Here is a 144179-nt window from a genome sequence, read left to right on the forward strand (position 1 = left end):
CTTCGCAGGAGAATGGTGCTGGGAGCAGACTCAGGCAACTGACGCCAGGAACACAGTCCATACCCAAGAAAAAGCTTGTTACCAAGGCTAAACTGATGGCAGTAATAACAACGTGGATTTATAACAGGTACTATTGGTACATAATTGCTAAAATATTGATTGCACACTCAGCAGTGTGCTTAAAGACAAACCACACCTGGAAATGGTGCCAAAAGAATCTTATTACAAACTTCACCATTTGGCCCTTTCCTGCAATAATTTGGTGGGATTTTATAGAACTCAGTTCAATGTATTGAGCACTGCATTTGACCTTACAGAGTGCCTGGTAGAAGGCACAAAACAGTAACCATATTACAATGTCAGTCCTATTACTACAGAGTGAGAGAGGAACACAGATGGGGGTGTAAATAAATCTGGCAGAAATGGTCAAGGAGAACCTCAAAGATGAAGGACTAGAGGGAGGAAGGTCCCCACACACAGAAGGAATGCCAGACAAGCCAGGGCAGGAGGAGCTTTAGGGATCACTTGCAAGCCACACCATTTGACGGTTACATTCAAATTTAAATTCATAGCCAGTAACTTCAAGAGGAAGGAGCGCTGGTGGCACAATTATTGAGCACTGGTAGCCCAATGGTTAAGCGCTTGGCTGCTAACCAAAAGGCTGGCAGTTCAAATCCACCCAGCAGCAACTTGGGAGAAAGACCTGGCCATCCGCTCCCATAAAGATTAAAAAAAAAAAAAGATTACAGCCTAGAAAACCCCATGGGGCAGTTCCACTCTGTCCTATATGGTCACTGTGAGTTAGAATGACTTGACAGCACACTACAACTTTGAGTGGGCCCTTTAGTGTGATGCTACCTGGATTATCATCTGTTACTTGCAAGGCCCCAGAACTTGCCTTCCATTTCCCCTTTGACACCCACCACTCCCTTCCACCCATACCACCCTCTTTGCTGAGAGGTCAAACACAGCATGTGTACCTCATCTCGGGGGCCTCGGGCTTGCTGCCCCTTTGCCTGAAATGCTCTTCCCCCTAATGTTTTCATGGGTTGCTCCTTTATCACTTCCAAATATTTACTCATAACACCTTTCTTGGCCTCCCTATTTAAAACATAGCCCTATCCATACCCAGTACCCTCTACCCCCCTTCCCTGATTTAAGTTTTTCAAAATAGAATGCTGTGTATTTTACCCACTTTTTACAATCTGGCTTGTAAATCTGTGCACAGGGTTTTTTTGTCTGTTTTGTGTACTGCTGTATCCTCAAGGAGCACTGGTGGTGCAACAGTTAAGCACTTGGCTGCTAACCAAAAGGTTGGCAGCCAAGAAAAACCTATGGGGCACTTCTACTCTGTCACATGAGCTGGCTATGAATTGAAAATCGAGTCTATGGCACCTAACAACAACAACATATCCTCACGGCCTAGAACGGTAATTGACTTAAGGTAATCAATATTTGTTCAATGAAGAAAATTCTCTCTTCAGTTGTATTTAATCTGGTGATTTATTTACCCTTTGAAATATTTTTTTATTTTTATAATTCTAATTTCATTTTTCAAAGTTCTATTTGTGTGTGTGTGTTTCAAAATCTTCCTGGTCGTTTTTATCGTCTACTATTACTTCGTTATTTTTGTGATTCCTTTTTAAGTCTTTAAATATTTTATACATATTACATTTTGCATCTGATAAATTCATTACCCGAAGGCGTGAAGGAGAGGGGTTTAATTCTGTTTTTTCATTGTTTCTGCTGATTCTCACTCATGGTGGCTTGTTTGCTTATGTTTTTTGTGTTCTCTGACTCTGAGCTCATTTGGTTCATCTTAGCTTTTGGGAATCTTGAAGGCCTAATATGGGAATGCTTTTATCTGGAGAAAATTTGGATTTGCTTCTACTAAGGGCCAGAAGACACTACTGACATGAATCTAAAAGCCCTCTTTCCATGTCCCAGCGTATTACAAGAGTCTTCATTTCAGCTCCATCTCCTCATTGCAGGGCTGACTCTGGAATCCAAACTCAAGGCAACTCTGCCTTTTATATTTTCTTGTCCTGAAATGTTCCCATTCTAGTTTCATCTTTTTTTTTTTTTCTTGCTTATTCTAAGCCCAACAATGTGATAACCAGCCTGTTTTATATAGAAGTTAATTGCTATATAGAATATAATACTGCTAGACTAAATGCAGTTTTTCCTTCTCCTCCCATACATTTCACCTAAATTATGTGCTCTGTCTATGTGGGGTGGGGGTGGGGGGTGCTGAAACTCTCTCTTGCCTCTTTGTTACCTCTTGAGCCCAGTGCTTTGTAAATAGGAAGTGTTCACTACGTAAAGACTGATTTGCTGGTTAATAAACATAGAACCAGACAACTGTACTGTACTTCACGACCCACAGTTATATGTTCTATGTGGTATGGATTTTCTAATTATTTGAGCTCGTATTATTCTAGAGAGCTTCCTCCTGTCACTCATGAGTGATTAATACAATGTTGTTGGTGCAGCTTTGCCCACCACCACCTCCGAGTCTGTTGCCAACCATAGCTTTGAGTGGCTGGGCTGCCATCCTGGAGGCTTGTTGGATGGTCCTAGTATTCATTACTATTTGGCTCTCCTCCCATGCGCTGCCAGCGTGGAGTTATTTATATTAAATCAGAGGAGCCTGCGTGATCATCGCTGTGATAACTCACATCCTCAGAATGCCTTTCATCCAAAAGTACTTGAAATGTGGTATCCTCTCTGGAAACCTTTCATCATTGACCCCTGGTTTCCTTGGGAAGTGGCCCCTGCTGCATGCATCTGCTCGGCTCATAAGGCCTTTGCATTCAGATTCAGGGCCCTGGCCCCCAACGCATGCCATGGGACTTGCCCAAAGAGGCCGTGACAGCTGAGTCACAGGGCACGGAATTCGACCTGGATCCTGGGGATCAGAGAGTGCTTGCGAGGCCTGGAGCCAGGCGCTGAGTCATGCCTCTCGCTCAGCATGACTTGCTGTGTGTCAAAGCTTCCAGAAGAAAGGGGTGCTGCTTACAAGTCAGCAACCTTCCCACCCCCAGGCCTGGCCTAGGAGCCCCTTGAATGATTTACTGTCACCAATGTCACATTTGGGCCATAATTCGTCTTACCTTATTTTTTCAACCAAAGTAATTTCATTACAGCCAGCAGTTCACTGTTAGACACAGGGTGGAGTCTCAGATGAAGGAAGGTTTTCTGATGTTCTGGCAGGGCTTTAACTCAGTTAACAAATTAACACCAGCCCACAGACACAGGTCCCTAAAGAAATGAGAGCAGCGCCGAAAGAAGTCAGGTGGGGGGTGGGCAGGTTGAGTCATCATTTTAAATGAAATTGGAGAGATTGTGGACAGTCGAGGTCGTACTTTTGTGGGTGCTCACAGCAAGTGGCAGCAAAGGCATGACATTGGGAAAAGTGCCAAAGAGAAAAGTTATGGCTTGGCAAAATTTTGTGCTGAAAATAAATTTTCAGATCCACTTCATTTACAACTGGCCGCACGCTATCAAATCACGTTATTTAGGGAAGCGGCTTGCTCCCTGGAAGGGTGTCCCATCCTACAGCCTCAGTGAAGGAGTTTCTGCCAGAGGAATACCAACATTGCACCACTAGGCCCGTGTTGAAATTCAGCGGTACAAGTGTGGGTGGTGAGTTTCAAAACATTAGTTTCAAACATTAGTTTTGAAACACCCACGAGGCCTGGAATTGCAGGTTTCAGTGCAGACCGACTAATCCGTGCCATTTACACACCCGAGGAAGCTTAGCCCGATCCTCCTGTGAGAAGAAGCCCCTTTTCACGTTCTATAAGACCAAAAATCTCTGGCTTCTGCCGGCTTTGTCTCTTTTTCTTAAAAGTAGCACTTACCACAGTATATTGTCATTGGTTAAAATTTTCCTTTTTGCTCTAAAATATGTCTTTCTCCCTCCCTGAAGGTTAGTCAGAATAAATATTATACTTTGAACTTTAAGCTTACGACAGGCAGTTGTTCACTGTTCTGTCACTTTTGTTTTTGGACAAAGGTAAACAGATTGCAGTTTGTAGAGGTTCTCCAGTACTTGATGTAGTACTTTGATAGAGAAATTATTCTCGTTATCTAGGAGTTCATACCAAAAGATGCAACAATATGCATGACTTATACTCCATTTTTGTTCACTAGTGAACATTTTGGAGCCCCAGTAGTGTAGTGGTTAAGAGCTCAGCTGCTAACCAAAAGGTCAGTAGTTCAAATCTACCAGTCCCTCCTTGGAAACCCTATGGGGCAGTTCTACTCTGTCCTCTGGGGTCTCTATGAGTCAGAACTGACTCGATGGCCCCTAACAACCAACAACAACAATGAACGTTTTACAGGATTTCTGAATTTTATTTTTATTATAGGCTATAAACCACCAAGAAGAAAAAAATCAAAACCTTGGAAATTTGATTAATGTTATCTCTGTTTCTTTCCTCTTCTTAAACCTTTGACTCCCTGCTCCTCTTCTTAATTCTTGGCAGAAGACCTTGCTTCTTATTTCACTGAGTAAATGGAAGGAATCAGAAAAGAACTTCTATGTCCCACCTCCCCCAATCTACTGTCATTATTGTTGTTGCTAAATGCGGTCAAGTCAGTTCTGAGTCGTAGCAACCCTATGTACAACAGAACGAAATGTTGACTGCTCCTACACCATCTTCACAATAGTAGGTATGTTTGAGCCCATTGTTGCAGCCACTGTGTCAATCCATCTTGTCAAGGGTCTTCCTCTCTTTTTCTGATCCTCTAACTTTATCAAGCATGATGTCCTTACCTGGATTAGTCCCTTCTGATAATGTAGCCTCACATCCTCACTTCTAAGGAACATTCTGCCTGTACTTCCTCTTTTCTGTTCTCTCCTGTACCCACTCCAGTCAGCCTTCTTCTCACTACAACAGTGAAACCACCCTGATCAAGGTCGCCAATAAGGTCCCCAATGCCAAATTCAATGTCAGTGTTCAGTGTTCAGGGTTGGGGTGCCCACAGTGCCTGTAGCTAGTGGTGTTTCCACTAGATCTGTGAAAAGCTTTGGAGCATCATTTCCTGTTTCAGGAACCCTTGTCCAAGTCTGGTTTGCCAACCTCTCAAAGTTACTAGCACCCTTTCAATAAATTCCATTTTGATTAAAATTAGCTAGAGTTGATTTCTGGTGGGGGTAGCAAAGAAACCTGCCCTATTAACTGAGGGAGCTTGACTGACATGATTCTGTACATGGAATCATTCCTAAAGTATAGAAGATTTGGGAGGTTTCCTGGGGACCCTCCCCACCAGAAGGAGTTGGGAGAGGTTGTGGTGGTCCCACCTGCTGATAGTTAAAGAAATGTCAATTATTATGGATGATGACCTGGACAAGTCAGCCATTCCTTCCAAGACTGCCCTTTTTGGATGGTTTTCCCTCTTTTAAGGTGAACCATGATGCTCATTCTATTCAGATTTATCTGTTCAAAAATGGAGCAGACAACCTAAACAGCAAAATCAGCAAAAGATCGGAACATGAAGAACTTCATAGAAGAGGAAACACCAATGGTCAAGAAACACATGCAAAGATTCTAAATGTTACTGTTAGGTGCTGTGGAGATGGTTCCGACTCATAGCAACCCTATGTACAACAGAACAAAACGCCGCCTGATCCTACACCATTCTCACAATTGTAGCTTTGTTTGGGCCCATTGTTACAGCCACTGTGTCAATCCATCTCATTAGTAATTGTTGTTGCTGTTGTTGTTAGGTGCCATCAAGTTATTTTTGACTCATAGTGACCCTATGTGACAGAGTAGAACTACCCCATAAAGTTTTCTAGGCTGTAATCTTTATGGGAGCAGATCGCCAGGTCTTTCTCCCACAGAGCTGTTGGGTGCGTCCAATCTGCCAACATTTTGTTTAGCAGCTGAGCACTTAACCATTGCACCAGTAGGGCTTCTTCACTAGTAATTAGGGACATGCAAATTAAAACCCATCAGATGACCAAAATTTTCAGTCTGGTACTACTAAGTTGACGAGGCTGTGGAACAATGGGAACTTGAAAATGCAGCTGTCTTGGAGAGCAAACAGGCGCTGTCTAGGAAAGATAAAGGTGTGTAGAACTTTTGACCAAAGCTATATAGAAGTTCAAAAGAAATTTTGCACAAGAATATATGTAGCATCATTGGTTTTAATATTGAAAAACTAGAAATAATAAATATCCATCATTAGAAGATTGGGCAGATGGGTAGTATATACATGCCAAGAAGTATTATACAGCAGCAAAAGTGAATGAACTTGGGCTACATGTTCAACACGAGTAAGTTTCACAGACATTTTGAGGAATGAAAAAGTAGGTTCAGAAAGATGCATATGCTGTCCTTACAAAAGTTCTCAAGCATGGGAGCAATGCTATATTTTGTTTAGGGATACATATATGCTGTTGTTGTGTGTCGTTGAGTTGATTCCAACTCATAGCAACTCCATAGTACAGGGTAGAACTGTCCCATAGGGTTATCTAGGCTATAATCTTTACAGGGGCAGATGGCCAGGTCTCCAACCCATGCAGCCACTGGTGGGTTTGAACCACTGACCTTTTGGTGAGCAGCCAAGCACTTAACCATTGTGCAATATCTTAGTCATCTAGTGCTGCTATAACAGAAATACCAGAAGTGGATGGTTTTAACAAAGAGAAATTTATTTTCTCACAGTCTAGTAGGCTATAAGTCCAAATTCAGGGCATCAGCTCCAGGGGAAGGCTTTCTCTCTGTCGGCTCTGGAGCAAGATCCTTGTCGTCAATCTTCCCCTGGTAGAGGAGCTTCTCAGGTGCAGGAACCCTGGGTCCAAAGGATGCACTCTGCTCCCAGCACTGCTTTCTTGGTGGTATGTGGTCTCCCTGTCTCTCTGCTTGCTTCTCTCTTTTATATCTCAAAAGAGTTTGGCTTAAGACACTGTCTAATCTTGTAGGCCTCATCAATGTAATTGCCAATAATCCATCTCATTAACATCACAGTGGTAGGATTTACAACACATAGGGAAATCACATCAGACGAAAAAATGATAGACATACAATACTGGGACTCATGACCTAGCCAAGCTGACACATATTTTTCGGCGACACAATTCAATCCATGACATGCTGCCAGGGCTCCTTGGGTACATACATATGTAGCATAATATAAAGAAATACATGGGGATGATGAACACTAAATTATGAATAATTTGATATCCCCAGGAACAGAAGTATGAAGGTAGAAAGAGAGAATGAGCATAAAGGAGGTTTCCACTATATTTGTAATGTTTTATTTAATAAATTGGGTTGTGGGTATACCTTTTCACATGTCTAAAAGATTTTCACAGTAAAAAATTAATGGGGCAAAAGGATTAGGAAAGAGGGGTCAGCCAGGAGATTTCCCAGGTCACTCAGGGATGTCTGTGAGTCCTGCAAATGCTGATTTTCCTAGAAGTGGCCTCGAGATAAAATCTGGGCACTGATCTGGCTAACATTTCCACCCATGTTGCCCAGTTTCCTGGTTCACGAAGCAGTGATTCTGTTGATACCAAATATCTGCCTCCTGCAGCTGATGTTATACAACTTGTCAGAGGAAATGTGAGTGGCTTACAATCAGCTTGGTTCACTTCATCTCCTGCTTTTCACCTCCTTCCTGTTATGGATTGAGTTTATTTAGAAAAAAAACAGGTAACCAATTTCTGGCAATGCTTTATACTCTCTGAGCTCTTGGCCTTGTACTCACTAACCTCCAGCAGCAGCGGAAAAAATAATTAAAGCATTTGGTTAAAAGAAGGTGTTTGCTATTGTGGGCTTGGTGACATCTTTATATCATAACAAAATGATGAGAAAGTTGGTCCCATCTTCCTCCCTGCCAGGATGTTGGCTGTTGACCTCTCACTCTGTGAAGACCTGACTGCCCATATGTTGGTCCGCTGTAATACAACCATAAGACATCACTGGGAATCTGGAAAGGATGCAAGTACAAATTTTCTGGAAATAATGAAGCAGTATTTATCAAGACTGCCAGGTCCTTTTTTTTTTTTTTTTTTTTTAATTTTCATTGTTCTTTAAGTGAAAGTTTACAAATCAAGTCGGACTCTCATACAAAAATTTATGAACACTTTGCTATATACTCCTAATTACTCTCCCCCTAATGAGACAGCACGCTCCTTCCTCCACTATTTCTTTTCATATTCATTCGGACAGCTTCTGACCCTCTCTACCCTCTCATCTCCCCTTCAGACAGGAGATGCCAACATAGTCTCATGTGTCTACTTGATCCAAGAGGCTCATTCTTCACCAGTATCATTGTCTATCCCATAGTCTAGTCCAATCCCTGTCTGAAGTGTTAGCTTTAGGAATGATTCCTGTCTTGGGTTAACAGATGGTCTGGGGACCATGACCTGCAGGGTCATTCTAGTCCCAGTCAGACCATTAAGTTTGGTCTTTTTACGAGAATTTGGGGTCTGCATCCCATTGCTCTCCTGCTCCCTCAGGAGTTCTTTGTTGTGTTCCCTGTCAGGGCCATCATCGGTTGTTGCAGGGCACCATCTAGTTCTTCTGGTCTCAGGATGATGTAGTCTCTGGTTTATGTGGCCTTTTCTGTCTCTTGGGCTCATAATTACCCTGTGTCTTTGGTATACTTCATTCTCCTTTGATCCAGGTGGGTTGAGACCAATTGATGCATCTTAGATAGCTGCTTGCTAGCATTTAAGACCCCAGATGCCACTCTCCAAAGTGGGATGCAGAATGTTTTCTTAATAAATTTTGTTATGCCAATTGACTTGGATATCCCCTGAAACCACGGTCCCCAAACCCCTGACCCTGCTATGCTGGACTTCAAAGTGTTCAGTTTATTCAGGAGACTTCTTTGCTTTTGGTTTAGTCCAGTTGGGCTGACCTCTCCTGTATTGTGTGTTGTCTTTCCCTTCACCTAAAACAGTTCTTATCTACTATCTAAGTAGTGAAAACCCCTCTCCCTCCCTCCTCTCATAACCATCAAAGAGTATTCTATGTTTAAACTATTTCTTGAGTTCTTATAATAGTGGTCTTATACAATATTTGTCCTTTAGCAGCTGACTAATTTCACTCAGCATAATGCCTTCCAGATTCCTCCATGTTATGAAATGTTTCATGGATTCCTCATTGTTCTTTACTGATGCATAATATTCCACTGTGTGAATATACACCAGGTCCTTCTTCCTAGTCTGTCTTAGTCTGGAAGCTCAGCTGAAACTCATCCACCATGGGTGACCTTGCTGGTATTTGAATACTCGTGGAAAAACTTCCAGCATCACAGCAATATGAAAGCCCCCACAGTACAACAAACTGACAGATGCATAGAGGCAATTTATCAACAGCCTTTAAAACCATTTAACCCAGCAATCCCACTTTTAAGACACTAACTTTTTTTTAACCAAAGGGAATAATCAGAGATTATCAAATATTTATGCCCCCCAATTGAAAAAACAAACCTAAAGTTCCCAAACAAGGAGACAGTTAATAAAATTATAGAAAATCCAAACAATGTGGCCACTAAATGTGCTGTCCAACACCCATCTGTCAGTTTGTGGTACTGTGGTGGCTTGCATATTGGTTTGATGCTGGAAGCTATGCCACCAGTGTTTCAAATACCAGCGGGGTCACCTGTGATGAACAGGCTTCAGAGGAGCTTCCAGACTAAGATTCGGAACAAAGGCCTGGCAATGTGCTTCTGAAAATCAACTAATGAAAACCTTGTCCAACTCACTTGCTTTTGATGTGTCATCAAGATGGATAAGTCACTATAGGAGGACATTGTGTTTGGTGAAGTAGAGAGCCAACAAGGGCATGGAAGACTCTTGGTGAGAGGGATTGGCACAATAGCCTCAACAATGGACTCAAACATGTGTATGAATAACTTCAAACATAAGAATCAGCACAAAGACAACTCCTATGAGGCGGAGGTCAAATATATTCCAGATTTCTACATTCTCTAAGCAGCTATACCACTCTGTCTCTGACACCAGCCACTCTCTCTCCCCTCAATACTCTTCCCTCCCCCATTTGTGTTTGGCAATTTGCTGCAACATCTCACAGAACTCATTAAACTATACTTACAGTTAAGTGGTTTGTTAAGGGGCAGGGTACAACTTGGGATCAGAGTCAGGAACCATTTGGGCAAAGTCTCCCTTCAGTGCAGGACAGCTCTCTCAGCTTCTCCCGACCATGCAGGCCTCCTCTCGGCTCCCTGAGGATAGGCTCCTCTCAACACCCTGAGAATAAGCTCTCTTTGGCCCCGCCGTCTGTCACTGCTGCTTTGCTGCTGGGCCCCTTATGGGCCTATTGCTCTCTGTTGCTGGGCCTCTTGCTGTCTTCAGTGTTACAGTCCTTGATCCACGTTACAGCTCTTTTAGAAGGTTCCTTGCCTCCTCTCTCTCTCTCTTCTTCTCTATTCTCTCTTCCTTCTGTATCTTCCTACTGCTTTCTATCTGGCAAACATCTGTGGGGTTGGCTGCTTGTATACACAACTCCTTGTCAGTTTCAAGGCATGGCCCTCCGAGCAGGGCTGCAAATTGTTCAATCCCTTCTCGATAGGTCACAGACACTTCATTTGCATAGTAGGCTATAGTCACCTCATTTGCATAGCCATAGTCTGGGGCAGAAAACTAGAGCAAAGGTAATTCCTTGGAGTTTAGGGAGAAAATCTCTTAAGCTGTTTTTCCAAAGAACCAAAGAAAAGGCCACATAAAGGAACTCATTTCATCATACATGCCAGAGATCACGAGACTGACACAGGACTGGGCGATGTTTTGTTCTGCTGTACATAAGGGCACCATGTGTTGGAGTCAACTCAGTGGCAGCTAACAACAAAAAATATGCTGTATATAAGAATTTTAAATACATGGGAAATACCTGTAATAGCACTTTCATTGGCAGAAGCAGGATATGGAGCTGTTATCTACAATATCAGCTCTATTCTATAAACTTACTACCTATCAATCTTTGTAGATACATAGAAGAAACATGGAAATTAATATTCAGAAATATTAGCAGTAGTAATTTGTTTCTCTCCACAGCCACATAAGCATTGGCAGTGCTGGCAGCCAGTTGAGAGGAAGGGCTGACGGAAACACATGTCGCACAGAAGGCTGGTGCTGGGGCACAGTTTATTTAAACTGTCTGGTCCATTTTTATTACTCATGACATACCATCATACAGGTGACTCATTAAATTGGATAGAAAAGAAGGTAGTATAATTTTTAATCCCATTAATGTAATGTAATGGGGGAAATTAATAATTTATTACAGCAGACAATTGAAAAGCACTCAGAAAGAGTGTTCTCTTCTTCCCGAAACTTGGCAGTGGAAGATTCTTTTCCCACAATTTTCTGAAATCTTTGAATTTTTTAAGTCTTTGACAAAGGAAGCATCAGATAATTTAAATACAAAGCATTGTTTTTTTTGTTTTTGTTTCAAGCTTTTTCATTAAAGAGTGTCCTAAGAGGCAGAAGGAAAACCAGAATGCCGGTGAGGTCGTCTGTCTGCAGATGTCAGCATTCCAGGATTCCACTGCAGTGTGAAAAAAGAATAGATGACCTACTATCGACCCAGAAACCTGGTGGCGCAGTGGTTAAGAGTTTGGCTGCTAACCAAAAGGTTGGGAGTTTGAATCCACCAGCTGCTCCTTGGAAACCCTACAGGGCAGTTCTACTCTGTCCTGTTAGTTCGCTATGAGTCAGAATCGAGTTGGCAACAAGTTTGGTAGCAACCCAGAAAGAAGCCCACGTGGTGCAATGATTAACCACTTAGCTGCTAACCGAAAGGTCAAAACCCACTCAGTGGCTCCGCGGGATAAAAGACCTGGCAATCTGCTCGCATAAAGATTATAGCCTAGAAAACTCTACGGGGCAGTCTACTCTGTCATGTGAGGTCACTATAAGTCGGAATGGCTGGAGGCATCTAACAACAAGCCACCCAGGAGAGAAGACTCAAGTCTAATTCACTATTCATAAGTAACAGTTGCACTGAGGACTTGAAAGTAGTTTGCAAAGGGATTGAAACTTCCCAATGCCCCAAGACCCAAACCAAACCCACTGCCATCCAGCTGATTCTGACTCATAGTGACCCTACAGGACAGAGTAGAACTGCCCCACAGGGTTTCCAAGAAGCACCTAGTGGATTCGAACTGCCTACCTTTTGTTTAGCAGCTGTAGCTCTTAACCACAACGCCACCAGAGACAGACATATTTTAGGTAAAGTTGCAACAAAGTAGGGCAAGTGAAGGCACAGAGACAAGGCCCAGGGAGCCAGTGGGACCACCTGACCCAGTGCCTCCCCAGGTCAGCTCGACCTGAGCAAGCACACCGTGGTAAGTAAATGAATGTGCCTGCGTGGAACGATCGAGTATTACTACCTGAAGAACATACTAATCTTCTCCTTAAGACACGTTCCAGTCTGTCTTAACAGGGACTTCCTGGCACCTGGCAACCCCACACTGTTCCCTTCTCTGCTCAGGCCATCCCATGTGACAGCACAGCCCCAGAGAAGCCTCTGGGACAGATGTCACTATCAACAGTCACCACACTGTCTGCAGGGCTATAGCCAAGGTGACATTGTGGCACGTGGCCACTGGCACTGAAATGGAGGCCATGCTTACCACTGAGAAGGCTCCTGCTGCTAGGCTTCATGAGCCGCCAAGGCCACCAAACGAGAAAATGGAGTTGGCACCAGGCAAGCCCAAAAAGCCCAAAACTAACCACCAACACCCCCCACCACCACAATGAAGGGACTTTCCTTTTTAAAGTGACTGCAAATAGACAGTGTCTAGCCTTGTTGGTGTATGTTGGATTCAACTGGCAAAGCACAGTAACGTTTCCAGAGGAATTTTTTAAAATTTATTTTTATAGTGCCTTAAGTGAAAGTTTACAAATCAAGTCAGTCTCTCATAAAAAAACTTAGACACACCTTGCTATGTACTCTTAGCTGCTCTCCCACTAATGACACAGCACACTCCACCTCTCCACTCTATATTCCCCATGTCCATTCAACCAGCTTCTGTCCCCCTCTGCCTTCCCATCTCACCTCCAAACAGGAGCTGCCCACATAGTCTTATGTGTCTACTTGAGCCAAGACACTCACTCCTCACCAGTATCAGGGCAGTCATCCATTGTAACCAGGCACCATCTAGTTCTTCTGGTCTCAGGCTGATGTAATCTCTGGTTTATGTGGCCCTTCCTGTTTCTTGGGCTCATATTGACCCAAAGGAATTTTTTTTTTTTTTATTGTGCCTTAAGTGAAAGTTTACAAATCAAGTCAGTCTCTCATAAAAAAACTTAGACACACCTTGCTATGTACTCTTAGCTGCTCTCCCACTAATGACACAGCACACTCCACCTCTCCACTCTATATTCCCCATGTCCATTCAACCAGCTTCTGTCCCCCTCTGCCTTCCCATCTCACCTCCAAACAGGAGCTGCCCACATAGTCTTATGTGTCTACTTGAGCCAAGACACTCACTCCTCACCAGTATCAGGGCAGTCATCCATTGTAACCAGGCACCATCTAGTTCTTCTGGTCTCAGGCTGATGTAATCTCTGGTTTATGTGGCCCTTCCTGTTTCTTGGGCTCATATTGACCCAAAGGAATTTTTTTTTTTTTTATTGTGCCTTAAGTGAAAGTTTACAAATCAAGTCAGTCTCTCACACAAAAACTTATATACACCTTGCTACATACTCCCAATTGCTCTCCCCTTAATGAGATAGCTCCCTCCCTCCCTCCCTCCATCCACTTTATCTTTTCATGTCCATTCCGCCAGCTTCTAACCCTCTCATCTCCTCTCCAGACAAAAGATGCCAACATAGTCTCAAATGTCCACCTGATCCAAGAAGCTCCCTCCTCACCAGCATCCCTCTCCATCCCATTGTCCAGTTCAATCCCTGTCTGAAGAGTTGGCTTTGGGAATGGTTCCTGTCCTGGGCAACAAAGGTCTGGGAGCCATGACCACCAGAGTACTTCTAGTCTCAGTCAGACCATTAAGTCTGGTCTTTTTACAAGAATTTGGGATCTGCATCACACTGCTCTCCTGCTCCCTCAGGGGTTCTCTGTTGTGTTTCCTATCAGGGTAGTCATAGGTTGTAGCCAGGCACCATGTAGTTTTCTGTTCTCATGCTGATGTAGTCTCTGGTTTATGTGGCCCTTTCTGTTTCTTGGGCTCATAATTACCTTGTGTCCTTGGTGTTCTTCCTTCTCCTTTGGTTCAGGTGGGTTGAGGCCAATTGATGCATCTTAGATGGCTGCTTGCTAGCGTTTAAGACCCCAGACACCACTCTCCAAAGTGGGATGTGGAGTGTATATATATATATATTTTTTAATAATTTTTATTGTGCTTTAAGCGAAAGTTTACAAATGAAGTCAGTCTGTCACACAAAAACCCATATATGCCTTGCTACACGCTCCCAATTACTCTCCCCCTAATGAGACAGCCTGCTCTCTCCCTCCACTCTCTCTTTTCATGCCCTTTTCTCCAGCTTCTAACCGCCTCCACCCTCTCATCTCCTCTCCAGGCAGGAGATGCCAACATAGTCTCAAGTGTCCACCTGATCCAAGAAGCTCACTCCTTACCAGCATCCCTCTCCAACCCATTGTCCAGTCCAATCCATGTCTGAAGAGTTGGCTTCGGGAATGGTTCCTGTCCTGGGCCAACAAAGCTCTGGGGGCCATGACCACCAGGGTCCTTCCAGTCTCAGTCAGACTGTTAAATCTGGTCTTATGAGAATTTGGGGTCTGCATCCCCCTGATCTCCTGCTCCCTCCGGGGTTCTCTGTTGTGTTCCCTGTCAGGGCAGTCATCGGTTGTAGCTGGGCACCATCTAGTTCTTCTGGTCTCAGGATGATGTAGTCACTGGTTCATGTGGCCCTTTCTGTCCCCTGGGTTCATAATCATCTTGTGTCCTTGGTGTTCTTCATTCTCCTTTGATCCAGGTGGGTTGAGACCAATTGATGCATCTTAGATGGCTCCTTGCTAGCGTTTAAGAACCCAGATGCCACTCTTCAAAGTGGGATGCAGAATGTTTTCTTAATAGATTTTATTATGCCAATTGACTTAGACGTCCCCTGAAACCATAGTCCCCAGACCCCTGCCCCTGCTACGCTGGCCTTCGAAGTGTTCAGTTTATTCAGGAAACTTCTTTGCTTTTGGTTTAGTCCAATTGTGCTGACCTCCTCTGTATTGTGTGCTGTCTTTCCCTTCACCTAAAGTAGTTCTTATCTACTATCTAATTAGTGATACCCCTCTCCCACCCTCCCTCCCTCCCCCTTCTCATAACCACAAAAGAATGTTTTCTTCCCGGTTTAAACTATTTCTCAAGTTCTTGTAATAGTGGTCTTATACAATATTTGTCCTTTTGCAACTGACTAATTTCACTCAGCATGACTTTCAGGCTCCTCCATGTTATGAAATGTTTCACAGATTCCTCACTGTTCTTTATGGATATGTAGTATTCCATTGTGTGAATATACCATAATTTATTTATCCATTCATCCATTGATGGGCACCTTGGTTGCTCCCATCTTTTTGCTACTGTAAACAGTGCTGCAGTAAACATAGGTATGCATATATCTGTTTGTGTAAAGGCTCTTATTTCTCTAGGATATATTCCAAGGAGTGGGATTGCTGGATCGTATGGTAGTTCTATTTCTAGCTTTTTAAGGAAGCGCCAAATTGATTTCCAAAGTGGTTGTACCATTTGACATTCCCACAGCAGTGTAGAAGTGTTCCAATCTCTCCACAGCCTCTCCAACATTTATTATTTTGTGTTTTGGATTAATGCCAGCCTTGTTGGAGTGAGATGAAATCTCATTGTAGTTTTGATCTGCATTTCTCTAATGGCTAATGATCGTGAACATTTCCTCATATATCTGTTAGCTACCTGAATGTCTACTTTAGTGAAGTGTCTATTCATATCTTTTGCCCGTTTTTTAATTGAGTTATTTGTCTTTTTGCAGTTGAGATTTAGAGATGTAGATTTTAGAGATCAGGAGCTGATCAGAAATGTCGTAGCTAAAAACTTTTTCCCAGTCTGTAGGTAGTCTTTTTACTCTTTTGGCGAAGTCTTTGGATGAGCATAAGTGTTTGATTTTTTAGGAGTGCCCAGTTATCTAGTTTTTCTTCTACATTCTTTATAATGTTTTGTATACTGCTTATGCCATGTATTAGGACTCCTAACGTTGTCCCTATTTTTTCTTCCATGATCTTTATCATTTTAGATTTTATATTTAGGTCTTTGATCCATTTTGAGTTAGTTTTTGTTCATGGAGTGAGGTATGGGTCTGGTTTCATTTCTTTGCAGACGGATATCCAGTTATGGAAGCACCATTTGTTAAAAAGACTGTCTTTTCCCCATTTAACTGTTTTGGGGCCTTTGTCAAATATCAACTGCTCATATGTGGATGGATTTATGTCTGGATTCTCAATTCTATTCCATTGGTCCATGTATCTGTTGTTGTACCAGTACCAGGCTGTTTTGACTACTGTGGCGGTATAATCCTTTCTAAAATGAGGTAAAGTAAGACCTCCCATGTTGTTCTTCTTTTTCACTGGTGCCTGATTTATCTGGGCCCTCTTTCCCTTCCATATGAAATTGATCATTTGTTTCTCCATCTCATTAAAGAATGTCCTTGGGATTTGGATCAGAATCGCATTAAATGCATAGATTGCTTTTGGTAGAATAGACATTTTTATAATGTTAAGTCTTCCTATCCACGAGCAAGGTATGTTCTTCCACTTATGTAAGTCTCTTTTGGTTTCTTGCAGAAGTGTACTGTAGTTTTCTTTGTATAAGTCTTTTCCATCTCTGGTAAGATTTATTTCTAAGTATTTTATCTTCTTGGGGGCTACTGTAAATGACATTGATTTGGTGATTTCCTCTTCAATGTTCTTTTTGTTGGTGTAGAGGAATCCAACTGATTTTCGTATGTTTATCTTGTATCCCGATACTCTGCTGAACTCTTCCATTAGTTTCAGTAGTTTTCTGGAAGCTTCCTTAGGGTTTTCTGTGTATAAGATCATGTCATCTGCAAATAGAGATACTTTAACTTCTTCCGTGCCAATCTGGATGCTTTTTATTTCTTTATCTAGCCTAATTGCTCTGGCTAGGACTTCTAGCACAATGTTGAATAAGAGTGGTGATAAAGGGCATCCTTGTCTGGTTCCCGATCTCAGTGGGAATATTTTCAGCCTCTCTCCATTTAGGGTGATGTTGGCTGTTGGTTTTGTATAAATGCCCTTTATTATGTTGAGAAATTTTCCTTCTATCCCTATTTTGCTGAGAGTTTTTCTCATGAATGAGTGTTGAACTTTGTCAAATGCCTTTTCCGCATTGATTGATAAAATCATGCGATTCTTGTCTTTTATTTCTGTGGTGGGTTACAGTAATTGTTTTTCTAATGTTGAACCAACCCTGCATATCTGGTATGAATCCCACTTGGTCATGGTGAATTATTTTTTTGATATGTTGTTAAATTCTATTGGCTAGAATGTTGTTGAGGATTTTTGCATCTACATTCATGAGGGATATAGGTCTATAATTTTCTTTTCTTGTGGTATCTTTACCTGGTTTTGGTATCAGGGATATGGTAGCTTCATAGAATGAGTTTGGTAGTATTCCATCCTTTTCTATGCTCTGAAATACCTTTAGTAGTAGTGGTGTTAACTCTTCTCTGAAACTTTGTAGAACTCTGCAGTGAAGCCTTCCAGTCCAGGGCTTTTTTTTGTTGGGAGTTTTCTGATTACCTTTTCAATCTCTTCTTTTGTTATGGGTCTATTTAGTTGTTCTACCTCTGTTTGTGTTAGTTTAGGTAGGTAATGTATTTCTAGGAATTCATCCATTTCTTCTAGGTTTTCAAATTTGTTTGAGTATAGTTTTTCATAGTAATCTGATATGATTCTTATAATTGCAGTTGGGTCTGTTGTAATATCGCCCATCTCATTTCTTATTCGGGTTATTTGCTTCCTCTCCTGTTTTTCTTTTGTCAGTTTGGCCAGTGGTTTATCAATTTTGTTGATTTTTTTCAAAAAACCAGCTTTTGGTCTGGTTAATTCTTTCAATTGTTTTTCTGTTTTCTATTTCATTTAGTTCAGCTCTAATTTTTATTATTTGTTTTCTTCTGGTGCCTGTGGGTTTCTTTTGTTGCTCTCTTTCCATTTCTTCAAGTTGTGGGGATAATTCTTTGATTTTGCCCCTTTATTCTTTTTGGATGTGTGCATTTATTGATATAAATTGGCCTCTGAGAACTGCTTTTGCTGTGTCCCAAAGGTTCTGATAGGAAGTGTTTTCCTTCTCATTGGATTTTATGAATTTCTTTATTCCATCCTTAATGTCTTCTATAACCCAGTCTTTTTTGAGTAGGGTTTTGTTTAGTTTCCAAGTGTTTGATTTCTTTTCCCTGCTTTGTGTTATTGGTTTTTACTTTTGTGGCCTTATGGTCAGAGAAGATGCTTTGTAATATATTAGTGTTTTGGATTCTGCTAAGGCTTCCTTTATGACCTAATATGCGGTCTATTCTAGAGAATGTTCCGTGTGCGTTGGAAAAGAAAGTATATTTGGCTGCTGTTGGGTGGAGTGTTCTGCATATGTCTATGAGGTCAAGGTGGTTGATTGTGGCATTTATATCTTCCGTGTCTTTATTAAGCTTCTTTCTGGATGTTCTGTCCTTCACTGAAAGTGGTGTGTTGAAGTCTCCTACTATTATTGTGAAGCTATCTCACTTTTCAATGCTGTTAGAGTTTGTTTTATGTATCTTGTTGCCCTGTCATTGGGTGCATAAATATTTAATATGGTTGTATCTCCTGGGTATATTGTCCCTTTAATCATTATATAGTGTCCTTCCTTATCCTTTCTGATGGATTTAACTTTGAAGTCTATTTTGTCAGAAATTAATATTGCCATTCCTGCTCTTTTTTGATTGTTGTTTGCTTGATATATTTTTTTCCATCCTTTGAGTTTTAGTTTGTTTGTGTCTCTAAGTCTAAGGTGTGTCTCTTGTAGGCAGCATATAGACGGATCTTGTTTTTTAATCCATTCTGCCACTCTCTGTCTCTTTATTGGTGCATTTAGTCCATTTACATTCAGTGTAATTATGGATAGGTATGAATTTAGTGCTAATATTTTGATTTCTTTTTTTGTGAGTTGACAGTTTCTTTTTCCCACTTGATTTTATGTGCTGAGTAGATTTTCTTTATATATTGTCCGTTTCTCATATCTGTTGTTGTTGATTTTGTTTCTGCTGAGTCTGTATTTTATTTTGATGAGTAGGATAGTTTGTCTGCTTTGTGGTTACCTTATTATTTAACCCATTTTTCTAAATTTAAAACTAACTTTTATTTCGTGGTATGGCCGTATCTTCCTCTCCATATGGAAGGTGTATGATTACATTCTTAGTCCCTCTTTATTATTTTAACGTTGTCTTCTTTTATATAATAATATCGCCATTACCCTGTGTTGGGCTTTTTTTTTTTTTTTTAATCTTGCTTTGTTTTTTTGGATTTCCCTGTCTGGGTTGACTTCTGGTTGCTCTGCCCAGTGTTCTAGTCTTGGGTTGATACCTAATATTATTGATTTTCTAACCAAAGAACTCCCTTTAGTATTTCTTGTAGTTTTGGTTTGGTTTTTACGAATTCCCTCAACTTGTGTGTATCTGGATATGTCTTAATTTCACCTTCATATTTAAGAGTCAGTTTTGATGGATATGTGATTCTTGGCAGGCAATATTTTTCCTTCAGTTTTTTAAATATGTCATTCCATTGCCTTCTTGCCTGCATGGTTTCTGCCGAGTAGTCTGAGCTTATTCTTATTGGCTCTCCTTTGTAGGTGACTTTTCGTTTATCCCTTGCTGCTCTTATAATTGTCTCCTTATCTTTGGTTTTGGCAAGTTTGATTATAATATGTCTTGGTGACTTTCTTTTAAGATCTCCCTTAAGTGGAGTTCAATGAGCATCTTGGATATATATCTTCTCATCTTTCATAATATCAGGGAAGTTTTCTGCCAACAAATCCTCAACAATTTTCTCTCTATTTTCTGGTATCCCTCCTGTTCTGGTACTCCAATCACTCATAGGTTATTTCTCTTGATAGGGTCCCACATGCTTCTTAAGGTTTCTTCATTTTTTTAAATTCTTTTATCTGATTTTTCTTCAAATATATTAGTGCCAAGTGATTTATGTTTGAGTTCAGAAATTCTAGCTTCCACTTCCTCAGTTCTGCTCCTCTGACTTTCTATTGTGTTACCTAATTCTGTAATTTTATTGTTAATCTTCTGAATTTCTGATTGCTGTCTGTCTGTGGGTTTTTCCAGCTTATTAAACTTTTCATTATGTTCCTGAATAATCTTTCTAATTTCTTCAGTTGCTTTATCTGTGTGTTTCTTGGCTTGTTCTGCGTATTGCCTCATTTCCTTCCTGATGTCTTGAAGGGTTCTGTATACTAAACTTTTGTATTCTGCATCTGGTAATTCCGGGAATGCACTTCCATCTAAAAGATCCCTGGATTCTTTGTTTTGAGAGCCTGTTGAGGTGATCATGGACTATTTCTTTATGTGACTTGATATTGACTGTTGTCTCTGAGCTGTGTGTAAGTTATTGTATTAGTTTTTGCTTGCTTACTGTGTCATAGCTGCTTGCTTTGTTTTGTTTTGGTATACCCCTATGGGTTGCTTGAGTGAGCTAGCTTATTTTCACCTTTGGAACTCTGGTGTCCTGTCCCCAGCTGGCTAGAGCTGTTATCAGGTATATTAGTCTTGGAGTCCATTCAGTTTTCTTGTATGAATTCAGCTCAGGTTTCCAGGTAGCTGATCACCAAGTGTGTGGTACAGGCTCTGTCTTACAGTCTTAGAGGGGCAGGGGTGATTGGTGTATATACCGGTATCTGATTGCAGCAGGGGGTCACGCTCTGAATAAGGCAGGGGGCTGAGAACTGACCCCCAAGTGTTTCTGAGGAAAACGCGTCTCTGGTTCCTAGAGCGTGCTGGTGGGTAGGTTCTGCAGAGGGACCATGGACACCCAAAGTTTTTGTTGTAAGGACTGGGAGGTACCAGTTACCTTTGGGCCCCTGTCACGGGTGGCCGGGTGCCCTGAGTGGAGCTACCAGTCCTTAAGTCCCTGTTGTGGGTAGGTGAGGACCTTGTTTAATAGGCAAACCAATGTCAAATGTCAAACACCCACCTCTCCACCGCACAGCTGAAATGGTTGGAGTTTGCCAACAAGGGCCTATTCTCCTGAAATAGGCCCACAGAGGTCCATGCAGAGGGGAAAGGTGCTCAAGGTCCATGGATGGTTTATGCCTGGACAGGAGCCGCTCCTGTACCGAGCTCCCCTGGTTAATGGAGCTAGCAAATTATCTTTTCCCCCCAGTTGCAAATTTTTTCCTTCCCCAAGGCCGGGAGGATGGCTCTAGGTGCTCACCAGGGTCTATCTCAGGCCCAGGGATTCAGCTGCTGAAGCCGGCTTGGGGGTGGGGGGGGCACGGTAAAATATACGCTTTTGCCAAGAGTGCCATTCTCCTCAGGTTCCGGAGGTGTGAGTGGGCTATATGGCTGGCTGCTTCTCCCTGAGGAAACTGAGGCCTAATGCAGTACCAGCCTGCTGCCACCACTGCCACTCCAGGAATGGTGCCTGAGGGCTCCCCATGATTCAGGTACGGTAACTCCTCTCCACTTCTGAAAGGCCTCTTCTTCCTCCTGCCCCTCAGTTCGTTGTCTAAGCTTGCCTTTGATGCTCAGGGCTCCCAGCTTGTCACAAATATACTCGTTTCACTTGTTTTTTGGGGGTCTTTTTTTTTTTTTGTAAAGAGTGCTCAATGGAAGCATCTGTCTATTCCACCATCTTGGCTCCACCTCCCAACCAAGGGAATTTTTGATTCAAGGATAAATATTAGTTCTAACAGTCTGTCTCCTCACTTTGGGGCCTCAGAGGGCTTCCAATAAAGAATGTAATACCGACATGAGGTACACGAATCTAACAGTCTCTTGGTGGTTTTCAGCAGCCACCTCCTGCCTTCTTTTGTCAAAAAGGGTGTGAAAACTGGGTGGGAGGCTCCCAAACTGTGCTGTGTCTCTACCAGTGCTGGGAAGCTCTTGGGCACTGTCTCACTGAAGAGCTTGGTGGGATGGAATAGTGGTGAGGTATGCTCTTCACCAGGGCCACCGTGTTCCTTTAAGTGTCTTCCCTGATGCCCATTTTGGGGGCCCATTCTCTGCTGGGGACACCACAGCCTGCTGGTCTGGAAGACAGAGCTCCTCCTTCAGGTTTCTGGCATGGAATATAACTCCTCCTCTTTTTCATTTCTTCAACAATTTATTTAGTATCTACTGTGTGCCCAAGTGCACACTGGGGGCTTAGTGGTAGAATTCTCGCCTTCCACTCGGGGGACCCAGGCTCGATTCCCAGCCAGTGCATCTCAAGCACAACCTCCACTGTCAGTGGAAGCTTGTGTGCTACTGTGATGCTGATGCTGAATGGGTTTCGGCAGATCTTTCAGACTAAGGCGGACTAAGAAGAAAGACCTGGTGATCTACTTCTGAAAATCAGCCAATGAAAACCCTGTGGATCACAGTGGTCCCATCTACAACCTATCATGGGGACGGCGAAGAACAAGGCAGCGTTTCCTTCTGTTGTGCATAGTGTTGCCATGAGTCCGGGCCGACTTGACAGCAGCTAACAACAACAACAACAACTGTGTGCCCAGTCCAAAGCAGAGTTAAAGACTTAGATATAGTCAGTTCTGAAAAATGCTGCATGTTACCTAGATCCACAAATTTCATATAGAAGCTTGCATTGGAGTTCAAATCTATTCATTGCCTGAGTTTTGGAAAGCCATAGCAAGAGTTCAGATAAGAAGGCATACTATTTCCTGCAGACAGCTCTATCTCAAGAAATTTTATCTAAATGATTCAGCTCCTGAGTTTGAATACTGGGGAATAAGGGCACATGGGACAAAGGAGTAATTGATAAGGTGCTTCCAGAAAGAGTTCACAAGCTAACATCCCAGCACAATATTGGATATCTACCTAAGGCTTTACTTCTCAACCTTTGAAAACATTTCGCTGACACAGAGTCCCTCCCAGGAATGAGCTTCACTGTGTTTTTAAAAAATGTTTTATTGTTTAAAATATTAAAAATAATAGAAATATTAAATCTTTTAAAATAGTGCAAAATTCCCATCCCCTAACAAGTCAACCATTTCATCTTCCATTCTTCCTACTAGCCTTTTAAAAAATGTATTCATATTTTATATGTAATCATGTAATATGGATGGAAATTCATTGTTCTTTTTTCTCATTTTACCTTAAATTATAAGCATGTTTATTTCTGTACAAATTTTATACCTACTAATGTTTGCTGATTCATGGTATTCAATCTAGTAAATATGCCAGAATTTACCTACCATTATTTGCTGTTACTAATATCTACAAGAAAGATCTTCATGTGTGTATCTTTATTTTTCCTTTTCTGGAACATTTTCTTAGGAAAATTCCTAGTATTAGGGCCACAAGTGGATGGCTTTAACAAAGAGAAATTTATTTCTTCACAATAAAGTAGGCTAAAAGTCCAAATTCAGGGCGTCAGTTCCAGGGGAAGGCTTTCTCTCCCTGTCGTCTCTGAAGAAAGGTCCTTGTCATCAATCTTCCCCTGGTCTGGGAGCGTCTCTGGGCAGGAACCCTGGGTCCAAAGGACACACTCTACTGTGGGTGCTTTTTCCTTGGTGGCATGAGGTCCCCAACTCTCTGCTTGCTTCTCTTTTCTTTTATCTCTTGTAAGATAAAAGGTGGTGCAGGCCACACTCCAGGGAAACTCCCTTTGCATTGGATGAGGGCTGTGACCTTAGTAAGGGTGTTACAATCCCACCCTAATCCTCTTTAACATAAAATAACAATCGCAAAATAGAGGACAACCACAGAATACTGGGAATCATGGCCTAACCAAGTTGATACATATATTTTGGGGGGGTGGCTACATAATTCAATCCATGACAGTAATTATTTTATTTTATTGTTTTTAGTGAATTGGAACATATTTTGTTTGGAACACCTGGCAACAGGCCTTTGAGGTCATGGGGACATGACATAAGGGTGTTGCAAAACCAAAGCTGCTGATTCCAGGCCTGGCACTGGATCTGCTCAAGCTGGATCTCTGGCCCAGAAATATGTCGGGTAGGCTGTTATGTACAAAGGAGTGTTCTTTTAAAACAGACAGGAAAAAGGAGCTACATCTAAAACAATACAGAAACAAAATGACTAGACTAGAAAAATGATCTTTTGCCTTCATTGATTTTTTTTTTTCCTACTGCTGTACAACATGTTATAAAAACGGAGTTCCCAGTTTTCATTTACCTGTGACTCATCAGAAAATCTTTTCAGCTACCTTTTTTTTGGAGTTGGCTGTGGGCCTTGTAATAACAGGCACTCAACAAGTATTTGTTGAAGTGAATTGAATTTTTGTACGACTTTACTCCATTTTTCCATTTTTCCTGTGGACGTATAGCATGAGCAAGAAATAGACTAGTGTTGTAAGCACAGAGATTTTGAGGTTGGTTGTTACTGTGGCATAACCTATCTAGGCTGATAGGCCACCTGTCAAATGCTTTCTTTGAAAAATGACTAAGTACACCAACACCTATTGCTGTATTACTTATGATTGCAAGAGAAAAAAAAAACCATTGTTGAAATTATTAAGTAAGTAATGCAATTAAGTAAATTGCATTTTTTCACAGTCATTAAAATCAGTGTTTACAAAGACCTCAAAATTACATGAAAGCCACAATTGTATATATACATGGTTAAAATTGCATTTTAAAAAACTATGCATAGGGAAAAAGCATGAAGGCAATACAGTGAAATAACAATAATAATGGTAGCTTTAAGTTTGAGAAAACAGGGTTGAATTTTCTTCTTTTCTTAATTTTCTACATGTTTTTTTAAGAGTTTGCATTGCTCTTATAATTAATTTAAAAAATGTTTTGTAAAAGGTCACATTCCCTGAGGACCAATATTTACCTATCATTTCTTTTATGGTCATTCATTCATTCACATTCAACTATTCATTCATTCAGAGAAATTCAAACATTTATTGAGCACCTACTATGTGCTTCTTATGGTTCTACATGCTGAGGACAAAGCCATTAGCAAAACAGACAATAAAATTCCTGTTTCTCAGAAAGTTTAACATCTAGCAGAAAATTTCCATAACAATCATTTGCTTAAATTATTTTGAGACTTTTTGGAAGAGAAAGAAGGAAAGATGTGTCTAAAGGGGAAATTTGACCTTATTGCTTACCAGTTGTTCTAAAAATCTGAGTTATTCATTTTCTGTTTTAGTTTATCATTTGCTAACACTTTTTTGAAATCTGCAACCACTGTCAGAGTTGTGTCTGTGTTTTGCCATTTTAGTTATCATTAACAATTGTTGTTAGATCCTGGAAAGTATATACAGCGATTGCTTCATGGAGATGATGGTGAGCCTGTACAGTATGTGACAATTGCAGTTATGGAAATCCAGATTTCATAGAAACACTCCTCTTGGTTCTCTGAACTCAGACTCTCCTAAAACAGTGGAAAGACATCTTCCCATCAGTGCAGCAAATGAGAAAACCATGAAAAACCCAAATCCATGGACGTCATTGATTCTGACTCAGGGCAATCCCACGTGTGACAGAGCAGAACTGCTCCATAGGGTTTCTTTCTTTCTTTTCTTATTTTATTGTGTTTTAGGTGAAAGTTTATGACACAAATTGGTTTCTCATTCAAAAATTTATACATTTGTGACTTTGGTTGCAATCCCTGCATTGTGTCAACACTCTCCCCTTTGCCCATTTCATCCCGGGTTCCCCGTGTCCATTCATCAATTTTCCTGTCCCTTCCTGCCTTATCATCTTTGCTTCTGGGTAGGTGTTGCCCGTTTGGTCTCCTATACTTGATTGAACTAAGAAGCACGTTCCTCACGTGCATTATTGTTTGTTTTATAGGCCTGTCTAATTTTTGGCTGAAAGATGAACTTTTTGAGTGGCTTCAGTTCTGATTTAGCAGAGTGTCCAGGGCCATAGTCTCGGGGGTTCTTCCAGTCTCTGTCAAAAGAGTAAGTCTGGCCTTTTTTGTGAATTTGAATTTTGTTCTACATTTTTCTCCTGCTCTTTCCAGGACCCTCTATTGTGATCCCTATCAGAGTGGTCAGTGGTGGTAGCCAGGCACCAATTAGTTCTTCTGGGCTCAGGCTGGTGGAGGCTGTAATTCATGTGGTCCAGTAGTCCTTTGGACTAATATTTTACTTGTGTCTTTGGTTTTCTTCATTCTCCTTTGCTCCAAACTTGAAGGGACCAATAGACGTATCTTAGATGGCCGCTCACAAGCTTTTAAGACCCCAGACACTACTCACCAAAGTAGGATATAGAACATTTTCTTTATGAACCACTATATGCTAGTCAACCTAGATATCTCCCAAGACTATGTTTCTCAGCCCTCAGCCCTAGTAGCTTGGTATCTCAATGTGTTCAGGTGTATCTAGGATGCTTCTATGGCTTTGCCTTGGTCAAGTTGGTCTGACTTCCCCTAAATTGTGTGTTGTCTTTCTCTTCACCAAAGCTAACACTTGTCTACTATCTTGTTATTAATTTTTCCTCCCCTTCACTCCCCTCCCTTGTAACCGTCAAAGATTTTTTTTTCCTCCTATGTGTAAACATTTTCTTGGGTTTTTATAATAGTGGTCTTATACGACATTTGTTCTTTAGTGACTGACTTATTCCACTCTGCATAATGTCCTCCAAATTCATCCGTGTTGTAAGATGTTTCGTGAATTCATCATTGTTTTTTTCTTGCATAGTATTCCAGTATGTGTATGTACCATAATTTGCTATCCATTCATCTGTTGATGGGCATTTAGGTTGTTTCCAACTTTTTGCTATTGTGAGTAATGCTACAATCAACATAGGTGTGTATATGCCTATTCATGTAACAGCTCTTATTTCTCTAGGATACATTCCTGGGAGTGGGATTCCTGGATGATATGGTATTTCTATTTCTAGGTGTCTAAGGAGGCGCCATATCATTTTTCATAGTGGTTGTACCATTTGCATTCCCACCAGCAGTGCATAAGAGTTCCAATCTTCCCACAACCTCTCGAACATTTGTTATTTTCTGTAATTTTTTTTTTTTTTTGATTAGTGACAGTGATGTCCGGGTGAAATTGTATCTCATTGTAGTTTTGATTTGCATTTCCCTGATGTCTAATGATCAGGAGCATTTCCTCATGTGTCTGTTAGCTGCCTGAATGTCTTCTTTGGTGAAGTGTCTATTCATATCCTTTGACCATTTTTTAATTGGATTGTTTGTCTTTTTATTATTGAGGTATTGAAGTATTCTATAGACTTTAGAGATTAGACCTTTGTCAGATATGTCATAGCCAAAAATTTTTCCTAGTCTGTAGGTTCTCTTTTTACTCTTTTGGTGAAGTCTTTTGATGTGCTCGTGTTTAACTTTTGGGAGCTTCCAGTTACCTAGTTTATCTTCTGGTGTTTGTGCATTGTTAGCTATGGTTTGTATTCTATTTATGTATTAGGGCCCCTAGCATTGTCCCCATTTTTTCTTCCATGATCTTTATCATTTTAGGCTTTACATTTAGGTCTTCAATCCATTTTGAGTTAGTGACCCTATAGGACAGAGTAGAACTGCCCCATAGGGTTTCCAAGGAGCTGCTGGTGGATTTGAACCGTGACCTTTGGTTAGCAGTCATGGCTCTTAACCACTGTGCCGCCAGGGCTCCTTAGGTTGGTGGTCCAGCTCAAATTGTTTGCGTAGAAAATGGGGGGTGGGGGGGTGAGGGGAAATCTCCTTTATTGCTTTCAGGGCTGATTGTCTTACTATGTTCTTCAAAGTCAGCATGGAAAATAGCTCTGATTAACAAGTCTTTTTCCTGAAAAAAAGTATAAACATAAATGCTTAGAAATTAAAAACTAAAAAGAATCAGTGGAGCACTCAATCTGGTTTTTTAATAACCTTTAAAAAGGTTACTGTTTTACTGCTTATAAAATAAAATATGTTCTTTGTAGAAAATATGAATAATGTCAAAAGTTAAGAAGAATATAACTTATCTGTAATCCTGCCAAGCAAAGATAACAGCTATCATTATTACGGTGCACTCTAAGCACCCTTACTTCTAGAGCGGGGCTGGGCAAACTTCTTCTGTAAAGGGTCAGACGGTAAATATTTTAGGTGTTCAGAGCCATATGGTCTCTGTCACAACCACTCAATTCTGCCATGAGAGTGCAAGAGCAGCGATAGACAATATATAACAAGCGAGCATGGCTGTGTTCCAGTTAAACTGCATTTACAAAAACAGGCATGGGTCTGATTTGGCCCCATCCATAGATTGTTGCCTTTGGTTATCGAACATTCCATTTGGAGAGGGGCAAGCATGTTCCTATGGCCACATCCCCTCTATTTCATTTCCACTCCTGCTACCCTAGTTTAAGGATCACATTACTGTTAACCATGTTCATCAGACAACAAACATTTATTGAAAGCCTCCTACTATACTTTAGAACCTGGAGGGTGAAGTACAAAACGAGGAGCTCTGGTGGTGCTGTGGTTAAAGCATTGTAGCAGAAAAATCTTTTGAGTAGCCTCATCTTGTCACGTCTCTGCAAAAACACCTTGAACAGCATCCCCAGGGCTGTGAAACAAAGTCCAGACTCCCAAACCTAGCATTTAGAGCCATTTATCTCCTTGGAAACCCTATGAGGCAGTTCTTCTTTGTCCTATAAGGTCACTATGAGTCGGAATCGACTTGATGGCAACAGGTTTGGTTTTGGTCTCTTGTCACCACTGCTTACTCTTCCTCCTCTTCAAACTAAATCATGTGATATTCCCTGCACATATCTCTTGCTTTCCCATCTTCATGCTTTAGCTCAAGCTGTTCTCCCCATCTGGAAGGTTCTGATTCTATATTCCATAATCTAGACCCACTTTAAATGTAGTCCACAATGTACCCTGTGCATGGCTCACGTTCCATTGTTCCTACATGTTGAGTGAACATGTGATCACTAGAGCCAAGGGTACCTCTCTTTCCTCTAAACTTTCATGACAGTGTCTTTCCCTCTTCCCACCCACATCATTGTGTGTCTTGTATAATCCAGCCATTGTTGTTGTTGGTCGGTGCCATCGAGTCAGTTTCAACTCATAGCGACCCTATGTACAACAGAAATAAACACTGCCTGGTCCTGTGCCATCCTCAAAATTGTTACTATGTTTGAGCCCATTTTTGCAGCCACTGTGTCAATCCATGTCCTTGAGAGTCTTCCTCTTTTTTGCTGACCCTCTACTTTACCAAGCATGATGTCCTTCCCCAGGAACTAGTCCCTCCTGATAACGTGTCCAAAGTACATGAGATGAAGCCTCACTATCCTCACTTCCAAGGAGCATTCTGGCTATTCTTCTTCCAAGGCAGATTTGTTTGTTCTTCCGGCAATTCGTGGGATATTCAATATTCTTTGCCAACATCATAATTAAAAGGCATTGTCTTAGTCATCTAGTGATGCTATAACAGAAATATACCACAAGTGAATGGCTTTAACAAAGAGAAGTTTATTCTCTCACAGTCCAGTAGGCTAGAAGTCCGAAATCAGGGCACTGGCTCCAGGGGAAGGCTTTCTGTCTCTGTTGGTTCTGTAGCAAGGTCCTTTTCATCAGTCTTCCCTTGGTCTGGGAGCATCTCAGTACAAGAACCTCAGGTCCAAAGGACACTCTCTGCTCCTGGTGCTGCTTTCTTCGTGGTATGAGGTCCCCTGTCTCTCTGCTCACTTCTCTCTTATATCTCAGAAAAGATTGGCTTAAGACTCTATCTAACCTTGTAGATCTCATCAATATAACTGCCACTAATCTATTTTACTACATCATAGCGATAGGATTTACAATACATAGGGAAATCACATCAGAAGATAAAATGGTAGACAATCATACAAGAGAATCATGACCCAGACAAGTTGACAGATATTTTGGGGGGACATGATTCAATCCATGACAGGTGTCAGGTCTTTGGTTTTCTTTATTTTTTGTCCAGCTTTCACATGCACATGAGGCAATTGAAAATACCATGGCTTGGGTCAGGTGCACGTTAGTCCTCAAAGTGACATCTTTGCTGTTTAACACTTTAAAGAGGTCTTTTGCAGCAGATTTGCCCAACGCAATGCGTCATTTGACTTCTTGACTGATGCTTTCCTTGGGCGTTGATTGTAGATCCAAGTAAAATGAAATCTTTAATGATTTCGATCTTTTCTCCCTTTATCATTATGTTGCTTATCTGTCCCTTGTGAAGATTTTTGTTTTCTTTATGTTGACGTGTAATCTATATTGAAGGCTGTAGTTTCTGATCTTCATCAGTAAGTGCTTCAAGTCCTCTTCACTTTCAGCCAGCAAGGTTGTGTCACCTGCATAACCCAGGTTGTTAATGAGAGTTCCTCCAATCCAGATGTTGCGTTCTTCTTCATATAGTTCAGCATCTCAGATTATTTGCTCAGCATACAGATCGAATAAGTATGGTGAAAGGATACAACCCTGACGCACACCTTTCCTGACTTTAAACGATGCAGTATCCCCTTGTTCCACTCAAACAACTACATCTTGGTCTATGTACAGGTTCTGCATGAGCGCAATTAAGCGTTCTGCAATTCCCATCCTTAGCAATGTTATCCGTACTTTGTCATGACCCATAAAGTGAAATGCCTTTGCATAATCAATAAACATAGGTAAACATCTTTCTGGTATTCTCTGCTTTCAGCCAAGATCCATGTGACGTCAGCAATGATATCCCTCATTCCATGTCCTCTTCTGAATCTGGCTTGAATTTCTGGCAGTTCCCTGTCAATATACTGCTGCAACCACTTTTGAATTATCTGTAGAAAAATTTACTTCCATGTGATATTAATATTGTTTGGTAATTCTGACATTCTTTTGGTTCACCTTCCTTTGGAACGGTCACAAATATGGATCTCTTTCAGTCAGTCGGCCAGTTAGCTGTCTTCCAAATTTCTTGGCGTAGGTGAGTGAGAACTTCCAGCATTGCATCCATTTGTTGAAACATATCAATTAGTTTTCTGACAATTCCAGAGGCTTTGTTTTTTGCCAGCGCTTTCAGTGCAGCTTGGGCTTCTTCCTTCAGCAGCACTGGCTCTTCATCATATGCTACCTCCTGAAATGGTTGAATGTCAACCAATTATTTTTGGTACAGTGACTTTGTGTATTCCTTCCTTCTTCTTTTGATGCTTCCTGTGTCGTTCAATGTTTTCCCTGTAGAATCCTTCAGTATTGTAACTCAAGGCTTGAATTTTTTTTTCAGTTCTTGAGAAATGCTGAATGTGTTCTTTCCTTTTAGTTTTCAAACTCCAGGTCTTTGCACATTTCATTATAATACTTTATTTTGTCTTGTTGAGCCACCCTTTGAACCCTTCTGTTCAGCTGTTTCACTTCATCATTTTTTCCATTCACTTTAGCTACTCTACATTCAAGAACAAGTTTCAGAGTCTCTTCTGACATCTATATTGGTCTTTCCCTGCTTTCCTGTCTTTTTAATGACCTTTTGCTTTCTTCATATATTATGTTCTTGATGTCATCCTACAACTCATCTGATCTTCAGTCATTGATTTTAAATGCATCAACCTATTCTTAGTATGGTCTCTAAATTCATATGGGATATACTCAAGGTTATACTTTGGTTCTTGTGGACTAGTTTTAATTTTCTTCAGTTTCAACTTGAACTTTCATATGAGCAATTACTGGTCTCTTCTACAGCCGGCCCCTGGCCTTTTTTTAAAAAAAAAAATTTTATTGTGCTCTAAGTGAAAGTTTACAAATCAAGTCAATCTCCTATACAAAAATTTATATACACTTTGCTATATACTCCTAGTTGCTCTCCCCCTAATTAGACAGCACACTCCTTCCCTCCACTCTCTATTTTCGTGTCCATTTGGCCAGCTTCTGACCCTCTCTGCCCTCTCATCTCACCTCCAGACAGGAGCTGCCCCCATAGTCTCATGTGTGTACTTGATCCAAGAAGCTCCCTCTTCAGCAGTATAATTTTTCTATCCCACAGTCCAGTCCAATCCCTGTCTGAAGAGTTGGCATTGGGAATGGTTCTTGTCTTGGGCTAACAGAAGGTCTGGGGACCATGACCTCCGGGGTCCTTCTAGTCTCAGTCAGACCTTTAAGTCTGGTCTCTTTACGAGAATTTGAAGCCTGCATCCCACTGTTATCGTGCTCCCTCAGGGGTTCTCTGTTGTGTTCCCCGTCAGGGCAGTCATCGGTTGTAGCTGGGCACCATCTAGTTCTTCTGGTCTCAGGTTGACGTAGTCTCTAGTTTATGTGGCCCTTTCTGTCTCTTGGGCTCATAATTACCTTGTGTCTTTGGTGTTCTTCATTCTCCTTTGCTCCAGGTGGGTTGAGACCAATTGATGCATCTTAGATGGCCAATTGCTAGTGTTTGAGACCCCGACATCACTCTCCAAAGAGGGATGCAGAATGTTTTCTTAATAGATTTTATTATGCCAATTGACTTAGATGTCCCCTGAAACCGTGGTCCCCAAACCCCTGCCCCTGCTACGCTGGCCTTCGAAGCATTCAGTTTATTCAGGAAACTTCTTTGCTTTTGGTTTGGTCCAGTTGTGCTGACCTATCCTGTATTGTGTGTTGTCTTTCCCTTCGCCTAAAACCGTTCTTATCTACTGTCTAATTAGTGAAAACCCCTCTCCCTCCCTTCCTCCCTCCCAACCCTTGTAGCCATCAAAGAATATTTTTTTCTCTGTTTAAACTTTTTTTCAGTTCTTAAATTAGTGGTCTCACACAATATTTGTCCTTTTGCAACTGACTAATTTCACTCAGCATAATGCCTTCCAGATTCCTCCATGTTATGAAATGTTTCACAGATTCATCATTGTTCTTTATGGATACGTAGTATTCCATTGTGTGAATATACCATAATTTATTTATCCATTCATCAGTTGATGGGCACCTTGGTTGCTTCCATCTTTTTGCTATTGTAAACAGTGCAGCAATGAACATGGGTACGCATATATTTGTTCATGGAAAGGCTCTTATTTCTCTAGGATATATTACAAGGAGTGGGATTGCTGGATCATATGATAATTCTATTTCTATTTTTTTAAGGAAGCGCCAAATTGATTTCCAAAGTGGTTGTACCATTTTACATTCCCATCAGAAGTGTATAAGTGTTCCAGTCTCTCCACAACCTCTCCAACATTTATTATTTTGTGTTTTGGATTAATGCCAGCCTTGTTGGAGTGAGATGAAATCTCATTGTAGTTTTGATTTGCATTTCTCTGATGCTAATGATCATGAGCATTTCCTCATGTACGTGTTAGTTACCTGAATGTTTTCTTTAGGGAAGTGTCTGTTCATATCCTTTGCCCATTTTTTAACTGAGTTACTTGTCTTTTTGTAGTTGAGTTTTTGCAGTATCATGTAGGTTTTAGAGATCAGATGCTGACTGGAATTGTCACAGCTAAAAACTTTTTCCCAGTCTGTAGGTAATCTTTCTACTCTGTTGGTGAAGCATTTGAGTGAGCATAGGTGTTTGATTTTTAGGAGCTCCCAGTTAACTAGTTTCTGTTCTGCATTGTTAGTAATGTTTTGTATATTGTTTATGCCATGTATTAGGGCTCCTAGCATTGTCCCTGTTTTTTCTTCCATGATTTTTGTCATTTTAGATTTTATATTTAGGTCTTCAATCCATTTTGAGTTAGTTTTTGTGCATGGCGTGAGGTGTGGGTCTTGTTTCATTTTTCTGCAGATGGATATCCAGTTATGCCAGCACCATTTGTTAAACAGACTGTCTTTTCCCCATTTAACTGACTTTGGGCCTTTGTCCAATATCAGCTGCTCATATGTGGATGGATTTATGTCTGGATTCTCAATTCTGTTCCATTGATCTATGTATCTGTTGTTGTACCAGTACCAGGCTGTTTTGACTACTGTGGCAGTATAATAGGTTCTAAAATCAGGTAGATTGAGACCTCCCACTTTGTTCTTCTTTTTCAGTAATGCTTTACTTATCTGGGCCTCTTTCCCTTCCATGTGAAGTTGATGATTTGTTTCTCCATCTCATTAAAAAATGTCATTGGAATTTGAATTGGAATTGCATTGTTTCTATAGACTGCTTTTGGTAGAGTAGACATTTTTACAATGTTAAGTCTTCCTATCCATGAGCAAGGTCTGTTTTTCCACTTACGTAGGTCTCTTTTGGTTTCTTGCAGTACTGTCTTGTAGTTTTCTTTGTATAGGTCCTTTATGTCTCTGATAAGATTTATTCCTAAGTATTTTATTTTATCTTCTTGAGGGCTACTGTAAATAGTATTGATTTGGTCATTTCCTCTTCGATGCTTTTTTTTTGTTGGTGTAACGGAATCCTATTGAGTTTTGTATGTTTATCTTGTATCCTGATGCTCTGCTGAACTCTTCTATTAGTTTCAGTAGTTTTCTTGAGGATTCTTTAGGGTTTTCTGTGTATAAGATCATGTCATCTGCAAATAGAGATACTTTTACTTTTTCCTTACCAATCTGGATGTCGTTCATTTTTTTATCTAGCCTAATTGCTCTGGCTAGGACCTCCGGCACAACGTTGAATAAGAGTGGTGATATAGGGCATCCTTGTCTGGTTCCCGATCTCAAGGGGCATGCTTTCAGACTCTCTTCATTTAGGATATTGTTGGCTGTCCTTTATTATGTTGAGAAATTTTCCTTCTAGTCCTATTTTGCTAAGAGTTTTTATCATGAATGGGTGTTGAACTTTGTTAAATGCCTTTTCTGCATCAATTGATAAGATCATGTGGTTCTTGTCTTTTGTTTTATATTTATGATGGATTACATTAATTGTTTTTCTAATGTTGAACCGTCCCTGCGTACCTGGTATGAATCTCACTTGGTCATGGTGAATTATTTTTTTGATATGTTGTTGAATTCTACTGGCTGGAATTTTGTTGAGGATTTTTGCGTCTGTGTTCATGAGGGATATAGGTCTGTAATTTTTTTGTTTGTTTGTTTGTTTCTTTACCTAGTTTTGGTATCAGGGATATGCTGGCTTCATAGAATGAGTTTGGGAGTGTTCTGTCCTTTTCTATGCTCTGAAATACCTTTAGTACTAGTCGTGTTAACTCTTCTCTGAAAGTTTGGTAGAACTCTGGAGTGAAGCTGTCAGGGCCAGGGCTTTTTTTTTTAATGGGAGTTTTTTGATTACTATTTCAATCTCTTCTTTTGTTATGGGTTTATTTGGTTGTTCTACCTGTGTTTGTGTTAGTTTAGGTAGGTAGTGTGTTTCTAGAAATTCATCCATTTCTTCTAGGTTTTCAAATTTGTTAGAGTACAATTTTTCATAGTAATCTGATATGATCTTTTTAATTTCAGCTGGGTCTGTTGTATTATCACACATCTCATTTCTTATTTGGGTTATTTGCTTCCTCTCCTGTTTTTCTTTTGTCATTTTGGCCAATGGTTTATCAATTTTGTTAATTTTTTCAAAGAACCAGCTTTTGGTCTTGTTAACTCTTTTCAATTGTTTTTCTGTTCTCTATTTCATTTAATTCTGCTCTAATTTTTATTATTTTCTTTCTTCTGGTGCCTTACGGTTTCCTTTGTTGCTCTTTTTCTATTTGTCCAAGTTGTAGGGATAATTTTTTTATTTTGGCCCTTTCTTCTTTTGTATGTGTGCATTCATTAATATAAATTGACCTCTGAGCACTGCTTTTGCTGTATCCCAAAGGTTCTGATAGGAACTGTTTTCCTTCTCATTGGATTTTATGAATTTCTTTATTCCATCCTTAATGTCTTCTATAACCCAGTCTTTTTTGAGTAGGGTTTTGTTTAGTTTCCAAGTGTTTGATTTCTTTTCCCTGCTTTCTGTTATTGGTTTCTACTTTTGTGGCCTTATGGTCAGAGAAGTTGCTTTGTAATATTTCAGTGTTTTGGATTCTACTAAGGCTTCCTTTATGACCTAATATGTGGTCTATTCTAGAGAATGTTCCATGTGCTTTGGAAAAGAAACTATAGTTGGCTGCTGTTGGGTGGAGTGTTCTGCATATGTCTATGAGGTCAAGGTGGTTGATTGTGGCATTTATATCTTCCGTGTCTTTATTAAGCTTCTTTCTGGATGTTCTGTCCTTCACTGAAAGTGGTGTGTTGAAGTCTCCTACTATTATTGTGAAGCTGTCTCACTTTTCGATGCTGTAGAGTTTGTTTTATGTATCTTGTAGCCCTGTCATTGGGTAAATAAATATTTAATATGGTTATATCCTCCTGGTATAAAGCCAGTGCCGTCGAGTCAATCCCCTCCTGATATATTGTCCCTTTAATCATTATTTAGTGTCCTTCCTCATCTTTTGTGGTGGATTTAATTTTAAAGTGTATTTTGTCAGAAATTTATATTGCCACTCCTGCCTTTTTTGTTTGTTGTTTGCTCGATATATTTTTTTCCATCCTTTGAGTTTTAGTTTGTTTGTGTTTCTAAGTCTAAGGTTTGTCTCCTGTAGGCAGCATATAGACAGATCGTGTTTTTTAAATCCATTCTGCCACTCTCTGTCTCTTTATTGGTGCATTTAGTCCATTTACATTCAGCGTACTGACTGGAGGATATCCATATTTATGCCTATTCCCAAGAAGGGTGATCCAACCAAATGTGGAAATTATAGAACAGTATCATTAATATCACACACAAGCAAAATTTTGCTGAAAATCATTCAAAAATGGCTGCAGCAGTATATCAACAGGGAACTGCCAGAAATTCAGGCCAGTTTCAGAAGAGGACATGGAGCCAGGGATATCATTGCTGTTGTCAGATGGATCCTGGTTGAAAGCAGAGAATACCAGAAGGATGTTTACCTGTGTTTTATTGACTATGCAAAGGCATTCGACTGTGTGGATCATAGCAAATTATGGATAACATTGCAAAGAATGGGAATTCCAGAACACTGAATTGTGCTCACGAGGAACCTTTACATAGATCAAGAGGCAGTTGTTCGGACAGAACGAGGGGATACTGATTGGTTTAAAGTCAGGAAAGGTGTGCGCCAGGATTGTATTCTTTCACCATACCGATTTAATCTGTATGCTGAGCAAATACTCTGAGAACCTGGACTATATGAAGAAGAATGGGGAATCAGGATTGGAGGAAGACTCATTAACAACCTGCATTATGCAGATGGCACAACCTTGCTCACTGAAAATGAAGAGGACTTGAAGCACTTACTAATGAAGACCAAAGACCACAGCCTTCAGTATGGATTGCACCTCAACATAAAGAAAACAAAAATCCTCACAACTGGACCAATGAGCAACATCACGCTAAACAGAGAAAAGACTGAAGTTGCGAAGGACTTCATTTTACTTGGATCCACAATCAACAGCCATGGAAGCAGCAGTCAAGAAATCAAAAGACGCATTGCATTGGGTAAATCTGCTGCAAAGGACCTCTTTAAAGTGTTGAAGAGCAAAGATGTCACCTTGAAGACTAAGGTGTGCCTGACCCAAGCCATGGCATTTTCAATTGCATCATATGCATGTGAAAGCTGGACAATGAATAAGGAAAATCAAAGAAAAATTGACGCCTTTGAATTGCGGTGTTGGTGAAGAATGTTGAGTATACCATGGACTGCCAGAAGAACAAATAAATCTGTCCTGGAAGAAGTACAACCAGAATGCTCCTTAGAGGCAAGGATGGCGAGACTGCGTCTTACATACTTTGGACATGTTGTCAGGAGGGATCAGTCTCTGGAGAAGGACATCATGCTTGGCAAAGTACAGGGTCAGCGGAAAAGAGGAAGGCCCTCAACAAGGTGGACTGACACAGTGGTGCAACAATAGGCTCAAGCATAACAACGATTGTAAGGATGGCGCAGGACCGGGCAGTGTTTCATTCTGTTGTGCATAGGGTCGCTATGCATAGGAGCTGACTCCACAGCACCTGACAACAACAACATGAGTTTAGTGCTGTCATTTTGATGTCTTTTTTGTGTGTTGTTGACAGTTTCTTTTTCCCTGTTAACTTTTGTGCCGAGTAGTTTATCTTTATATATAGTCTTTTCCTCTTATTTGTTGTTGATTTTGTTTCTGCTGAGTATCTATTTTTTCTTGTATTTTATTTTGATGAGTAGGATTTTTAGTCTCCTTTGCGGTTACCTTAATATTTACCCCTATTTTCCTAAGTTTAATCCTAACTGTTATTTCTTTATATTGCCTTGTGTTCTTCTCCATATGAATGATCTATGACTACATTCTTAGTCCCTCTTTATTATTTTGTTTTCTTCTTTTATATAATAACATTACTGCTTCCCTGTTTTGAGTGTTTTTTTCTCTTGATTTATTTTTGTGATTTCACTATTTGGGTTGACATCCGATTGCTCTGTCCGGTGTCCTAGTCTTGGGTTGATATCTGATATTATTGATTTTCTAAACAGAGAACTCCCTTTAGTATTTCTTGTAGTTTTGGTTTGGTTTTTACAAATTCCCTAAACTTCTGTTTATCTGGAAATCTCCTAGTTTTGCCTTCATATTTGAGAGACAGTTTTGCTGGTTATATGATTCTTGGCTGGCAATTTTTTTTCCTTCAGTGCTTTCTTGCCTTCTTGCCTGCGTGGTTTCTGCTGAGTAGCCCAAGCTTATATTTATTGACTCTCCTTTTCAGGTGACTTTTTGTTTACCCCTAGCTGCTCTTAAAATTCTTTCTCTTTGGTTTTGGCAAGTTTGATTACAATAAGTCTTGGTGACTTTCTTTTAAGATCTACCATATGTGGAGTTCGATGAGCATCTTGGATAGATATCTTCTTGTCTTTCACAGTATCAGGGATGTTTTCTGCCAATAAATCTTCAACAATTCTCTCTGTATTTTCTGTTATCCCTCCCTGTTCTGGTACTCCAATCACTTGTAGGTTATTTCTCTTGATAGAGTCCCACATGATTCTTAGGGTTTCTTCATTTTTTTTTTTTTAACAATTTTTTCTGATTTTTCTTCAAATATATTGGTGCCAAGTGCTTTATCTTCAGTCTCACCAGTTCTGCCCCCCTCACGTTCTATTGAGTTGTCTAATTCTGTAATTTTGTTAATCTTCTGAATTTCTGATCTCTATCTTTCTTATGGATTCTTGTGGCTTATTAAATTTTTCATTATGTTCTTGAATAACCTTTTTAATTTCTTCAACTGCTTTATCTGTGTGTTCCTTGGCTTGTTCTGCATATTGCCTGATCTCCTTCTTGATCTCGTTCCTGATGTCGTGAAGTGTTTTGTACATTAATCTTTTGTATTCTGCATCCGGTAATTCCAGGAAGGCACCTCCATCCAGAAGATCCCTTGATTCTTTGTTTTGAGAGCTTGTTGAAGTGATCATGGTCTGCTTCTTTATGTGATTTGATAGTGACTGTTATCTCCGAGCCATCTATAAGTTATTGTATTAGTTTATTTTGTTTGCTTACTGTATCCTAGCTTCTTGCTTTGTTTTGTTTTGATATACCCAGATAGGTTGCTTGAGTGAGCTACCTTGATTATTTCCACCTTTGAAGTGCTAACATCCTGTCATCAGATGGCTAGAGCTGTTATCAGGTATCTCAGCCTAGGAGCACATTCGCTTTTCTTGTATGGATTCGGTTCAGGTTTCCAGGTAGTTTGTCATCAAGTGTGTGGTACAGGCTCTGTCCTGCAGTCTTAGAGGGGCAGGGGTGATTGGTGTAGGTACCAGTATCTGGTTGCAGCAGGGGGTCACACTCTGAACAAGGCAGGGAGCTGACAACTGTCCCTCGAGCGTCTGTGAAGAAAGCATGTCCCTGTTCCCTAGAGCACACAGGTGGTTAGGTTCTGCAGACAGACCCTGGGCACCCAATGCTTTTGGTGTAAAGACTGGGAGGTACCAGTTATCCTTGGACCCCTGTCGCAGGTGGCTGGATGACCTGAGTGGAGGCACCAGTCCTTAGGCCCCTGACGTGGGTAGGTGAGGACCTTGTTTAATAGGCAAAGCGGTGTCAAACATCAAACACCCACCTCTGCACCACACAGCTGAACCAGTTGCAGTCTGCCAACAAGGGCCTATTCTCCTGAAAGAGGCCCACACAGGTTCATGCAGAAGGGAAAGGTATTCAAAGTCCATGGACCATTTATGCTAGGACAGGAGCTGCTTCTTTCCTGAGCTCCCCAGGTTAGTGGAGCTGGCAGATTACATTTTCCCCCAGTTGTGAATTTATTCCTTCTCTAAGGCAGGGAGAATGGTTCAGGATGCACAACAGGACCTATCTCAGGCCCAGGGAAATCAACAGCCACTGAAGCCAGTTTGGGTGCTAGGGGTGTGGTAAAATTTGCCCAAGTGCTTACCTTTTGCCGAGATTGCTGTTCTTCTCTGGTACTGGAGGTATGAGTAGGCTGTGCAGCTACCTGTTTCTTCCTGAGGAAACTGTGGCTGAACGCTACCACCAACCCACCTCAGTTGCTCCTGGAAATGGTGCCTGAGGTTTCCTGGCGATTGAGGTCTGGCAACTCCTCTCTGTTTCAAACCACCTCTTCTTCCCTCTGCCAGTCAGTCTGTTTTCTCACTTTGCCTTTGGTGTTCAGGGCTCCTAGCTTGTCATAAATATAATCATTTCCCTTGTTTTTGGGGGTCTTTGTTGTAAGAGGGCTCGCTGAAAGCATCTGTCTATTCTGCCATCTTGGCCCCGCCTCCCCCACAGCCTTTTTCTGACTGATAATAGGGAGCTTTTCCAGTGTCTTTTTCCACAGATGTAGTCTATTTGATTCCTGTATGTTTCATCTGGCTAGGTCCATGTGTAGTCGCTGTTTATGTTGTTGAAAAAAGGTATTTCCAGTGAACAGGTCTTTTGTCTTGCAAATTCTGTTGTGAGATCTCCTGCATCATTTCTGTCACCAAGGCCATATTTTCCAACTACTGATTCTTTTTTGTTTCTGACTTTTGTATTCTAATTACCAGTAATTATCAATGCATCTTGACTGCATGTTTGATCAATTTCAGAGTGCACAAGTTGGTAAAAATATTCAATTTCTTCATCTTTGGCAATAATGGTTGGTAAATAAATGTGAAATATAGTCGTATTAACAGGGTTGCATTCATTGTCAAAAAGAGCATTTCAAGATCTATCCTGAATTGCAGCGCTGTCAGTGATAGCATAATATTCATACATCTACAAGGAAGGCCAGTTAATACTACTATGGAAGAGTAAATATATGGAAAAGAATACAAATCAGAAATGTACAACTTGATGAATTTCCACAAAGCAAACACACTAGTGGAACTGCCACCAGAACAAGAAATAGAACGTTACTTACACCCCAGAGGCACAGCCACCACCCGCCTGTCAGTGGAGCCTTGAATGTGGCTATGATGCTGAGCAGGTTGCAACACAGCTTCCAGACTAAGATGGACTAAGAAGAAAGGCTTGGAAATCTGCTTTTGAAAACCAGCCAAAGAAAACCCTATGAATTACAATGGCTCGATCTCATTTGTGCATGGGGTTACCCTGAGTCGAGGCAGACTCAAGAGCAGCCAATGACAACAAAACACTCCAGAAGCCCTCTCATCATCCCCTTCCCCAGTAACTATCCCCCCTAAAGGTAACCACTATCCTGACTTCTACACCACGGTTAGTTTAGCCTGTTTTTTAACCTTACATAGAAATGAAATACAATGACATTGTATATACTCCTTGGGATCTGGCTTTTTTGCTCGATATTATGCTTGTAAGATACAACAATATTGCTCTAGGTAGCAACTGTTCATTTTCATTGATATTACAATTTTCCTTTGTATGAGTATACCACAATTCATTATCCCTTTTACTGTTGATGGGTATTATGAATAATGCTGCTATAATCATCCTGGAACTTGCCTTTTATTGTACGTGGATAAGCATTTCTGTTGGGTACCTAGGAGCAAAAATGCTGGGTTATAGAGGATGTTTATTTTCAACGTTAGCAGAAACTACCAAACAGTTTTCCAACGTGGTGGAACTTATAAACTCCATGTATAAGAGTTCAGTTACTTGACATTTCCACCAACTCATAGTATTGCCAATTGTTTTGTTTTGTTTTTTATTTAGCATTCTGATGAGTATGAAGTGGTATCACCTGGTTGTTTAATTAGCATTTCCATGATGACTAATGAGGTTAAGCATCTATTCATGTGCTCATCGTTCATTTGCCCGTGTTAAAACTGTTTCTCTATTTTTTTCATTGGTTTGTAGGAGTTCCTTATGTATTTTGTTAATGAGTGCTTTATAAGAGATACATATTGCAAATAGCATCTCACACTACGTACCCTGCCTTTTCATTCTTTTTAATGTTGTCTTATAATGAACAGTTCTTAACTTTAATATAGTCTTTTCCTTTATGGTTAGTGCTTTTGTTTCCTATGTCTACTCCGAGGTAATGATATTTTTACTATGTTATCCTCCAGAAGTTTTATTGTTTTACCTTTTATATTCATGCCTGAAGTCTACCTGAAATTGACTTTTATGTGTGATGAGAATTAGGAGTCAAGATTCATTTTTTTCCATATGCAAATACAATTGATCTAGCTTCGTTTATTGAAAAGGCCATTGTTTCTCCCACTGCACTGCTGTGTCACCTTTGTCATAAATCATAAATACAGCATGAGTCTGTTTCTATACCCTGCATTCCGTTCCACTGATCTAATCATCTGCCTTTCCAACAACACCAGCAGTCTTAATTACTCTGGGTTTAAAATAAGTCTTAATATGTTGTAGTTAAAGTCCTCCACCTATTTTCTTACTCAAGATTGTCTTGGCTAGTCCTAGCCCTTTGAATTTCTATACATTCCAAAAGCAGCTTGTCAGCCTGGTAGGATTTTCCCTGGGATTGCACTGACATCTTTGTAATATCAAGTCTTCTAATTCATGAACTGTACCTCCACTTATTAGGTCTCTCTTTAATTTCTCCTAATTGTGTTCTATAGTTTCTTGTGTATTTTCTCTGCCTGGCATATGTTTCCTTACATTTATTCTTAGCCTTGCGATGATATAGTACGTGATACCATTTAAAATTTTTGTTTTCTAATAGCTTGTTGTTTGTGTGCAAATGTATAATTGGTTTTCGTACCTTATACCCAGCTACCTTGCTGAATTAACTTATTATTTCTAATAATTTATCTATAGAGTCTTTTGGATTTTTTAATGTACATGATTATGTCATCTGAAAATAGTGACAGTTTTTTTTTCTTTATAATATGTATAACTTTTATTTCTTCTCTTTGCCTATTGCACTGGCTAGAACCTCCCCTTAGTTATAGAATAGAAGTGATGATAGTGGCCATCCTTGTTTCCTTCCCAATGTTTCTCCATTGAGTCTGATGTTTCCAATAGGTCATTTGTAGACACCCTTTGTATTAGTTTCCTAGGGCTGCCATAACAAATTACCACTACCTGGTGGCTTAAAACAACAGACATTAATTTTCTCAGTTATGGAGGCCGAAAGTCCAAAATCAAGGTGTTGGCAGGCAGTGGTGTCACTAGGAGGATGGGGGGGGGGGGTACAGACCATACCTCCTGACACTGTCAGAGAGAGTGACACCAAAATGACCACAGGGCCCAGAGCTGCAAAGCAACAGGCTGCCTCCCATGGAGGGTGCCAAAGCAGTGGCATCACTAGGGTTGGTGTCACCTGTCACCTATTGCTGTAACTCATCACCACCATCACCACCACCACCCCGCCCCCCATCCTCTACACCCCCATACTCCACGCCCTCTTCAATACCCCCAGGCCTGCAGTGACTGCCATTGGGCAGAGAGGATGGTCTTTGCCTTAGCCGATGGGAGAGGGGAAGAGCTGCAGGGAGCCATGGAGGGCACGGCCAGGAGAGACTTGGCCAGGCTGCTCTGCCCATGGGCCGGGGGAGGTCAATGGCTGGCCCTGAGGGGAGAGGATGACACCATGAGTTACCCCACTAGGTGACACCAACCCTAGTGACGTCACTGTGGCAGGGTTAGTTTCTTCTGGAGGTTCCGAGGGAGAATCTGTTCCATGCCTCTCTGCTAGCGTCTGGTGACTGCAAGCAATTGTTGGCATTTCTTGGCTCATATCATGCCAATCTTTGCCTCTGCCTTCACTTGGCCTCCTCCCTCTCCCCTGTGTGTCCGTCTGTGACTTCTTTTCATATAAGGAGACCTTCAGTGGATTTAGGGCCCACTCTAAATCCATCTCAAAGTCCTCAACTACATCTGCAAAGATCCTTTTTCCAAAAAAAAAGTCATATTCACAGGTTTTGGGGATTATGACTTGCCCATATCTTTTTGGGGGCCACAATTCAGCCCTGTACACCCTCCCTAAGGAAATTGCCTGGAATTCTTAGGTTACTAAGAGTTTTTAACACGAATGGGTGTTGCATTCTATAAATGAATTTTTTTCTCTATCTTTTGGTCCTCATATGATTTTCCTTATTCTATTGATGCAGTGAATTATGTTGATTCTCAAATGTGAAACCAATATTGCATTATTGGAATAAGCCCAATGTGGTTATGAAGTATGTATTTTATATATTGTTGGATTTAATTTCCTAATATTTTGTTTAGGACTTTTTTCATTTATCCTTTTGAGAAAGATTGGTCTGTAATTTTCCTTTCTTACAATTACCTTGTTTGTTTTTAGTGTCAAGACTATGCTAGCTTCATAATGTGAGTTTGGAAATGCTCTCCCTTCTTCTATTCTTCTATTCTTGGGAATATTTTGTGTAACATTGATTAATTCTTTCTTAAATATATGGAAGAATTCACCAGTGAAGTCATATAATCCTAAAGCTTTCACCATATGAAAGTTTGCAATTCAGTTTGCTTAATAGATATTGGATTCAGATTTTCTACTTTATATCATTTTGGGTAAGTTATATTTGCCCAGAAATTTGTCCATCCATTTGACAAATTTGGTACAAAAATATTCATAATATTCTTAGATTATCTTGTTCATGACTGTAAGATCTTTAGTAATGTCTCCTTTTGCGTGATACTGGTAATTTGTGCCTATCTGTTTTTTCTTATTCAGCCTTGTTAGGGATTTAACCAATTTATTAGTCTTCCTAAAGAACCAACTTTTGACTGTATTGATTTTCTCTACTATACATTTATTTTGCATTTCGTTAATTTATGTCTTTTCCTTGTTTTTTCTTTCTTCTACTTTCTTATGGTTCAATTTGCTACTCTTTTTGAATTTCTTGAGATGGTTCATTCGATTATTGATGTTCAACCTTTTTCTTTCTAATATTTTCATTTAAAGCTATAAATTTCCTTCTAAGTACATCTTTAGCTACATCCCCTAAGTTTGAATTGCCATATTTTTCTTATCATTCAATTCAAAGCATTTTCACTTCCATTAAGATTCTTCCTTCTTTCTGTAATTTTACAGAAAATTATCTGTGTTGGAGCAGAACTAGCCAGTGGTATAGGTAAAAAGAAGACTGACTGTGAATTGGTAGTTTCTGAAGCTGGGGGTGGAGGGAAAATGGAAGTCTGATGTAAGTTTCAATCACAGCAAAATGTCCTGGTCTCACCCACAATTAACTCGGGCCAAAATAAGTTGATTTATTATATATAAGATTTTCTCATCTGACCCTAAACTCTTTCTTCTGCCTTTTAAATAGAACATTTCTCCTTTGGCATTCTTTAATACTCTTCCCTTCTTTCCATTCCACAGCTTCTGTACTTAATGCTTCTTCCTCTCCACCAGCTCATGATCATTCCAGTGTATCTAAAGAGATTTCAGACTTTCAGCAAAGCGATTCTTGGGATGCCATCTGGATAACCATTATATGTGTCCAAACAGACACTGTGCGGATCCTTTCCAGGAAGGAAGAAAAATAGAAGAGAATCTTGGAACTATTTATACAATTAGCTTGCAGGCTTTGGCCTGAAAAATAGGAAACTAAGACTTTAAGGTTTTTTTATTGCATTTCTTCTTTCCTGTATTTCATGAAGTTTAAATTACAACCATCTGTTTCAGAAGATATAAAAATCGTGAATTCCATCTCCTCCCACATCAACAGAATACTAACCCTTTGGGAAACCTTTTATTAGTGGAGGTGTTCAATAATGACCATACTAAAAACACAGTGTAAAACAAGCACCGACCTACCTTTCATTACCCATCTGCCTCATTTGCCTCCTGAGTCAAATGATGGAAGGGAGCATTTTATAGTATGGATGTTTCCCTGTTCACTGACCCTGATATATATTTTCTGCTTGTTTGATGATAATGTTGAGGATGATGATCATAGTGATGATGGTCAAAATTCTTCTTTCCTCCAGTTCTTATTAAACAAAAAAAACCAGTTGTGTCAAGTTAATTCTAACTCATGGCAACCCCATGCATGTGAGAGTAGAACTATGCTCCATAATGTTTTCAATAGCTGACTTTTTGGAAGCAGATCACCACACCTTTCTTCTGAGGTGCCTCTGGGTAGACTTGAAATTCCAACCTTTAGATTAGCAGCCGGGCACATTAACACTACCCAGGAACTCCCAGTTCTTATTAAAAAAAAAAAAAAAAAAAATTTTTTTTTAATATAAGGTAATCATTAAATTACATATTTAGGCTTATTCTTTTGCTCATCTTTAATTTCCAAATAATTTTTGGTGAATTCCAAGGCATTTCACACTTGGTGATTAATTGAATTTGTTTTCATTTTTATAGCCTATAAGACATGTTGTGTAGGATTTAATCTTAGAAAATTAATAGAGAGATACTCAGGTTTGTCATGCATAAACTCATTTAGTTTATTGCAAGATAGTCATGGCAAGGCACGCAAGTAAGACCTCACACAACATTCATTTAGAGCTGGGGAATCAGAATTAACGATATCAATTACTATGTTGTATTATAAGTCCAAACCTTTAGACTTCAGGCTTTTACCTTTAACTAGAGGTCTTAGGATGAAAGCTTAACTGTGGCTTGAACTCGGTGAAAGTCCCTCAGATAGTATTCAAGGTTGGCAGCTGCAGACAGAACCTCAGTTCCATCTCTGCCTTCTCTCAGTGAATGAGCAGAAATTTGAGGGTTTTATGTGAATTTGTTACCTTGGTTCCACACGACAAGGACCAGTGTGACGTCAGAGTAGTATGTTATGTCTTTTCTCCAGGGTTAGAGAGTGACTGAATGGCGCATCTTCACTTCAAGGTTGGAGATTAGGGAGGTTGTTTAGATTTATGTTATGTTTTCTTGTGTTGCAGCATGTAGGGTCAAAGTGAACTTAAAGGTTGTTTGTGTTCTTTACATACTTGACATGCTTCCCTGTCTATAAGTCTAAGTTCAGAATTTTTCTAAATAACTTTCTTATGACTTACAAGTTTCTAATGACTTATAATTAATGTTATAGATCTGTACAAAGGTAGACATATTTCTAGATTCATATTGAGTGATTATACATATGTATTTTGAAAGCATAATAGTGACATATCTTATGGGATTTATGAGCATTATAGAAACATACAGAACAAAACAACATGGCTATGAAAAACCCACTCAAAAATTCACAATCTGCAACAAATCTCATCCTCTTTCCCACTCTGTCATCCTCAGTATGTAATCCTCCATATCTTTCCAATAAAACCAAACCAAAAAACCAAACCCGTTGCCATTGAGTCAATTCTGACTCAAGGCGACCATATAGGGCAGAGTAGAGCTGCTCCGTAGGGTTTCCAGGGAGCTGCTGGTGGATTCAAACTTCAACCTTTTTGGTTGGCAGCCAAGTTCTTAACCACTAAGCCACCAGGGCTTGCTCCCCTTTCCAATAAGCTGGACACAAAAAACACCACATCATGGCTGCATAAAATAACCTTTTCCTGTGACCCAGAGAATTGTTGTATTCCTTTTGTTTAACATGTTAGATTACAATTATCTCTCTTAATAAGCTTGCTTTCTTCTTTTCTCAGAAACGGTTCCTTCCCACTCCTTCATTAATAAACCTTTAGTGAGCACCTACTGTTTACTAAGCACTATGCTGGGTACCGAAGATACAGAGATAAACAAAACCTGGTTTTTATCCTGGAATAACCAAAATCTAATGGAGAATAAGCCATGCAAACAAATACCTACAACGTAAGGAAACATGGTATTTTCAATCACATAATATGCATGTGAAAGCTGGACAATGAATAAGGAAGACCGAAGAAGAGTTGACGCCTTTGAATTGTGGTGTTGGCGAAGATTATTGAATATACCATGGACTGCCAAAAGAACAAACAAATCTGTCTTAGAAGAAGTACAACCAGAATGCTCCTTAGAGGCAAGGATGGTGAAACTGAGTCTTACATACTTTGGACATGTTGTCAGGAGGGATCAGTCCCTGGAGAAGGACATCACGCTTGGCAGAGTACAGTGTCAGCAGAAAAGAGGAAGACCCTCAATGAGGTGGATTGTCACAGTGGTTGCAACAATGAGCTCAAGCATAGCAACGATTGTAAGGATGGCTCAGGACCGGGCAGTGTTTCATTCTGTTGTGCATAGGGTTGCTATGAGTCGGAACCGACTTTACAGTACCTAACAACAATAACAACAAGGAAACAAGGGCTTTACCAGAAAAGAGTAGTGTGCGGGAAGAATGATTCCTAAGCTATAAAATCTTATTTTCTCTCTTACCATGGATGACTTTTTAGTATGTGCTATTGGGTTTCTTATTTTAATATTTCACATACCTTTAAAATGTCTAAGTTTTCAAGGCTTATGTTTTTCATCTTCTTTTTATTATAAAACTCTACTTTTTTAGGGGTCTTACAGATAAATATGACCTTTGATAGTGTCAGCTGGACTTTTGCTTGGGAAATAAAGATTGGGTAGACAGAAAGATCTGGAGCGAATGGCAATGTGGCCTCTTGCTGGATTAAAAATTCCTGGAGGCCTTGCTCAGAGCAGAGAGAATAAGCAGGGAGTCACTCGGCCTTCATGGCTAAGTGAAAATGAGTCAGAACGGGTGAAGAGAGGGAAACCCCTTCTCTAGCCACAGAGAGTTGCTTCAATGTGAAGCAACTTTAAGAACTAAAAGTAAAAAGGAGTGAGAGCTACTCAGTACATTGTTCCTCCCTGTAAGGGCCGTGGAAACCCTGGTGGCGTAGTAGTTAAGTGCTATAGCTGCTAACCAAAAGATTGGCAGTTCATATCCACCAGGCACTCCTTGGAAACTCTATAGGGCAGTTCTACTCTGTCCTATAGGGTTGCTATGAGTCAAAATCAACTCAACAGCAACAGGTTTGTTTTTTGGTTATAAGTGCCCTAAAACCATGGAGAGGTTAAAACAAGTGTCTTAGAACTAAAAGAAAACAAACATTTTGAAGTGGTTGTTAGGGGTGGGGGTAGAAAGGCAAGAAAATAAAGAAGTGTACTTCCTGAGAAAGATCAGAGAAAAGAAAATGTCTTCTTAAATCTTTTTGAAAAGGTAATTATGTTCTTGCATAAAAGGGATAGTTAACAGCTGTGATGGTTAACGTTATGTGTCAACTTGGCTAGGCGATGATTCTCAGAGTTTGGCAGACCCTGGACTGATTGCTCCTCCATAATGTAATCACCTCCAGGATGAGATCTGCTATGAGCAGCTAATCAGTTGAAAAGGAAGTTTCCTTGGGGGTGTGGCCCACCCGCAGTATATTAATTGATGTGCCAGCACTGCTCACCCTGGCTCTGGACCCTGCCTCCAACTCATCATAATCTGACCTCCGGTTCTTGGGACGTGAGCTAGCAGCCTGCCGCCTGACCTGCCGATTTTGGGATCTGCCGGCTTCCACAATTACGTATGCCATTTCCTTGAATTAAATCTCTCTATATACATTTTTGGAAACCCTGGTGGCATAGTGGTTAAGAGTTATGGCTCCCAAACAAAAGGTCGACAGTTCAAATCCACCAGGCACGCCTTGGAAACTCTATGGGGCTGTTCTACTCTGTCATATAGGGTCACTATGTGTCGGAATCAACTCAACAGCAATGGGTTTGGTTTTTGGTTTATAAACATTTTTACACATACACATTTCACTGGTTTTGCTCCTCTAGAGAAACCAACCTGCATGAAAAGAATACTAGAAAGAATTTTTTGTAAAGTGTTTAAGACCTTGGCTTCACCAGCAAAGTGATTTGCCTTTGGGATAGGAAATAGAGAATTTTTTTAATAGCCCCACTAGGAAGCCCTGGTACTGCAATGGTTAAGCGCTTGGCTGCTAACAGAATGATTGGTGGTTCGATCTCACCAGCACTTTACAATAGAAAGATGTAGCAGTCTGCTTCTGTAAAGATTATGGCCTTGGAAACCCTATGGGACAATTCTACTCTGCTCTATAGGGTTACTATGAGTTGGAATCAACTAGATGGCTACAGGTTTGGTTTTTTTTTTTTTTTTAATAGCTCCACTGTACCTGAAGAGCATTCTGCTTGAGGAGAATTTCTTGCACAGTTGGGTATTTTGGGCAAAATGGTAAAAAGATCCAGTTAGCTTAACAATTTTTTTAAGCCTTAGTTGTCAGAGGTAAGGAGTAAGTCTAAACACAGCAAGCTGCCTGTCCCTTAGCCCCAGCCCCCATAGTTCTAGTGTAAGTAACTGTAAGTAAAAAACCAAAAAAGTGTTTCACTATAACCCGGGCACGAGCAGCCAGGTTTGGGAGGCCTGGCAGAGTTGGAAAAGAACAGAGGCAATTCCTCCCTCAGCACCTTTAGGCTTTACCAGGCTATGGTGTGGCCACAGTGCTGGGCAGTATCACCTGCCCTGCTGGGCTTCCTGCAGTCTCACTCCACAAACACCAGGAGCACCTGCTTAGGTGAAGGCCGTGTGTAACCAGGAGGAGGCAAAAACCAGTGGGGTGTGGGAAGTCTGTTCGGTAAAGCCATTTGAAACAAAAAGTTGGCAGGACTGGGAAATGATGCCATTGCTTCAATGCCTTGCTTGGTTTAGTCAGGGTTGGAAGGTGAAGAAGTCCACAAGTTAGAGCAGTTTCCAAGCAGTGGAAACAGCAGGGTAGATACATCACCACAAACTAGAGTTTAGGGTGGTGACTTCAGGTGGAGACCATTTGAGTGTAGCACCAACAACACCTCATAGCAGAGCTCAGATGAAAGATTTCCCATAATTCTACACTATGTAGAGCACCAGTCTTGGCAGAGCTCAGAAATGGTCCCTAAGGATGGGTCAGCAACATTTTCCCACTAGATCATCCTATTTCATACTTTTCCAAAGCAGGAAATACAAAGTGGTCTACTGCTCCAGACATTTTCATGCTCTGGCATTCAAGGGCTTTTGTCCAACTTGTTTCATTCAGGCGTTTCCTGTCTGGCTACTTGGAACAGTGTTCTCGCACTTTTTTGATTGCATAGCCCGTCAATGAATAAAAAAATACCCTAGCAGGCACCCCAGTGAGCATTTGTTTACTTATAAACTATAGACATGGATTCCTGTACGGCATGTGCATTATAAAGCATGCACAAAAATAGAGATTACAAAAAGATGAGAGAAAAATGCAGTAGAAATAGAGGTTCTAACATTTTCTTTCAGCACTCCAACGGAGTTCCTTGTGCATTCCTGTTGGGTTCATGCACCTACTTTGAATATCACAGGAGATTGTAGGAATCATTAATAGTAACTAGTTGGACAGTCCATTTTTAAAGCACTCGTCTAGCCTTCAGCATATGTAACATCAGGAGCTCTTGGTGATATGGCTCAGTCCTCATTCAAAAGCATCAGAATTAAGAGCTCAATCACCAAGGGAATGAAACATGGTAGATCTTCCTACAGTGATATGATTTACGCTTTCCCCCATAGCAGCCCCCTCATGATTAACTGCTGTTCCTCACATTATAAATAGGCTAAATTTTGGATTAAAGACAAAAGAAAGCAATGGGAAAGTTAGGGTAACCCTTGTGAACTTGTTGGGAAAATAGGAAGAAAACAATCATATACAGATTTCTGAAGTTCTTGAGAAACAAGACACTTTGATGCCACTAATCCTGTCTCTCTATTAAGGGCTTTCTCTGGTCCTCTTTAATTAAATTGTGATTATTTGGGACAGATATAAGAAAGTTACTTTTCTTTGTGTAATTGATTTCATAAATATGTGCTCAGCTTAAAAAATGCTCCCTTTAAAGTTACTATGTCTAGTTTTGGAGTGTCTCATTAAGTGAAAATGTTGACAGCTGCTGAGACCATTCAGATCCATTATGAATTTGTCCTTGGTTATCGATCTCTAGTTCTGTAGAACCATGTACAATCATGTGTGAATGTTGTCAGTACTGCCCAGTCCATTATTTCTCAATGCTTTAGCAGGATTTTAGCAAGATTAAAGTGCTTCTCGGCTGTAGACCTTCTTATATGTTTGTTATGGAGACTATACGTGAAGATTACGTCCTTGGTATCTACATAGGATAGTGCCAAAATGTTATCCGTGTCAATAGCATGCTTGCTGCTAAATTCAGGAACATTTCAGAATATATGTACTCAAGAGACAAAAGACGTGCCCTTGAATTTCACACCAATGTTGTTTGATAAATCACAATTCGTTCACTAGGCTATGTTGTTGTTGTTATGTGCTGTCCAGTTGGTTCCGACCCATAGCAACCCTATGTACAACAGAACAAAACACTGACCAGTCCTGTGCCATCCTCACAATCGTTGCTATGTTTGGGCACAGTGTTGCAGCCACTGTGTCGATCCATCTCTTCAAAGGTCTTCCTCTTTTTCACTGACCCTCTTCTTTACCAAGCATGATGTCCTTCTCCAGGGACTGGTTCCTCCTGATAACATGTTCAAAGTATGTGAGATGAAGTCACGCCATCCTTGCTTCTAATGAGCATTCTGGCTGTACTTCTTCCAAGACGGGTTTATTCATTCTCCTGGCAATCCGTGGTACATTCAATATTCTTCGCCAACACCATAATTCAAACGCATCAATTTTTCTGCAGTCTTCCTCATTCAGCGTCCAGCTTTCTCATGCACATAAGGTGATTGAAAATATCATGGCTTGGGTCAGGTGCACCTTAATCCTCCAAGTGACATCTTTGCTTTTGAACACTTTAAAGAGGTCTTTTGCAGCAAATTTGTCCAATGCAATCGATAAGTCATTTGATTTCTTGACTACTGATTCTGTGGGCATTGATTGGGGATCCAAGTAAAATGAAAGCCTTGACAACTTTTGTCTTTTCTCCGTTTATCATGATGTTGCTTATTGGGCAAGTTGTGAGGATTTTTGTTTTCTTTATATTGGGGTGTAATCCATACTGAAGGCTATAATCTTCAATCTCCATCAGTAAATGCTTTAAGTCCTCTTGGCTTTCGGCAAGCAAGGTTGTGTACATTGCAGGTTGTTAATGAGTTTTCCTCCAATCCTGATGCCACATTCTTCTTCATATAGTCCAGCTTCTTGGATTATTTACTCAGCACACAGACTGAATAAATACGGTAAAGAGATACAACCCTGATGCACACCTTTCCTGACTTTAAACCATGCAGTATCCCGTTGTTCTTTTCACCTCTTGGTCTATGTATTTGGTTCCACATGAGTGCAATTGAGTGTTCTGGAATTCCATTCTTCTCAATATTATCCATAATTTGTTATGATCCACACAGTCTAATGCCTATACTAGAACATATAATTCCTAGATTTATTTCCATCCCCTTCCTTCAGTAAAAGATTCAATCTAGATTGCAGCAATGGTTTCATGCTTATGTACAGTATCTTGGCAAACACATGTTATTTATGCATACACTAAGATAAGTTTGATGAACTGCTCTGTCCAAAACAGTAGCCGTCATAGATGACTATTGAGATCGAAATTTAAATTAATTAAAATTAAATGAAGTTTAAAATCAAGTCCTCATTCTCACCAGCCACACTTCAAGTGCTAAATAGTCTCACGTGGCTGTTGTTTTGTGCTGCCAAGTCCGTTCTGATTCATTGCTACTCTGTTTGACAGAGTAGAACTACCCCTTAGGGTTTCCTTCGCTGTGATCTTTATGAGAGCGGATCACCAGGTCTTTTCTTCTCAGAGTGGCTGGTGGGTTCAAACTGCCAACCTTTTGGTTAACAGCCAAGCACTTAACCATTATGCCAAATTGGAACACACAGCTATAGACTGTTTCTATCATTACAGAAAGTTCTGCTGAACAGCAGTCATCGAGATGGTAATTTGTAGTTCTCATTATTTTAAATATATGCCTATATAAATATCAGACATGAATTTTAAGGAATGTCAGTTATTTGAAATTTTGATTATGTAAAAAAAGAATGAGTTTTTGTTTTAGAATTCTGTTTTCAAATTCATGTTTTACAAGCAATTAACACAAGTACCACAGAAACATTTATTTGCAGGGCAGTTTTCTTCCAAGTTGCTTATTACTCCAAGTTGCCAACATTCATTTATTTGTTCAAAAAATATTTATTGTGTGCCTGTTTTGTGCCAGGCACTGTTCTCAGCTCTGAAACAAAACAAATAAGAATCTCTGGACTCATGGAACTTACGTTGTACCCAATGGGGTGTGAGGCAAATATTTGTTTTTAAGGCCAGATACAAAGCTATCGTGTGCCAAAGCAGGGAACAAAAATGAAAATATTCCAATTCTTAGGTTATTATCCATTAAGAAGTCATAGAAAGAAGCAGTTCTCAACAACAAAAGGCATTCTCAACAACACTAAAAAGCCTGGTAAAGATTTTTAAAATATCATTTCAAAAACCATACTTGCCTGTTAAAGTGTGTAAGGATCTTATGCACATTTTCCATTGTTAGCGTCTTCCTTCATGGAGTCATAGTGTCTAGAGTTGGAAGCGGCTTTGGGCTCTTCTATTTCATCTTTCCTCCCATATAGCCAAGGAAGGAACCATTTTGCCTCTGGCTGAGCACTTTAGGTAACTGGAAGCCCATCATTTTAATGAACAGCAGGGACATGTTTCATCAGCCCGAATTTCTTTTTTATAATTATTATAGCAGTATCACGTGTCCATAGTTGAAAATCTAGAAATAACAGATAAACTAGAATAAAAAAATTAAAATCAGTTGTAGCCCCATCACCCAGAAATAACCACCGTTGTTGTTGTTGTTGGGTGCCATTGAGTTGGTTCCGACTCATAGTGAGCCCATAGGACAAAATAGAACTGCCCTATAAGGTTTCCAAGAAGTGACTGGTAGATTCAAACTGCCGACCCTTTCGTTATCAGCTGAGTTCTTAACCACTGAACCACTAGGGTTCCAACCATGGTTAGAATTTTGATACATATGCTTTAGGAATTTCTCAATATAGATAAAAATATAGATACATGTAGGTTAAATTAAAGTTAAAATGGTACCATTTGTATCCTGCATTTTTGTTTTTTTACTTAACCACGTAACCTGTAACCCATTGCTGTCAAGTTGATTCCGACTCATAGCAACCCCATAGGACAGAGTAGAACTGCCCCATAGGGTTTCCAAGGAGTGTCTGGTGAATTTGAACTGCCAACCTTTTAGTTAGCAGCCAAATGCTTAAGCACAGTGCCAGCAGGGGTCTACTTAACCATATAATATTAACATATTTTCAAATAAATATAGCTCTCTATCATCACTTTAATAGCTGTATAGTATTCCATTGAGTGGATATACCATGATTTATTGAAGCCTTTATTGTCCAAAATTTAGTTTGTTCTAAATGTTTCACTTTTATAACCAATACTGTACTAAACATCCTTGTACATATATCTTTGTGAATTTGAGTAAACTTCTGTGACCACAATGTTGCCAAATCTGTTCCAGGAAAAAAATGTACATTTTCCCTGACCCCCCACCACCCATTCTGTTGGTTTTTCATCTTGTGGTGGCTTGTGTGTTGCTATGATGCTAGAATTATGCCACTGATATTTCAAATACCAGTAGGGTCACCCGTGTTGGACAGGCTTCAATAGATCTTCCAGAATAAGATAAAACCAGGAAGAAAGGTCTAGTGATCTACTTCTGAAAATTAGCCAATGCAAACCTTATAGGTCACAGCAAAACATTGTCTGACTCACTTGCTTTGGCCACATCATCAGGAGGGATCAATCATAAGAGGAGGACATCCTGTTTGATGAAATAGAGAGCCAGCGAGGGTGTGGGAGACGCTTAGTGAGATAAATGGGCACAGTAGCCACAATGATGGACTCGAACATGCTGGTAATAGTGAGGATGACACAGGGCCTGTCAATGTTTTGTTTTGTTGTACATAAGATCACATGAGTCAGAACCAACCAACTTGCCAGCACTAACAACCACCCTGACTTCAACAGTAATGAGAATTCCCCTTTTACTAAGCCCTCATCCATGACACTGTTTTTGGTAGATCTTGACCTTTCTCTGTTTTCCACTCATTAGTTCCTATTGTTCCCCTGGGACAACACTTCTGGTGTTTGAACACAGCTGTCATGCCCCTCCAACGTCTGCTCTTTTTAGACTTAACTTCTCTCTAATATGGATTAATAAATTATTGTCAGCCTGGCACCTGGAGGATCAATAGTTCCGTCCTTGATCTTTTACTGCTCAACATTCTAATAGATGACTTAGAGAAATGACTTAGAGGAAGCTAGAAAAACACACTTCCAAATTCTGCTCAGCATTTATTTGGTGCCTACCAGGTGTCAGGCTGGATGCCTTGTTCTAAGGGTATAAATACAAGTGAGCTCTCTTCCCTGCCCTCGAGGAGCTCACAGCACAACCTAGAACAACACGTGCATGATGGGGCTGGCCCTGGTTATTTCCAACGTTTTCTCCATCTTGGCACACATAAAAAAACCAAACCCATTGCCGTCAAGCTGATTTTGACTCATAGCGACTATATAAGGCAGAGTAGAACTGCACCATAGGGTTTCCAAAGAGCAGCTGGTAGATTTGAACTGCTGAGCTTTTTATTTGCAACTGATCATTTAACCACTGTACCAGGCACGTATAGTCATAGTTCATAGTTGATGGTAATGTTTGTAACAGTAGCCAGCACCCTGCAAGAGGCTCCAGCCAGTCCTAACCCTTTCACAGGGCTGCAGCACATGGTTGGAAGATGTGATGGTTAATGTATGTGTCACCTTGGCTAGGGTATGATTCTCAGTGGCTTGGCAGACATTGGACTGATTGCTCTTCCATAATGTAATGTAATGTAATCACCTCCGTGATGTGACCAGCCAATCAGTTGAAAAGGGAGTTTCCTTTGGGATATGGCCTGCCTCCAATATATAAATAGATGTTCTGGCAAGGTTCCCACTCACTGTCTCTCTCTGTCAACCCTGTACTCTTGTCGTCTTTGACCTCCAGTTCTTGGGACATAAGCCTGCAGAAACCTCTGGCCTACCACCTAACCTGCAAAATTATGGGTTCATCAGTCTCTGCAACCATGTGAGTTGAGCCAGCAAACGTCTTCAGCCTGCTGCTTTATCCACAAATTTGGAACTTGACAGCCCCCACAATTGGGTGAGCCATTTCCTTGAGATAAATCTCTCTCTCTATATTTATATATATGCTTCATTGGTTTGCTCCTGTAGAGAACCCAGGTTTAGGCAGGAGACTCTGCTCCATTCAACAAATATTTATTAAGCACTTTTCAAGTACCAGCCCTGTTCTCCAGAACACTTCCCTAGGAATTATTTTTGAATGTGGGATGCTCTTTCCCCAGAACCACCACCAGAAGAACCCTGTTTCCAGTACACAAATGTCATCTAACTCAGCCATGCCTCTCCCTCCTCAGTTATTCATTTTCTCTGCCAATTTCCTAAGAGAAATTTGAGTTGGCTAATATAAAACTGAATGCATTTTGAAGAGTTTTAGGACCCAAGCACATTAACCTTAAAGGTTAATAAGCTGTTTTCAAGTCCTTGTGGAAGGGGAACTAGGCAGCACATAAATAAACACCTAAGATGATAATTCCAAAAGTACGCTATGAAACAACAAATTATCGTATTTTACGCAAATAACAGAGTGTTCTATATTAGTTTGCCAGCTGCGCCTTCCCCTGGCATGGTGTTTTCATAAGTGCCACTATGCTGATATATTTTTAAATGTTGCTGTAAAAAAATTAGCATAGCACGCTTACAAAAATACCTGACGGGGAGGGTGCGGCTGGCAAACAAACATAGAAGGCATGGTTATTTGTGTGAAAATACAGTAGATAGGAATAGAAAAAGAAATACTCAAGATTCTAAAATATTCAGTCTTTAGTGATTGAGAGATGGTATTCCATCACTGATATTAAGCATCCAGAAGCTTCTAAACTGTACTCTGAGGACAGCTGACCCCTATATCATATTTCCTCCTGTACCATAACCAGCCCACGTCTTAGTTTCATTTTTTCCTCGAGAATGGCTTGTTTCCATTGTTGGAGGCAACAGAAAACCCTTGTGTCTGACAGGACTTAAAACAAGGAATGGCTTCTTTCCACTGGGGCCTCCTGGTCAGATGTCTTGGCTGGATGGTTGGTGTTAGCTGCCATCGAGCCAGTCCCCAACTCATGGTGACCCTGTGTGTTAGAGTAGAAAGCTCTTCTGCAGAGCTACTGGATGGGTTTCAACTGCCAACCTTTGCCGCTGATTGCAAACTGCCTGCACCACCCAAGCTCCTATTGGCAGGGCCAGAGAGACCTAGAAAACACTACTATTCTTTGAATCATTGGGTGTTGGATGCCAAAACCAATGGCCCTTTTTTCCAGAGAAGTACAATTGGCTCATGGTTTAAAGAGTGAAATAATGAAGCATACTTTGTTCTAGTTCAGATTTATACACTGTAATCTTTGGATTAGCACCTGACATTTTGTTTGAAGTCACAGTCACATGCGGTTGACTGAAACAACACAGTTTCCTCTTGTGTGTTTTATGAACCGTATCAAATTCAGCAGAGTTCAGAGAGTGTATCAGGGCTGGCTCAGCCTTCCTCTCCCTCTCCTTTCCAGAATTTTATGGCTAGAAGGGAGAGAAAAAATTTACCTGTGCCCCAACCCCCCACCAAGTCACTGCCATGAAGGGTTAACAACATTCTAAGTCTTTACTTTCCAAACAAAACCAAAAAGGAGCGGAATATGCCTGCCATTGATTGTATTGATCCCCCCAGGTTTCCAACCTATTCCTGGAGTCACCAGTTTCGTAGCTGTACAGTACTTTCTCTTACTTGCCCATTTGTCAGTTCCCTTCTGGCTTCTCTACAATTTCCAAAACTCCAAGCCCATTGGGTTCCCCTGAACCCTTTTAGCTCCTAACTTACCTCAGCCTATTGTTTTCCTGATCTAAGTGTGAAATAACTGGACACCAAATCAACCCCTTACATACAACTTGCATTGCAGAGGGTTCAGCCTGTCAGTGAGCAGGAAAGTAGGTGCTATAACCCTTCCACAGCCTGTACTCCCCTCAGACTGACAGAAATATCCAACCTGACTGGAAGAACATGAGGTGTGAAGGGAGATGTAGTGATGCAGCTGGAGGGGGAGTCAGTGGCCAGATCACGCCAGATCTTGAAAGCTGTGGTAAGAAGTTTGGACTTCATCTGTAGGGCAATAGGGAGCCTTTTAATCAGGCAAGTGGCAAGATCGGATTTGCATTTTGGCAAGATCACAGGGGCTTACTTTCATGGAGTAAGACAAGAAGAAAAATGGGGTAGGCTATAGGAAGTGAGCCCTGGTAATACAGTGGTTAAACTACTGCTGACCAAAAGGTCAGTGTTTGGAAAGCACCAGCAGTTCCTCAGGAGAAAGATGTGGCACTCTGTTGTGATTTATAGCCTCGCAAAATCCATCGCTATGAGTTGGAACTGACTTGATGGCAGAGGGGGTATAAACTGGGGCAGGGAATTCTAAGTTGGAACCCACTTTCCATGTCATTATGAAGTTATATTTATCAGGGTAGGATGATAAAACATTTATTTAATTTTTTTAGCTTAATTTATAACTTTAAAATATTTGGACATAGGGTATGTGGGCTTCCATTTGTACTTTTGCCTCACACTCCTACAAAGGTTAGTGGTAGACCTGGGGCTGGATTTATTGTTATTCAAAGGTTTTAGGACCTAACAGTCTGCCTGGTCCTGCGCCATTCCTATGATTGGTTGGGGATCAGACCATTGCGATTCGTAGTGTTTCCACTGGATGATTTTCAGAAGTAGATCACCAGGCCTCTCTTCCTAGTCCGTCTCAGTCTGGAAGTTCCGCTGAGACCTGTTCAGCATCATAGCCACATGCAAACCTCCACTCACAGATGGGTGGTGCCGGTGCATGAGATGCATTGGCCCGGAATAGAACCTGGGTCTATTGAAGGCGAGCATTCTACCACTGAACTGTCAATGCATAACAGCCTATTAAAGCAAGAAAAAAGAAAACTCTTTGCCATCAAGTTGATTCCAACTCTTAGCGACCCTGCAGTTCTCTGAAAAGATACCATCTCTTCTTTGGAGATCCTTCCAAGAATCTGGTAGTCAGAGAAGGAAGTGTGTTACAGGTACTGGGGGTAGTGTGTGGAAAACCGGGGTTTAGGGAAGATTCTGTTGGCAAGACTGAAATGAAGAATGCTGTGTTTGCCTCAGCATTCTGTGACTCTAGACCCTTGTGCCCTTGAAATAAATAATCCATGCTTAGTAAGCATGTCTGTTCCTCTGCTTTGGTATTCTCCTCTTTGTTCTTATTCTTCTGGAATTTCCCTTAGCATCCTAGAAAATTCCATATGAATAGCTCCTATATGGCTGAACTGAGAGGTTAAGGGGAATATGAGCCAGAGGGCTCAGAGCTGCCTGGCTCAGGACAGGACCAGTAGAACCAGGGCAGGTGGAGCCATGGAAACATACATCCTCTGCTGTCTATCTGTATACTGGATTTTTCCTAGGGCCCAACAGTCTCAGGAAGGTAGGGGTTGCACCTCTTCTACCCAGTGTCTTGTGCAATATGTGGCACAGAGGAGACACGAAGGCTATATTTTTGGAGTGAATGAACAAGTATCATCATCTAACATGGTACACTAAATAAACACCGACCCAAGCCATTGTCTTTTCAATCTCTCACATGCATGTGAAAGTTGGATCATGAAAAAGGGAGCCGAAAGAACTGATGCATTAAAACTGTGAGGTTAGTGAAGAATACTGAATATACCATGGGCTGCCAAAAGAATGAACACATTAGTCTTAGAAGAAATACAACCAGAATGTTCCTTAGATTCAGCTATGATGAGACTTCAGCCCACTTACTTTGGATGCGTCATCAGGAGAGACCAACTGCAAGAAAAGGACATCATATTTGATGAAGTAGAGGGCCAATGACAAATAGGGAAGCCCTCAATGAGATGGATTGACACAACAGCTGCAACAATGGACTCAAACACACCAATGATCATGAAGATGGCATAGGACTGGGCAACGTTTCATTCTGTCATACACAGGGTCGCCATGAATCGGAGCTGATTCCACGGCAACTAACAACTAATTTTACTGAATTTATTTGAACTACCAAAAAACCATTGCTGTCTAGTCGATTCCGACTCATAGTGACCCCATAGGACAGAGTAGAATTGCCCCATAGGGTTTCCAAGGAGCAGCTGGTAGATTTGAACTGCCAACCTTTTGGTTAGCAGCCAAGCTCTTAACCACTGTGCCACCAGGGCCCCTATTTCAACTATGTTTACTCCTAAAGCTGTGGCTGTTTTGTCTAAAGAGAGAGAAAAGTAAATTATTATATTCCGAAACTGAAAACGGGGATTATTTAAAGTAGCTTCAAGCTTTTCAAGCAAGTACATCATAATTTCTTCCTGGTTATAGCAAATAGAGCACCACGTTCTGAATTGTTTGCGGTGTACCTGATGGATCTACTCTTCATCAGGGTGTTTAATATGTATTTGTAGAATGAGTTCATACCCAAGAATAGTCAAAACCATTGCTTTGAGGACAGTTCTGCCGAGTAAAGCTTCACAGGTTGTCTTTATTTATATACTTACTTCTTGAAACGGTCCTTAGCTTGTTGTCTCAGCATATGTGCTTACAGTATTTATGCTTAGTGTTAGCAGCTCTCCTCTTTCACCAAATTTTCCAAGCATTATGTATCTGACCTTTGGGCCAGAACGTTCTGACATGTTGTCATACAAGGTGGGCTGCAGCTCATCCTGACACATTCTGACTCACACCTATTAAAAATGACAACACATATTGGTTAATGGGATAGAACTAAATACCCAGAAATAAACTCATACACCTATAGTGAATTGATTTTCAATAAGACTGCCAAGACCATTCAATGGGGAGAGAATAATCTTCTTAACGAATGTTACTGGAACAACTGGATATTCACACGCGAAAGAATAAAGATGAACCCATACCTCACAGCATATGCAAAAATTAACTCAAAACGGATCAAAGGCCTACATGTAAGAACTAAAACTATAAAGCTCTTAGAAGAAAAAAAAAAAAAAACTAGTTGTTTTTTTTTTTTTTTTTTTTTTACATGGGGTAAATCACTGTGACGTTGGCTTTGGCAATGGGTTCTTAGCTACAACATCAAAAGCATGAGTGACAAAAGAAAAAATAAATTGGACTGCATCAAAATGAAGAACTTTAGTACATCAAAGGACACTATGAAGAAAGTGAAAAGACAACATATGGAATGGGAGAAAATGTTTGCAAATCATGTATCTGATAAGGGTCTAATACTCAGAACATGCCAAGAACTCTCACAACTCAACAACAAAAAGACATACAACCCAGTTGAATAATGGGCAACAGATTTGAAAAGACATTTCTCCAAAGAAGATATACAAATGGCCAACAAGCATATGAAAAGATGATCAACATCATTAGTCGTTAGGGAAAGGCAAATCAAAACCACAATGAGACACCACTTCACACCCACTAGGATGGAAAATAACACTTATTGGGAAGAATGTGGAGAAACTGGAACACTCGTACATTGCTGGTGGGAATGCAAAATGGTGCAACCACTGTAGGAAACATTTTGACAGTTCCTCAAAAAGTTAAACACAGAGGAGAGGAGGGAATGGGGAGTGATTATTTAATGGGTACAGGGTGTTTTCATGGGATGAAGAAAAGTGTTAAAAATAGAACAAGCTGATGGCTACACAACATTTTGAATACACTGAATATCACAATTGTACAGTTTAAAATGGTTAATTTTATGTTATGTGAATTTCAACTCAATAAAAAGAAACAACTTAAAAAAAAAAAGGTAAATATAGAATTACCGTATGATCCAGTAATTCCACTCTTAGGTATATACCCAAAAGAATTAAAAACAGGTATTCAAACAAATACTTTTATACAGGTGTTCATAGCAGCACCATTCACAATAGCTAAAAAGTAAAAACAACCCAACCCAAATGTCTGTCAGCTGATGAATGGATTAAAAAAAAAGTGGTGTATCCATATAATGGAATATTATTCAAGCATATAAAGGAAAGAAGTAATGATACATGCTATGATATGGGTGAACCTTGAAAACATTATGCTAAGTGAAAGAAGTCAGGCACAAAATGTCACCTGTTGTATAATTCTGTTTGTATGAAATATCCAGAATAGGTAAATCCATAGAGATAATGCAGATTCACATTTGCCAGGGGCTGGGAGGGAGGGGAGGTGGGGAGTGACTACTTAATGGTACAAGGCTTCTTTTTGGGGTGATGTAAATATTTTGGAACTAGATAGAAGTAGTGGTTATACAACATTGCAAATGTACTAAATGCCCCTGAAGTGTACACATTAAAATGGTTAATTTTATGTTATATGAATTCTATCTCAAAGAAAAAAAATGACGAAGAAATGACAACAGTGATCAGGTCCTTGCCCCTTTCTCAGTTACCACCTGTGGGTCCAGGACAACCTCTGTGGGGCTGCCTCCTTGGGAAGGAGTGACACAGTTCCCACAATCTCTCATGTTAGCCCTTTAGGTGTGAAGCCCATCCTCAAAGCAGAAAGTGCAGTACAACCCTGGCCTACCATTTATTGGGGTTTGTCCCTGGGTGGTGCAAATGGTTATTTGCTCAGCTACTAACAGAAAGGTCGAAGGTTGTCTTAGTCATCTAATGCTGCTATAACAGAAATTCCACAAGTAGACGACTTTAACAAAGAGAAATTTATTCTCTCACAGTCTAGGAGACTAGAGGTCCAAATTCAGAGTGTCAGCTCCAAGGGAAGGCTTTCTCTCTCTGTCGGCTCTGGAGGAAGGTCCTTGTCATCAATCTTCCCTTGGTCGAGGAGCTTCTCAGTGCAGGGACCTGGGTCCAAAGAATGCGCTCTGCTCCTGGCACTGCTTTCTTTTTTTTTTTTTTTAATTGTACTTTAAATGAAGGTTTACAGAGCAAACTAGTTTCTCATTAAACAGTTAGTACACATATTGTTTTATGACATTGGTTAACAACCCAAAGACATGTCAACACTCTCCCTTCTCGACCTTGGGTTCCCTATTATCAACTTTCCTGTCCCCTCCTACCTTCTAGTCCTTGTCCCTAGGCTGGTGTGTCCCTTTAGTCTCGTTTTGTTTAATGGGCCTATCTTACCTTTGGCTGAAGGGTGACCCTTAGGATTGACCTCACTACTGAGTGAAAAGGATGCCCGGGGACCATACTTTCAGGGTTTCTCCAGTCTCTGTCAGGCCAGTAAGTCTGGTGTTTTTTTGTGAGTTAGAATTCTGTTCTACATTTTTCGCCAGCTCTGTCCTGGACCCTCTATTGTGATCCCTATCAGAGCAGTCAGTGGTGGTAGCCGGGCACCAGCTAGTTGTACTGGATTCAGTCTGGCAGAGGCCCTGGTAGATGTGGTCCATTAGTCCTTTGGACTAATCTTTCCCTTGTATCTTTAGTTGTCTTCATTCTCCTTTGCTCCCGAAGGGGTGAGACCAGAGGAATATCTTAGGTGGCCATTCACAGGCTTTTAAGACCCCAGATGCTACTCACCAAAGTAGAATATAGGACATTTTCTTTATACACTATGTTACTGGCACTGCTTTCTTGTTGGTATGAAGTCCCCATGGCTCTTTGCTCTCTTCTCTCTTTTATATCTCAAAAGAGATTGGCCCTAAGACATGACCTAGTCTTATAGATTGAGTCCTGACTCATTAAGAAAACTGCTTCTAATCCTGCCTCACTGACATAGAGGCAGGATTTACAACACATAGGAAAATCACATCAGATGACAAAGTGGTAGCTGATCACACAATAGTGGGAGTCATGGACTAAGCCAAGTTGACAGATATTCAGGAGGGACACAACTCAATCCTTAACAGAGGTTCTAATCTACTCAGAGGTGCCTAGGAAGAAAGGCTTCCGAAAGGTCACAGCCGTTGAAAACCCTATGGAGCACAGCTCTACCCTGAAACCCATGAGGTCCCCATGAGTCAGAATCAACTCAACAACTGGTTTGGTTTTGTCAGTTTGGGGAAAAGCCATGTATCCCAGAGCCAGTTCCTGATCTCCCTTGTGTCCCTCTTCCCACCTCCCCCTAGCCTGCTGATAAGCAGGTCTAGGATGTTCTACCCAGGACCAGCTGCATAATTTGTAGCACCCAGTGTAAAATGAAATTGCAGGGCCCCAGTAAAAAATCATTAAGATTTTCAAGATGGTGAGAGTGAGCATTTAAATAAGCATGGGGCCTTTCTGAGCAGGGGGCCTGTGCAGCAGTACAGGTGGAACGCCCACAAAGCTGGCCCTGGTGCCACCCACTGGTCTCTTGGTCTTCTCTCCATCATTGTTTTATTCACGCCCACCCAGCACTACAGCCTTCTTTCTGGTAACAACGATTATAGTATCTTCTGAGCCACTTGTGATCACTCAACTGTCCTCACAGAGCCATCTTCTAAAAACAGATCAGTTTGGCACCTTCCCAGTCTGTCTTCTCTCCCGTCCCCCTCACATTGTTCAAGATTCAATTTACTTCATGCTTGAGCCACAGTGGGCCCTGGAGAATCCTGATGGCCATAGGGCTCACTTCCATGACAGGAGAGTTGTGGCCCCAGAAGTGAGCTGACTGGCTCATGCCCAGCAGGACTGCGCCCTGTGCCAGTGGAAGGGGGAGAGTCTGATCATCTCCTAGGCCCAAGCCCTGAGATTCTATGTGTACTTTAGGCTGACATGTACTATTACCCTGATTTTCACAGGTGAGTAAACTGAGGCTCAGAGAGGTTAAGTGATTTCAGCAAGGTCACACAGGTGGTTAAGAGTTTCATTTTGGGTACAAATATAACTTAGGAATGCTTAAGATATTTCTGTGCTTTACTTTTTACAATACTGCCTCATATATAGTTACCTGTTAGCACTCTGTTAAGATCAGGAGAGTTTTTTTTTTTTTGAAACTGAAACTTAGCCAGCAAACCTATTTAGTTTGCTGGCTAAGTTTCAGTTTCATTTTCTTTCTATCACTTAAGTTTCACTTTTGTTTCTCAGGATATTCTCTTACCTTTTTTAGTATTATTGCCTGATCCTGCTTGTTATAATTGTTTCTTTGTGCCTTTAACCTGATTTTTGGCAAGTCTGGTTTGGAGTTTTTACTTCTCTGATAGACGGGACTATGTTCACATTGAAAAACTTTTTGGAGGGGTCTGGCTTGTCATATGGGAATATCCTAAAATATACTAGTTATTCTGAGGCAGATATGCCTAAATTTATTTTAAACAGTTTAAGGTATACCACCATGAAAGTTTGTTCTAGAAATTAAACTAAATGTATCTACTTTATTAGTGTCATAAATTTGCCCAATAGATGCCTCAGGATTTTTGTGTCCATGGTTGACCTGCCCTATGTATATATTCCTTGATGTGAAAAGGCCACCAAAAATCTGTGAGATCCTAATCCGCCCAACTTGAGCAAACCATACCCGGTACTTCTGCCTCTGCCTGGAGAAAGGGCTGATTCAGAACTTCCTGAACCAACTGGTGTTCTGCCCATCAAATGAGGAAAGGAGCTCAGAAAGCCGCTTCCTCCTTCTCCTCTTCCCTCACAGCTTATCCTTAGTTCTGTAGGAATCCAAACTGCCCAACGACCCATCCAGGGGATAACACATACTAGAAAGTCTGAAGAAAGGATTCAAAATAGTGCCCCAAATGGTTAGATTACTTTTCAGACTTGACAACATTTAAGGGGGTGGGGTGGGGACAGGGGGAGATTGAACTTCTATTTAGACAACACACTAAGATATTTAAACTCCAAACAATTTCTGCTTAAAGCTAAATCTTTGATGCTCCCGTTAAACTTTTTAAGACATGTTTTTATTCCAAAATTAACATGTCTTCAATTTTGACAATTTGGAAAACAGGAAAAAAATAGAGAAAGGAAAAAACACAAATTACAGTCCTGCTGTTCAAAGACAACTCCTCTTTGTATTTTGGTATATTCCTTTTCATTTCTTTTTTCTACTTATATTTTGCATTGTTTTGATCATGCTATATGTACAATTTCATATCCTGATTTTTTTCACTTAACATTATATCATAGCAGCTCCCTTTGTTGATCCAAGATTTACCATCTACATTTTAATGGTTACATAATATTCTCTCATGCATACATCATGCATTTGCCTGTTTACTTATTTTTGAACATTAATATTGCAAATCATCCTATTATAAACATGTTTGTATATAAAGTTTTTTTTCTTTTTCTGATTTCAGATTGTTTCTTTAGGACAAATTCCCAGAAGTAGATATAGTAAGAGTGCAAAAATATTTTATGGTTCTTGATACATATTGTCAAGTTGTTTTAAAGGAGTTGTGGCAGTTTACACTCTAAAGTGGGCTATCTAATGTAACAGTTCCTGGCAGAATAAGTGAGTAAAGTTGTCTGAAGCAAATATTCCATTAAGAGCAGTTCGCCACACAACTAATTTATGCAAAAGCATCCTTTATCTATGCCTCTGAAAGGTTTTTAGTCTCTGACTAATGTGACCATATTTGAATTTAAAAATCAAGTTTAACCAGTATATTTACTTGACAAGGAGGCAGGAAGAAAAGTATAAGATGTGCTCCATGTTACATAGGATGGACACAAACTATACACAAGAAATAAATAGGAGGGAAACGGTTGTTGAACTGGGTGGTAAGTGCTATGGCAGCTCAGAAAAAGATGGACCCATGTTGACTGGAATGACTGGGGAAGACAAGTTAGTTATTTTCCTCTGGCAGAGGTGGAACCTCATCATGAAGAATGGGTTGAACTTCCATAAAATAAAGAAGAGGTGAGAAGGGCCTTCTAGACCTGGAAAATAGCATTTACAGATTGTTTGTTGTACATATTGGAAAATGAGCAGGCAGTAGGCAAAATTGGCAAGGGATATATACTACATTTGTACATTAAATATCCCATTTCCTGGTTTGTAGTCAAAAGAGCTAATCGACATAAGCTCATATACTTTTAGAGCTAGGCGAGACCTACTGGGCAATCACACAACCCAATACTCCCACATTTTACAAATGAAGTAGACGTCAGTGATTTTTGTATGTTTATCTTATAACCTGAGACTCTGCCAAACTCTTCTATTGGTTTCAGTACTTTTCTGAAGGATTTCTTAGGGTTTTCTGTGTATAAGATCATGTCATCTGCAAATAGAGATAATTTTACTTCCTCCTTGCCAATCCGGTTGCCCTTTATTTCTTTGTCTAGCCTAATTGCTCTGGCTAGGGCCTCTAGCACAATGTTGAATAAGAGTGGTGATAAAGGGCATCCTTGTCTGGTTCCTGTTCTCAAGGCAAATGCTTTCAGGCTCTCTCCATTTAGAGTGATGTTGGCTGTTGGCTTTGTATAAATGCCCTTTATTATGTTGAGGAATTTTCCTTCAATTCCTATTTTGCTGAGAGTTTTTATCATAAATGGGTGTTGGACTTTGTCAAATGCCTTTTCTGCATCAATTGATAAGATCATGTGGTTTTTGTCTTTTGTTTTATTTTTATGGTGGATTACATTAATCGTTTTTCTAATATTAAACCAGCCTTGCATACCTGGTATAAATCCCACTTGGTCGTGGTGGATTATTTTTTTGATATGTTGTTGAATTCTATTGGCTAGAATTTTGTTGCGGATTTTTGCATCTATGTTCATGAGGGATATAGGTCTGTAATTTTCTTTTTTTGTGATGTCTTTACCTGGTTTTGGTATCAGGGATATGGTGGCTTCATAGAATGAGTTAGGTAGTATTCTGAAATGAATCAGACGTCAGTGAAGGAGTAGAGGCTTTATGTTCTTTGTCCTAAGGCAGTGCTCTTTCCACTGGTCCCTTACTACTAATCCTGTACGCTAAGGTACACCAGATGCGAATCTGATATAGACCTGGATTACTTAACTCTTTAAATGGTGTTACATTTATATGGTTTCCTGATATACACACAGATCGAGAGAGACAGAGAGAGAGAATTCTTACAGAACTGGGAAAATAATAGAGAAAAAAATTGCCAGGTAGGAGTAATTATGTACATAGGAAGAGGTGACTGAGTTTTGAAAAGCTTCAAAGTTAATTCCATGCCTGTATTAGAATATTTTATGTGGAATAATTAAATGGTATACCTAACATTGAAATTATTTGTGTCTTCCATATGTAAGCATATTTAAAGGAAGCTTGCAAATACCATAATCATCATATAAATTAAACTTTTGTCCAGAACCTCTACTACGTAGAAGTAACCCAGCTATATTTTATAAGGAATGCAATAAATAATAGAGTGGAGGATATACCCCCAAGGAACTTATAATTTAACTGAGGAAATAAGATATAGAAACATATAGCTACAAGTGCCAAATTATTTGGTATGGACAACTTTTACGTAACTTCTATTACTAGTGTAGTGTCTCACTAAGAGTAGAAGGGAAGAAAAGAAGGAAGAGAGGAAGGGAGGGAGGAAGGAAAAGACCATTTCCAGGTGTGATATCCAGGGTAGAGTCCCTGAAAGAGTGAAGTTTTGAGTTGGATTCTAATTGATAGTTAAGATTTAGATGAACTGAGAGGAGATAAGAAATATTCCAGACAGGAATAAAACAGTTTATTCTTGTAAATATGTTCTCTAATATTTACAAATTAACTTTCCAAAATAGACAAATGTGGTACAACCATGCATATGAGTGTATATATATATATAGCATAAAATTAATAGTACACATTACCAAGAGATAATTTTAAAACAAGAGAAAAAAAATACATATAGTCTAAAAGATAGCATTGAAAAGTAAATACATTGTTTATTCTCCAAAAGATAAAAACAACTAAACAAAAACTACAACCTGAATACTTTCCCCTGATTGTATTGTCATAACCTAGAACAGTCAGGAAGAGAAAATACAGTCATTCTTTGGGATCTTCAGGGGATTAGTTCCAGGATCCCTGTGTATACCCAAATCCGAGGATGCTTAAGTCCTTTATATAAAATGCTGTAGTATTTGCATGTAACCTATGCACATCCTCCTGTGTACTTTAAATCATCTCTAAATTACATATAATACCTAATACAACATAAATCCTATGTAAATAGTTGTTATATAGTACTGTATTGTTTAGGGAATAATGACAAGAAAAAAAGTGTGGGCACAACACAAGTAGCTAACGAATGAGACGCAAGGCGAACAATGCTCAAACGATGAGTGCTGGAGAGAGAATGAGAGCTTGTGAAATGGAGGGAAGCTACAGCAGGGTATGCCTACACATCACTTGATTCAGCATAGTGCTTGGCACACAGCAAATTCAAGTTCTACTTTTTGGAAATTTCTAAAAATTAAAAAAAAATATTTTCCGTCCACGATTGGTTGAATCTGCATGTGCAGAACCCACGTATACAGAGAGCTGACTGTATACCATTCCCTGACATTTCTAAAATATATTAGTGACTCGTGATTGATTACACTGTTGCAAAATACTGGTGAGTGCCAGTTCTCTTGTTGTGTATGTAAGTTCAGTTCTGTGTGATTGCGTGGGGGCAAAGGTATTGCAAGTGAACACAGATCACTTACTTTGCACACAATACCTTTGCCCCAAATAACCCTATGCACCTTTTATATGGTGAAAGAATTAGAGCCATTATTCTACGTATTAGTCTCTAAAATATAAAGGCTTTCTTTCCCTTCCAAGGTTTTTGAACTATAAGAAATGCACTATACCCAGGTGCAGAACACGCATAAAGAGTTTTTGTTATAATATTCTCTTTTAAAAGTATTCGTGTTTTCTTTTTGGTGTGTCTCCACTGTGTCTCTTCATTTCTTTTTTTTATAATTGTACTTTGGATGATGGTTTACAAAACAAACCAGCTTCTCATTAAACAGTACACATATTATTTTATGACATTGGTTAACAACCCCACAAAATGTCAACACTTTCCCTTCTCGACCTTGGGTTCCCTACCAGCTTTCCTGTCACCTCCTGCCTCCTAATCCTTGTCTCTGGGCTGGTGTGCCCCTTTAGTCTCATTTTGTTTTATGGGCCTGTCTAATCTTTGGCTGAAGGGTGAACCTCAGAAGTGACTTCACTACTGTGCTGAAAGGCTGTCCAGGAGCTATACTCTTGGGGTTTCTCCAGTCTTTGTCAGGCCACTAAGTCTGGTGTTTTTTTGTGAGTTAGAATTTTGTTCTACACTTTTCTCCAGCTCTGCCTGGGACCCTTTTTTGTGATCCATATCAGAGCAGTCAGTGGTGTTAGCCAGGCACCATCTAGTTGTACTTGACTCAGTCTGGTGGAGACCATGGTAGATGTGGTCCAGTAGCCCTGTGGACTAATCTTTCCCTTGTATCTTTAGTTGTCTTCATTCTCGCTTGCTTCAGCAGGGTGAAACCAGTGGAATATCTTAGACGGCCGCTCACAGGCTTTTAAGACCCCAGATGCAACTCACCAAAGTAGAATGTAGAACATTTTCTTTATAAACTATGTTCTGCCAATTGAGCTATATGTTCCTGGACACGATGGTCCTCACAGCCCTCAGCCCAGCACTTCAGTGCCTCAGGGAGTTTCGGTGTATCCAAGGAGCTTCCATGACCTTGCCTTGGACAAGCTGTGCTGGCTTCCCCAGTATTGTGTACTGTCCCACCGTTTACCAAAGTTACCACTTATCTATTGTCTATTTAGTGTTTTTCCATCCCCACCTTTCCCCTGCCTCTTAACCTTCAAAGATTGTTTCTTTTTGTGTGTAAACCTTTTCATGAGTTTTTATAGTAGTAGCTTCATACAATATTTGTCCTTTTGTGATTGACTTATTTCACTCAGCATAGTGCTTTCCAGATTTATCCATGTTGTGAGATGCTTCACAGATTCATCATTGTTCTTTATCCTTGCATAGTACTCCATTGTACATATGTACCATAGTTTGTTTATCCATTCATCTTTTGATGGGCATTGTCTTAGTCATCTAGTGCTGCTAAAACAGAAATACCACAAGTGGGTGGCTTTAACAAAGAGAAGTTTATTCTCTCACAGTCCGGTAGGCCAGAAGTCTGAATTCAGGGTGCCAACTCCAGGCGAAGTCTCTCTCTCTCTCTGTTGGCTCTGTAGGAAGGTCCTTGTCATCAGTCTTCCCTTGGTCTGGGAGCATCTCAGTGGAGGAACCTCAGGTCCAAAGGACACACTTTGCTCCCAGTACTGCTTTCTTGGTGGTATGAGGTCCCCCTCTCTGCTAGCTTTCTTTTCATCTCTTAAGAGATAAAAGGTGGTGCAGGTGACACCCCAGGGAAATTCCCTTTACCTTGGATCAAGGATGTGACCTAGGATGTGACCACCCTAATCCTCTTTAACATAAAATTACAATCACATAATGGAGAACCACCTCAGAATACTGGGAATCATGGCCTAAGTAAGTTAATACTTTTAGGGGGACATAATTCAATCCATGACAGGCATCTAGGTTGTTTTCATCTTTTTGCTATTGTGGACAATGCTGCAATGAGCATGGGTGTACATATGTCTATTCATGTGAAAACTCTTATTTCTCTAGGATATATTCCTAGGAGTGGGATGGCTGGATCATACGGTATTTCTACAACTAGCTTTCTAAGGAAGTGGCATATCTTTTTCCAAAATGGTTGTATCATTTCGCATTCCCACCAGCAATGCATAAGAGCTCCCATCTCCCCATAGCCTCTCCAACATTTGTTATTTTCTGTTTTTTGTTTTTTTTTTTTGATTCGTGCCAGTAATGCCAAGGTGAGATGGTATCTCATTGTTTTGATTTGCATTTCTCTAATGGCAAGGGACCATGAGCATTTCCTCATATGTCTGTTAGCTGCTTGAATGTCTTCTTTGGTGAAGTGACTGTTCATTTCCTTTGCTCATTTTTTAATTGGATTATTTCTCTTTTTGTTGTAAACATGTTGGATCTTCCTATAGATTTTAGAGATTAGACCTTTGTTAGATTTGTAATAGCCAAAAAGTTTTTCCCAGTCTGTAGGTTCTCTTTTTACTCTTTTGGTGAAGTCTTTTGATGAGCTTAAACGTTTAATTTTTAGAAGATCCCAGTTATCTAGCTTATCTTCTGGAGTTCGCGTGTTGTTAGTTATGGTTTGTATTCTGTTAATGCCGTGTATTAGGGCTTCTACCGTTGATCCTATTTTTTCTTCTATTTGTAATTTTGGGCTTTATATTTAGGTCTTTGATCCATTTTGAATTAGTTTTTGTGTATGGTGTGAGGTATGGGTCCTGTTTCTTTTTTTTTGCAGATGGATATCCAGTTTTGTCAGCACCATTTGTTAAGAAGACTATCTTTTCTCCTTTTGATGGACTTTGGGCCCTGTATTTGTGTTTTTTGAATGAAAAGTTATTTAATCTAAATTCTTGTCAGTTCTTTAATCCAAGTTGTACATAGATGTATGTAGATATATGACAACTATAGCATAAAGGAGTGGTGGCAAATGAGCAGTAGTAAACAAACCTATATATTACAAGGTTTCTACATGTTGCATGAAGTAGAAACAACATTAATTCTAACCTGATTGCCAAAAGTTAAGGATGTATATTGTAATCCCTATAAAAAAAATACTTTAAGAATGTGCATGAGCAAAACACCAGACTGGCTGAGGGAGAAGCATTGCAAATCCTTTCCCCAAAAAGCAATGATAAAATCTGACAAAATAGTCCAAAAAAAAAAAAACCCTCAGGACTCTATAAATTAACCAAAGACATACAAACAAAAAGAGATGCATTTATTCAAGAAAAACTGATGCTTAGGTCAGTGGGAGTCTGTGGTGTTTTAGCCTGGGGCTGTTCCCAACCTCCCATTACCTCCACTTCCATGATGCTGTAGTTGTACCATGGTAGAGTAGGCCATGAGTGGCAGCTGCCATTTCATTTTGAGCAGAGCTTGAAAAAACTCATGCCTAGAGGTACTGTCAAAAACAATAGTGATCTCAGTACCAAACAATCAGGGAGGGCCAGCATTATAGCCAGCCTGAAGTTGAAATATGGGTTGGGGCAAGCAGCAGACCAGCCAGAAATTTAAAGAAGTTATCTGGTGACTGAGATAGCCATAGTGGTTCCTAATAAGCTCCTAACTATCCTTGAGTATCTGGAAGACTGAATGCATGATTGTGCTCAAGAGAAAGCAGAGAAGGCCCTAGTTATCTACTTGTACCTGGCTGAATATGAAGCTTTGTGCACACAGAAAATAATGGCAGGGGTAGACTTGTAAACTGCCTGAACATTAAATATGATCTTTAAACCAAACACATATCCACTGCTAAAGGATAGAAGTTCACTGGATCAAAGTGTTTAAATATAATTTCTGTTCAGTCATTAGCTGGCCACTAAGCAATGCTGCTACCAGATTTAACAAAGAAGGATAAGGAGAAAAAGAAAAGCTGAGCAGAAACACCAGCAGCTGCACATTGCAAGGGAGACAGATCCCATATGATTAGTCCAGGAGAGTCACTAAGGAAACAAAGAAAACAGCAAAAATTAGCAACCTCCAATTGAGGGGATCAGAATCCAGAGCTGCTAGAATATATTATCTAAAATATTCAGTTTTCAATAAAAAATTATGAGACATGTGAAGAAACAGTAAAATGTGACCTATATGCAGCAAAATAAGGAAGTCGATAGAAACTATCTTTGAGGTGGCCTGGATATTGGATGTTGCAGACAAAGACTTTAAATTGGCTATTATAAATATGATCAAAGAACTAAAAAATGATATCCAAAGAAGGAAAACAATATATGACAACAATGCTTCATCAAATAGAAAATATTTATAAAGAGATAAAATTATATTTAAAAAGAACCAAATGGAAACATGGTTGTTATTGTTAGGTGCTGTCATGTCAGTTCCCACTCATAATAACCCTATGGACAACAGAAAGAAACACTGCCCAGTCCTGCACCATCCTCATGATCATTGTTATGCTTGAGCCCATTGTTGCAGCCACTGTGTCAATTCATCTGGTTGAGGGTCTTCCTCTTTTTCGCTGATGCTATACATTACCAAGCATGATGTCCTTCTCCAGGGACTGGTCTCTCTGGATAACATATCCAAAGTGCATGAAACAAAGTCTCACCATCCTTGGCTGTACTTCTTCCAAGACAGATTTGTTCATTCTTCTGGCAGTCCATGATGTATTCAACATTCTTTGCCAACACCATAATTCAAGGGTGTCAGTTCTTCTTCAGTCTTCCTTATTCACTGACCAGCTTTCACATGCATATGAGGTGGCTGAAAATACCATGGCTTGGATCAAGCATACCTTAGTCCCCAAAGTGACTTCTTTGCTTTTTAACACTAGAAATACTAATAATTACTAGTATGCTACTAATTCTAGAATACTAGAAATACCATGAAAATACTAGAATTGATAATTACAATAATTGAAATTAAAAATTCACTAGGGAAGTTAAATAGCAGATTTGAGTTGGCAGAAGAAAGAATCAGTGAACTTGTAGATCAAAAGAAATTATTCAATCTGAAGAGCAACAAGAACAACAACAAAAAAAGAGACAAAAATGAGCAGAGCTTCAGAGACCTAGGGACACCGTTAAGCTAACCAACATACATGTAATGTGAGTACCAGAATGAGAGGAGAAAAAGAAAGGGGCAGAAAAAAAAAATATTTGAAGAAATAAAACCTGAAAACCTCTCAAATCTGATGCAAAGCTTAACTGACACATTCAAGAAGCTCAGCAAATTCTAAATAGGATAAACATCTACATATCACAGTAAAATCATAGTCAAATTGTTGAAAGCCAAGTCCAGGGCCAGCTTTGCAGTCACTATTTAAAAATTCTTAATAATTCATGAACAAGAGGCCCCCTTTCATTTTGCACTGGGTCCTGACAAAGACAAAGGGAAAATCTTGAAAGTGGCAAGAGCAAAATGACTCCTCATTTACAAGAGAACCACAATAATATTAACAGATGACTTTTCATAAGAATGGGGGCTAGAAGGTAGTGGAATGACATATTCAAAGTGCTGAAAGAAAAAAAAAAACGAAACCCAGAACTGACTGAGAGAATTTGATGCTTGTAGACTTGCCTTATAAGAAATACTAAAGGAGTCCTTGAGGATGAAAGGAAATAACAGCAAATGGAAGGTAAATGGAATCCCCATGAAGAAATAAAGAGCACCAGTAAAGGTAGTTACATAAGTAAATATAAAAGACATTATAAATACTTTTTTTCCTGTTTTACTATCTAAACTAATCAAAAATATAATTGCATAAAACAATAATTATAAAATTGTATTTTGGGACATATAAAGAATAAAAATGTAACACACATGATAATTATTGAACAAAGGAAAAGGGAGGAGAAGAAGCTACTGGATCAAGAAAATGCACCAGACAGTAACTTGAATCCACATGAAGAATGAAGAGCACCTAAAATGGTAAACAATAATTGGCGATTTCAATACCTCACTCTTAATAATTAATAAGAACAATGAGACAGAGAATCAGCAAGGCTATAGAAGACTTGATGACTACAGAACACTCCATCCAACCACAGAATACACATTCTTTTCAAGCACATATGGAACACTTTCCAAGATAGTCTATATACTATGCCACAAAGGAAGTCTCAAAGAATTAAACAAACTTAAAGAATCGAAATATTACAGATTTATTTTACTACCACAATGGAACTAAATTAGAAAGCAACAAATCTGGAAATTAAACAGCACAATTCTAAACAATCCACGAGTCAAAGAAGAAACTACAAGGGAAATTAGAAAATATTTTGAATAGAATAGAGAAAAAAAATATTAAAATTAATGGAATGCAGCTAAACAGCACACATATAGAATTTTGTAGCTTTAAACACACCGCAATAGAAAAGAAGAAAAATCTCAAATCAATAACCTAAACTTCCACTTTAATAAACTAGAAAAGGAAAAGTAAACCAAGCCCAAAGTAATCAGAAAGAATGAAGTAATAAAGATCAGAGTGGAAATCAGAGATATAGAAAGCAGAAAATAGAGGAAAAACCAATGAAACCAAATTTATTCTTTGATAAAAAATAAAAATATTGACAAAACTTTACTAGACTGACAAAGAAAAAATTTGAGAAGACACAAATTACTAAAATCAGGAATGAAAGAGAGGACATCACTATCGACCGTACAGAAATTGAAAAGGTTATAATGAAATACTATGAAGAACTTTATGCCAACAAATTACACAACTTAAATGAAATGGACAAATTCCTAGAAAGATAAAAATGACCAAAACTGACTCAACAAGAAACAGGAAACTGAATAGATCTATAAAAGTAAAAAAATAGAATTAGTCATTTTAAATCTTCCATAAATAAAATTTCAGGCCCAGGTAGCTTCACTAGAGAATTCTATAAATCATTTAAAATAGAAATAATACTATCTTTCATAAATTATCCCAGGACATGGAGGTGGAAGAAACACTTCCCAAGTTATTCAATGAGGCCGGTATTAACCTGATACCAAAACCGAAGTCATCAGAAGAAAAGAAAACTATAGAACAATATCCCTCATGAATATAGATGCAAAAATCCTCAAGAAAATATTAGCAAATTGAATTCAGCAACATATAAAAAGGATTATACATTATGATCAAGTGGAATTCATCCCAGGAATGCACGGTTAGTTTATTACCCACAAATCATTTAATGTAACACACCATATAAAAAGATACAGTAAAAAAAAAAAAAATGATCTCAACAGACACAGAAAAAGCACTGGATAAAATCCAGCACCCATTCATGATAAAAACTCTCAACCAACTAGGAAGGGAAGGAAACTTGCACAATTTGATAAAGAGTGTCTACTAAAAATGTACAGCTAACATCGTACTGTACTTCATGCTGAAAAACTGATTTTTTTTTCCCACGAGATTGGGGAAAACGTGTGAGTGTTAACTCTCACCACTTCTATTTGACATTGTACCATAAATTCTAGCCAGTGCAATCAGGGAAGAAAAAGAAGCAAGTGGCATGCAGATTGGATAGGATAAAGTAACACTGTCTTTATTCACAGACTCAGGATTGTGTATGTATAATCTTAAAAGAATACACACACACACACACACACACGCACACCGACTTACTAGAACAAATAAACAAGTTCAGCAAGGTTGCAGGATAAAAGCTCAACATACGAAAACCAATTCTATTTTCATATGCTAGCAATGAACAGCCCAAAACTAAAATTAAGACGGCGCTGGGTTTTATATGTTCTTGACAGAAAAATGCAGCACCTACAAACTGCACAGCATATGACATATATACTCTGTGAAAACATACACATATATACATGTGCATACACACAACACAGTTACAGAAAACATTGGAAATTGTACAGTAGTTACCTGTAGGTAGTAAAATTATGGATAATTTTAAGTCCTTTTTTTTATAAATAAAATTTTTAACAGTGAACCTCTGTGACCTTTCTATCGGGACACAAATGATGTTATTTCGAACGCTTTAAGTCCTTTAATTAAGAACATCTCACATTATCTAGATGGTGTCGTGGCTGAACACACAGTAGACATATGTGACGGAATCTTAATACCTGGACTTAGCTTCTACTTCTGTGAAATAAAACTGTTCTCATGCCTTTTAAAAATAGCAATACATTTGAAACTTGACGAAAAACCTTTAAAAGTTGTAAATGCTGATGGAACATTTGAAACATAAATACTGTGTGCAAGAAAAATAAAGTTTGACTTGAGGTTTAACAGCAAAATAAATATATTTGAATACCTCAAGTACAGTCTGAAAGAGACAAATGCAGCCAGAGTATTGTTTAATTTAGATAATACAAGGGTAAGTCAAAAAGTATTGCCACTAGAGTCCCAGTTCACACATGCAAACTCTAAACAATACGTGTTTAAACATGTCTCTGTGATCAGTAGATGGATGCAGACAAGTTCTCTCCGTAACACACTTATCTTAGTCTCCTCAGGGTGCCTTAAAAAAAAAAAAAAGAAAGAAAGAAAAGGATACTTTTTGTGCCTTGGAGAAAAAAACAATTTTGAGATCAAGGATAATATCAAAATTTACCAAAACTCAAGTGGTATCTTCCCAAATCACTTAAGTTTCGCAACAAGTTAGTGGGAATGCTGCCCCACATAAAACAACAATCTTTAGATGGATCAAGTGTTTTAAGAAAGGTCTGGAAGACCTTGAAGATGAGCCAAGAGATGGAAGGCCGGTCAAAAAGTTATGGCAACTGTTTTTTGTTTTTTGTTTTTTTTGGATTCCAAAGGGGTAATCTTGACAGATTTTCTTGAAGGACACAGGGTGATCACTAGGGCTTATTATGAAGATGTTTTTAAGAAAATTAGAAACTGCGTTGGTGAGAAAAAGTCCAGGAAAGTTGCTCCGCAGAATTTTTTTCCATCGTGACAATGTACCTGCTCATTCTTCAGGGGAGCAAGGGCTGTTCTGAGAATTTCATTGGGAAACCTTACTCTTTTCACCCTACAGCCCAGATCTTGCCCCCTCAGACTTTTTTTTCCCCCCAAAACTCAAAGAACATCTAAAAGGAACACCATTTGAGTCTTTTGAGGATGCCGAAACTGCCGTTTCTGACGTGGCATAAATCAAAGAGTGCAGAATTCTTTGGGAAAGGGCTAGAGAGATGGAAATATGCATAAACCTAGATGGAGGATATGTCTAGAAACAATAGTTTCACATTTTGGAAATTTTTGTTTATAAAGGTTTCTATGATTTTGTAGCAATACTTTTTGGCTTATCCTCATATTTGTTTAACTTGTATCCACATAGCTTCATGATAGTTGAAAACAGCAAAAAAGAAAACAAATATTTTCCTACATCATAAACAAATTGGCGGAGGCCTGGTTGCGTAACGGTTAAGCGTTCAGCTGCTAACCACAAGGTCAGCAATTCAAATCCATCAGCCGCTCCTTGGAAACCCTATGATGCAGTTCTACTCTGTCCTATAGGGTCGCTCTGAGTCAGAATCAAACTCGACAGGAACGGGGAACAAATTGGCTGGGTATTAACTGAATAGTTTTTGAATGAACTAACGAAACCAATCATTTATTTTGCCACAATGTAAAAACCATGTGTTTTAAAAGTAAAATTTTATAAAAGTAATTAGATCTTATGTAACAGCCGTCGGTCGTGTGACTTTAGGTAATAGTCTCTAGTATGTATTTCCTGCTTTACATAATGGTTTTTAACTAGCCCTGTAAAGATGAAAAGTAAAGGTTTAAATTCTACAGAATTGATTTTTTTTATTCTTCCAAAAAGTCTTTTTGTCCCAATAAATAATAGTATTTTTGCAATGATACTGTTTGGAATATAAATGATATACATGCACACAGTGTATAAAATTAAAACGATGTGAAAGCACAGGAAGGGCAGGCTCCTCAAGTCACCACACACAAGCCCAGACTGAAAAACCAAACCCAGTGACCCTATAGGACAGAGTGGAACTGCCCCATAGGTTTCTAAGGCTGTAACCTCTACAGAAAAGGAGCCCTGGTAGAGCAGTGGTTAAGCACTGGTCTGCTAACCGAAAGGTCAGCAGTTTGAACTCACCAGCTACTCCGAGGGAGAAAGATACGGCAGTCTGTTTCCATAAAGAGTAAAAAAAGAGCCTTGGAAACCCTATGGGACAGTTCTACCCTGTCCTACAGGGTCATTAGGAGTCGGGATCGACTCGATGGCGATAGGAATCTTCATGCGAGCAGACAGCAATATCTCTCTTCCTTGGAGCAGGATGGTGGATTAAAACCATTGATCTTCATGCTAGCAGTGCTTAACTACTATACCACCGAGGCCAGGGTCTGGAAAATTGATCTTATTTGCTTACCCAGCATTGATAAAACTCAGGGGGGAGTGACCCCTCTAACTAAACTTACAAGAGACTGGTAACCAGAATGTCATTGTGTTTATTTACAAGGTAGGATATCCCTTTCTTGGGAATGGGTTATGTATCTCCATTCGCCAGTGTATCCTGTTTCCCCGCATTAAGTTACTGGCAAACTGAATTGGTAATCAAAAGATTGTTTAATTCTGAATCAGAATCACAGTGTAAAAACTGGATGGGCTCAAAGATTTTTCATTAGGGTGAGGGAAAAGCCCAAAGAACTAACTCTTCTCCCACAAGAGTATGTCTTTCTAGGGATGGAAAACTCATGTCCACCAGATAGACATATTGAAAAGTACTGCATAAACCATATCGAATGCATATACTGTCTGTGGTGGATGTCTAGTTTCCATATTTTAGAACAAGAAGCCATCTTAAGTCTCTTTTGAAATATGATAGCAAATAAATAAAATTAATTAAAATACCTTAATTATAATGGACTCCACAGTGAACACCACCCTTCTAGTACTCAGTCATGATTTCATGTAGTTAGGTTCCACTGTGATTATTTTGCAGCCTTCTTTAGAAAAAAAAAAAATTTTTTTTTTTTTTTTTTTTTAGGAAAGTTTTTGAGGATGACCTTGATTTGACTTGGCTATGTCCCAGGTTCCCTTCGTAACACATCGACAAACTGACTCTTGGGACACGTTATGACTCTGCAAGCTATTACAAGCTGATTCTAAGTTTTTGAAATGTCATTATGTGGGGGTAACAAATTCAGAAAACCAGTTATCCATTAGGCTTTAAGTTCCCTTTGCAAATCTTATTATTCTATTTTAGATATAATTTTAGTAGGGACTTTGGTTAATGCTTGGCCCCATTTACAAACCCAGTTAATTAAGTACTATATAAGTAGTGTACTTTTTTTTTTTTTGAGCCATTTAAAACTAAGTTGTAGTTATCATGACATTTCAGCCTTAATGCTTCAGCATATGCCTCTTGAGAACAAGGAATTTTTCTATACAACTGCAATGTCATCTTATTCAAGAAAACTAACACCGATAGAATAATATCTAACAAGAAGTCTGTATTCAAATTAAGGTAATTACTCTAAAATATCTTTTAGGTGTTTGTTTCTTTTTTAAATCTAGGATCCAAACAGGAATCATGAATTTCATTTGGTTGTCAAGTCTCTTCAGTTTCCTTAAATCTGCAACAGTCCCCTGTTGGTTTTTGCTTTTGTGACATTGATATTTTTGAAGAATCAGGCCACTTATCTTGTATAATGTCCCACAATCCAGATTTGTCTTATTTCTTCATGATTATATCCAGTTTAATTGTGGTAAGAATACTACGAGCTATATTTTGTACTTCCAGTGACATCCATGACATGAGGAAGAACATAATATTGTCCCATTATTGGCGATGCTAATTTTGACCACAGGTTTAAGGTGGCGTTCACTATATTTATCCACGTAAAAGTATCTTTTCTCCTTTATAATTAAGTGAGGTGATACTTTCAGAACAAGTGAATATCTCATTACCTAACAACTTTTCACCCAATGGTGAAAATACCTGAGTCAGATTTGGTGGTTTCAAAAAGATGCTTTCTTTATTCTTTCCTCTGAAAATTTTGTTTGTTGGCATTCTACTGTAAAGAAGAGCTTTTTCTGCACTCTCCCCTTCCCACTTTTTCTTTGAGGATTGCTATGAACTTGGATTTGTTTTTGACCCAGTGGTACCATCTTATTCTTTTGATAGTCAAATTCTGCCAAATTCAGCCAGTAAGAATCCTTTTAAGCTGACTCATGTGTTCTTTTGAATTATCCCAATCCTTCTTCAGGCAATTCCTTACTTTCTGGCAGACTGACCTTCCCATTCCTGCTCCTAGAATTAGCAATTTTTCTAATTCTTTTTAGTGGGATATTAAATTTAGAAATCAAAACTTGGGTGCTTTTTTTATGGTCAGAGGCTGACCTTTTCTGACCTCATCTATAATTCTGTAGGAACCTTACTTTAGAACTCAATGTACTGACAGCATATGCTGTATGTTTGAAAATAGGGAGCATATTGTGGGAACTCTGGACAATAATAATTAGCTATTTTTACCAGTTCATCAAGTTGGTCTCATGTGGATGATATAACAAAGGTAAATTAGTGGAACTGAGAAGTAGAGGAGAGCTTTTAAACCATGATGACCATTCAGACAGTCCTAAACTATTTTGTGTCTTTTAGAATATATAATAGATGATCACTATATCAGAATGCTTTTGGTTGCAAGTAAATAAAGCTCCAACCCAAATGGCTTAAAGAGTATATTATTTATCTTAAGACAAATTAAAGAAAAATGTATTAAAAAAAAGTCCGGAGGTAGAGAAAGCGCCAGACTTTGTATAATCAAGACTATGGCTTCCTTTATTTGCAATTTTCTGGCAATTACAGTCCTCTTTGGTAACTCTTATGGTTGAAAATGGCCCACCGCAGCAACTGGGCAACATGTTTTCTCTTTCAAGCCCAGGGAAAGAGAGAAAAGATCTCTGTAGTAGATCACTAAAAAATGGCCACAAATCCCTGTATGTGTGCCACTTTGCAATATGACTTTTTCCATTAAGAGGTAGAGTCTGTTTTTTTCACTCCCTGAATCTGGGCTTGGCCACGTGACTTGCTTTGGTCAATGAGATATTAGCAAACACAACATAAGCAGGGATTGAGAAAGTTTTGCACATTGGGGGCTTGCCCTCACTTGCTGAGATCACCGTGGAAAGAAGCTCAGACTAGCTTCCGGGAGCATGAGAAACCATGGAGAGACAGGCTCTATCCATCCCTGCTGTCCCAGTCACCCCAGACATATGGATAGGACCATTCCTGACCATTCAGCCCTAATCAAGTTGGTTTAGACTAGAACTATCATTGGGCCAGTCCAGAGCCTTGAGCTAAATGTTTATTGTTTTAAACCACTAAGTTTTGGGATAGTTTCTTACGTAGCGAAAGGTAACTGATAAACCTTTCCTGTATGTGGAAACATGGAATGAAAGTTTTTGGTTTTTTTCTTAATTTGATTAGGTCTATTTAGGTCATATGCCAACCTGCATATCTCTTTTGATCAATAACATTTTCCAGGGAAATATCATGGGCTGATTGACAAAAATCTGGATTTCTGAACCAACTGGCAAGGAGTATGGAATATCCTGATTGGTCTGCTTATCAAAATCTGGCAAGGGTGTCTCCTGAGCCACATAGGCTCTTTGTGAGAAGGTTGGATACTACAAAATCAAGCTCCTTTTACAAGGAAGAAAGGGTGAGAGATAGTAGATTTCAAGCTGGGTTGATAATCAACAGCATTCACTCATTTGATGTACCCATGTATCACGGATTGAATTGTGTCCCCCAAAAATATATGTCAACTTGGCTAGGCCATGATTCCCAGTACTGTGTGATTGTCCACCATTTTGTCATCTGATGTAATTTTCCTATGTGTCATAAATCCTGCCTCCATGATGTTAATGAGGCAGGATTAGAGGCAGTTACTGTTAAGATTAGTCTGTGTTTTAAGCCAATTGCTTTTGAGATATAAAGGAGAAAAGCAAGCAGAGAGACATTGGGACCTCATACCACCAAGAAACATGTGCCAGGAAAAGAGCATGTCCTTTAGACCCAGGGTCCCTGTGCTTCTTAGAAGCTCCAAGTCCAGGGGAAAACTGATGACAAGGACTTTCTTCCAGAGCTGAGAGAGAGAAAGACTACCCCTGGAGCTGACACTCTGAATTCAGGCTTCTAGCCTACTAGACTGTGAGAGAATAAATGTCTCTTTGTTAAAGCCATCCACTTGTGGTATTTCTGTTATAGCAGCACTAGATGACTAAGATACCATGTATTTAAAAAAGTACATGAATTCAGCAAATTCCATTCCAGAAAACACTGCTGAAGCGGTGGTTTTTTTTAATCTAGCAAGCCAACCTTCAGGAACATTAATTCTACTTTCCATGGGTCCCTTGCAGTCAGTTTTTGGGGAAATAGCCCCTACCTTTTTGAACAGTTGGGCAAAAGGTCTACAAGCAGGCGTCCCATAGAGCCAGAGGGCTTAGTTAACGGTCTTTTCCCTGGCAAGTACCCAACATAATCCACTTCCCTAAGTTCTAACACACGCTAGTAGCCTATGATTTTTCCAAAACAAACTACTTTTGGATCTATTTTAGTTCTGGGCAAACAGTAAAGATTGGTAGATTTCAGGGTTTCTCTGAGAGTTCCAATGTACATGTGTGAGAAACTGTGGAGCCTGGTTAGTCTAAGTCCCAAGAACCCTTCTGACAAACGGAACCCCAACTCTACGGAGAGTATGAATTCAATCCAAGCCAGAAAAGGCTCCATATATCACAGTGTTGGTCTCAAATTCCCAGCTTATCAATGGGAATACTGTCACAGTGGCAATACTGATGATTTCTTTCTATTTCAAATCTTAGAGGGTTTTTTTTAAAACTTTATTGAACTTATCTTTTTCATTTTAACATGTAATTAATTGTTGCCTTAAATTGTGTATCAAAGAGTAATTTACCTGTGTTGTTTGCAAGATCTTTAGATCAGTTTTAAGTGTAATCTTTGAAGACAAATACTTACTATCTCTTTAAAAATAAATACTGTATGTTATCTGATTAAAATGTTATTTTTGATGTACCTTATACCTATGACAATTTAAATGATGAAAACTACAGATTGTAAGCACAATGATATTGAACACATACTGGTTGCCTTCCCAGCATCCATGTTCCCCTTCCTCCTTTCCGACAGCTCCTGATTCTTTTGTGGGACCCACAAGATTCTGAACGAGCTGGCTCCATTTTTCTGGCACCAGTGATCGACCAAGAATGGGCCATGTATCCTATGCCAAATCAATTAGAGTGAATCTCAGAACTAGTCTGGCAGTGCCGGGGCACAGATGTTTTCTCTTCCCTGCTAGACACGAACAAGGATGTAAGTGATCTCAGGAGCCATCGACAGTGGCTTTTACTTTCTGGAGCTTTATTCATTCGTTTGTTTACTCAACAAACATTTATTAACAGCCTACTATGTGCCAGGTATGAAAATATAAAATTGAACACGACACGATCACTGACACTAAGATATTTCTATCTTAATGGGGGAAACAGGGAAGCATAACGGGAGAGGAAGCAAATAGGCCACTTTCACAGAGATTGAGAGGACAAATTCTTAGGGTGGAGCAGGTTGGCTGGTTCAGGATATTGGCTGAGGTAGAAGTGGATGCATCTGGGCATCCCTTTTAGGGAATTGATATCATTAAATGTATCTGCCTGTCCTGAAACATTCAATTAACTGTGGTTTTAGTAAAATTTCTTGCAGTAACCCAATTTCAAAAGTGAGGGTTACAAAGTGTAACAGTTTCTTCAATCACTAGCTAGTGTCTAAGTCCAAAGTGTCATCTTAACTTGAAATCAGTTTTCTGGCTACACATAAATATTTGGAGAGTAATATCAATAATACCGTCTTTCCTTGTTAAAGCAAACAAAACAGTATATTGACTATGCATTATATATCAGCTAGGGACAAGAGACAAAAGCACTCTGTGTACTTAAAGATGTCTTTTATGCAATACATCACTCCGAAAGACTTGGGTACAAACTACACACTTATCATTATGACAGTAACACCATATGGCCCATCTGAGTTGATTATACAGGGAATATGTACAATACTAGAGTCTAGAGCAGGGAGGGACCTCTTCCTAGGATATCATTATTAGAATCATCTGGGTAGTTTTTCCCACCTAAAAACACTCCGGAATTTTCATCTGGGCCCCTCCCTGAAAAGCAGTGAAGGAGCACATCACTCTTACTGAATGTGTTTTTCTCTCTAGCGCATCAGGGTATGAAGAGCAAACTGTCCAGCTGATGGATGATAACCAGAATCATTACTAAATCATAGTACATGTCACTTACGTGTATAAGTTTATCACTACATTTTCTAATGTTGGCCAAAGTTAGGACCAAAACAGTTATTATTGGTTACAAATCTGAATTCTGATGTAAAATTTATAGATCAAGTATTGTGGAGAGTTTATACAAAATGGCTTCTCGTAGCCAAGGAAAATGTAATGACCTTTTGCCTGGATCACATGTAAAAATCAACTCGGAGGTAAAGCATTTGCTCCCTATACAAGATATCAATATCTAGACAGGTGACTCACTATGTACCTGGAAATATCTAGCAAGGTTAATAGTATTATTGGTTGCCAAAAGTACTTTGGAAACACTAGTGGTGTGGTTAAGTGCTACCGCTGCTAACTAAAAGGTCAGCAGTTGGAATCCACCAGGTGCTCCTTGGAAACTCTATGGGGTAGTTCTACTCTGTCCTGTGGGGTTGCTATGACTTGGAATCAACTCGGTGGCAAACGGTTTCTTTTTTTTTAAGTACTTTACCCTAAGGTTTAGAAACGTGGGAATAGGATATGAGACAGGAGCAGAGGATTCCAGGGCAAGATCTGGCCAGGTTCTTGAACTTTTGTTAATAAAAGTCCTCATAAAACTTTCTCCTAATTGTTGTAACATTCCTAAATTATACTCAAAGAATATAAGGCGATAGAAATTACATGGGGGAAAAATGGCCTTCATATTTTGCCAATCTCAATCGTGGTGAAAATAATTCTCTCATCCTGTCTTATCGCTGAAACTCATTTAGGCTTCAATTCAGCCTTACTGATTTACAAAAATCCGCTTCTGAGGGCATGAAGTTGTGAGATAGATAAAAAGGATGCTTCATAGGTTCTCCCAACAGATGTCCCAACACTTTGGGAAAGAGTTACAAAATGATTCTTATGTTTTTACATACTCTTTTTTGTAGTAGCGCTTAATTTAAAAACATGAAGAATTAAAACACACACACACCTTTCATGTTAATTGTCTAAACATCCGGCTGCGTTTTAAAGATCTGGATTATATTACTAAAGTAGCAACAGTGCCAGAGAGACATGTTGGCGGTCTTCAAATCTTAAAGTATCACAAAACTAAAAAATGTGAAGCCTGTCAAGGTGGCAGCTTAGGAAACACCTTTCGGGCACCGACAAAGGCATTCAAAATTTAAGTGTTAGGCATCGAAACCGTATTTAGCAAATAAAATGATTCTCCAAAGATGGAGGCTTTGGGGTGCTTTTCCTAAACCGTCGTTGGGACTAATTTTCAAAGAGCGTTACAGACCGGAGGCAACCGTTAGGCCAGGGCGTCCACCCGGCGTCACCTCTGGGTCCGGGACCGGTAGCGTTCTCTGGGTCGCACTGGCTGGCTCCGGCCGGTCCATCTGCGCCCGGGGCGCGGGGACCTGCCGGAGATGGGTGTCAGGCCCCAAACCTGCATCTCGACCCCGTCCCCTGATCCCCGAGGACGGGAGCAAACAGCACAAGCCGCTGTGAGAGTTTTGGTGGGAAGGGTCCCACGCAGAGCTTCAGGAAGTCGGCGAGGCTAGAAGCACCGAGGAGCTTCCCTTGGATGAGCGCGCTCGCTTCAAAGCCGGGATCCCGCTCCGGGGCGCCCACCATCCCGCCGTGGCTGCAGAGTAGAGGAGGGTCGATAGCGAAAAGGAGAAACAGGGCGTTTGGGAAAGGTGAAATCCCCTCTCCCTGCCCTCACGTGGGCCTCGCGCGATCCGCTCACCTCGCCGCCACACGCCGCTCACACCCGAATCCTCCGCCCGCGGGGAACACAGGGATCTTTAGGACCGCGCGGAAGCCGCCAGGAGGTGGGTGGCTGGCTAGCAGTTGGGCGTGGCTTCTCGGAGAGGGGCGGCCCCTTGGGGCGGGGAGATCTACGTAACCTCCAGTTGGGAGCGTTGATTGGCTGAAGCGCGGTGCGCGGAGTCCTCAAGCGACTCCGCCCGGCTTGCTGCTCCTCCTCTCCCGCCGCTCGCCCGCACCGGCTCGGGAGGAAACCGCTCCGGCGTAGCCGCCCGGCCCAGTGCGGACGACGGAGAGAGGAGCCGGAAAGAGGACCATTCGCTCGGTTGCTCCCGCCGCGCCCGGGCCCCGGAGCCGGCGCGGAGCCAGGGGGAGGAGCCGCCGCGACTCGCCCCGCCCCGGCCCGGGAAGCCACCGCCCGCGACCCCGGCGGTCGGCCGCCGCCCCCCACGCCCCGGCCGAGGCCCGCCCGGCGGCATGGAGCGGCCGCGCTCCTGAGGCCGCCGCCGCCGCCGCCCCCGCTCCATGTCCGCGCCGCCCTAGCCGAGGATGCTGAGGATGAAGCTGCCGCCCAAGCCGACGCACCCCGCTGAGCCGCCGCCCGAGGCGGATGAGCCCGAGGCGAGGGCGCCACCACCGCGCCGCCGACGGGACTGCCGCCCGCCGCCCTCCGGCCCTCCGCGGGCCCCACCGCCGGCCCGGGCGCTCGGGCCGCCTGTTGCCGGCGGGGCGGCCCCGGGTCCGGGGGCGCCCGGCGGGGCGGCGGCGGCGCTTCGCGAGCAGGAGCGCGTGTACGAGTGGTTCGGGCTGGGGCTGGGCTCGGCGCAGCGCCTGGAGTTCCTGTGCGGGCTTCTGGACCTGTGCAACCCGCTCGAGCTGCGCTTCCTCGGCTCATGCCTCGAAGACCTGGCGCGCAAGGACTACCACTATCTGCGCGACTCGGAGGCCAAGGCCAACGGCCTCTCGGACCCGGGGCCGCTGGCCGACTTCCGAGAGCCCGCCGTGCGCTCGCGACTCATCGTCTATCTGGCTCTGCTGGGCTCGGAGAACCGCGAGGCCGCCGGCCGCCTGCACCGCTTGCTGCCCCAGGTGGACTCGGTGCTCCAGAGCCTGCGCGCCGCCCGGGCCGAGGGCTCGCCGGTCGGCGCAGAGGACGAGGACGGCGCGGACGCCGAGCAGGACGGCTCCGGGCAGGAAGGCGGCGGCGCCGAACCCCGGGCCGGAGGCGGGCTCGGCCTCAGGGCCCAGGAGGAGCTGCTGCTGCTCTTTACCATGGCCTCGCTGCACCCGGCCTTCTCTTTCCACCAGCGAGTCACCCTGAGGGAGCACCTGGAGAGACTCCGCACGGCGCTGCGCCGGGGCCCCGCGGAGGTGGAGCCGGGCCACTTTGCCGGCCCCAGGGCCCAGGTAAGGCGCGGACGCGTGGTGCGGCCACCGCCCGGCGGTCTCGGGGCCCCAGCTCTCCGACACCCCTGACAGAACCTCGCCCGGCGCAGGTGGCTCACGAGCCCCTCCCTTCGGCTCGCCCCAGTAGTACGAGGCTTGGGTTTGCCGTGCCGTCAGTTGCACACACACCCGCACCGCCACCCCCTCACCCCCCTGCACACACAGACACCCGCCATAACAGAATGCTCTGGAAGTCTTCTCCTTGCCGGAGTTGTCACCCAGGGCTTGGAGCTCTCGGCCCGGGGCCCTTTCTCGGATGAAGGGTGCTGGGACATTTTAGGCTTTGAGCATCCCTCTGTCACCAGGTGCTGCGGAAAGCGCAGCGCTGGGGGAGCCTTTCAGCCGCAGTCCTGCCCCAGGCAGGGCCTCCCCATGCGGGCTGACTGGTGCGCCGGTGCACGTTTTAAACGCCTGCCCTGCTCTTCGGTTGAGCGCCCAAAAGGTGCGCTCCCTGTCTTGGGCACAAAGGGAGTATTTGCTCAGTGTATGCCTGAGTTAAAAGGGGCTCTCTGGGTCTTTTGGCCCTACTCAAACTTTATGTTCGCAGCAGAAATCTGATGTGGAGACCTGCGAATTTGACTCAGATGAGCAAGAACGTAGATTGGCTGGCTGGCTATGCCCTTTACAAACTGTGGCGTAACCTGCTTTCTAACGGGCTTGATTGTGCCCATAGATTTGGGACCAGGGGTATTTGTTGAACCTTTACTACAGGCAGAAATGCGATTTTCTAAAAGTTGTTAAACATCGAAATGTAGAAGAAGATCCAGATGAGCCACTTGTGGCGAACACTAAAGACGAATGTTTTTAGGGCCATGAAAGCAGTCTAATACTCTAGGCCCAATAAAGTCCTTGAGAGTGACAGTTTAACTGGGGGGAGAGGAGTAGGCTTCAGCTAAGGTAAAGCTATGTACAATAAGCTTATTTCCTTGGATCACAATCTTTTAAAATATTTTCAGTTGGATGCCATGCTTTTCAATATATGTGGTCTTTAGGACAGTGGAAAAGGTGATTTTCCCCCTCTTTGCTTAAAAGTTAATTCAACTTATATCTGCTGTCATTTAATACCCTGGAACTAAAACTGGGCGTTGTATTTCTCTAGTGGCTGTGTGGATTCAATACCCGTGGAATCAAGGAATTTGCGGGGATTTAGAGATAATCTAGGTTGAGCCCTCCTTTTTTTTTTTTTTAAACAAGGCTTCCATGAAGTGACTAACCCACGTTTTACGTTTTATCCAACTCGGTGTAGTAATGCTAGTGCCCCGCATTTTCTTGCTGAGCTTGTTTTACTATCTTCCAATGTCTGTTTACTACTAGCATGCAAAGCGTCAGCACTGATGGTAGTCAAGCCTACTTACTAAAAAATTCCCAAAAGTTGTCTGAATTCAGAAGTCTGTATGTCACACAGCCATTAAATTTCCAAGTGAGAGACTGAGCTCAGGAACAATGCGTAAAGATCTTCCTTTAAAAATTTCTCCTAATGGTGTATATATGCATGGAAACCGTGGTGGCATAGTGGTTAAGAGTTGGCTGCTAACCAAAAGATCGGCATTTCGAATCTACCAGGGCTCCTTGGAAACCCCAACAGGCAGTTCTACTCTGTCCTATAGAGTCGCTGTGAGTCGGAATCTGGATGGCAACGGGGTTTGTTGTTGTTGTTGTTAACGGTATATATATTGTAAAGACGACCTTAGACTGTAGGTCTAATGAAAATGTCCCACAATAGAACAGCTTGTATCATTTCATTAGCCAACAAGGATATCCAAATGTTGATTTTAATTTACTGACAGGAGTCCTTTTTCTTTTCTTTTTGAAAATATGGCTTGTAATGCAACTGTTGGAAGGCAACTAGACCAAGGGGAACATTCGCACAAACCAGTGTACCTAATGAGATTTTTATCTTGGCTGCAGTGCGTGGCCTTTTCTGGCAATCAGTGAGAGCTGGGAGGAGTGGAAAGTCCTGTCATTAATTTCAGTCTATTTTTACATCTGAGTAGGTGCCCCGTGCTGTGGCCATCGTTGATGTGGGTGAGATAAATCATAGGGGATAGGTGGACTACAGGTGACAGTGAAGGCTATTTCTAGATCCTGGTGGTGTGTTGAACCTTTTCCGCCAGAAGTATTTTAGGGTGACCCTAACACCCGCATTTTTTGCTCATTAGAGTAGACTCAGAGCCTCCAGCAGCTCTGGCCTTGAAGACTTAGCCAGCGTCAGCGTATCCGGTTGCTCCCAGGCTGTCACCCCCGAGGCTGCTAATGGGAGCGGATGGATTCAGGTCCTGATTCGCTGCAGTCCAACCCAGCTGGTCCCCGGCTCCTGGGCGGGGGAGGGTGCACCTCCGAGTCCGCTGGCATGAGCCCGAGGCTCGCGCATACCTCGCGTGGGAACGCCGAAGTCCGCCAGAGGGCCCGCGGTCACGTGCCACCGCGGGTGAGCGGGTAGAGGGCTACGGGAGCATCCCGGGGGTCCTCCTGTCTCCTGCCCTGCAAAATGGCGCCGGCGCGCCGACCACGTGACCGGCGCCGGCCACGCCCCCTGGGGTGGGCTCCGCCTCCTGGGTGGCCCCTCGGCCTCCGCTTGGGGCGGAGGCAGGAGGGCTGGCTCTGGTGAGGTCGGCTGAGCCCTGGCGGAGAAGCACGTGGGTTGTGCACTCAGGAAGGCTGGTCCATGGCAATGACACTGTGAAAGGGGAAATTAATGTGGCAGCATTTTATTCCCCCGGAAGTAACCTTTCAGACACAGGGATGCAACTTTTTAATTACTATTTTTTTAAACTGTCTAATGAAGTTCGTTGGTGCTCCAGTGTATTTTCATCTCTACTAAATGAATTGCTTTTTCTTAAGCTTTTCCGTTTTAGAGTAAGCATATACTAACCCAGAATATTGCGCCTATCTCAAGACTTGTTTCCATTCTCTGATGGGAAGCAGACTCTCTTAAAACAAAGCAAGAAACCTAATGATGTTTCGTGGTGGAACATGTGCTTTCAAGCTGATGAGGTCCAGCAACTATTTAGTGACATACCATGGTTATGGTGTTAGAGTTGAGGTGACAGGCCCACAGACTTACCAGGTCTTGTTAGAAAAATGGAGGAAGATTCGACAAGTATATTTATGCTTTTAAAAGTAACAGTTTTGTAACATTCCCACAGTATTTCTTTGTGATTTGGATAGTTTTGTAGTAAATATTAAATTGGATTAAAATTTATTGACTTTTAGGAGGCTTGTATATAAATCTCATGTTTTTCAAAACTGGGTAACCAGCGAAAATACTAATTAACTAGGATATATGTATATTTTTTATGTGTATACATATATATGTATATCGATTCGACGGCACTGGGTATATGTGCATATATAACTTGGAAATAATTTGTAATTGATTCGGTTTTGTGTTACAGTTACAGAATTACATGTATAGCATAACCGAAAATCCTTGATTTTAGAGATAGGTTCATTCCTATTACTAGGAACCCAAACTATAAGTGTTGTGTTAGCAATAGCAACAAAAAACTACATATGTATTTTAAAAGATGTGACCTCTGTTTCTCTAGAGGTGGTGGTTTAAGTGCCCTCAAAACTTAGTTGATTGGCTCAACAAGCAGTGCTCACGTTTAAATGAAAGATAGACGCTGTAAACTTTTAATACCAAGATATGCGATCACCTGTGCCTTAGTGCTATTTGAACTAACAAAACTTAAATGTGAACTCAGTATCATTTGAACTCAAAAAAATTGAAGTAGCCATGGGCCTTTTACTTAAAAATTAGTAAAGTTTAAAAAAAAACTTGGCAAAATTTTCACTTTGCGTATGGTAACTAGTTACATGGTAATTGTCATACCAAATACTTTAACTCATGTATTACATAATATAGACAATATGTTGGTAGTGTTGGGGCCTGGAGTAGAAAACTTTTCAAAAAGTTTTAACGTAAATGCTCCTACTCTAAAATAAACTTGAATGTGTATGTGGCAACCAGAATCCTAGTGCACATTCTGCATGCTAAAGAACAAAGACTTCCCTATACCTTTTCTTGAAAGAGAACAGAGGGGAAAGGTTAGTTGTCAGAATTTCAGTTGCCATTGTATTCCACACTAAAGAGATGCTTTTTTTTTTTTTTGTAAAAAAATACATAACAAAACATCTGCCGTTTCAACATTTTTTTAACATGTACAATTCATTGACTTTAATTACGTTCATCGTATTGTGCAGCCACTGCCGCAATCCATTTCTGAATTTTTCATCACCCGAAAGATACTTTCTAAATAGAACACTTCTAACGATCATAAGGACGATAGTGAGGATGGCGCAGGCCCAGGCAGTGTTTTGTTCTGTACTACAGAAGTCGCTATGAGCAAGAACTGACTCGACAGCGCCTAACAACAACAATGATCGTTACCTCTAATAATTAATAGCTGATTTAATTTGCTGGCTACTGCTGGGAGATAGGGTCGCTATGAGTCAGAATTGACTTGACAGCGTTGGGTTTTGGTTTAGTGTCACTGGAGCAGTGGGAGCTCTGAGAAGGCTTTCCTCACTTAAATGGAGACAATGACAGTACTTTTATTAGCAGCATTAGGACAAAATGAATAAATACTCATAGAAAAATGTCTGGTCTGTGGTCTTCTATAAATATTACTATTATAGGTAAATGTTAAGTCTTGTTTGGAAGAAGGTGGTGGAGGAGTGGGTATAGCATCTTGCAGATTGAGAGTGGAGAGTAGAAATAGCTCTGTCTTCTATGGGAAATTTTAGGTTGCTTTGGCTGCAGCAATGAGTAAAGGTAGTTCAGTTATAAAAGCCTCTTTTGGTAGGTAGGATCTTTGAGAATATCAGAGTTAAGTAGTGGTTATTTTGGTAGCAAATGTGAATTCTTAGGTGTCCTTCCTCAGTTGCTTATATATTTCTGTGCAGTGGTCTTCTCAGGTGAGGAGAACTTGCTTGTAACCTTAGGAGGGTGGGGGCGGTGGAAGTAGAAAGGAAGTAAAGACCTTTTTTTCCTCAGGTTAACTATTTTTACGTAACTTTTGGGGATTTTTTTATTTTTAATATGGTGAAGAGACAGGAAGTGGGTTATAGAAACTATTAAGTTGTAGAGACTGTCAAAAGGCCTTAAAGAATGATCACTTTGTTTAGTAGAGCACTAGACTTGACGGCTTATAGTCCAGCTCTGCCACTAGCTCTGTGACGTTAACCACATCTGGCCACTGAAATCCCTCAGTCTTCATCTTTAAATGGGGGTAGCTTTCTTATAAGATGTAGTGATTGAATTAATGAAATAAGTTAGTAATTTACATACTGTCTTGAGCACAAATTCTCTGTTAGGAACGGTACTTAATGCATTTTTCTTTTTCACAACCATCCAGATTGTATTATCAGTTGTTTTCAGGAATGTGTTTTTTTTAACTTAATAAAAGTCCTTTTAATTGAATACTTTTTTCGTTCTCTATTAACCACACTTCTAAATGGATTTAAGTTCAGGAAGGACAGATAATTGAAAAGGCAATACAGCCATGAGCCACATAATGTTCATTTGGCAATGTCCGACCTCATATACATCCTTGATCCCATAAAAAAAATTAAAGAAACACTTCCAGATACACTAAAACATCTTTAACACAGTAATACAATAATAAATGTTTTGATGCATCACAAAGTAGCACCCGTTTGTTAAAACAAATCATTGTGTGTACCTCAAATTTTTAATGTAATAGGCTTTACCAGGGCTTGGTTCTTAAGTACAGGTTGTAATGTAAGTTAGATGTTCCTAACCTGGGGACTGCCTTTATATACTATGGTGTTCGCACAACATTCAAATCATGTAACCTCCTATTTCACAGAACGTATCGTGGACCTTAAGTGGCATGTGACTGTATTTGAGACACATTTTTTTTTTTTTTGGAGAAGTTGTTTTTGTTAACACTTACGTTGTAAAGATCTGGTATGCTACAGATAAACTCAAAAGGAAGTAATTCTCTGGGTCACAAGTCATTAAAATACATATTCTTCTCATATTGGATTTGGGAATGGGAAAAATACATATTTTGAGTTTGGATTATCATTAATTCCCATACAGCTGTAGTCTACTTAATTTTTATCCACTTTTCACATTTACCTAGAAAACTTCTGTAATTTAAACCTGTTTTGTAACTTTAAGCAATAAAATCCATTATTAGTTCAGAGCACAGACTAGATTCCATAGATAATTCAGGCATCTTTTTTATAGTAGGTTTAATTTGGCTAATTTAATATTTTTGTTCTTCATGAGAAATGTTAAGCTAAAATGTGGCGGGTTTTTTTTTTTTCTTTTAAGGTAAGAGAAAGCAATAAGGGCTGCATTGCCTCAAAGCAGACTGGGCTTTAATTTTATTGACAGTGTTTTTTTGATTATGGAGGACTATGTGTAGCAATACTTCTTTTATTTGTAGAGAAGCTTTGTCACAAAAGCCTCCTTCATCCAGTTGCTTTTTTGGTTCCCATCTATGTAAACAGTCACTCTAAAAGGGAAGTGCCTAATCATGTGTTTATATTACAGGTGGTGGAGCTGCTGGGCTCTTGGTAGTCCATTTCCGTCTGTTCTTCCTATGCTCCAGGGAACACTGGCCTTGAATTCCCTTCTTAATGTCTTTGTTGGCACTGACACACACACACACACACACGTCCTATGCTCATTTAACAAACGATTTCTTTGAAGTCAGATTTAGGTTTCGAAAAGGTCGCTTTGGCACGTTACTTGGTCTTTGTGAGTTTCAAGCTGCTCGGTATCAAGTAGGGATATTATCACCATCCGTTGTATATAACTCGTGAAGATGAATGAATGTGATAATGTTTATGAAAATGCTCTGTAAACAAGAGTGATATATTGTTTAGGGAGAAAATAGAACAATTTGGTTACAGTGGATGAGCAGAAAAGTAGAAGCTTGAAGATATAATAGGGGTTGTGTTACAGAGGGCCTTGAAGTTCAGGTGAAAGGAATAGGTTGTCACCAGGTTGCAGGAGGAGCCAGTGAAAGCTTGGGTGTATGCCTGTGGTATGTAACTCCCTGGATGTCCACTATTGCTTTAAACTTACTGGTATGTGTAAAAAGAATGCATCACTCATTGATTTAAAAAAAAAAAAAATCTTCCGGACTCATCCAGTTCTCTCAATGGTACCATTATACTGCTAGTCACCCTGATTTGTTTGATAACCTTAATCTTAATCCTCTCCCCCCTCATCTCCTGAATCCATCCTTTCAGCATCGTTCTTGGTGACACCATTCTCTTTTGGGACTTTATGTCTGGACTTTTATAGTAGTCTCCCAACTAATTCCCCTGCTTTCAGCCTGCCCCCTCCTAGCTGTTGGATACCACTGCCAGGTACATCTTCCCGAAGCAATGTTTTCATCCTGTTACATTATTTCCATGATTTTTGGAGCATGACCTCTAATAAGTCTTTGGACTCAGCATCCCTCTCTCCTACTTTTCCTTTGCATGTTCTTCTACCTTTTGCTCATGTCATCACCTCTTGCGTGATGTTCTCTGGAATTTTCATTGTGGCAGCCTTCTCAGAAGATTCTTTGCCACCTCCGAATTCCAGTAGCACCTATTTTCTGTGATCTAATTTTGGTAGCTCTCTTATGATACTTTGTATTTTTAACATGTAAAACTGACCTTCTCTATTAGATTTTAAGTTCCCCAAGTGCTCAGGCATCACATGTCATTTTTTTTGTCTTCATCATATGTACCTAAGTGCCTATGTGTAGGTTTTTCAGATACAGCTCTGAAAAATACTAATGTGATAAATTGCTGTAATTAAGATTAAATTAAGTACCACAGACTGGTTTTTTGGTTTGTTTGTTTTGAATTATACTTACCTGGTTATTTTAAATAAAAATATTTGTAACCATATCAAACCCACCATCTGCTCTGTGGGAGAATGATGCAGCAATCAGCTTCCATTTAAGATACAGCCTTGGAAACCCTATGGGCAGTTCTACTCTTTCCTGTAGGGTTGCTGTGGGTTGGAATCGACTCAATGACAATGGATTTTGTTTGGTTTTGGTATATAGTATAGGTACAGTTGCTTTGGAATAATAAAATAAATTGCTTCCTTAGGTAAAAAGCGTGGAACCGTATAGATTTGAGCTGAATCTTTAATAGATGAATGCTGAGTAGTTGTGTTTATTAATTTTTCAAAGCCAGACCATATGTGTTCCTTAACTAAACTTTTGTGTATATGGAATGCATAAATGGATGCAAACCTAGTGATGATGTTTTGACAGGATGGAAAAGTTATAAATTACCATTTTCTCATTGTATAATTGTAGGGAGCCTTTGGTGTTTCGTCTCATTTATGATTTGCTTGAGGGGCAATGGGGAATTAGATGTGGAATTGGGATAGTACCTTTTTTATGATTAGAAAGAATTAAAAAATTCACTTTGGTCACTGAAGTGAGCACCCTTTATAATGTCAGAGCACTCCTCATAATTTTTATGTTTCTTGCTAGGAATGTCTAAATTGGGATAGTTCAGTCACATGACTTTCCTGTACCATAATTGTTTTTTGTTTTGTATATCAAACGATGGGAACTCCCTAGTGGGCCTAGAAGGGACAACGTGATGACCTGTGAACCAAAATGATGTGTTTGGAGAGCCCTTCCTTGAGAAAGAGGTCATAAGTGCAAAGGGGTTGCCCAATGAGAGAATGGAATTGTGACGGATTTTGCTAGTTTGGGGGAAGATGCTTGTTCAGACAGGTGGCATTAAACGTAAGTCCTAACGCAGTGTTTCCCAACACTTCATTTACTGATCTTTATAAATCACTTACTGCCAAGGATTCTTCTCAGACTTCATAAGCTTCAGTTCCTATATGACAAGTCTCTAAGGCCAGCCCAGGTTCACAGGTTGGAAATTAGATTCCACCTTTTAGTAGGAGGAGTATCAAATAATTTCTGGCTGTCCTTTAATCTACCACAGAAAACTTAATGGAATGGTGTTACTATATACTAATGTTAAAATTATAAATCTGATAAGAACTTTGTAAGTGTGAACACTTCTAAAAAAGTTAGTAAATTGGGTAAAAAAGGTTAGCTAAGAAACTCTTCGGCTTTGTATTTATATTGAGACTGTCTTGGTAATTTTGGATGTATAGTCTACAGCAAAGGAGTAGAGGAAACATAGAATATCGTTAGATGAGCTAACTACCATTTGACCTTTATTAACAAAATAAGTTTACATGAAGCAAACATGACCTTTGTTCTAATGGTATGTTTTCAGACAGGAGTTTTTTAGGACTGTTCAGCTACTTGACAATTTCACCAATGTTTCCCACATTTAAGAAATCTTCTTGAGACTTATGTAATCATTATGGCCCTACATGTGTAAAAGTTAACTCTCAGTTATCTCTGGAGTGAATGAGATGGCAGACCTGTGTCTAGATCACGTGAATTACATGACATGCAGATTTTAGCTAACCAGTAGCTCTTAGAGGAGGCAAATCTCATAGGACAGAAAAAGCTTTACCTCAAATGAGTTGTAGCAAGGAGAAGGGCGCACACATACTGATGCTCTTTGTGTTCTTGTGCATAGTTTTGCAGGCTTAGAATTTTTAAACTGCCTTTCTAATTCAGTTAGAGAAGTCACTTTTCATTTGGTCTTGACACGTTCATCTAACTCGACTTTGTAAAGTGCCAATTCTGGCGTTATTATCTGTATTGAGGTTTTCACGGGAATCTGAACTTAGAAGAGAAATTGGGTGTAATTCCTCTTTCTGAGATTCCATTAAACCAGCAGTTCTCAGATTTTATAGCACTCTTTCCCTGCTGGAAGTAAAGAGAAGCATATGTGGCATGTGAAAAGGGGAGATAGCATTCCTAAATAGTCATTCACTATTGGGTGGTAAACTCCATAATTCTAATCTCTGCAGCTCATGAGGCGTTACATGTGCTTCTAATTTAGTCTGAGTGATTTTGTAGCATTGATACATGCTGGGGAGCAATTAGCAGATATTTATGGGTTGATAAACTTAGTCCTTGGATATGGACTTAAAGCCATTGTTCTCCCTAGCTTATTAATACAGGAGGTTTTTTTTCTTGTTGAATTGTGTTCTTAAGGTAATTTCAGACTTTAAAAATATAATTTTGATTATGAAGCAAACTATTTTCTCCCAGTTGCTCCAATATAATCTTTGTTGGGGTAGCATAATGAAGCAAAATTTTTTTTTTTTGCGTATTTTACATTATTTATATTTGAAGGTGTATGTTATTTTTAATTTATCAACCACATATAAGCGATGTAGAAAATATCCTACATTAAGAAATGGCTGAACTATCCTACTAAACTCCTTCCAACTAACAAAACTATTTGAGAGGGTTAGCGTGTTTTATTTATACTGATTTTTAAAAAATAAATGTTATTGTAAAATATATGTAACAAAATATTAGCCATTTTAACCAATTGTGTCTGTGTAAAATAACCATTTTATTACTCCCATAAACTCTGTGGGTTAGGAGTTTGGGTAGGGCACAGTGAGGATGTCCTGTTTCTTCTCCAGGATGTGTGAGGCCTCAGCTGGATAGACTCAAATGCTGGGAGTGACTTGAATAGCTGGGGACTGGGATCATCTGAAGGCCTCGTCACTCATGTCTGATGCCTGAGTGGAATGATGCAAAGGCTGGCCTCAGCTGAGACTGTCCACCAGAGCAGCTATATGTGTCTTCTCCATGTGCCTTCTCATAGCACGGCACCCACTGTTCCAGGAGAACTAGGTATAAGCTGCATGGCCTTTTTTGCGTATACGTAGAAGTCAGGCAATGTCACTTCTGCCGTGTTCTGTTGGTTACAAGAGAGAGATAGGGCCATCCCAGATTCATGGGGCGGGGAATTAGATTCCACCTCTTGATGGAGTGATGGCAAGATCACATTGCAGAAGAGCCTGTGGGATGGGAGATACAGTTGTGGCTATTTTTGGAAAATACATTCTGCTACAATTTGCCCTCTGGTCATAACAATTCAGTCCTCTCCACGTATAAAATACACTCACTTGTCCTCCAGGTACCCTCCCTACCAAAGTTTCATCCCATTGAGACAGCTCAAAGTCCAGGATCTCATTATTTAAATCAAGGTTAGATGTGGCTGGGGCGCCTCGGGTGGGGTTTCTCTGGTACAGCTCCTTTTCCTCTGGTACAGATCCAATTCCTCTCCATCTGAGACCTCTGAACTACAGAGACAAGTTACCTGAACCTGCACACACCCAGGATGTAGTAGTGGTAGGGTAGCTACAATAGACAACCTTCTTCAAATGGAGACTGAAAGAAGGGGAATTACCTAGCAGTCTTGATCTGTAAACCAAAAACCAAACCAGTTGCCATGAGTTGATTCCGACTCTTGGTGACCCCTGTGTGTCAGAGTAGAACTGCGTTCCATAGGGCTTTCAAGGCTGTGACCTCTCAGCTGGTAATTGACTGCCCAACCATTGGCACCACCCAGCGTCTCCTAGTCTCACTCAGTTCATAGTGGTTCTGAAATTGGGTGCTAATTGCTATTTCCTTGATTAGAGCCCAGTACTGCTCCTGGAAGTGATTTTTTTTTTGTGGCCCTCTGCTTTGCCACCTGAGCTCTGAGCTCTGCCCTCTGAGTGAGCATTCCTTTTTCCATACAAAGCAGCCTATGTTTTCAGCTGAGAACTTTTCTCAGCCTGCTTCCTTTCTCAGCCTGTTTGAGGATTCAGAGGTCTCTTCATTTTTGCATTATTTGTATTTATTTTGGAATTCGTGGGTGGTACGAATGGTTAATGGACTTGGCCACTAACCGACAGGTCGGAAGTTTGAGTCCGTCCACCCAGGGGTATCTTGGAGGAAGAAACACCTGGCGATCTGCTTCCAAAAAATCAGCTATTGAAAAGCACAGTTCCACTCCAATGCACATGGGGTCACATTGAGTCAGAGTCAACTCAATGGCAGCTGGTTGCTATTCTCTTTTTTTTTTCCTCCTAAATTTTATTTTGTTGTTGTTAAGAACATACACAGCAAAGCGTGCACCAATTCAACAGCTTCCGCGTGTACAGTTTAGTGACATTGATTACGTTCTTCAGGTGGTGCAACCATTTCACCTTTTCTCGTTGACATAAACTTGCTGCCCCCTAGGATTCCCGTCTAAACTTTCTAGTTGCTGTTGTCAGTTTGATCCCATATAGATAGTTCTCAAAAGAGCATAATGCTCAAGGCAGACATTCTTTACTAGTTAAGCTAAACTACTGTTCGGTTTTTAAGACTTCAGGGGATATTTTTGGTTTAAGATTTGAAGATTATCTCAGAGCAATAGTTTCAGGTATTCGTCCACCCTGCATGGCTCCAGAAAGTCTAGAGTCCATGAAAATTTGAAATTCTATTCTGCATTTTTCTCCTTTATATCAAAATGTTCAGTAATTGCAGCCGGGCATCCTCCAGTTCTTCTGGTTTCATGGCAAAGGAGGCAGTTGTTCATGGAGGCAGTTAGCCACACATTCCGTATTCTCCTTCTGTCCCTGACTCTCCTCCTTCCTCTATTGCTCCAGGTGAATAGAGACCAGTTATTGTGCCTTGGATGCCCACTTGCAGACTTTTAAGACTCCAGGCACTACGTAGTGAACGAGGAGGTAGAACAGAAGCACTAAACAACACATTATTAGGCCAATTAACTGGGATGTCCCATGAGACCATGACCCTAAACCTCCAAACCAAGGAGCCAAATCCCATGAAGTGTTTGTACATAAGCAGCCTCAGTAACTACTCTTTGTTGTTGTGAGCATATCTCACACAGCTTTTGTCAGTTCAGCTTTTTACAGGTGTGCAACCTATTGACAGCAATTATAGTAAAGAGCTGTGCAACCCTCCCCTTAATCAGTGCAATTTTTTTCATCGCCATTAATGCCCCTTTTCCTCCTCTCTGCCCCGGTAACCACTAATAAATTTTGGTCTCTCTATATATGTCATTTCTTGTCTTTTTATGTAAGCTAGGTCATACAATATTTGTCCTTTTGTGATTGGCTTGTTTTGTTTAGCATAATATCTTCAAACTCCATCCATACTGTAGGAGACTTCACGTCTCCTACTGGCTAAGTAGAATTCCCTTGTATGTATGCACCACATTTTGTTTATCCGTTCATCTGCTGATGGGCAGTTAGGGTGTTTCCACCTTTTGGCTATTGTGAATAGTGCTGCAGTGAACATTGGTGTACAGGTCTCTGTTTGAGTCTCCACTTTCAGGTCTTTTGGGTATATACCTAGAAGTGGAATTGCTAGGTCATATAGTAGTTCATATTGTTAGTTTTTTGAGGAACTGCCACACTGCTTTCCACAATAAATGTACCATTTTGCATTTAAGGATTCCAGTTTCCTCACATCCTCACCAACATTTGTTTTCTTTTTTTTTAATCTTAATTGTCCTAGTGGAAGTGAACATTTTAACCATTTTTAAGTGTGCATTTGATGACATTATTTACATCCACTGTGTTGTGCAACCATCACCACTACCCATTCCTAAATATTTTTGATCACCCTGAACAGAAACTCAGTACCCCTTAAGCCAGTAACTCCCCGTTCCCTCCCACGTTCCAGCCCGTGGTAATGACTCATAAACTTTTGACTCGATGCATTTGCCTATTCTTGATATTCATATCAGTGGATTTGTACAATATATGTCCTTTTGTGTCTGACTTAATTTTGCTTAGCTTGTTTTCAAATACAGTGAATGTAAATAATGTCTGGTGCTGGACTGTTACTTTTGGGGAGGTTTTTGATTACTGATTCAGTTTTTTGTTATAGGTCTGCCGAGATTTTTCTGTTTCTTCTTGAATCTATTTAGGTAGTTTGTGTTTCTAGGAGTTTGCCTATTTCATCTAAGTTAATCAGTTTGTTGTCTTATAGTTGTTCGTAGTATTCTCTTGTAATCCTGTTTATACCTGTAGAGTTTGTAGTTTAAAAATTCTAAGTGAAATTAAGTCAGACATTTTCATTTCTGATTTTAGTTGTGTCTTCTCTTTTCCTCGTCAGGCTAGCTAAAAGTTACGTTATACTTATTTTTGAAGTACTTAACAGCAGTATTAAATTTTGAGAAGTGAAGTCTCTCTTAAGCAAATGTGGTTTTGTTTATTACTTTGTGGTCAGTGATATATGGTCTGGGTTAGGATATACATGTTTTTATTATTGTTTGGGCAAATTCTTATTTCCACATTTCTTATCAATATTGAAAATTGGTGAATGCCTTCAGACTAAATGTTTTAGAAGTTAGGTGTTGACTTGAAAGGTCTGTGGTCTTGTTAAGTGATTATAATAGATAGTCATTCTTTCCTTGGAGTTTTAGGGGAAGACAACTCTAAGGCTGAAGCTTAGCTTTCACAAGTAACTAATACGGTGCTTTATTTCCAGAAACAGAGCCATTAACTGGCAGCCCATTCCCCCTTACGGGCCAGGATGCATGATCAGAAAGCAGAACAAAATGCTTTAAATTGAGATTCCTGGGAAGTTTAGGATCTTCTGTTTGCCTCATTTGTTTACACACACACACACACACACACACACAAAATCAATATATATTATCCACTGCACATTTGTAAAATTGTAATTGGTTCTTGAAACAGAGGTGATTTTGATAGGAGTAGTGTTTGGGGATTCTGAACATGAAGGGGGATGAGGTACGAGTTATGACAGAGACCTGATACAGAGATGTGTTTTTGGACTACCAGTGTGTTATTGTAACTTAATATACTTGGCAGTGCCTGCGTTCTGGAGAGCCGTTTGTGAGATGATCATGCTCCTCATTATTCCAAGCAGCAGATCTCCAAGGAGTAAAACTTACTCTGGTTCACTAATGGTTGGCTAAGGAAGCTCAATTAGGCTTAAAGTACCCAGTTGATGTTAGATGGCTTAACATTAATAGTAAACTCACTGTCCATATAGAAGAATATTTGGCATGTATTGATGAGACCTTTTGTAAAACTATCTTTTTTCTGACTAGAACATCTTGTTATACTTTTACTAAAAACAAACAATGAATGCAAATTGTATAATGAGTAATTTAAAAATATATAAATGCTCTTTCATATGGGGCAGTCATGTAGAGGGTGTGTTCCTTCAATTCTGGTTCATTTTAGTGTAGAACAGACGTCTTTGGCAACTCTGAATTATGCAGTTATTTTATATGTCCCAAGAAAGCTGGGACAGTGAATAATCGATAGAATATTACTGTGAAATAAAAATACTGATACTGCTCCTTTCCCTTATTGCTCTGCACTTTGTGCCTTTTGGCCCTTAGTGTGTAATCACCTATTTGATTTCTGAAAATTGTTACCAAAATGGTTACTGTTCAAACTATAAGACATTAGAATTTTAGTTTATTTTTATGGAATTTATTCTTAGTCTGTGGTGTAGATTAACACCCCCTCTTTCTTATCTAGAGTGATTCTGCTCATGGTGATTACATGCACAGTAACGAGACCAGTTTAATAGAACAAGCCCCAATACCTCATGATGGACTTACTCTGGCACCTCATAGAGCTCAGCAAGAAGGTATGCTATATTTTTTGTAAACCTAAATAGATCGAAAGAGTGCAGGGTAATATGTATGTTGACTAATTCTAACTCTTCTGTCTCCTTTTGGAGTAAAGAAATCCTACCGGTGCTTCTGGGTCTGCTTTCTGCATTCCTTCTCTGCCCCCCTTAGCACCTTGCTGGTTATTTAACACTTGCTTTGATCCTGCTTTGTATTGTCTGTGTCTCTATGGCTGTATCTTAAACTTAGTTGTGTACTCTTAGAGGGCAAAGACTTTCATGTTTCCAGAGTATTTAGTATCGTGCTTTATCTGTAGTGTGCTCAATGTCTACTGAAAAAGAGTTTTACACATGTTCACTCTAAGAGAGTGAATAAATTTCCTAAAAGTCCATACTTCCTGCAGTAATGCAGTTTTCAAGACGACCAGGGTGGGGGAATGAAAGGACATTGCACTCTAAAAAGAAATGAGTTCAAATACTCTCTTCTCCTTGGATTTGGGAAGCCGATGAACCTGGGTGAAGAGGATAATATAATGGGAATGGGAAATACAGACTGCTCTCTGTGCCTCAGAAGCACAGGGTACAGTAAGTACCACATTATGCTCAGTTGTAACAGTTGTGAACTTACCTCCTTTGTGGGCAAAAGATATGGCATCTGCTTCCATAAAGATTACAGCCTTGGAAGCTATGGGGCAGGTCTACTCCTTAAGTCCTTAGTCTTTATAGAGTTATGAGTCAGTGGCAGCAGGACCCCTCCCACCTCCCCCCCCACCCCCGGTCTCCTTTAAGTCCTCGTGATAATCCTTTTTGTGTAATGCATTTTATATATTTAATACATTTTCCTCATAGAGGAAAAACAGGGATGACGTTTAAAGTTTAAAAAGTTTGCGTAATTTCCACTTCTGTTGGAGACTTCAGCGCTGCTCTCCTTCCTATCTCTCCAACCAAACTATTTCAATCCCAGACTGCTTCAACTAAGCTCATTAAACATGTGAGTAACCTAAAGCACAGTTTGGTTTTACAATGAGGATTCATATTTTTTTTTTAATGAAAATATCTTTGAAAAACAACTATAAAGTGATACTACGGATGATTTTATTTTATTTCTGACTTTAAACAATGTATGTAATACGTGCATTTTAGTTGTAATTAGTGAGGGCTAGAAGGTCTCCCATTAATCATCCATTCCTCACCACATACTGTTTTACTCCATCTTGATTTTGATAGATAGCAGCAAGTATAACATACTGAAATGGAGGCCGAAGGTAGAGCCATGTCCGTGTACTAAGTAATGGTATAATACTCTTTTCTACTAGGTCAAATTGGAATTTGAGGCACGCACAAACACACCCCCACCCCCGACAAGGTCCTTCACCCTTAGCCCACAGCTGCTTTATTTCTGAAGTAGATTAGTTCAGAAGGTTCTTATTTAATATTATCTTCGTTTAAATAACTTTATAGAAAATCTTTTAAAAACAGCAGGCCAGCCCTCCCCCACTTCGGCCTTTATAACATTGCAGCAGTTCTGAGGAATTCTAGGCTTCTTACCTGGCTTTGGGATTCTCTTCGACCTTCTGATCTAATAAGGGAAAATTGGCCCAGAAGCAGGCCACCGAACACTTTATGTATTTGGAATGTTGGCAAAAAATATGGCAATGGTATTGCCTTAGTTTATTACGAGTATCTGCCTTCCTAAAAATTTCCATATCTCAGCTGTGTACCCTTTCATTGCCTGCCTTCCGTGATCTGTAACAATCCCATGTCTTCTGTACTTTTGTAACTTTGTATATGCTACTTCATCTGTTTTCACTTCTTCCTCTAGGGCAAAATGAATCCTTCCCTTTTCTTCCCTCTCTCCTGCTCCCCCGAATCCAGTGGTAACGCTATTCTGTTCTGTCATGTTCCCAACTCTTCCCTGTGACCTTTGTCATATCCACTGTCATCACCCTCTGACATTTACCTCCCTCATTATTGAAGTACTGTTTCTCCTGTTTATGTCCTGGGCAACAGTCTTTCGTTCTTAAGTTTATGCTTAGCAGGTTGGCTCTTCTCAATTTGTAAAAAGATTCACTTGATACTTTTACTAAAGGAAGTTTCAGATGAGTGGTTGGGGGATTTGTACATTTGTTTACATCGTGAATAAGCTGATTATTTTATGTAGTTCAATTCAGAGTAATTGTGCTTAAGCCTCTAATGTCATTTATCACTGCTATTTTAATTCTACGATAAATTGAGAAAAATGTTGGTATAGTGAACCTTCATAGCTCAGCCTAATGTTCAGTTTGTATTTACCATTATTTTAAGAGTCAAGTTAGAGAAGAATAATTTTTAAATTCCTAGTTTGGCAGAAATTTCCCTCAGTTTTGGTGTATTATTTTTGAGTATTTTTTTCAATTAAAAAAAGTAGTCTCTCACTTATACCTTTTATGTATAAATTGAATGAACCATGTTTAGTTAATCCTAAAATGCTGTATTTTTGATAATCTAAATAACAATTTTGAAGATTATCATCTAGAAAAATTTCCTTAGTGCAGACATCTTTTATTGTATATCTTTTTTGTCTCTGGAGCTTAACAAAGTGCTTGAAAGTATTTAGGCCCTCAGCATGTTAAATAGATATAGAAGAAAATTGCTTCATGGAGAGATTGCATGTTGCTCTGCTTCTGTGTTTTTATTTTGTGATTTAAGGCTAGCAGTAAAAAACAAGATAAATAGCTTGATTTTTATCATTTGTGAAATTATAGGGTTGCTTAGGTAACTGAAAGTTGTATCTGAATTCTACAGAAAAAGTTAAGTGTGCTTTTCTTTAATTTCAGCTGTACACATTGAGAAGATAATGCTGAAAGGAGTCCAGAGAAAAAGGGCTGACAAATATTGGGAATACACCTTCAAAGTAAGCTACTTGATCACCTACAAAAAGATATCTCATATGCTATATTAAATGATCCTTTGGAAAGAATGAAAATTGACCTTTGGGAAAATGTATGGCAGATTTGCTAATTCAAGAAAAGAAATTATGTATGTGTGTATGTATATGTACGCACACGCACATATATATACCCCCTGATTAAAGGAATGAACTGTTTTTAGTATATTCTGCATAGTTTGCCAAGTTAAAAACTTTTTCATTGTATCACATTAGAATTACTTTAAAAATTTTATTTTAAAGAAAAAAAGGAGCCTTAGATTTAGGGAGGCAATTAAGATGTAGGATGTGCCTTTGAAAAGTAAAAGTAGACTTTTTGCCAGTATTTTTCAAGCAAGATTGCAGGCGCTGTCTTTCCCGGCATTGTTTTCTCTCCTCTCCTTTTTCTTTGACGTGTTTATTCCTGGCCTTTGATGCCTGTTTTCCTACCTGTAACTGCTCTCCCGTCACTCTGTCCTTCACACTGCTGTCTGTAGCCTGAAGCCCAGCTCTGGTCACATTACTCCCAGGATAAGACTTGGCGATGTCTCCGTGCTGCCTTTTGACTGCAGTGTGGATTCCTTACCGCATCTTCCCCTTACCTCCCTGTTTGGGCCTCATTTCACCTTTCTAGCCCTTTCCTGCACAGTTGGACTGCACACACTGTAGCTGTGGAATGGCATCCCATTTCTGTGCTTCTTCGTTTCACTTCTTCCCCCAAAGGTGTTGCTAGCCCAATTTAAGACGTACCACTCTCATGAAGTCATTCCTGACCCTCCAACACAGTGTTTTCTCATTTATCCAAACCCTTCCTACCATTGTAACTTTCAGGTGATCTTCTAATTGGGTTACCTGTTTGGTCTTTCCAGTAGATTCTCATCTTGTGTAGAGCAGGAATTTCCGTCCTTGGGTCATGCCACCATATCTGACCTGCTTAGGACATTTGATGAATGAATTTCAAAACCGTACTTCTGCTTTCTGGAAGAAAATAGCCTCAATTTAAGTTCTCATCTCCATGTGCTTGACTTGCAGTTTTGTAACACGTGGCCCCAGCCACTGACCCTCCTTCTGATGCCAGAGCTCACAGGCTTGTTCCTCCTTAGGTCTTAGCTTCCCCTTGACCTGGGCTAATGTGGCTCTCCCTACTTTTGCACCATGCCCTACTCATGTTATTTGAAGCACTGGTCACTGACTGAAGAGTCTGTTTTGGTTTACTTGCCTCTGTCTCCTGCACTAAGCTGTAGACTTAGCAGAGGCTTCGACTGTCTGCCTGCTCCTGTGTCCCCTACACTGAGAACAGTGCCTTACTGAGGTAGTATGTATTGGAATGACAAAAATCACTTATGATATGTGCCAATTAATAGAGATTTTTTGTTTTGAGGCTTGCTAGATAACGTTTTCTGTGTATTTTAAAATATCTGATAAATTATAATATGATTAGTTGGTAAGGCTTAGATGTTTAATTGAGGGTAGAAATTATTAGCGGGCCACAGTCAAGTCCACTGAATTGAAAAAGTACCCAGGAAGCAGGGAGGCTTGGTAGATTTCAGTACTGGCTCTCGCGCTTACGACAGGCTGTACCTAATTAAGTTCACTTCTTTTGAGCTTTAGTTTCTCCATCTGAAAATGGTCATGATTAATCATTCGTGTCCCACCTCCCTTAACAGGATTTTAAAGATTTGAGATAGAGATAAAATCTCTTTGTAGCCATAAATCCCCTTAGAAATATAATACGGTGCTGTCAGAGGGGGTAGTAAACTCTAGTTCTTCCTCTTAAGAATATGTGTATAATGAGTTCTAAGAGATAGAATTTTTGTCTTTTCTTGGACAAAAGTCTGCACTGAGAAAGTGCCATTTGGAATCCTAAAACTTCACCAAAAGGAACTTGAGACTTTTTCCTCTTCTCAAATGTTACTGTAACATAGTCATTTTAAGACTCTTTTTTTGAAACCATCCTATTTGAAAAGGATTATTGGAAAACTTATTAAGCAGAACATGTCAATGTACAGTTAATTTTAACAGTATTGAAGAAATCATGACAATGCCAGATTAACCTTTATTATAATTTCTAGTTGTTAATCTTAATAAAATTTAAGATAAAGCCCTTTGTTTTTATACATGGCTTTTTTCCCAAGTCAGTTCTTGCCTAACGAATAACCTTATAATGTGTGTGTTTGTTTTTAATCAGGTAAATTGGTCTGATCTTTCAGTAACAACAGTAACAAAAACCCACCAAGAACTACAAGAATTTCTACTGAAGGTAAAAGTATAGATTTTATTTTTAAAATAGTTTTAATATAATGTATAGAATCCAGAAGCCTCAGTGCCAAAGCAAAAAAAAAAAAAAAAATTAAAGCAAACCACCAGAAAAATGAAAACACCTGTAATGAAGCTTCCTTAGAACTCTGCATGAACATTAGCTGTAGAAAATGCAAGTTTTACTATCTTATATTACCAATTGAAGGAAATGGTGAAGGGTTTCCCACATTTTAAAAATAGAACCTTGTTCCTAGTTCCTTGCTAAGATATATATTGTTGGTGGCTGTTTTCAAGAGTACTCCTAATGAAAGAATGCATCTGTGAAGTGAGATGAGGCCTGTTTTCATTGGGTAATGGCTCTTGGACCTAAAAGCTGTTCAGCCCCCTCTGAGAACTTCCTTAAATGTATCTCCATTTCTTCCTTCTTTGAGTTACAGCTACTCTCCTTTCCCCAGGATAGACTCTCCAGACTATTGAGAATGAGACAATGATGTAAACATCTTATACAGACCTATGTAGGTGAATGATATTTTAGATCATTTTGTTCAAACTGTCACCTATCTCTAAATTAGTTATCTGGGAGATAAAGCAGAAAGTCCAGAAACAACAAACATGCCCAACTCAATTACTAACTTTTGAGTAACGAAGTTACGTACTTCTTGGGCCTATAACATCTGGATTTTTCAGGACTGTCCTGGTTTTTAAGGTGTCTACTTGTCACTGTAAGTGTCTTCTGTTCAGATCCTGTGTGCCTGTATTCATTCTTAAAGCTGAAAGAGACTTTCCCATCGACTTGCAGACCTTGGAGCAGCACATTAGAAGCTAGCTGTCTGAAGAGCAGATGGTTAGATATACTGTCAAAGTGTCCGTTCAGCTGGGCTTCCTGTCCTTCCCTCTGAAGGCTTCGGTCCCAGGAGATAACACCCAGGCACAACTTGATTAGTTCCACTTTCCTGTGGCTCTTTTTAAACTAGGCTGAGTACTCCTTCACACACTTCAAGTTAATGGCCTAACTGCATGTCAGGGGGAGGAGTGTTCATTAATTACAAGTCATCAAGGGTCGTAAGTGTATGAAGTGCCAGCTTTAGGCAGCATGGTGAGGAGGAAGAGAATGGCAGAAGGAACAGGTGTATGAGCACTTGTTGGCATCTGCTGACCTCACAGCCATAGTGGTAACTGTAAAAGTGCCAGAGTAGAGCGTCCACAGGGAGAGAGTGACGTGGAGTCAAGGCAAGAGCCTTACACATGGCAGTGTACCCCACAGGAGAGAACTCCTCTTGGCCATTGTTGTCAGTATTTAAGAAACTGGAACAAACCGTCCTCCCTCCTGCCCTCTCCCCACCCCGACCCCAGACACATTTTTAAAATCTCCTCTACTTGTTTCTGACTTTTCCATCTCAATAGAATACGCTTATCAAAGTTTAAGGGCAAGTAATTATGGCTTGGAAACCCTATGGAACAGGTCTACTCTGTCCTGTAGGGTTGCTATGAATTGGAATCGACTCGATGACAGTGGGGTGGGCATCAAGAACAGCCTTCGTTTGGGCTAGAGAGCAACGTGATGCTGTTTCCCTTCTTCCTTTGCTCTCTCCATGACAGAATTTTAATGCTGTCGGTTAAATTGCAGGAGATACAGAGCTAAGGCTGGAATCTCTTGGAATGTGGAGTTGGGCACAATGGGGTCTGGTGCTGTCACCTGTCAAAGCCAAGCTGCTTGGCACCAGGTTGCAGGTAGGGACACTATTTACCTGGGGGAGCACACCTGGCTGTCCCTTAGCCTGTGGTCTGTGCCAAATACAGTCTCGTTTCTCCTCCTGGGTTTCCTTAAGCTCCAGCCACTGTTATGTTTTGACAGATTACATTTTTTTTCAGTCACACTATTTTTCTAAAAGTTTAGGTGCTTTAAAATAATACAGCCACAAATAAGTAATTCACTCCTCAAAATTATAATTTATGTTGAGCCCCCTGTTGAGCCAACATTTGAATATAAGTATTTTTCTAAAATAGGATTGAATGACATATCAGGTAATACAAAGTAATCTACAGCATTGTGTTCTTCTAGAAGCTAATTACCTATTATACAGTATCCTTTCAAGTTTACTGTTAACTCTGTTTTCCTTTTTACTTACTTTGAAAATCACCTACAAAAGAATAAACACTGCCCTTTTGACAGCCCTTGCAAGCTAACAGCCTTTAACTTTTGTAGGTGCTATCTCACTGTACTTCTAGTTTGCTATAATCTGGAAAAGTGTCTAAGTTTGAGGTCAGAGCTTTCCATAGTTTCCCCCATAGGAATAGCAGCGTCTGCCCTGTGCATCCTACCCTTTCCCCCTACTTTATGTTTCTGCTTAGCAACTGCACCTGACATACCATCTATTCTGTATCTCATCACCAAGAGTGTAAGCTCCTTGAGGGCAGGGTTTTATCTTTCACGGCTTTATCCACCGAACCAAAAACAGTATTTAGGAGAGTAGGAGTTTGAATATTTGTTGGCTCCACGTATGAATGAAAAGTGTTACAAATACTACATTGTAATGAGTTTTTGTAGGTAGTTCTCCACGAGGCCTCCATGTTTTTAAAGAAGCGCTTGTGATAGCTAGGTGCAAATACTTGTCTGTGTGCTCTGAGCTTGGGCGAAGGCTGAGCCAAGGCCCCAGAGGTGGGAGGCTGGGTGTGCTGAAAGTAAGATTTGAGAGGCGAGGAAATTCAAAACAGGTGACCAGAATGTGAAGGCTGTATTTTTAACAGAAATGCCATCCTTTAGGACTAGAAATCGAAGATCAAAAGCACTTAAAAATAAGTGAATTTGCAAATACTTACTATGGATCAACACTTTGCCCAGTAATGTGAAATATATCACCGACTTGGTGAAAATTTATATATCATTGTCTACATGTGTTTTAAGAAGAACCGTCAGTGTTTGGGTAGTTGAGATAGACTTCTCTGCTGAAGTTGCTTGGTTACAGTGCACCTCTGGGGAGCCCTGAGGTGCACAGAAGACAGACTTTGTGTTTCCTGGCAGAGAAAAATCTGTACTGCTTCAGTATGGGGCCCTATGTCATGAAGATTCAGAAAAGAAATGTGGGCAGGAGGCATTTACCTTCCTGTTTTACTCATCTGGCTTGCACCATGTTTACCAGAAAGTAGAAACTTAACATTGGATATTGTTTGATTTTTTTTTTTTTCTTTTCTAGCTTCCAAAGGAATTGTCTTCAGAGACTTTTGACAAGACCATCTTAAGAGCGCTGAACCAGGGTTCCTTGAAAAGGGAAGAACGGCGACATCCTGATCTCGAGCCCATCCTAAGGTAGCCATTCACTGACGCCATCTCAGCAGGCATGGATGGGGGAGCAGGCTGTCCGCATGAACTCAGTGGGTCTTCAAGCGGATCACAGAGATTCCTTCTTTGGAGTACTTTAGAAATGGGCTTTTTCCTTTCGTTCTTTATGTCTGGTGTCAAAGTGAAAAGCACCAAACTGATTCATCATTGTGCTCTACAGCTCTCTGACATCGATAACAGCTTTTAAAATATGCAAATACTCAGTAAGACCTTTTATTTTCTCCATAAAATGCTTATTGAAAGAGACCCTGGACAAGAAGACTTTGGGAGTGTTTTTTTTTGTTTGGTTTTGTTTTTAAGTCGTAGACTAAGAAGTGGGAAAGTGAAGAAAAACAACACTTACTGAGCACCTGCTCTCTGCCTTTGCTGTTCTGGAGGTACAGCGGTGCATAAGATCAGGGTCTTTGCCCTCATGATGTTTAGAGCCTATCGGAAAAGACCAGTGTAGGTGAGATGTATATTAAATATGCTGCCAGAGGCTTCAGAGCATCCCGTGTGTTTGTAGAAAGAGGAAGAGTTTGAGGATACAGGTGAGGGAAGTCATTGATGGCACAAGGTCTCAGAGTAGGCAGGGTGGTGGGGATATAGTATATTTGCTTGCTTCATAATGGTAAGTTGAGGGACCTCTTGCCTCATGGCTTGTATTTCCTGTGAAGTAAGAGGCTTGCTGAAGGGGTAGGCTGAGGGTGGGCGATCAAATGTTTGCGAGTAGAGAGGATTTAAAACGTTGTGTGGGGATTTGGATAACAACCTGATACAGGAAACCCGGTGAGCTGGACAAAGTTTGGAATCCAGTTGAGATTGAAGATCAGTGAGTTATAGTGGTATGAGTCTATCCTGTTGTGTGAATTAAAAAAAAAAAAAAAAAACTTTCTAAGAGTTCAGGTCCAAGTATTAGGAAAGCACATGATTGGGTTCATCCTGGGTTGGGACTTTTCTTGGATGGATGTGAGAAAAGGACAGTGAGGCAAGAGGATAGGAAAAACTGTTAAGTTTTAAGAAATGATAGCCTAGGCAGAAAAAAATGGGAGGTTTGGGCAGGGTGGAATCAACAGTGGTTGGAGAACAGGTGTCATAGGAGTAACCAAGTAATTAAGCAGGAAGAATCCAGTTGAGATTAGAGCATGAAATGTCTGGGTTAGTGGTTTTTCAGGTGAAACAATTCTTGTGGGGATGTAGGTTCAGTGTGGTTTTTGGCAGCTGTCACACTCACCCCTTTCTTATGGCTTCCCCTTTAAGAGAGAGACATTAAGGAATAATGGCCAAAGAGGAGACAGATGTGTTTTACTGTAAACGTGCAGTCATTAATAACATCCAATGCAGAGTTTATAAAAACAATGTTGGAGCATATGGTTTAGGGTCAAGGCTTGAAGGAGACACACTATTCTCTGCTTTCTGAATCTAAGATGGCCCCTCTGGGAGGCAGACTTACAAAGGCAGAGGGGCGGAGATACGTATCCCTTCTTTTCATGTCCCTCTCCCCCTTCTAAGTAGTGAACTAGGCCCAGTGAATATTCTCAGGATGGGGTGTGGGGCTGAGGCATGAGGAAAAAAAAAAAAAACTTGTTGCTGTCAAGTCAATTCTGACTCATAGTGACTCTGTAGGACAGAGTAGAACTGCCCCCATAGAGTTCCCAAGGAGCACCTGGTGGATTCCAACTGCCAACCTCTTTGGTTAGCAGCTGTAGCACTTAAACCACTATGCCACCAGGGTTTCCTGAGAAAAGGGAATGAAAGTTTGCTTCACAACAGACAGGCAGAAATCTGGGAGGGAGATTATTTTGACTGTGTGGCAAGATCTAGGTTGTGACTAGAAGTAAATGACTAGAATAAGTCACTGGACAAAGACAGCCAAGCAGAGAGCCTGGAGAGTCAGATCGGTGGCCATGTGGATACCAGTGTGATGGAAGACAGTGGAGAAGTCAGTGGGGCGGTTGCTGGAATTGAATATGATTGTGGAACAGTCACCTAAAGCTTGGTGCACGATGGAGCCTAGGTGAAATTGGGGGGTAGAGTAGCTGAATGGCAGCTTTACAGGGTGCACGCATCCTTGTAGCTGCATGCACGATAGGATGACCACCTTCCACCCAAGTGGGCCACAGGGAAATCTCAGCTCCAGGGGACAGCCAGATTTTAGTCAGAATAAGGAGGTAACAGTGCTTTGTTCATTGAGTCTCCTTTGTAGGTGACTTTTTGTTTATCCCTAGCTGCTCTTAAAATTCTCCATTTATCTTTGGTTTTGGCAAGTTTGATTATGTCTTGGTGACTTTCTTTTAAAATCTACCTTATGTGGAGTTCGATGAGCATCTTGGATAGATACCTTCTCATTTTTCACAATATAAGGGAAGTTTTCTGCCAACAAATCTTCAACATTCTCTCTGTATTTTCTGTTACCCCTCCCTGTTCTGGAACGCCAATCACTTGTAGGTTATTTCTCTTGATAGAGTCCCACATGATTCTTAAGGTTTCTTCATTTTTTTTAATTCTTTTATCTGATTTTTCTTCAGATATATTGGTGCCAAATGATTTATCTTCAAGTTCATAAATTCTGCCTTCCACTTGCTCAGTTCTGCTCCTCTGACTTTGTATTGAGTTGTCTAATTCTGTAATTTTATTGTTAATCTTCTGAATTTCTGATTGCTGTCTGTCTGTAGATTTTTCTAGCTTATTAAGTTTCTCATTGTGTTCCTGAATAACCTTTTTAATTTCGCCAGCTGCTTTATCTGTGTGTTCCTTGGCTTGTTCTGCATATTGCCTGATTTCCTCCCTGATGTCTTGAAGGGTTACTGTATATTAATCTTTTGTATTCTGGCTCTGGTAATTCCAGGAAAGCACTTTCGTTTAAAAGATCTCTTGATTCTTTGTTTTGAGAGCTTGTTGAGGCAATCATGGTCTGTTTCTTTATGTGACTTGATATTGACTGTTGTCTCCGAGCCATCTGTAAGTTATTGTATTGGTTTATTTTATGTTTGCCTAGTGTGTTGTAGCTTCTTGCTTTGTTTTGTTTGATATGCCCATATGGGTTGCTTGAGTGAGCTAGCTTGATTATTTTCGCCTTTGGAGCTCTGACGTCCTGTCCCCAGATTGCTAGAGCTGTTACCAGGTATATCAGTCTAGGAGTCTGTTCACTTTGCTTGTGTGAATTCAGCGCAGGTGTCCATCAAGTGTGTGGTACAGGCCCTGTCCTAAAGTCTTAGAGGGGCAGGGGTGATTGGTGTAGGTATCGGTATCTGGTTGCAGCAGGGGGTCACACTCTGAACAAGGCAAAAAAAAGGGGCTGAGAATTGTCCCCCAAGTGTCTCTGAGGAAAGCTTGTCCCTGTTCCCTAGAGCATACAGGTTGGTAGGTTCTGCAGATGGACCATGGGCACCCAGTGTTTTTGGTTGTAAGGACTGGGAGGTACCAGTTATCCTTGGACCCCTGTTGTGGGTGGCTGGGTGACCTGAGTGGAACCACCAGTCCTTAGGCCCCTGATGTGGGTAGGTGAGGACCCTGTTTAATAGGCAAAGGGGTGTCAAACATCAAATACCCACCTCTCCACTGCACAGCTAAAACAGTTGTAGTGTGCCAACAAGGGCATATTCTCCTGAAACAGGCCCACATAAGTCCATGCAGAGGGGAAAGGTACTCAAAGTGCATGGATGTTTTATGCCTGGACAGGAGCCGCTTCTGTCCTGAGCTCCCTCAGTTAGTGGAGCTGGCAAATTATCTTTTCCTCCAATTGTGAATTTATTCCTTCTCCATGACCTGGAGGATGGCTGTAGGCACCCAACAGGGCGTATCTCAGGCCCAGGGAAATCAACAGCTGCTGAAGTTGGCTTGGGGGTAGGGGGACGCTGTAAAATATATGCAAGTACTTTTGCCGAGAGTGCCGTTTTTCTCCGGTTCCGGAGGTGTTAAGCAGGCTGTGGGGCTGGCTGCTTCTCCCTGAGGAAAGTGTGGCCAAACGCTAGTACCAGCCTGCCGCAGCCGCTCCTGGGAATGGTGCCTGAGGGCTCCCAGCGATTCAGGTCTGGTAACTCCTCTCTGCTTCTGAACCGCCTCTTCCTTCCCCTGCCCCTCAGTTTGTTTTCTAACCTTGTGTTTGATGTTCAGGGCTCCTAGCTTGTCATAAATATACTTGTTTCACTTGTTCTTTCACATCCTTATTGTAAGAGGGCTCACTGGAAGCGTTTGTCTATTCCGCCATCTTGGCCTGCCCATGCTTTGTTCATTGAGGGAGCTGAGTACTGGGGAGTCTCAGAAGGCACAGTGGAAGGATTTGGAGAAAAAGGAAGATCAATGGGAGAGGTTGGGTCAGGGAGTGGTAGCTGAGGGCATTCCAGGGATGAGAGGAGATGAGAGGCTGGGTGAGGAACAGTTGAGTGAATTCCTGAGTACCCTGTGCTTCCTAACTTTAATGGGCCTACAGATCCCCTGGGGATCTTGTTGAATGCAGATTCTTACTCTATGGTAGTGGGATATGCTCAAGAGTCCACGGTTCTGATAAGCTCCAGGAGATGCTGGTGTGGTCCAAGGAGACACTGAGTGGTAAGGTCTTGGAAGGTGGTGGGCACTCAGATCACTGCATTTAGACGTGGCTTAGGAAGAGCTTCTGCAACTGTGATATGGGGTTGGGTGGTGGACAGGACAGGGGGAAGCCTGGTGGTCTACACTGGGGGAGGCAGTAAGGAAGCCAGATGGCAGCCTCTTTCTGGTGTGTGGTGGGCAGCTGAATGTGAATCTTCTGGACTAGCAAGTTGATGAATGCTGGTATCCTGTACATACTGGCAGCAGTGTGCGCTTTGCCCTAGCAGGGAATGTTTATCACTTGGCCTCAGATTCAAATGAAGGTCATTAACTTGTCTAAGGTGACATGCTGGCCAGTAGTAGACTCAAAGTTGCACTGTGGTACTACTGCTCAAATTTAGAGTGATAAAACATAACAAAATCTTATTCAGTATGTTTTTACACAGAGAGCTTGATATAGAATCACTCAGTTTGTTTTGGATCATTTGGGGTCTTTGTGATAAATCTAACAGATGCTCAATATAGAACATTTGAGAAACACAGAAGAGTGATAAAGACAGCAGTCATCAGGATAGCTGTAATTGACGTTTTGATTTTTCCTTTTAGTTTTTTGTTTTGCCTGTGATACTAGATAGGTGGTTTTATATCCTACTTGTCCTCTCAAATTTCGTGCATCTTATATTGAATTCTTCAGAACCATTTTGAGTGGCTGCAAAATATATTCCATCAGACTAATTGTTGAACTGTTTCTCTGTTGTTGCACAGAGGTAATTGTTTTCCTAAAAGTAAAGTTTCGACCGTTTTTGTACCTAAAAAACCTTCCAGATTTATGATTAACTGCTAAGGAGAGTTTCTTTGGAATTGATTTAGTGATTCAAAAGGTACAAAGGATATCCACATTAAGGATCCCTTACACATTATTTTTCTAAATAAAGGTTATGTAAGTGGCAGACACAACAGTGTAGGCTGGCCTGCTTACAGCAGCATGGCTAGCTTTGAATATTGCTTTTAAAGATACTGCTAGTTGAATAGGTGAATGACTGTCTCATTTGGCATAATTTTCATTTCCTTTATTAGTGATACTCAGTGTCTGTCTCTAAGTTTAGCCATTTGCGGTTTTTGTGAGATCGTGTTTTCTTTACCAGTTTATCTTTTAGGATCTCAGTATTTTTCTTAGATTTATAGTGAAATACATATTAACTGCTTTCATATTATGGTTTTTTTCTGTTAGATTATTAAAAAGAAGTTTAAAATATTACGTTAGGTCTCTCCATCTTTGTTTCCGTGTCCCTACACATCTTTAAGGTTACGAAGTCATTCCCAAATTTTCTGTTAAATGATGGGTACTCTTTGGTAGACACTGGGGAAAAAAATAAAGTTGGAGCCCTACCTACATCCAGATAAACTCTAGATGACACAAAGATTTAAATGCAAGAAAGAAAACAGGAAATATGTTAGAATGAAAGACTTTTTTAAGTATCACACAATTTCTAGGAGCCATTAAAGCAAAACAGAAATTCAAACACTTAAAAACCAAGTTTCTACATGATATAAAAAAGAAAATACACTATTGATAAAGCAAAGACAAAGCTAAGGTTCAGAAACAATACTTGGAATTAATTTCTTTTTAATAAAACAAACTCCTAAAAATCAATGAGAGAATAAAAACCAGTACCCAGAGTGGCTGTGTAGTCACATCTGTCAGTCTTTTCTCAGGGTGTCAGCGCTTTGTGTTGTGCTTAAAAAGCCCTTCTCAAAGATTGTATATTTTAAAATATGTTTTCTTCTAGTATTTCCCTTTTCTTTTTAAATCTTTGATTTGTTTGTATTTTATTTTGGTGTAAGGAATGTGGTAGGCATCCACATATTCTCCCAGATGGCTGGCCTGTGCTTGTAACGCTAGTAATAGGGTGTTAGGACACTTCATTCTCAGTTTTCGAATTTTAGATCGTTAGTACCATCATAGGAACTCTGGTAGTACAGTGGGTAAGCACTTGGCTCCTAACTGAAAGGGTGGTAGTTTGAACCCACCAGCCACACCACAGGAGAAAGATGTGGCAGTCTACTTCCATAAAGATTAGAGCCTTGGAAGTCTTATGGGGCAATTCTTCTCTGTCCTATAGGGTCGCTGTGAGTTGGAATTGATGGCAGTGGGTTTCGTTTATGGTTTAGTATCATCATCATCAATCATGCCACTTAAGAAATGTAGCTCTTTTTTGGGGAGGGGGAGAAAATGAAATAAGAACTGAATTTCTCAGTGAACTGGCAGTCGGTTGGTACAAGGCACACTAATGTCCCAGAGGCGCTATAAATTAAGAAAATGAAAATGCGGTGCTACAGTAATGCACTTGGGATTGGGTGATTTTTGTCTTGTCAATATGTAACCTTATTTTTCTGATTAATTGAAGAAGTAGTCTGTGGCCACTCTGTTTTAGTAGGTGTAATTGCCATCTTGTGGCTATGCATTAATGTGGGAGGGATGGGAACTGAAGGCGCGCCTGTGCTGATGCTCTTGAGCAATAACTTGGTGCAGATCCCACCGTGGTCTTTGGGTTTTTCATTCCAGCCTTTGGTAATGTGTCTGATCTGGAGCTCCCCACTTCAGATCTCAGTGTTCTCCTTTCTCTTGCTTCTCCTTTTGTCTTCCTCTTAACATATTACATCTGTGTTTGATACCAAGAAGCCATTTTGCCTAATATACTAGACAACTTTGGCCCATAAGGGATATCCCTTGGTATGCTATTTAATGATTTTATAATTAATCAGAATAATAGATCAAAAACCTTGAGTATTAAAATTTGACATGAGCATTTAGAGTATTTTGACATAATGGGAGGGATTTATATGTTTAACACCTTAGTACTAGGCAGGGTACCAGTTTACTTTATTTGAGACTCAGAGCCTTGAGGAACTGGTATGTCCACTAGAAGGAAATTGTGTCTGAAAGGCTAAGTAGATAACTTACTTAGGGTGAGTCAGCTCCTAAGTTGTTGAACTGGTATTCAAATCCATGAGTGAACTTTATATCAGGCCAGTCACTAACTGTATGCTCACGACCCTTTTCACAGGTACCACCAGAAGGCAGACCTCCATTTGGAATCTTTTCAGTTCGTTAATAAAATATGAGACAAGTTGGTTTTCAAAAATAACAAATAACTTAGAATCATGGTATGATACACAGTGAACATGAACCATCAATTAGTCATGCCTTAGGATGTAGTAATACTTGTATAATACATACTAAGTAAGTAACTAACCTGATCACTGGGTTCCGTATTTCCCAGGACTCTTAGCATCCAAAACTTCCCAACCTCTTATGTACAGGGTGTGGGAAGGTACCTTAATGGTACAGCCAAATGGTACAGCCTATGAAGAAGACTAAAGAAGTTGCACTTCTTTTTCTGAGCAGAAAGGCGGCTGTTGGATCACTTGGGCAAAAGGCTGAAATAACACATTCTTGCCAGAATTGAAATCTTACCACTAGAGTATATAAAATTTAAAAAATTAAAAAGAAACTTGTGTTAATAGTTTCTTGGAAATACAGGCAGTCCTTGGGTTTTGAATGTCAGGCTTATATACAACCCGTAGTTATGTAAAGCCTCTTACATTAAAAATTTGAGGTACATACAATGGTTCATAATAACAGATGGGTGCTACTTTTTGACTTGTATCAGAACGTTATTGTTATTAATGTATCATTATGTTAAAGATGTCTTAGGGCACCTGGAAGTGTTTCTTTAATGTTTGTTACGTATAGAAAGAGAACACTATATACTATATACTGAGACAAACATTTGACTAACTGACGTTAGATACAAACTGGACCTAATTTCTACTTACATATGAATTGAGGCCTAAAGACTGACTTAGGAACAATGCGGAGGCTGCCTGTAAGGTTTAAATTTTACTCACTTCTATAGGAAATATGTTAGAAAGTGATATCCTTTTCTTCAGGGAAAAAAAGATTTTTTTATGCCTGAAATAAACTGCCGCTTAAGTTTACTTTATAATCTAAACTGGACTCTTGTGTATATTACATGAAATTAACAAATCTCTTTTCTTTTTCTATGCAGGCAGCTATTTTCAACTTCATCACAAGCATTTCTACAGAGTCAGAAAGTACACAACTTTTTCCAGTCCATATCGTCGGAATCTTTACACAGTCTCAGTAAGCAGTCTTCTGTTCCTCTGTCCAAATCTTAACTTTTTTCCCGGTTTGGGTCTCTTGCTTTATTGTGCCATCTTGTGTGGGGTTCCTTTGATTAAAGCCAAGGAGCAGTGGCATATAGTTTTGAAATATTTGTAGTTTTTAATGAATTTTGCACTGCAGTTTTTTAGAAAATAACGTATAAACACTATTTTAACCAGACTGATTCAAAGGCAAAGTCTAAATATCTTGAAAATTTTTGGACATACTTGATCCTTGAGGTGCTTGACAAAGCTGGCTTACAGATTGGAGAGATGTTAAATGTCAATTGTCTATTGCATGTTCTCTAATGTACTTTTCCTCCTGTGTTCCCTATCCCCATTAATGACCTTCCCACCCTTCCAGCAGCTCCAGCTGGGAACATCAGCCTGATATTTTCACTTCATATTTAAAGGCCAAGCCATGCAACACAGATGAGGTCCGCCCATTTCTTTTTCATTGTTGTAGATTAGGCCTTTCTTTCATGCATAAGCCATTTATCTGCAAAGCCTAGCCCTTCTCTCAAATTCCAGTTTCTCACTCCATTTTAACCTATCCCAGGATTAGCTGAAAATTAAATTTGTTGCTTAATGTGTTCAGACCCTTGATCTGAAATTCAGGCCTTGCTGTGAGCTTAATGCACCTCCTTTCTCATCTTCTGTGCTCTAACTGGAAAACCTGGTAGCGTAGTAGTTAAGTGCTACAGCTGCTAACCAAAGGGTCAGCAGTTCAAATCCGCCAGGTGCTCATCGGAAACTCTATGGGGCAGTTTTGCTCTGTTCTATAGGGTCGCTATGAATCGGAATTGACTCGATGGCACTGGGTTTGGCTTTTTGGTTTTGTGCTCTTAACTGCCTGAGGACTGGGCATTACTCAGTGCACCTGCCAGCCCCTGTCCTCAGGGTCTTTGCTCATTCTGAACCCTCACTTGGATGTCCTTCTGTGGCATGAAAGAGTCCCCAAGACCACTCAGTTTCCCACCAGATTCCAGCTTAGGGGTTCCCAAGGCTGTCCTCAGGTTTGACAGTTCACCAGAAGGACTCGCAGAGCTCACTGAAAGCTGTTGTATTTGCAGTTGTGGTTTATAACAGCAAAAGGCTACAGATTAAAATCAGCCAAGGGAAGAAGCACATGGGACAGAATCCAGCGGAGTTCCAAATGCGAAGCTATTGTCCTCTCCCAGTGGAGTTGTGGACAACACCGAGTCCTCGCAGCAATGATGTATGACAGTGTGCTCGGAGCACTGCAAACCAGTGAAGCTCGCCTGAGCCTTGGTGTCCAGAGTGTTTTCTGGGGCTTGGTCATGTGAGCATGTTTGACCACCTGCTGGCCGAACTTCAGTCTTCAGCTCCTCTAGAGAGTGAGCTGAAGTCACCACCGAAAGTTAAATTGTTGACTATCTGGTGCGGCCTGAGACCCAGAGCAAAACAAAGATTCTCTTATCAGACAGGGCATTCCAAGGGTTTAGAGTGCAAAGGCCAGACTTCTCTTTGGGGCAGGTTAATATTTCATTACACACCTTCCTTCTGTCACAGCCTGTTGAAATCACATTTGTTTTAAGACCCAGCTGAAATACCACCTCCATTGTGAAGCTTTCCCAGTTTTTCTTAGGTTTCCATAGTTCAGCTTTGCCCTGGCGTCATAACATTTGCCCAGTCTGCCTGTGCTTAGCTTTGTGCACACCTCTTCCAGCCTTCCTTTTTAAGAAGTATTTTGCCAATAAAATCGATGTGTGCTTTAGGAGAATTTCTCCTATCTTTAAATACAGCCACTATAGCAAAGAACTTCTTTTTTCTTTAAATCCTTTCTGCTTTCAACAAAATCGTATTTGACTTCACCTAAAGGGGGATGAAAATGCATATTTTCTCAATTTGAGGTGGGGGAAAGAAATATGAAAAATAATACAGTTGGATATTATAACATGTTGAATTAAATTTATAAATTCTTTTTTATTGTGTATATATGCCTTAAATATTTTAAACAGGTTATTAGCAATTAGAATTAAAATTTATGACTCTTCATAACTAGTTGACTGAGGCAAAGTGAACAGCTCCATGGTTAAATTTATGCCTGAATAGTGGCAGTAGTTTTTTTGTTTAAGAAAGAATCCTGATTATCCTAGAGATATATAGATTTAAGTCAGTGCTTTCTCCCTGAACCAAGTGTGAATACTTTTTAATGAATATCTATTAAAAAATGTCTGCAGTTCTTAATTCTAAAATGGCATTGAAGCAAAAGTTATACTTTTAGTTGAGATTAACAGGCTGCCCAGGAAAACTCACACAAGTGAGTAGTTTATATACAAACAATAGAAAACTCATTTTGAGAGCTTGACAGCATGCGATGCTTTAGAGGTTGGTAGATTTTGTGTTTTAAGTGTCAAATTGCTATAATATTCTGCGTCGAAGTATGTGATCTGGGATTGTGGAAAATCTTGTCAGGATAGTGTTCACGCATGTCCGAGCTGTTTCACCAGTGAACACAGTGTTGTCAGAGTTCATCTGCACATACTGTTTTTGAGAAATTGACAGCTCTACCTTTTTGTTCACCTGGGAAAGAGAGTAATACACCATATTCTCACAACTAACACAGAGTGAAAATTGATTAAACTCCTAAATAACTTAAAATGTTGAACTTAGGAATCATACCAGTCTGTATTTTAGTGGAGGGGTCATTTAGTGCTGTCTAATGTGTTCTGTGGATCAGTGCTGGTCCACAAATTGTTGTCACTGGCCTGTAATAAAAGAACAGAAGTTGAGAATAGACACTAAGAGACTTTTATAATAATTTGACATTGCCACAGCATTATTATTGTATTTTACAAAAGTTACAGTCCACAACAAATTGGAAATTAAAAAACAAACAAAAACAATGCCTCTTCTCCACCACAGATTGTTTGAGAAGCACGATGTAGTCCATCACCCTCATTTCACCCATGAGCAAACAACTCTGAGGTGACTTCCCTGGGCTACCTGGTTCTTCTGGGGAGAGCTCACTCCATGAGTCCAGTGTTTTGTGCTGAGTCAGCTGGTTTTCCTAAAGGGTCTAACTAGTAGAAATGTTCTCCTTACTACTAACCTTCCACTCTCATCTTCCCTGGGGGAAAAATAATCATTATCTTTATTTGACTCTATTTTGATTTTCTTAAGAAGTTAATAGTATTGAATACCTTCCTGCAGATAACTTACAATCCTCTCTGAAGACTTCCAAGATATTAGAACACTTAAAAGAAGACAGCTCAGAAGCTTCAAGTCAGGAAGAAGGTAAATGCTGATTCACTTGAAGAAGTCATTCTGCCGGATATTGGCGCAGGGATAGGCAAATAGACCACTGGACAGATTAAGGAGCCAAGAAACAGACATACGAGAACCTGGAATATGACAGAGGTAGCATTACAGATAAATGGAGAAAGAATGAAATACTCAATAAATGGTGTTGGCACATTTGGCTTTCCATATGAAAAAAAATGTATGTTATCCCTACTCACCATCCCCCCAAATTGCATATGAATAACAACTTATATGTAGAATATAAAACTTAAACCTTGAGAAGAAAATATAAGGTATCTGGGGAGAGAAGGATTTCTTAAACAAGGCAGAGCATGATCATAGTGGAAATCTTACTAATCTAAATTAGGATTTTCATATGACAGAAGAAATCATATAGTTAGAAGTCAAGCTACAGAATGGGAGATGATATTTGCAGCATATTTACAGTTAAAAGACCACATCTAGACTATAGAAAGATCCTCCTGTAAATCAACGAGAAAATCAACCCGAAAGAAATATGGACTAAAGACGTAAGCGGGCAATTCATAGAAGAAGAAACTTGAATGGCCATTAAACTGTTCGTCCTTGCTAGGAATCAGAAAAATGCAAATTAAAATAGCTGAGTTGTCATTTCATACTCAGTAGATGGGCAAAAAATTTTAAGGTCTTATTATCAAGAGTGATCAGTAATGGAACTCTCATTCACTGCTTATGGAAGTATAAATTGTTACAACTGTTTTTGGAAAGAAATTTGGCACTGTGTAGTAAAGTAGGAGATATTTTATGCTGCTGTCCCTCCGTTCTACTTTAAAAATTGTTGTGCATGGCCTCAAAGGGATATGGATGTGGTTCTCACAGTAGATAGCTGGAAATAACCTTAAGTGTTTTAAATGTTAGTAAAGCTCTAAATAAGTCGTGGTGTGATCATGGTAGGTGGCAATTAAAAAAGGATATTTATAGTATATGCCATAATTTTTGTAAATAACCCATACGTGGAAATAACACGCCCAAACAACGTGTCACATAGTGTGCTTATGAAAATGGTGCGGGTAGGGGTTTGCATGCTTGACAAGAATGTATATAATATATGCATTATTTGTATAAAAATACTGTACTGAAACGTGTCAACACTATATTTATAAGCACATATATAGGTAATAAAAATAAAAGCATGCTTCAGCAAAGTTCAAGGGTCTTGTTAATAGTTAACTTATGTAGAAAGTGAAATGAAATGAAGGCCTTCTGTTTTATCTGTTATATTTTGTTTTTAAAAAAGCATATGTAGCAAAATCTGGGAATTGGGTTCCTATTTTGCTTTTTATATTAATAGATATGCATGTTTTGAATATTGGAGACACTTCACTTTTTTAATGGTTTAAAATAAAGTCCTACCCAAAATTCGAAGTTGTGGATTTGCACTGGCATGCATATATTAGACTTTAATAGTTTTGGACAAGATTGATTTGCTCTCAAGGTGGAACACATTTGAGAGGATATTTAAGGAAATTCAACAGCTTGTTTTTTTTTTTTTGAAAACTTTTTATAGAAATTTTCTGTGTTGAGAAATGTTAAATGCTTAAAAGTGCTGAACACAATCTATTACGATTGTGTTAGCAGAGTCGTTTTGCCTGATTACATAAGTGGTAGCATCATCCTGTTGAGTTTTTGCTGAAGCCTTTAGTATAAGATAACAAATTAACTGCTTTTCCCCTCCTCTAGATGTCTTACAGCACACCGTCATCCACAAGAAACATACTGGGAAAAGTCCCGTTGTGAAGTGGGTATCTAATTTCTAAAACATAAACATCTTTATGCATTTTAAAATCAGTGTCACATTTAATTACTGATATATTTGGGTATAATTCTAGCATTTTGCTGTTTGCTTTGTTTGTCCCACCTTTTCTGTGTTTCCTTTTCTCTCCTTTCAGATTACTTTTTATTCTGTTTTTCTCTTCTGTAAGCCTTCATATACATTGATTTTCTGTTTTTCTAGTGGTTACCGTGGAGATTCTGTTAATGCATCTTTGATTTATTAAAATCTAATCTTAATTTGTGTTTGTATCGCTTCCCAGAAATCTGAGGACCTTAAATCACTATAACTACATTTATCTCCTCCTGACTTATAAATCATAGCTGTCATGTATTTTAATTCTATGTATATTTTAAGCCCCATGAAACCTTTTTTTCAGTAATCACTTAGGTTTTACCCATTCCATTGCTCTTCGTTCCTTCTGGTATTTCTTTTTTTCTTTATTGAACTTTAGATGAAGGTTTACAGAACAAACTACTTTCTCATCAAACACTTAATACACACATTGTTATACGGCATTGGTTAACAACCCCACGACATGTCAACACTCTCCCTTCTCAACCCTGGGTTCCCTGTTACTAGCTTTCCTGTTCCCTCCTACCTTCCAGTCCCTACCCCAGGGCTGGTATGCCCCTTTAGTCTTGTTTTTTTCCATGGGCCTGTTCAATCTTTGGCTGAAGGGTGAACCTCAGGAGTGACTTCATTACTGAGCTGAAAGGGTGTCCGGTGGCCTTACTCTCAGGGTTTCTCCAAATCTCTGTCAGGCCAGCAAGTCTGGTCTTCCTGTTTGAGTTAAAATTTTGTGATCCATTTTTCTCCAGCTCTGTCTAGGACCCTCTATTGTGATCCCTGTCAGAGCAGTCAGTGGTGGTAGCTGGGCACCATCTAGTTGTACTGGACTCAGTCTGGTGCAGGTCGTGTCGGATGTGATCCATTAGTCCTTGGGACTAATCTTTGCCTTGTGTCCTTAATTCTCTTCATTCCTCTTGCTCCCAAAGCGGTGAGACCAGTGGAGTATCCTAGATGGCCGCTCACAGACTTTTAAGACCCCAGACACTACTCAACCAGAGTACAATGTAGTACATTTTATTTCTAAACTTTCTTATGTCAGTTGAGCTAGATGTTCCCGAGACCATGGTCCCACAGCCCCCAGCCTAGCAGTTTGGTCCCTCAGGGAGTTTGGATGTGTCTATGGAGCTCTGATGGCCTTGCCTTATGCAGGCTGTGCTGGCTTGCCCAGTATTGTGTACTGTCTTACCCTTCACCAAAGTTACTGCTTATCTATTATCTATTAAGTGTTTTTCCATCCCCACCCCTCCCCTCCCTCGTAACCATCAAATATTATTTCTTTTTGTATGTAAACCTTTTCATGAGTTTTTACAGTAGTAGTCTCTTAGAATATTCATCCTTTTGTGATCGACTTACTTCACTCAGCATAATGTCCTCCAGATGCATCCATGTTACGAGATGCTTCCCAGGTTCATCGTTGTTCTTTAGCATTGCATAATACTCCATTGTGTGTATTACCACAGTTTGTTTATCTATTGAGCTGTTGATGGGCAACTAGGTTGTTTCCATCTTTTTGCTCTTGTGAACAGTGTTGGAATGAACATGGGTGTACATATATCTATTTGTGTGACAACTCTTATTCCTCTAAGATGTATTTCTAGGAGTGTGATTGCTGGATCATATGGTATTTCTATTTCTAGCTTTCTAAAGAAGTGCCATACCGTTTTCCAAAATGGTTGTATCATTTTGCATTCTCACCAGCACTGCATAAGAGTTCTGATCTCCCCCACAGCCTATCCAACATTTGTTATTTTCTGTTTTATTGACCGTGCTGGTAATGCTGGGGTGAGATGGTATCTCGTTGTGGTTTTTATTTGCATTTCTCTGATGGCTAGAGATCCTGAGCATTTCCTCATGTGTCTCTTCGCTGCTTGAATGTCTCCTTTGAAGTGTCTCTTCATTTCCTTTGCCCATTTTTTAGTTGATTTTTGTTTGTTTGTTTGTTACAGAGGTGTTGGATTTTCTTGTAGATTTTAGAGATTAAACCTTTGTCTGATTTGTAATAGCCAAAAATTTTTCCCAGCCCGTAGGTTCTGTTTTTACTCTTTTGGTGAAGTCTTTTGATGAGCATAAGTGTTTAATTTCTAGAAGATCCAAGTTATCTAGCTTATCCTCTGGAGCTTGTGTGTTGTTGGTTGTGATTTATATCCTGTTAATGCTGTGTATTAGGGCCTCTAGTGTTGATGCTATTTTTTCTTCTATGAACTTCATAGTTTTTGGCTTTATAATTAGGTCTTTGATCCATTTCGAGTTAGTTTTCTATATGATGTGAGGTATGGGTCCTGTTTCTTTTTTTTTTTTTTGCATGCGAACTTCCAGTTTTGCCAGCACCATTTGTTAAAAAAGACTGTCTTCTCCGCATTTGATGGACTTTGGGCCCTTGTTGAAGATCAGGGAACCATAGGTGGATGGATTTACGTCTGGGTTCTCAGTTCTGTTCCCATCGGTCAATGTATCTGTCGTTGTACCCGTACCAGGCTGTTTTGACTACCGTAGCTGTGTAGTACATTCTGAGGTCAGGTAGTGCGAGTCCTCCTACTTTATTCTTCTGCTTCTTTAGTGCTTGACTTATCCGGGGCCTCTTCCTTTCCATATAAAGTTAATGATAAATTTTTCCATCTCTTTAAAGAATATTTTTGGTATTCGGATCGGTATTACATTGTATTTGTAAATGCCTTTGGGTACAATTGTCATTTTCACAATGTTGAGTCTACCTATCCATGAGCATGGTATGTTTTTCCATTTACGTAGATCTCTTTTGGTTTCTTGCAGTACTGTTTTGTAGTTTTCTTTGTATAGGTCTTTTACGTTCCTGGTTAGATTTATTCCCAAGTATTTTAATTTATTAAGGGCTATTATAAATGGTATTGTTTTCCTGATTTCCTTTTCATCATTCTCTTTATTGGTGTATAGGAATCCAACTGATTACTGTATGTTTATCTTGTATCCTGCTACTGTGGTGAATCTTTCTGTTAGTTCCAGTAGTTTTCTTGTGGACTCTTTTGGATTTTCTAAGTATAGTATATCATCCACAAATAGGGATAGTTTAACTTCTTCGTTACCAATTTGTATGCCCTTTATTTGTGTTTCTTGCCTTATTTCTCTAGCCAAGACTTCCAACACTGTTAAATAGGAGTGGTGATAAAGGGCATCCTTGTCTCATTTCTGTTCTCAAGGGGAGTGTTTTCAGCCTCTCTCCATTGAGAATGTTGTTGGCCATTGATTTTACGTAGATGTCCTATATTATGTTGAGACATTTCCGTTCTGTACCTTTTTTATTGAGAGTTTTTATCAGGAATGGGTGTTGGACTTGGTTGAATGCCTTTTCTGCATTGATTGAGGTGATCATATGACTCTTTCCTTTTATTTACGTGGTGGATTACATTGATTGATTTTCTAGTGTTGAACCATCCTTGCATACCTGGTATGAATCCTGCTTGGTCATGGTGTATTATTTTTTTGATATGGTGCTGAATTCTGTTGGCTAGAATTTTGTTGAGAATATTTGCATCTATATTTATGAGAGAGAGATACTGGTCTGTAATTTTCTTTTTTAGTGGTGTCTTTGCCTGGCTTTGGTATCAGGGTTATGCTGGCTCCATAGAAGGAATTTGGAAGTATCGCTGCCTTTTCTACATTCTGAAATAGTTTGAGTAGTACTGGTGTAAGCTCTTCTCTGAATGTTTGGAGGAATTCTCCAGTAAAGCCATTTGGGCCAGGGCTTTTTTTTGGTTGGGAGTTTTTTTAATTACCTTTTCAGTCTCTCCTCGTTACGGGTCTGTTCAGATTTTCACCGTCATTTTGTGTTAGTTTGGGTAGGTAATGTGTCTCTAGAAATTTGTCCATTTCCTCTAGGTTTTCAAATTTGTTGGAGTATAATTTTTAGTAATACTCTGTTATGATCCTTTTTATTTCAGTTGGATCTGTTGTAATGTCCCCCTTTTCATTTCTTATTTGGATTATTTGCATTCTCTCCTGTTTTTCTTTTGTCTATTTGGCCAGTGGTTTGTCGATTTTGTTGATCCTTTCAAAGAGCCAACTTTTGGTTTTGTTGATTCTTTCTATTTTTCTATTCTCTATTTCATTTATTTCTGCTCCAATCTTTATTATTTCCTTTCTTCTGGTGGCTATGGGCCTCCTTTGCTGTTCTCTTTTTATTTGTTCAAGTTGTATAAATAATGTTTTGATTTTGTCCCTTCTTTTTTGATGTGTGTATCTAGTGCTATAAATTGACCTCTGAGGACTGCCTTTGCTTTGTCCCAAAGGTTTTTGTATGATGTGTTTTCATTCTTGTTTGATTCTAGGAAATTTTTGATTCCATCTTTGATTTCTTCTATTACGCAGTGGTTTTTAAGCAGAGTGTTGCTCAGTTTCCATGTAATTGAATTTTTTTTCCTTACTCTTCCTGTTGTTAATTTCTGCTTTGATGGCGTTGTAGTCAGAGAAGATACTTTGTGTTATCTCTGTGTTTTGGATTTTGTTGAGGGTTGCTCTGTGGCCTAAGATGTGGTCACTTCTGGAGAACATTCCATGTGCGCTGGAAAAGAATGTGTACTTTGCAGCTTTTGGGTGGAGTGTTCTATAAGATCAAGTTGGCTGATTGTGCTCTTTAGCTCTGTTGAGTTTCTTTATAGATACTCTGTTCTTTACTGAGAGTGGTGTGTTGAAGTATCCTACTATTATTGTGCAACTCTCTCTCCAGTGCTGTTAGAGTTTGTTTTATGTATTTTGGAGCACTGCCATTGGGTGCATAGATGTTTATTATGGTTAAGTCTTCATGATGGATTGTCCTTTTAATCATTATATAGTGCCCTTCTTTGTCTTTTATGGTGGATTTTGTTTTAAAGTCTATCATATCTGAGATTGGTATTGCCGCTTCTTGTCTTTTTTGGTAGTTATTTGCTTGATAACATATTTTTTCCATCCTTTGATCTTTAATTTACGTGTTTGTTTCTAAGGTGTGTCTCTTGTAGACAGCATATTGATTGATCCTGTTTTTTAATCCATTCTGTCACTCTGTGTCTCTTTATGGGTGCGTTTAAACCATTTACATTCAATGTAATTGTTGATAGGTATGAGTTTATTGCTGTCATTTTGTAGTACCTTTTTTTTTTGTGGTGCTAACGTCTTCCTTGTTCCTCTCACTCTTCTGTGCTGAGTTCCTTTTGTTTGTGGGTTCTTTTTCATTATTTTTTTTTGTAGATTTTATTTTTATTGAGACTTTGTTTTTCTTCTTCATTTTGTTGAGTAGGTTTGTTAACTTTCTTTATGATTACCTTGAAATTTACTCTTATCTTTCTAGGTTTGAACCAGTATATTATTACTTGGTATCGCCTTTCCTTCCTCTCCATTAGAAAGTTCTATGCCTGTACCGTTTATTCTCTTTATTGTTCTGACGTTGTTGTCATTTACAGATTTACCTCTCTGGTTCCATGTTGCAATTGTTTTGGTTTTGGATAGTCCTTGAGAGTTCATTTCCTAGTTTGGTATCTGACTGGTACAATCTTACGTCCTCGATTCAGGCTGTGGTCTAATGTTGTTTGTCCTCAGACCAAAGGACTCCCTTTAATAATTCTTAAAAGTTTAGTTTGGTTTTTACATATTCCCCATATTTCTTTTTAACTGGGAATGTCCAGATTTCACCGTCATATTTGAATGAAAGTTTTGCAGGATATATTATTCTTGGTTGGCAATTTTTTCTTTCAAGATTTTTTATATGTTATCCCATTGCCTTCTTACCTGCATGGTTTCTGCTGAATAATCAGAGTTTAGTCTTATTGTTTCTCCTCTGTATGTGACTTTTTGTTTTTCTCAAGCTGCTCACAGGATTTTTTCTTTGTCTTTGGTTTTAGTGAGTGTGATTATGATATATATGCCTTGGTGTTTTTCTTTTGGGGTCTATCCTATATGGGGTTCATTGAGCTTCTTGGGTGGTCAGCTTCTGATCATTCATGATATTAGGGAAGTTTTCTGTCAGCAATTCTTTAGTGATCTCTGTTTTTTTCCGTTTTCTCTCCCTGTTCTGGAACTTCGATCACTCTGATTTTTGCTTTTGATTGCATCTGACATAATTCTCAGGGGTTCTTCATTTTTCTTCATTCTTTTTCCTTGTTTTTCCTCAAACAGAGTTGTATGCAAGTGTTTGTCTTTAATTTCACTAATCCTGTCTTCCATTGTTTCAGACCTGCTCCTCAGCCCTTCTATGACACTGTCCATTTCTGAAATCTTGTTTATCTTTTGGATTTCTAACTGTTGACTTTGTATGATTTCTAGTTGTTCCTTCTGGTATTTCTAAGCATTCATCTGTGATTGTTTTCCTTCTAACTGATGTATTAGTATTTCCTGTAGTCACATCTGCCAGCAATAAGTCCACTTGGTTTTTGTCTGAAAAAAATGTTTATTTTGCCTGTATTTTTTAAAGATGCTTTTGTTGGGTGTAGGATTCTAGGTTGGCAGTTACTTTCTGTTAGTGCTTTGAAACTATTATTTCACAGACTTTTGGCCTAGTGCTTTGCTCCCTTGTGTTATATCCTCTCGGCTTACCTCAGATTTCTGCTGCAGATGCAGTAGACGGTTTGTGTGGGATCACACTCGCCTCCTGATAGTGCCATCCCACCTCAAGCTTGGGACACAAGTCTTACATGTTCTGCCTCAGGGCCTTTTTGATTCTGCATGGCCCTCGAGCATTGTCCAGAAGTGAAAGGGGTTTCACCTGCCCAGGGTCAGCTCTAAACTGATGGGGAGCTCTAGCTTCCTGTCCTTTGGGTAGATAGTTTTGGAAGGCCCCAGCAGTTTTGAACCTCTGTTGCTTATAGTGGCAACTTCCCTAATGGATCCTCCTGTTGGTTTTTCTTTCTTTCCTTTCTTACTCTCCCTACACCTTTGCTCTTGCTTCCTGGTATCACCTCCCAAGTGAACTGTGTCATTCCAGACTCTGCTTCTGGGGGACACTCAAACTTAACATATCTGCCTTCTGTTGTTTCTGTCACTCATTGTTGTTCCTTTGAAGGTAATAATTTTTTTTCCTTTGATTGCTTTTAAGACATTTTTTTCATTGTCTGGTTTTCATCAGTTTTCCTGTGATAATGGTTTATAATTTTTTTTGGAATTAATTCTGTTTCTTAAAATTGTAGCTTGATATCTTTGGCTTGAGAAAAGTCCAGTCACTTTCTCTTCAGAGGCTGCATCTGCCTGATTCTCTCTCTTCCTCCTGAGACTCCAAGTCATTGGATGTATGTAGATTTTCACCATGTCCAACATACCTTTTACACTCTTTTTTCCATCTGTTTTTTTCTCTCAGTGCGTATGTCTATTTTCTTCTGATCAAATTTCCTCTTCACTAATTTTCTTCATCTATTTTCCACCCAGTAAGTTGTTAATTTCAGTTTATTTTTACTGTTCTAGAATTATATCTGGTTCTTTTTGTATATTCCATTGTACTTCTAAAATGCTCAACCTTTTTTTTATCCTTTGAGCACATTAAGCATGATTATTTTCAGGTCCACATCCCTTAACTCCATTATCTGGATCTGGTTTATTTCCCAGAGTATATACATTTCTTTTTCCTTTAGAGCTATTTCTAGGCATTCTGTAAAAAAAAAAATGATACATTGAATAAAGGGTGACTATAGCTTCTCCACTGCATAATGTAACAGTTTAGATTGTTGAGGACCTATTTTCATACTTTAAAGCCATATAAACCTTTCTTTTGATAGCACTGTTGGTACGAGTTGCTCTCCAATGGATGGGCTTACCATGCAGTATTCTGAACAGAATGGGATTGTGGATTGGAGGAAGCAAAGCTATACAGCCATACAGCACCCAGAGCACTGTGTGACCTTAGCTGACCAGGTATAGGGTTTTTAAAAAGTTTTTTTGTTGTCACATGGTTAAAATATTGCTACTTACAAGAGAATTGAGTTCTATAAATACTCTCTCAGGTAGTATATCTGGCAGGAAGAAACGAAGGAATGTTCAGGTGTTAGATTTTAAACTGCTTTATATGATCTAAGCTTTTCTGAGAACTGAAAAATTGTATAGATTAAGTCGGAATCGACTCAACAGCACTGGTTTTTTTTTTTAGATTACTTTTATCGTTCATGTAAAGTTAGTATGCTTTAATAAAAAACAAAAACCAAACCCATTGCCGTCGAGTCGATTCGGACTCATATCAGCCACATAGGACAGAGTAGAACTGCCCCATAGAGTTTCCAAGGAGCTTCTGGTGGATTCAAACTGCCAACCTTTGGTTAGCAGGCATAGCACTTAAGCAGTACGCCACCAGGGTTTCCAGGTATACTTTCGTATGACACCTAAAATGTTCATTCTAACTAGGGGGCACATTAACTTGGTAATACAAATTTTCTTGCTTTTGAAATAGTTGTTTACATTTCAGTCACTACCTTGCTATTGGTGCTGTGAATTTTAAAGCTGACCTACTTTCATGAGTAGTTGGGCCAATTGACTGGCATTCCTGCATGTAATTGGGAAATACTTGCTTTCTTATGATTTGGGTGCAGAGAGTAGAATGTTCTCAAGTATGTTAATATAATATGGCAGTACAGATAAGGGGAAATGATACCGTCGCTGGTATGAAGAGAGCTTTCTTCCTCTGTCTAGAAGATAGATTTGTTAACCTAATTTTATCTTTGGTCAGGGCTCAGATCAAATGTTAACCCTTCCTGGAATGTGTCTTAATCTAAAGCATTAAAGTATATTTCGAGAAATTGTAAGTTGTCTCAGTCGTACTTATTTGGTGACTTATTTTCAAAACCCATGTGATTTTTCCCCCTTTATAAAGTTAACAAAGAACATATGTGTTGACAGTTTTACTCACCTGCGCTTTTAGAGAATACTAATAAACCTGTAACCTGTGCCAGTCACTTCATTGTGTTTAGTATTGTGATCAGAAGAAAGGATACAGGTCCATTTTAAAAACAAAATAGGAATATTTCTCATGATTAGTATTGTCACAGAAAATGCAAAATTTAATGGCTCAGGTAGATGACTTCAAAATAGGTTGGAAATAAAAATGTATTAGCATATACGACTGGGAATGTTGCATTTTCGGTTTGTTATCAGAACAAGAGGATGCCTGCATGACCATGGATTAGCTTCATCTGATTTCTTTTTATTCTTTCTTCCAGCATTCAGCCGACAAATGGAGCTTATCTTCAAAAAATAAGAAGAAGGGAAAGCCACAAATAGAAAAGTAGGTTCAATTTGGTGCATCCAGTAGAGGTTGGTAAGGAAAGACAATATCACGTCATATTTTATTGTGGACATGTTTACTTTGTATATAAATAGCATCTTTCCATTAGTTTTCTTTATACTTTTATTCTAGACTTTATTCCTTTAATTCAAAATATTAACGTGTACAGGTGATAAAGCTGTTGTCAAATAGCATATTCTGTTTGGAAGGGTAAAACTCTCAGAACTGTACACTAAAAAGAGTGAATCTTGTATTGAATTATACCTTGCTAAAAAGTTTTAATTATAAAACAAATTTTTTGAGGGTAATTTTGCTAATACTGTACTTAATTTGGAAACCTGGTGACATAGTGGTTAAGCGCTACAGCTGTTAACCAAAAGGTCAGCAATTTGAATCCACCAGGCGCCCCTTGGAAACCCTATGGAGTAGTTCTACTCTGTCCTGTAGGGTTGCTATGAGTCGAAATTGATGCAGTGGCAATGGGTTTTGGTTTGGTATTTAATTTGATTTGTAGAGAACCTTAGAAAATGTAGGTAACATGTATACATTTGGTTTAGGGAGAAAATTAAGAACAATGACAACAGACTGAGTAGCAGAATAAATGGCATTAGACTCTCCACTCCTCAGCATGTCCATGATGGTTCTGTGAAAGGTAAGAAAGGTTGTTTTTCTTTCAAATACCTGTTGCCTAAATATACTTAGCATCATACTTATTATATCAGTAGGCATTGAGTTGCCATGTCAGATCCTAATATATTTTTATCTTGCATTGATGTAAAGCAGTCTCTGAATTAAGCAATTCTGAGATGTTAATGGAGTTAATTGAAGCAATATAATTCAGCCATAGAGGCAAGCATTTCCTTTGCCACAGTTATATTTACCTACCTTTTTCTTTCCTTTGGCGGCAGCAGTCTCCTAACTTGTCTCCTTCTCAAGCCAATCTCTGCCCAAGAGCGGAGGCTCAGAGAACATGGAAGATCTTCCCACTTCTTTGCAGGCCATCCTTATGGAAGTCTTCCAGCATGAGAGTCTACCAGTTTCTTAAAGTCAATTAGATTGACTTGTTTCTTTATACCATTGGTTTAAGAATGTATTTATCAATTATTTTCAATTAAAATTATGGTTTAATAAAGAATTTTCACCTGGGCCAAGGACAAACTTTTTAAGTGGTTGTAGGAAAACTGAAAACATATTTACAGCTGCAACTAATTTCTAATGATTTAATTCAGAAAGTAATTTAACTCCATGGCCTGATTTTTTAAAAATGGAGTTGTTCTTTTTAGATGTGAATTTGGACATTGGATCTGGACATGATACGTGTGGAGAAACATCTTCAGAGAGTTACAGTTCTCCATCTAGCCCACGACATGATGGAAGAGAAAGCTTTGAGAGTGAAGAAGAGAAAGACAGAGGTTTGCTGTTTGGTGGTGGGGGTGGGACGTGAGCGGAGCTGGGGAATGGTGGTGGGAAATGTGTATTGCCTCTTAAAAATCAAACTCAAATATAAGCAGTTTTATGTTCCTATAAGTGTTATTATGGATTTAAAATTGTTATAAAGGGTATTTTACAACCAATTCCTTAGCAGTTCTCAGCAGTGTTGATTTTAAATTTACTCACTGCATACGAAATTAAATCAAAAAAAGAAAGTTGTAACAAAATGTAGAGTTAGTGTAGAAAGATCGAAAATATGTATATTGTTAGGTACATATGTGTTTATAATTTTTCTGTCTTCCTGATAGATTGATGCTTTTATCATTATAAAATATCCTCTTTATCTCTACTAATAACCACTCCAGCTTTCTTGGACACTGCTTGTGTGATGTCTCTTTTTCCATCGTTTTACCTTTTAGGTTTAACTTACTTGAGTCTCTGAATCTTGGGTGCATCTCTTATAGACAACATATATATAGTTGGGTCTTTTTTTTTTTTTTTTCATTCTGCCACTCTCTGCTCCTTGATTGGAGTGGACTGTGTAAGCCATTTACATTTAATGTAATTGCTGATAAGGTAGGATTTACATCTGCCCGTTAGCTGCGTGTTTTCTGTGTGTCTCATGTCTTCCCCTTTGTGCAGAGCCCCAAAGGACTGTTAGTTTTCAAGGCTGCCTTAGAGCTAGAGAAAGGAGGATGGGATTAGGGCAAATTAAAATATCACAAGGCTTGCCGTTCTTACTTAGATTCAGGTTGTTGCATGCCATTAGTTAATTTCCATTTTTCTGAAAAAGTTGATTTTGAAATTTCCACCAGTGTTCTTACTGCTTTTATGAAGGAGAAGATTTTTGGGATCCCTCCTCTGTCATCCAGGAAGTACGATTTCCTGGGGAATGTGTGTGTTGAATGAGGATGGAGTTCTTTACACATGATAACAGCATCCGGCTGGTAACACTTGGACATAGGTGCACCCATGCTGGGCAGAATCAAATTGTTTCTATTGTGTCACCTTCATATAGTGATCTTAGCACAACACTTCAGCCACGTGTAGTTTCTTTGGGTGCAGTCTGAGCTCTTCTGAGCCTCAGCTTCTGTGTTAAATTATCAGGTCATGTTTGGAGCTGTGGCAGTTGTGTTGCTACATCACGTACAATTAAAGCCAGTCTGCTTTGTATCTTGTAGTCATGCCAAATGTAGTGACTGCACTGCCAGCTCTCCTCACCTGAGGAGCACCATGTTTCTGATCTGCAATTCCCCCATGAGAGAAAAAAATGGAAGTAACCTCTCACAGAGCTGTTGTGAAAGCTAAATGAGAATTTATATGCCTTACCCAGAAAAGACAGGCTTTGAGCACAGCTCATTTCACATATTATGGTTGATCCTGTAGGATGCACGAATAACTCTGTGGCTCTGTAGCTAACAGTGCAGATCTGGCCTCCATGTCACAGGTTTTCAAATACTGCTGTACACTTGAGGGAACTTTGCAGCAGCCTGTTGTCACATAGCATGGGATGGTGGGTCTCTGGAGGAGTTTTTAATATGACTCAGTTATTAAGTGACTTAATGAGCCTTCCCTAAATAAAAGGATCATTTAGGACTTGCTGAAAACAGCTAAAATATCCACTTTGATAGAGGGCTTTAGCCATTTTTAGAATGTTGAGTGCATGAAAAGGTTGCTTTGAAAAGCACGTGACTTTGTTGTTACTGTTGTTCTTGCTTGTGGTGGGTTTTGTTACTGTTGTGTTCTTTTTAAGATTTTATACTTTTCTAAGTAAGTGCAAAAAAGGATGACACTTATTTCTAAATAACTAGTTGAGTCCTTAAAATGGTCAGGAAACCATTTGGAACCATTTAAAATCATAGAACCCTGCACTATGACTTAAGATTTCAACAAAGCCCCATTCGTATAGAAATTTAATTAGACATCCGAAAAATGTTCCAGCTTCTTTTGGAATTAAATATTAAACTTTGACCCTGCACTGGTATGATGGTACAGGTATAGTGCTTTAAATAAATCATAAAACTTTGGATACTTTTTGTTTTGCAAAGTTCAGCAAGAAATATCCCAACTAGGGGAAGTTTATCCTAGAACCATTTGCTCATTAATTTAATTTCTAATATAAATTATTAAAAGTTGCGTTAATAACTATGGCAGTAAGTAGATTTCTGCTTAATCTTTCTCCAAGAAGACGAGTCTGATTTTAGTAGTCTCTTTCAAGAAAGTTGAACATTTTAAACTGTATGTAATCAGTTACCTTAATAAATAAACATCTTAAGTACATACGTAATACAATTAACTTATGTTTATGAGCAGACATGTTTAAAAATAGATGCGACCTTTAATTGGATGGTCTGTGTATACACCAATGCAGTATGTGGGTTTATGATTTTTACACGTTGTGAATTAGGTGTTATCTTGTGCCCTCTTTATACCAAAAGTCAAGAATCTCAAAAGGAAGTCTAGATTGAAGTTATTTCTGGATACAAGTGTAAGAGCGATGTGGTAGCGAAACCAAATGCAGTGTGATTTCACACCTGCCGCTCTGCTCTTTGGATTTTGGAATGATGGCTGGGGGCTCGTATTTGCCTTGTTCCTTGTGTTCTGTACACTGGTTTTATGATGGTAATACTGGTTTTAAATTTTCTTTCCCCTGTTGAAATCTTTAAGACTAAGCATGTTTATTCCATTCTAAAAACAATCTCTTTTCCATCCCCTTCCTCTAGATGTTTGATTTAAATATAGTCTTGATGAAATCCTTTAAATTTATCATTTATCTGAGACAAAGACGGAGAACTTGAGTTTGGCAGTGTAGAATGTAAACCAAGTGGATTGCCAAAGTTGTTTAAAGTTAAAAGGACGTCATACTTGTCTCAGTGTCAAGGTGGGACTGAGTAAATCTGTGTCCTATACTGTGCTTCGTTCAGTCTCAGTTAACCTTTTGTTTCATTTTGCTTATCTTCCTGTGTTTTGTAAATGATGCGTGGATATGTCGATGATCCGTAGAAAGCCGGAAGTCAAAAGAAGATCAGATTGGGCAGTCAGGAAACATGACAGAGGGTCACGTCTATCCCAGTTCCAAACTTCAGAGTTAATTTTAGTTAATATTTTTTGTTTCTAGAAAGAAAGATGGAACTTACACTTGTGTTCCTGTCTATTCACATTTTTTTCCCCTAGATACAGACAGCAATTCTGAGGACTCTGGGAATCCAGCAACAACCAGGTTTACGGGTTATGGTTCTGTCAACCAGACTGTCACTGTCAAGCCTCCTGTTCAGATTGCTTCACTAGGAAATGAGAATGGAAGCCTCTTGGAAGATCCCTTGAACTTCCCCAAGTATCAGCATATTTCTTTTATGCCAACTTTACACTGTGTCGTGCACAATGGTGCCCCAAAGCCTGAGGTGGTTGTTCCTCCACCCAAATCCGTGGATGGCAAAACAATAGGGATGCTGGTTCCTAGTCCTGTGGCTATTTCTGCAATTAGAGAGTCCGCAAATTCAACCCCTGTTGGAATACTTGGGCCAGCAGCTTCTACTGGAGAATCAGAAAAGCATCTTGAATTACTGGCTTCCCCTTTACCTATTCCGTCAACTTTCCTTCAACATAGTAGTACTCCTGCTTTGCACCTAACAATTCAGAGGCTAAAATTACCACCACCACAGGGATCTTCTGAGAGCTGCACCGTTAACGTCCCACAGCAGTCAGCTGGGAGTCTGAACGTCGGATCACCAAACACTGCCTTCATTCCTGTCCATAACCCAGGTAGTTTTCCAGGATCGCCTGTTGCTACCACAGACCCCATCACAAAACCTGCATCCCAAGTGGTAGGACTAAATCAAATGGTGCCTCAAGTTGAGGGAAACACAGGAACACTCCCTCAGCCTACCAATGTGAAGGTAGTTCTCCCAGCAGCAGGCCTCTCAGCTGCACAGCCACCAGCTTCCTACCCTTTACCAGGCTCACCCCTTGCTGCCGGTGTGTTACCCAACCAGAGTTCCAATGTGCTAAACACGGCAGCAGCTTCCACTCAGCCTGCGAGCGCAGGCCTCAGCCAGGTCCAGCCGACTGTTCCTCCTGCAGTTCCCACCCACACCCCAGGCCCTGCCCCGAGTCCAAGCCCCGCTTTGACACACAGCACTGCTCAGAGTGACAGCACATCCTACATCAGTGCTGTGGGCAATACGAACGCTAATGGGACAATATTGCCGCCGCAGCAGATGGGCTCCGGTCCTTGTGGTTCTTGTGGGCGAAGGTGTAGCTGTGGGACCAGTGGGAACCTTCAGCTCAACAGTTACTATTATCCTAATCCGATGCCCGGACCAATGTACCGAGTCCCATCCTTCTTTACTCTGCCGTCCATTTGCAACGGCAGCTACCTCAACCAAGCACATCAGAGCAATGGAAACCAACTTCCTTTCTTTTTGCCTCAGACGCCATATGCAAATGGACTGATGCATGACCCAGTCATGGGGAGCCAAGCCAACTATGGCATCCAACAGATGGCAGGATTTGGGAGATTCTACCCTGTGTACCCAGCACCTAATGTAGTTGCCAACACCAATGGTTCAGGGCCCAAGAAGAACGGGAACGTGTCCTGTTACAATTGTGGTGTAAGCGGACACTATGCACAGGACTGTAAGCAGTCGTCCATGGAGGCCAATCAACAAGGTAATCACGATAACTCCCAGAGGACTTGTTTTTGAGTTTGCCCGTTTTCTCCTGACCTTAGTGATCATGGTGATTTTCTGGTAACAGAAAGATCTGTTTGTGTGTCCACTTAATGTGTGTTGTGGTTTCAGTGACAAATCATAAAATGCAAGTGTCAAGACCTAGTAGTATAGGCCCAGGGTGCACAGAACACAAGGAAGTTCAGAGGAATTCAGTCTCCCAGTAAGCAGTCAGCTAAAGGCACTTTGCAAGGACTCGAATGGGAATTTGCATTCTCCAGTGTCAGAGCGCTTGCTTGCAGCACTTTTGTAAAGCTACAACCCTGTTTCGTATAGTAAGCAAAATTTTTAAAAACTGAAAAACTAGGACGCAATCTAGCCTTCCAACATGCGAGGTTTTAGAAACTAGTGTAACTCTGCATAACCAGCTGGCCTTCAACGCACTTTCCCTGTATTACCCCTTTCCTTCCCAGCAAACAAGCCGAAGATCCAAGATTTTATTGTATTTACAGATTCGGGAGTATGGGGATTTGAATTTAATATTCTCACCACCAGAGAGGACAAGAACAGGCCCGTAAATACTAAGTCTGAATAAGATCCCAAATTTAGTGTTAACCTCAAACTGTCGTCTGTCACTCTCATTTGGCCTTCGTCATTTTGCCAGATCCTGCCCCCAAAAAGAAAGAAGTTTTGAATTGGGAGTAATTACTTGGCAGTTTTAAAGAAAAGACAA

The 144179-nt window shown here is 40.0% G+C and overlaps 1 protein-coding gene and 1 long non-coding RNA gene across 2 annotated transcripts in view; both read left to right on the forward strand.

The window, feature by feature from the left end:
• The first annotated feature begins 1388 nt into the window (after positions 1 to 1388).
• Positions 1389 to 81973, forward strand: LOC126085769 (uncharacterized). Its single transcript, XR_007519346.1, has 4 exons — positions 1389 to 1444; positions 21520 to 21648; positions 24013 to 24163; positions 81785 to 81973. It is a non-coding gene; the product is annotated as an uncharacterized LOC126085769 (long non-coding RNA).
• A 7280-nt stretch (positions 81974 to 89253) lies between these two features.
• ZCCHC2 (zinc finger CCHC-type containing 2) overlaps positions 89254 to 144179 on the forward strand; it is a 57217-nt gene continuing 2291 nt past the window's right edge. The window contains exons 1-13 of the mRNA XM_049900469.1: positions 89254 to 90248; positions 105697 to 105808; positions 108607 to 108683; positions 110884 to 110955; positions 114149 to 114261; positions 122877 to 122971; positions 126169 to 126252; positions 127978 to 128035; positions 135853 to 135988; positions 137284 to 137348; positions 137906 to 138000; positions 138632 to 138760; positions 141954 to 143447. Of these exons, the coding sequence (XP_049756426.1) occupies positions 89391 to 90248; positions 105697 to 105808; positions 108607 to 108683; positions 110884 to 110955; positions 114149 to 114261; positions 122877 to 122971; positions 126169 to 126252; positions 127978 to 128035; positions 135853 to 135988; positions 137284 to 137348; positions 137906 to 138000; positions 138632 to 138760; positions 141954 to 143447 (3388 nt within the window). The 5' untranslated portion in view covers positions 89254 to 89390. The remainder of the gene's footprint in view (positions 90249 to 105696; positions 105809 to 108606; positions 108684 to 110883; positions 110956 to 114148; positions 114262 to 122876; positions 122972 to 126168; positions 126253 to 127977; positions 128036 to 135852; positions 135989 to 137283; positions 137349 to 137905; positions 138001 to 138631; positions 138761 to 141953; positions 143448 to 144179) is intronic.

Source organism: Elephas maximus, chromosome 11, assembly GCF_024166365.1.
Source record: "Elephas maximus indicus isolate mEleMax1 chromosome 11, mEleMax1 primary haplotype, whole genome shotgun sequence".
NCBI classification, from domain to species: domain Eukaryota; kingdom Metazoa; phylum Chordata; class Mammalia; order Proboscidea; family Elephantidae; genus Elephas; species Elephas maximus.